The sequence below is a fragment of the Cavia porcellus genome, unplaced genomic scaffold (assembly GCF_034190915.1).
Source record: "Cavia porcellus strain 051 isolate PalLab524CR breed Dunkin Hartley unplaced genomic scaffold, mCavPor4.1 scaffold_2, whole genome shotgun sequence".
Classification (NCBI taxonomy): domain Eukaryota; kingdom Metazoa; phylum Chordata; class Mammalia; order Rodentia; family Caviidae; genus Cavia; species Cavia porcellus.
The window spans coordinates 86,818,777-86,941,611 of NW_026947485.1; the positions used below are offsets into that span (position 1 = coordinate 86,818,777).

The window sequence follows — 122,835 nt, forward strand, 5'->3', positions numbered from 1 at the left end:
GAGAAATAAGAAGTGAATTAAGTAATATAAGAGGGTAGGGTAAAGTAAAAGGAATTAAGTACCTACCATGAGTTAGGCACGTATCTATGTGCTATCTCATTTAACCCACATAAAACTTATTTAAGACAGACTCAGAGAGGTTTAGCAATTTGCATGAGACCACACAGCAAGTAAATGGCCCTTCTCTTAGCAATGTCTGATGCTAACCCAGAATTTTGCTAGAACACAGCTAAATGGAAATGTACTTAGAGAAGGTGCCAGTGCCAGGCATTTTCTGAAAGTACATTTTAGATATGTGCTCAGAGGTCTTCCTTCCCCAAAAGTGTAAAGGCTTTTGAAAACATCACAGCATATTGTATGCAGAAGGCCAATAAGTCTAGATAGACACCCAAATCTCAAGATCCCGCCTCTCTTTCAGGTTTTTTATTACATCTAAAGAAGGAGGTGGGGACTTTCTAACATGTAAAATGTATGCAGAATTTTACTCAAAACTGTTTAATAAATCAAAGATGCACTTAGAACAAGAGGCATCACGCAGCCCAGGTGATAGCTCTTTGTGAAACTGGAGATCCAAGGAGGCAGAACGTGCTCCGCAGAGCTGATTGATGGGCCAGGGGAGATCAGGAGACTCTCTCTGCCATAGACAACGCCGAACAGAGGAAATTTAGAATGCGAGCGAAGACTGAAGCCACGCTGAAAGATTAAAGCCAAGAAACAAGTACAAATGGGCAGATCAGTTACCGCATGACAGTCCTGAGGTGTTTGATTCCTACCAGGCAGGGCTGCCCCGCGAGTCACACAGTTGTGCACCTTCCGTGGTTCTTATAACTTTCCAGGGCTCATAGATCACAGCAGCCGTGACAACCCATGACCCAGGCCAGGGTCTGTGTGGCAAGAGAAGTGCCTCTGAATTTGGAGTCCAAAGCCTGGCTGATATCCCTGGCCAAAAGAGGGGATTCTGTCTTCTGATCAAACAGTAGCTATTTCCTCTATCATCCATCCCTCCATCCATCCATCCATCTTGCTATCCATCCTTCTATACACCCATTTGTCCATGTGTCTATGCATCCATGCATCCATCCATCCACTCGTTCACTCATTCAGCAAATACTTATTGCTGTTAGTTCATAACAGGACCAGAATGAGGGGCTGAAAGAACAATGAACATGACAGGTATGCTCCGGGCTTTGTGGAGAACAGTATGTGACAGGGACACAAAATGCAGTTGGAGAAATAAACATGGGTCACATTAAGCAAGGTCATGATAGGAATCTGGAACTTTATTCAAAGTGCAAAAGGAAAATACTGAAGAATTTTCAGTGGGGGTATGTCATAACCTGACTGTGTACAAGATGTTTGCTACTAGGTCTTGCAGAATGAGTTGAGCAGGAGGCAGGAGTTGAAACCAGAGAAGAGGACTCCTGCTGGGGAATATCTGGCGCTTAAGCTTAGATGAGAGAGCAGGGATGGAAGGTGCTAGAAGGATGTAAGATGCATCTGGAGGTATACAGATGCCTGAGATTTGGGTTTGAAGAGAGGGAAGAAAGGAACAGTCAGTGATGATTTCCAAGTTTCCAACTTCAAAACCACGTGTGTATTCTGTGCCACTTCCAGGAAGGAAAGCTCTGGGAGAGGCTACCACTTTCCCCAAGCCCCAGCTGGCACTGCTGAAGCATCTACTGTGTGCTGGAGACTCACCACTTGCTGCAGAGGATGGAGTAGGTAGCACAAGTCCATCCAGACCTCTGGCTGCCCGCAGAGGGGTGTGCATCCCCTGCTGTTCCAAAGGGGCATGTGGAATTGAGGAGTCCCTTGGTATCAGTGGGATCCCCACTCTGCCTACTCAAGTCCCATCTCTGCTCATTTGGGTTGTAAGGTTTTTAGAAAAGTCAAAGTTGACCTGGAATTGACCATGAGACAAAGGAAAAACAACTATATTTTTCCTATAAAGTTGACATAAGTATGATGTGAATCATGCCAAATGATCACATTTCTCTTTTCTTTGACCTGTGAGGAATTCAAGCTATAAATCTGTAGCTCTATTTGATAACTGTGTAGAGTTACGGTTTCCATCCTGGTTTTCTCCGTGCTATAGATTAATCTACCTGAACATCTGTTGCTGCCTGAGGACCAACCTGCCTGCCTGTGTGGCTTCGACCATCTCTGATTAGACCATGCACACACTTGAGATATTTACGCAAACTCTGGCTGAGTCTGTCAGCTTTCCTAAATCAGGGACTTGAGCTGAGGGTTACAGACACATTTGCAGCTGGTAGCGGGAGTGGCTGCTGTGGTGTGCTACCAGGTCACTACCCAGGGATCTTTGCTGCAGCACCCAGGCTACTGAGGGCTAGCAGCTGAGTACCTCTCCGAGCATACCTACTGGGGAAGAGAGGTGCCCAAAGCCATGCCTCTTCATGGGATGGCCTTTAGCCAGTGATGGGACATCCCAGGAAAAGGTCCAGCCCCCTTCCTGAGGGTTGGGATGGTAACTCTCTCTGCAGGATGGACCCTGTCACAACTGCAACCCCATCCCTCCTCTGCCCAGTCCTGCCTCCCTCCCCCATGCCATGGATCCTAAGGGCACACTGCTCCCAACAAGCTTCCTGTGCATAAACACCAGGGCTGTCTCTCCCAGGACTCCCAGCCTGGGACAGTGTGGCTGCTGTTCGCAGGGCATGATTTCTTCAAACAACACTGCATACATGCCAGCTCCAAAAGTGATAGTGAGGAAGGGGAGAACATGGGGTAAGTTTTATTTTGTACGTGGTCAGAAGGCCCTGCCCCAAGCCGCAGGAGCCCACCATGCAGGACAGTAAGAAGAGTACCTGGTTTGAAGTTAGAAGGCTTCAGATCCTGGCTCTCAAGTTACGTGGACTTGGGCAAGTTGAAAAGTTATCTGAGCCTCATTTTCTATAACTGCAAAATGGGCCAGATCACTTTTATGGTAGTTATAAAGAGTGATACAAAACCAGCTATAGTGGCACATGCTTATAATCCCAGTGCTGCGGGAAGCTGCAACAGGAGGATCGAAAATTCAAGTCTCACCTGGGCAACTTAGCAAGACCCTGTTTCAAAATCAAAAATTAAAAAGGAATAAGAAGGGAAATCAGTGCAAAGGCCTTGGATTCCCTAGTACTATCTATCTATTTATATTTTCTCATTTTGAGACAGGATTTCACCATGTAATTCAGTTTGTCCTTGAACTCAGTGTATAGGCCAAATTGACCTCGAACTAGCAATGGTCCTCCTGTCTCAGCTTCCTGAGTTCTGGGATTACAGGTATGTTCCACCACGTACAGCCTCCCAGTACTAGTTTTTTTTGTTTATTTGTTTTTAGGTTGTAGGGATCAAACTCACAACCTTGCACTTGCCAGGCAGGCACTTAGGCCACTCAGCTAAATCCCTGGCCTTCCCAGTAGTATTTTTTAAAACAAGCATTTACGTGAACTCAGAACCATAAAAGTGCTTGAAATATGGAACATGCCCAATAAATACTGGGGGCACCGTGGAGCTTTATCAATCAGCAGGTGTGGTGTGCATCCCAACAGGATTCCTATGAATATGATGGTGTGAACCGGCTGGGGTCTTGGGGCTGAGTGGGCTGGGATACTCACCCCATGGCAGGTCACCAGGCACTTCCTCTGTTCCTTCCCCTACAGGAGGGCTCCCTAGAAGTTAATAGATCCAGCAGGAGGCCATGGGAACAATGGGAAAGACCAGTGGCCCTCCCTGCAGCATGTCATCTTTGATCAGGGGTGACTTTAGAAATTTATCTTCAGGCCAGCCTCCTGAGTCAGAGAGAAGGCTCCACTGGAACTCAGGCTTCTGCACTCCCCAGAGCACAGTTCAGCTTCCAGTAGGTGCTCAGTCCACATTGTGGAATGAATGACAGAATGGTTTGAATGTGGCATCACTCTCCCCCATCACCATCACAAAGATGTCTGAAGGTATCCAGAGAGAAGGGTGTGAGTGGGTAGGTTCTGAGAATGGCAGTGTGACATCAGTCCAGAGACCCCAACCCTGTTTTCTAGCACACACACACACACACACACACACACACACACACACACTGCGGGTTGTGCACAGCTTTGTCTGTCTCCACCTCGCTGGCTGCAGTGCTGTGCAAACTATAGCCCCCTTTCTGTAGATGCAGCTTCAGTGGAAGAGAACAGTGCTCATTTGCATAAGGATTGCCTGTGACTGCTTTTGTGATGCCAGAAGGGAATTTAGAGGGCTTGCAAAAAAAACTGAATGGTCAGAAAAAACCTGAAATATTTACTCTCTGGAAATTTCAGAAAATGTTGAGGGGACTCGGCATAGCTCCAGGTCTGTGTTAAGTCCAGACTGTCTTGCTTGACATGCCTCTCTGAGGGCTCCCATGACAAATTCAAGCAGGGAAACAAATGTAAAACACCTACATTTAGGGCCAACTGTGTGTTAGAAAGTGTCCCTAAGCTGATGCCTCAAAGGTGAGCCCATCAAGGGCACTGGGGGGGGGGGAATTCCTTATCTAAATGTGGAGAAATCTACCCATTAGAAAACCACATTCCAAGGCCAGCTATATGGGACAGTCTCCCCAACCACCACCACCACCCGCTCATGGTGTATAACCCAATGCATGAGAAACTGTCACCCAAAGCATCCAGAGGACTGTGTGATCTGAACCATCTGACACGGCACCAGGATGAGCACAGAAGGCTCTGTGTTTGGATTTAAAAACTAGAGATCCTAGGTAGGTTTGTTCCAACTCCCCAGATAAAAACATATGACATGGTAAACTCGCCCCTTTGTCCTTCTGAATTCAAAGATTTAAGTGTTTTAGAAACTGCTGTTCTTCAGGACTAAGTATAGAAAATTATTGAATTTCACTTTGTCATGATAACAAAACTTCACGGTAATGAAAGACAATGTGTGGGAGGTCTGTAGTCAGGAAGAGAAAGAGCAAAACTGTCCCCGTTTTACTTGAAATAAAAGGAAGATTACATGGCAGGGAAATTAACCCAGATGACAAAGGTGACAGCACACTTCCCTGGGTCACTTCCTGTGCATACAGGAAGCCAAGCTTCTGGTTTGTTTTCTGGGAATCTCTTCAAGTCTGAAGGTCACTGGTGCACAAAGCAGTGGAGGTAAGAGGAGATGCCTCTGTCACAGGAGTGATTTAGGGGTTTGGCTTGCCTGAACATTTCCATTTTGGGTTTTTAATGTCTGTGCAGATGTGAGGGGGACTCTACCTTTGAATCTGGAAAAGAGCAAATGGCTTCGAAGATCTTGCTCCATGACCTGAGCTTACTGTCACCACCCAGTCTGTGGAGATGCTTCCTCATGAGGGTTTCTGTCCCATCACCTTCCTTCTTTCCTTTTCACACCCACCATTAAGTAAAATTAACCATTTGTTCTCACCCTCAGCCACAGCATGTGTCCTTAGGCATGAAGTTCCCAGCTGCCTCCTCATCCGTGTGTCAGCAGGACCAGCTCACGGTAGCCCTCTGCAAACAGCTGAAGAGTATTAATGTAGTATTAATGAATAACTAGAAGGGGATTCAAATGTTGCAAATACTTTTTTTAACATCATTTTCCTTCTCACATTGAGATGGCTACACCATCAAAAGTATCCTAGTTATTAAATGGCCAACTGTCACTTTCATAACATGATGCTCCTTTGTTCATTTCATGCAACATAAGTTTACTGAGCAGCTGTCAAGTGCCGGGCATCTCTGCCAGAAGTTCTGTGGGGATAGAAGCAGGAACCTGTCTTGAGGGGTTTCCATCAGTGGAACAAATAGGACTGAAATAGCAGCACTGTACCGTCATTATGACCCTTGTAAATGCTATAAAGGAAAAATACATGGAAAGCTTTTGAGGAAGCAGTGTTTAAGGTAAAACCTAAAAGATGCATAAATTAGGTGTGGTGACTAAATGGACTTTGCCAGTAGTGGTTAGGGTTAGTGTAAAGAACAGAGTCAAGGTTGGAGTAAGGATTAAGAGGATAGGATAAGGTTAGAGAAGAATGTCAGGGTAAAGGACTACCATATACAGGTCTTACAGAGGAGTCAGCTGGATTTGGACTGAAGGAAGTTCTTGTTTCCTAAAGTAAGGTGGATGTGGTGGACCACCAAGAAGGATAGATGTCCTTGAAAGAACAGTTTTCTCCATTTTGGCTAAACCTGGTCTAATTCCATGTATTAATATGCACGGAGCTGGCCAGGATATTTATTTATCCCCTCAATTGGCTTTAAACAACGCAAATGGGGCTAGTGGAGGTGCTGATATGTAGTGATGTAGAGTTGTGATGCCCCACCTGAGCTTTCAACTAGCGTGTGTGAGCTGCGCCCAGTAACATCACACTGTCAGCTGAGACTGCGGCTCAGGAGACAACCCATGACATCTCAGGGCATGAAGACTAGACATCAAAGCTGAAGCACAGACCCCAAAACACGAGACACTTCCTCAAGTTGTGCTGTGCAGAGTCCTCTTTCTACACCCCTCTCTCTGCATGTTGCAGAGGTGCTATCATGTGTCTTACCTAGCCCTGCTCACAGCACTCACATAGTTCCCACCACTCTCCCAGTCACTCATCCCCAAGCCTCTCTCCTCTTCATGAATTAGTAAAATCCAGATTCAGCGCTAGGTGTGGGCTGTTAGTTGCGGTTAGCCATTGTTCTGACTCAATTGGCTCCCCACCACTGTAGATACATTTTTCTGTCATTATTCTTGTCAAAGCTTGTACCAGAAGTGGAGATTGGAATTACTTATTGGAATTCCAATAACTTGTTCCCAGGATTATAAATGTGGGCTCCTCTGGACAACAACGAGGCCAGCAGAGTGGGATCTCTATACTGGAGACAAACTAAGTGGAGAAAAGAAGGCAAATTGAAATTTCTTTAGGTAGTAAAGTGGTAGGACGTGCCTGGTCCTTCCAGACCCAGATCGTAGCTGGAGTATTGACTGAAGCCTTCTCTGGGGCTGGAATCAGTGAGGTCCTCCATGTAGCAACTTGGCTTCCCATTGAGCGGACATGAGGATAAAAAAGTAAATATAGCTAGGGAAGAGACAAGGACAATTACGATATTTAAAATGTACTTTAAAGGGGCTGGGGATTTAGCTCAGCAGCATAAGAACCTGCCTTGCAAGCAGGCGGTCATGAGTTTAATCCCCGGTACTGATTAAAAAAAAAATGTACTTAAAAAAAAACCCTGCAGCTTCAGGACACAAAAGTTATTCATGACTTTTTTCCTTTCTAGGAAACCACTAAACTAGGCTCTGGGGATACATGACTTTCACTTGTAAATTGGGCTCCCTTCTATTACTAGCCATTCTCACTTTAAAGAGGACAGCAGTTCTCAGCCTCCAACACATGTAAGTGGTTTGCATTTTAATAGAGCCCAACAATAAGCAAAACTGGACACTCAGATAAGCTATCTTGGGGATACCCCCAAGTTCCCAGAAATAAACCCAGTGTGTTGATTATTTTTCTCTCATCATGAGACAAAATGCCCAACACCCAAAATTAAGGAGGGAAAGATTTATTTAACTCACCATTTGTGGAAGTTTCAGTCTATAATCAGCTGGTTCCAAGGCAAAGTGGCATGGCACAGGGCAACAGTTCATCGCAGCAAAAGCAACAAGAACCGAAAGAAAGGAGAATGCAAGAAGACTTTTTCTGTTCCTTACATTGTGTGTAAGCCACACCCACTTGGGTGTAGCACTCGCATCCATAATCCCAGCAATGGGCCATGAATCAGTCACAAACTAGAAGCCTGCCCTCATGACTGCATGAGGTTTTAGGGGGACATTTGTACACAAACCATAACACCCAGCTCCAAACAACAAGGGCATCTCTCTTCCTCTGGAGGGCCCACATTATTTTTTTGAGAGTATACTTTTAAACTTCTACCTAACAAAGCTCTTTATATTCTTGGCGACGTGTTCTAAAAATCCTTTCTCCGTGAAGGAAATCAGTGAACCTGCAACCTGTCCCATGGGTGGGGTGAGTCATGGTTCCTTGCCTCCACTTGGGAAATCTTGGACTCTGTATAGTGCCAGATGAGGATGGCGGAGGAAGATAGAGATGGACAATGGCACAGTTAATTGGATCAAGTGTTGGCAGCACTGAGGACCTGTGTCTAGGACTCAAGTCTGGAAGATTCCTGGCACCCACATTACTGTGGTGGTCAGGTGTTTATAGGAGCTCAAGACCATGTTATTAAAGAGATCAGTTGTATCCACCAGAACCCATGTTTAATAGGTAATTGCTGCTTTACATAGCCCTACCTGTGACCTGTGTAACTAAATGAGGAACAATTGTCCTGAAATTTAAGCATCATGTTTTTTCCCTCCCATTGATCAAAGAAAGACTCCAATGAAAGGAGGAAAATAATTAAAAAGTAAAAACCTTACGTAATGAGATTTAAAAGAGAACTTTTGAAGCCAACAAGGAACTGTAGGCAACACTTCAAAGGGCCTAGAATCAATGTTTGTCAATAGCAGTTTTGCATCCTTTAATTTATCTTTCATGAATATAAAGTGTGATGTTATTAGAAGCCCATCTATACTGTAATTCTGTTTGAGATTTGATGAATCAGAAATCTATGGACATTCTCCCCAAATGAGGAATGGCAGGAGCCCATGGCAGGTGCCTCTCCTTTCATCTTGTGGCTGAGTGCACCCTCAGGCCCTCTGCACTGAACCCACAGCACACACACACACACACACACACACACACACCATGCACCTTTATTTGGCCACACTTTGGAGACTGTCTTCGAGAGAAGCTACCCCCGTGACTCAGCCCAGCCCCAAAGTTACCATTTGTTTAATCAAGATAGTTGGTTTGCAAAACATTAAACATTAAACAGTATTTGATGCCTAGTTAATAATTTGCATCCTCTTCATTTGTTCCTGAATCCTCAGAGACTGACCCCCACCCCTCAAAGGCAGAGATAACAAAAGAAATTACATTGAAAGCGAACAGGGAGGCCTCAAACCCTCAAACTGCCATGATGTTTGCCAGGATGTCTGAGCTCCAGGTTCTGCTGTTAGTTGTCCTGATGGAAAAGTTTGCAGCTGGGGTAAGTGTGCTTTTCAAAGACCTGTGAATGGAGACCCTGAGGTTGTTAGGAAGACCACTCAGCTAGATTGGGGGCAGGTGACACTTGAGTTGTGAAAGGCAGATTGCCATACTGAGACTTCCTGTCTATGAGATCACACGTGGGCCTGTGGCTTGAGCTGTTGTCTATCAGCCAGTTTCTTGGTGACATTCATCAGGCTCGAACCCTCTGGGGGCAGAGCCTGCACAACACTCCTGAACAAGAAGCCTAGTTAAAGAAAACCCCCTCCTCTATGGGTTCTAATCTGGCATACATCTCAGAGACCCCTTTAGAAGGCTTTGAAAGCCATAAACTCTTTCCCCAGAAGAATAGACCTATGTGCTGGTGCTAACATACACACAGATAATTTTCCAGCCATCTGGGCCTCACTCAAGGGTAAGATCTCTCATGCTTGACCTTACAGGGGAATCTTTCTGGCTGTCAGTGACCTGACAAAGGATTTGCTTAGATGGATTAGATTTAAGGAGAATGTTTCTTCTCAATTTTTCACTACCATAGTGGACTAAATGGGGGAGAGAGAGTGAGCAGGAGCCCAAGGAGGGGTTGTGGCTAGCAGGGAAGGGAAATGGCATTACTGGGTCTTGAGTAGAGGACTGAAGATCTTTGAGGTGAGATGAGTGGGCCTCTTCTGTGTGCTCCTGAGGTCCAAGTGTCAGCTTGATCTGTGTGGATGGGGAAAAGAGGGCCTTAAGCAAACACTGCGCCTCCTGGTAGTCCCATTACGGGCTGTGGCTGAGGCCTGAGCAAGGGCCTTGGATGCAGGACTCCAATCTCAGCTTGGCCGCACTGTAGCTATGGAATATTGGGCCAGTAACATGATCCCCCTGAGCCTCAGTGTCCTCGCAAACCAAGCGCTAATCTCTCACAGATTTGGGAAGGTCACAATTAGATGAGATCATGCATGCGACTTCCGATAAATGTTAACTCTTTTCCTATAAATTTCCAGAATGAATACAACTTCTCTGTTAAAACAGAAATCAGAGAACACTCCCTTTTGTGGAGGAGATGGAGGAAGAAAGCGGGCAGGGTGAGAACTGCAGCAGCAGCCATAGCCTCTGTGGCTTATTAAGAGCCTGTGTGTCGTTTCCTTCATAGAGTGCTTCCTGAAGGGAGTGGATTGAATTACAGGTTTTCTCATTAGCATGTCTTTAAGACAACAGCTCCTCCTCCTCTTTCAGTAAACTTCTCAGACACTTTCTTAGCCACACAGTGAGCTGCCAAGTAATTCACTTCACGAAGGGTTTTCTTTTCAAATCATGACTTGTGTATGGCTGGTAGCTGAGATTATGGATTGTACTTAGGCTCCCTGCATCACCTGATTGTTTGTTGGCTGGCTGGGACTGAGACGTAGCAGAAATCCCACAGGTCTGGAGAAAGGATGTAGGAATTACGGGAGGCCCATGAGAGGTCCACAGAAAGTACCAGTCGGAAGGAATTAAGCCTAAAGTTTGCAGCCAAGGAGAAGGGTTGATGCAGTCTGTTTGAAGTTCACAAAAGGATAATGGTCCCGAAAAATCCCTTTATTGCAAGCCCCGGTGAATTTTTAGGGTTAGCAATGAAATTATAAGTCAATAATGGATAAAAGAGAAAATATGAGAGATAGCCTTCAGGCAATGAGCTTAGTCAATTCCAAAGAGAGGATTCGGGGCTTTGGAATGTTTTCTTCTCCAGATGTGTGCCAGACAGGTGGTCGGGAGGCAGCTCACATGCCACAGGCCTGCACAGAGGCATCCAGGGGAAAGTGGCCAAGTCACTCAGATGCTTTGGAGAATTTGGGACATCATCAAGAGACAGAAACCACATAGCCAGATGTAGTTAAAAATAATAACCACCTGCTACCACATAACGAAAAGTCCTGAGTGCTAGCCAGGAGCTTTCTCTAGATTGGTTCATCTCCTGCAGGACCTGTAGCAGTGGGTACTATTCCTGTTCCCATGTTATAGAGATGGAGCTGGATAACTTGACCCCAAGTCATATAGCTTGGAAGTTGCAAAGCTGAGCTATAGGCAATAAGCCTGGGGCCCTGGTTCAGCATGAGATGTCCTTGGTCTATATTGGGGCCATGCTCCTGCTGGTGAGCACAGGAGGCTCAGACCAGGGCCGTATTTGCTGGTAGGATGTTGTTAGCTCCCCATGCCTCTGAAATTCTGAAGATAGGCAGTTCTAGGATCTGTGATGGTTCTCCATGGGTGAGACACCAGGTGGTCTCCCATGAATTCAGATCATGCAGCAAATATTACACTGACTGCATTCTGGGATCACTGTTTAACTTAGATTTTTATATACCTACCAGTGCACTGATCAAAGAGATATGGGTCTAATATCATTGCTGTCAACTCCGGGGCTTCCCTCATATATCTTTCTCTTTTGGTCTACATAGGTTTTTCCTATTGATCGGTTTTAACACCTGCCTCCAACACAGCTGTGTGTTGTTAGCCCTACTTTCTGAATTAAAAACCAGCCCAGAGATGCTAAATTAACTCTCTGGCCAGAACCAGAGCACTGGTCTGTCCAACTCCTTGTCCATCATAGGAAGCTACTATGACAAAGATGGAGACTGCCTTAGAAATCACCCCTGCTGTGGTTCTTACAGTGACTTGGGGCATGCTGGGTAGCTGCAATGGAATTTGACTGCTCCTAGGGTTCGAATCCAAAAGACAGTGCTCATTAGGCCTGTCCTGCTTATCTTGGCCCATCCCCAGGAAGGGGCAGGGACTGCTTCCCCAAACAGAGACACCTCGCAGTTAAAATGCTTGTATGCTTGCAACTCTGGGCCTTTTAGATCCTAGAATCTTGCCAGGTAGACAGCTGCAAGAAATGGTTGTAGAGGCCAGAGGTTGCCGTTTGGCAGGGTAGATTTTACCCTGCGTACAGACTGGGCTTTATCAGCAGGCAGGTCAGCCTGCAGAGTGGTTTAGCTTTCTTTCAGTTGCTGGGCAGCATTTAGAAATCAGACTATTTCACTCAAAGATATAGATGTCCAAGCATTTTTAGTTTAGTTTTGTTTTGTTTTTTGTACCGGGGATCGAACTCACAACCTCGAGCTTGCCAGGCAGGCACTTATGCTGCTGAGCTAAACCCCTGGCTAATTTTTTTTTTTTTTAAATCAGACATTCTGGTCACACCAGGCTCACATAATCTTGCACAGTACTGTGAGGTGAGTAGCTAGAGCTCTGTTATCAGAAGAAATTTGAGTCTCTCAGATGCTGTGATCCCACCACCCTTTGCACCCTTCCCACTGTACTGCTGTACATGGGCTTTCTGGTTCCCTCAAGGAGGAAGACAAACACAGAGACAGAGAGATACTGCACACTTATGTGCTATCTCCAGAAGTGCTGTGGAAGTACCTACTGGAGTTGGTTAAGGATGGGCAAATGAGCAGTCTCAGCATCTAATCAATTCAAGCACCTAAATCCACATGGGCCCCAGGGCCAAGGCCTTGTATGGGAAGATGTGAGCCATCTTCCGTAGGGCTTCCAGGCCCCAGAACATCAGTCTCCTTCCAGCTGAGGAGAGGAGAGAAGGTGTTTCTCTCCCTTTTGCTCTAATCTACAGAATCTTCTGTAAAACATAGGGATCAAATTTAACTGCAACTTCTCATAATTTTTTTTTTTTTAAAAACTGAGCCTAAGCATGAGTCCAACTCATTAGCTTTGGCAGTGTACCCTGGTATTTAGGGAAATCAGGTCGCGGGAAATCGCCTGTGTGTATAAGCACAGATATATTTATATTCTAAATTCATTAGGGTTTCCTAAACGCAAAAGCAATTCTGCTGTCACAGAGAAACAGCATGGCAGAATATTCGGCAGCCAGCATTTTAAATAAAACATGCTTTTTCTTCATAATTAATATAACAAGGTTTCCTGGCTTAGGGCTTGGCCAAGATCCCAGGGAAAATGGTGGGGGTTAGGGGGGCTGTGACGTGCCTGTGACCAGACACGTTCCAGGAGACTTTGTGCTGGGCTGGTTCTCTTGCCTCTGCCCCTCCCCCAGGTTGCACTCAAGCATTTAGGGGGAAAAAAAAGAAAGAAAGGAAAGAGAAAGAAAATTCCAAACTCATTGACAATAATGGCTAATAACAGTAATAGCAGCGGCCATTTGTCAAGTCTTTACCACATGCTTCATGTTTAATTTTCTCATTTGAGCTTTGCAGCAGCCTGAGATGAGCACCAGTGTCACTGTCTTTTCACAGATAGAAAACAAAACAAAACAAAAAAACTAAGCTACAGAGAAGTTAAATAATCTTCCTAAAACATCACCCAGGCAAACCCAATTGGCCCATACCAGCTTCGCTGCATGTAACTACCCCAGTTAGACCATCATGCAAGGCCCAGCTCAAAGACAGCCCAACTATCCAGTGTGGACCAGGGGTGTCAAGCTGAGTGGTGGCCTGAGGATCCAGCTTCTCACAGCAGATGACGTTGGTCCCACTGAAGATCCTGCCCTTCCCCTAAAGCTCTACTCCCAGACAGTAAAAGGTTAAGTCTTGCCAGTAACTAAACAATTTGTTAAGAAGAATGAATCCATCTTTAGGAAATTTGCCACAGCCCAAACTAGTTTCTTTATACTTTGATTAAATAGAAGCACCTTGTCTCTGCCTACACTGATTTATTTTTAAAGGAAGTGTCTCTCCTATCCATGAAGAATCAAAGAAAGCGAAGTGGTGTCACTGAATTCTTGCTAGCTGCTGGCCTGGGGCTGGCACTCAGAGCCTGAAGATGACTTCTTGCTAGAGGGGAAAGCAATGAGCAGTGGAGGATGGAGAGGGACTGGCGCCACCCTGTGGCAGGACTGAGGGGGTGACAATGAACTTGAGAAGGGAAAATCACTCTCACACCATTGACGGTGTTTCAGGCTCTGGCCAGGTACTACCTGTAGGAACTCAGGTACCACAGTGGCCCACCGCCACTCACTGTGTGAGAAGTAGGGAAGTGTGTGTAGCTTCCACGGTAGAGCTGGTTCCCAGCAGTGAGCACTCACCTTGCTGAAGCCCTGGGCTATTTGCTGAGGCCACCTGGCCAAGATTAATATGGCCTCAGCCCTGGCCCAGTCTTTTGTTTTGTCTTGTTATTGGCCTTTTCAAAGGGTTTCCCCATGCACTATCACATCCAAAAATGAGGGTCTGTGTCTCTCCCTTGTTGGCCCTAGATGACCTCACTTCCTGACCTTCAAACTCCAGCACCTCCTACTCAAATATATAGCACCCAAGTACCTAGGGTGACCATTTGTGCAACTTTCTCCAAATGCACAAACAAAGAGGGATCCACAGCAAATGCAATGCACTCCCGAGGAGGCAAACATCCTCCAGGCAAATGTCAGACTGGGTAAGGAACTTCTGATTTGTGTGATTGAGGAAGTGGAGGCATAGGGCAATTTAACACAGCACAGGAGCAAAGCTGAGCCGAGGATCCTTGGCTAGGATCTTTGTGCCTAAGAGATCTTGGTGTAATCCAGGTGTAGCCAAGGCCAAGGTCACCTAGCACTGGCTGAAAATGCATATTATGGGCCAGCCAGCCCTATAGAAGCTCCACTATACAATTGATCCAGGCCTCCTCTCCTAGCCTATGTTTCCATGTCCCTGTCATAGGAAGCTGCTGCCAGCCCTTGGATGACTGGGCAGGGGTCTGAGTGGACCAGCCCTGGGCTTTTGAGTAGGACAGCTACACAGAGTCCCTCTGAGCCAGGCACAAGTGATTGGTGTCAGAGCCAGGAGTCCTGGGCTCCAGTCTCTCACTACCCTGTGTGCTCAGGTCCCTATGCAAGCCTCGTCACCAGCCCTCCCCTTCCTCCTTTGTAGATGAAAGGTCTCAGGCCAGCTCCTGTCTATGGACAACTCTACTCAGGAACTCAGTAAAAGAATCACCGCCAGGGACCACCACCCGTGCCTTCTCCTGTGCATCCAGGAGAAGGCTTTTCCTCCTCCCCTGAACCCAGGGTAAGGCACAGCCACAGAGCCTGCCAATCCTGAGGCAGTCCACACCCTGAGTGCTAGAATGAGGAGGGAAAGATTCCTCAGGAGTGAAAATGGCTGGGAGCAAAGTGTCGGGTGCATACCTGTAATCTCAGCACTTTAGGAAGCTGAGGCAGGAAGCTGGCAAGTTTGAGCCCAGTCTGGGCAACTTACCGACTTAGCAAGACACTGTCCCAAAATTTTCCAAAGCATATATAAGAAAGAGGCTGGGGGTATAATTTAGCATGAAAGCCCTGGATTCAATCTCTAGTGCCATATAAAATACCTCAGTGTGAGCTGGCACCACTTCACACCTACTACAAAAATGTAGAGCGCTGATTGTCCCAACAGGAGCAAGACAGTAGGAATTCATGGGATGGCCTGCACACTGGCCACCACTGTCCTCGACCACCTCTGCCATTTGCTCTAGCCTGGAGCTGGGCCCACAGTGGGACTGGCACTGCTGAACTTTGTGCACTCACCCTGTCCATGCCTTCCAGCCCTGCAGTCCAGCCCAGCTTGGCCAAGGCACACAGCTCTCTCTAGCCCTCTGCCCTTGGACACGATATAATCTTTCCCTGCAGCAGGCGGTGTCCACCAACGGCCTGGTAGAACAGCCATGGAGGAAGGACGGCTGGGATCAGAGTCCGAACTTTGTATCTGCCAGGAGAAAGACTTCCCTGTCTTGGTTCATCTGAGCTGACCCTCCAGCCTGGTGGACAGCTCTCGCCCATCATACCCTCCGCTGTATCCCAATTGTCTGAGAACGTTGTCTGTCAACTATTTGTAACTCTGGAGCCATCAACTCAGAGTTCCAGCCTCAGCCTTTTTGTTTTATTTGCCAGAAAGTTTAGAAATAAGGCAGAGAAGAACCTGGGTTGAAGTCTCACCGGATTGGGGCTGGGGATTTAGCTCTGGACACTCCTTTTCAGCAAAGCCCCCTCTATTCACTGACACACCCTCCCCCCAAACCAAACACCTGTCTCCTGTCTGTTCCCTGTAGAAACTGGGCTGCGGAACTGTGAGGTAGAGAGAGACCTAGTTCCAGAAAACATTTCTTTCTCAGTGGCGTAAGCGCCAGCATAAACGCAAGCAGGCAGTTGTGAGTTCGATCCCTGGTACTGATTAAAAAAAAAAGAAAAGGAATCATCACAGATTAGAGATAGAACAAAATAGATCAGATCCAATAACCCCTAGCCCCCAGAAAAATTACGCAGTAAATCATTAAGGCTCAGATCTGTCCCTCTGTTTGTTACTAACCATTTCGCAGAGCACACCAGACCTGAGATAAACTTGGTGGTGGATGAAAGGAATCTAACATTGTCAAGGGCCTGCCCCTGGCCTTGGGAAGGTCAGGGCCCCGAGCCATGGATCCACCGATAAAGGCCAAGCACAGGTGGAGGGAATAGCAAGTGTGTCCAGAGTGGTCCTGCTAAACTCACTGCAGAGCCCACCTCTCCGTGTGTGAGAATCTCCCATGCCCAGGTCTCTGAAAGGATCTGGGATCACTGAAATTGGAATGGGAGCAGTTGGAGAAACACACAGCACTGTGTGTGCCTTTTGATCTGGGTGGAGATGTCCACTGAGATGCAGGCTGGCCAGGGCTCAGATGGCCCTCTCTATGGCCTGCCAAGCCTGAGCCAGTGTGGACAGGTTTTACCTAGCACTGCCTACGAACAGGGGCCCTGACTTCTCAGCCTGGCTTAACACCGGCTTCTTTCAGAGTTAAGGATTCTTCTGTTTCTTTTTCCGCCATCCCTTTATTGCAGCGTACACAGGCCACGGCTCCCTCAGTCCTGAGAGTAAACCTGACTAAGGCAGGACGCTAACAGAAGATTGATACAGTCTGGTATAGTCCAGCTCCAGCATTGATGAACTATGTTAATGTGGACAACTTTGTCTTGGCAAACCTCAGTTTTCTCACCTCTAAAATGGACATAATTATAGTGCAATAAGTAAGACAAAATGCACATAAAACATCTCCGCACAGTCTGGCTCACTGTTAGCTCTTAATGATCGTCAACCGAGCTCATGGCTCTCATCCTTTCTCCTTCTTAGTCTCCTCCTTCTCCTCATCCTACATTAATCTTCTGGATTGCAAGTTTCAGGAGTGAGAGTTTTTCTGTGATTTTACTGCCTCTCTGGAAAACAGTGGAATGAGAAGATGAAAGGAAGTCCGATTGTGTCCCTTCTCTCACCTGTGCATCGCCCAGGCCTTTCCCACACGGCCCCCAGCCTCCACCATGCACAGCGGCCTCTCTGTGGGTGCCACATAACCAGGCAGGGCTGGCTACCCAGGTCGGCTTCCCCTGGAAGTTCTGGCTTCTTGGGTTGGGTTCGCTTCCAGCATCCTTTCCTAGGAAGGGCACATGTGCCACCTGCTGGCCTTGGGGAGCATGACACCTGGCCACTCAGGCCCAAGGAGAGCCAAGATTTGGCTCTGTCCTGGTGTGCAGGCCCTGAACGGCCCTTCTCCTCCAGGTCCTGAGAAAGGTGTACCCAGGGTCCTCTCACCTGCCCTGGCCATCTACCCAACTAAAATACCAGAATTCAGAGAAAGAAGCCTAGCTCTGCACCTGGACACTGTGCACCCAGAGTCCGCAGCAGGTGCTCCTTGTTCAAGAACCCTATGCCCTGGATTCCTGGCCCCCGAGACCCAAACGCCCCTTTTCAGTAAAGCCCCCTCTATTCACTGACACACCTTCCCCCGCAAACCAAACACCTATCTCCTGTCTGTTCCCTGTAGAAACTGGGCTGCGGACCTGTGAGGTAGAGAGAGACCTAGTTCCAGAAAACAAATGTACTCCTCCTTTTTGGCACCTGTTTCTCCTCTCTCAACTTTTGGAGTAATTTTCCAAACTTACAGAAAAATAGAAAAAATAAGGCAATGAACATTTTTATCCAGGTAGATAGAAGAATGATTGTTAGTATTTTGCTACCTGTGTGATCGCTCTTGTTGCCTGTGTGAGCATCTGTGGTTTTATTTGCTGAGTTGCTTGGAGAAAGAGACCAGATATCATCTTACATTTCAGTGAGCATCTCCTAATAATAAGCTCACTTATGCTGGTGTACTGATACAGACCTGTACTTTCAGCTACTCAGGGGAAGCTGAGGCAGGAGCACAGAAAATTTGAGGCCATTCTGTCTCAGTATACAAAACAAGGACCTGGGCTATACCTCAGTGGTAGAGTAATCCATATGAAATTCCCAAATAACCAGTACTGGGGAAAAAGAAGAGTAAGCACATTTTCCTGTACAGCTACAATCCCATTATCCACTGTCAAAAAAATCAACATTACCTAACAAAAATTTATATTTACATCTCCAAATTGTCTCAATAGTCCCCTTGTATCAATTTGTTATGTCTCTCTCTTCTCTCTCTCTCTCTCTCTCTCTCTCTCTCTCTCTTTTATTTTTTTGGTACCAGGGATCAAACTTATGACCTTGCATTTAAATTCCTGGCCCATATGTCTTTTAATAAAGTTCATCTGGGGGTTTAGCTCAGCGGCATAAGCATCTGCTTTGCAAGTGCATAGTCGTGAGTTTGATCCCCGGTACAAAAAAAAAAACAAAAACAAAATTCAGTCTTTTATGACACTGGCATTTTTGTAGAGTCAGGCTAATTGTTTTGTGAAATGACCATGATTTGGGTCTCCCAGATTGGATCTGACTCATGAGAAGCTTTTTTTTGGGTGGGGGGGAATGGGGGTGGAGTAGGGGACAAGGTCTCACTACACAGGTCAGGCTGACCTTGAACTATTATGTAGCCCAGGTTGGCCTCAAACTCATGACAACTTTCTTGACTCAGTCTCCCAGTTCCTGGGGTTACAGATGTGTACCACTATACCCAGAACGAGTAGATTAAAATATATATTTTTTGTCAAGTGTTATTTATTGATGTCATGTGCTCAGTATATCATATCAGGTGCACTTTTTCTATCTTTTTTCTAACTTACCACCTGCCTACTTTCTCAAACTGCTCAACGAATCCCACAGTAAAACAGAAAATTAAAACTTCCACCGAAGATAAAGAAACAACCATATCAAACTCCACGATTTATGTGGATACCATGAAGATGCATTGCATAAAGCTCAGTTCTCCACAGCCAATCCCCAAAGGAAAAGCTGTCAAGTGATAAAACTGTCACTTTCTACAACAGAGGTCAGCAGGCTTTGTCTGGAAAGTGCCAGATAGTACATTTTTTAGATACATTTCCTCTGTCACAACTCTTCTATTGTAGCACCAAAGCAGCTATAGAAAAATATGTAAACAAATGAGCCTGACTGTTTTCCAATAAAACTTTATTAAAACACATCTGGTAGGGTTTTCCCAAGGGCCTTAGCGTGCTGATCTATGATGTAAGTGAAAGAATATATCCAAGTTATTAGATAAGCAACACTTTCTTTTCCTGCTAAGTGCTGTATGCTAAAAGGAAGTTTTCATGCCATTATTTATTTATTGAGCAAAAACTTTTTGAGGAATGACAGGTCCCAAGTACTGTGCTAAGTAAGTATTGAGTTATTCATCACTGATAAACCAGACAAGCTACTTGCCTTTCTGGATGGCAAGGTCCGATGTGACAGACAGAGAACATGTCAATAAATATAAAAGAGTGTACTGTAATAAAGACCATGGAGGCAATGAGCAGGTGCATAAACCACATGTGGGGGTTGGGGTGTTATACTGCTAGGGCATTTACAGAAAGGCCTTTCAGGAAGGTGACATTTAAACTGAGACCTAGAGAAAGTCATGGAAGAGGCCCAGGCAGAGGGAAGGGTCGGTACAAAGGACCGGGGAAAGGGGGCTTAGCTGGCACCATTTTGAAACCAGACATGCTGGAGCTAAGTACAGAGCAGTGGGATGGTGGAGATGTGGGAGGAGGTCTGTAGGTCACGGCAGGTGTTTGCATTTTATTCCAAGACCTTCCAGTGGGAAGTCCTGAAGAGATATAAGCATTCATTTCTTTCCAATGTAGAGGAGGGCTGTCACTCCCAAGAAATCACTGTGACTTGAGCATAAATCCTAATCTGATCATAATTCTGTGACATCTGAGTCTGCATTTTCTCCTCCTGAGTAAGGCTAAGAGGGTTGTTGTAAGAACATCGGGCACCAATGCCATCATGCAGAGAGAGGTCTGACCACCTAACTGACAAGGACAGAGGTCCTGGGCAGCTTGTTTCCCGGTGTGGCAAGCGATTCAATCCTGAAAACACTCAGCACTCGATGCCCGGGATGCGGTCCTCTCTGGCTCACAGCTGCTCAGGTCCTGCCAGACTCACGGTGCTCTGCTCTGTGTCACTTTGTTTTTCAGTTCTTCTTGAAGCCGTTGCCCGATGACCTGGACCCAGGTGAGTGTGCTGATCACCCCAGAGCTTCGTACCCACCATGGACTGGTTCTGGGCTGCAGGAAGGTCCCAAGCAGGGAAGTACTGGTGGAACCTCAGGGTTGAACTGGCTTAGAAATGTCACAGCCCCTTTGGGAGCACGCACTTGGAAAGGTGGCACGACACCTGACATGATTCCCTCATGGCTTCTCAGTCCCCCCAGAGGAGGAGTGCTGATGTAGGTAAGTTCTTCAGTTTTACAGAGACAGGGACGGAGCCTCAAAGAGGAGCAGCAACTTGCTCCTGGCTGCACAGGGTGTGAGTGCTGAGATGAGTTGACAAGGGAAAGCAAGGATGTCGGCCTGGCATCTACACACATGCTCCACTCCCGGGGGGAGCCCGGACATGTGGCAGGCAGCTCAGGGGGGACTTGGGCCAGGTGATGGCACCCACCAACACTCCCACCATTGTCTCTGTCTGAGGCTCAAGGTTTCCCCTACCCAATGGGGAACCCGGGCTCTCCTGGAGGCTTGGAGTCCCAGGGAAGAAACTCCATCTACTGTTCCATTTGGCCAGAGGCTGAATCCCCCAGGGGAGGCCCTGGCTGCTCACCACAGAGGACGAGAGGTTGGCAAGGGAGGCTCTGGCCATGTCTCGGCTCTGATGGAGGATTTATTTGGTGGTGGCTGGGCCAAGTGCAGTTGGCAGTCAGTGCTCCCAGCAGCAAATTGATGGATGGCAGAGACTGATAGAGGCTCAGAGGACACGAGGCCAAGTCTTTGTCGTACTCTATGTGCTCAGGCTATGGAACAAAACACTGGAAGTGCGGCCTGTGGGCTTCTGAGAGAATCTGCATCTTTCTCCAGCGGGAATGAGAGTATTCAATAATATTCAGTCAGTTTCCAGAAGGGCCAGATTGAGAGGGTCACCCTTGCTGGTGGCCACAGCCCTGCTGCACGTGGCTACAGGAAGAGACCCTCTCCAGGGGCTACTAGGGCTACCTCTCCCTCAGATGGCTGAGACTGCACTCAAGGGCCCCTCAGGGCTGTGTAGGAGACAGGGATGCAGAAGCTGTGGGGCCACACAGGGGACAGGGACTCAAGGGACCTTAAAAGCAGACTCACCCCTCATCTGTGAGGTAGCTTTGTGGGAATCCTCTACCTCAAAACACTCCCAGCTGTCTTCTGGAAAGTTGGGAAACAAGTCTCAGATGAGTTTATGACACCCTGGATCTGCTCAGTGAACAGTCTGAACAACTGGAAGGCAGAGATCACAGAAAAGGGAGTGGATTCCTTCCACATGTCCATAAGGTTTATAGCTTTACTTCAATCTATTAAAAACAAAAGTGTCAAATCTGACTGTGTTGTTGGTCCCTCAGGAGGTAGTAAGTTCCCCATCACGAGAGATATTTAAGTGCAGGTTCAAAAATACCCTAGGAAGGACGGAGTGGAGAATCTTGGAGTTGGCACCCTGGGAATCTAGGCTCTAAAAGAACTCTGCCGATAGCTTCTGACAATTTGGTGAACAAGTGAAGGGACTCTGGAATAGCCTCCCCTGGGCCCCAGAGACCATCTGGAGGTGTTCTGTTAGCCCCTAGCTGTGGAGCAGGGAGGACGGTGGCCAAGCCTACCTGCAAAAGGCAGGTTAGGTCGTATAAGCGTCCGTGGCAGGCTCCTGATTTAATCACATGTGAGGTTTGTGCTTTGATGGAATTTGCCAGATCCCTGCTGGCTTTAGACAGCAGCACAGTGAGGAGGCCGGTGCTCATGCACTCATGCCCACAGGCAAGCCGTCTCTTTGGTTGGTCTTGCTGGAGACAGTGCATGGCAAGAACCTGGCTAGAGCAGAAGGTACCCAGTTCATGGTCCCTAGTGGATGGTAGCAGGGGATGTGGCCATCAAATAGCACAGACTCTGCCTGGCTCCCCAAAGCAGGCAACACACAGCCAGCAGGCCTGCGGAAACGCCTCTTCAAAGCTGGCTCGGCTCTGCCCAGTGCCATGGGCTGAGCCCATCCATCAGCTGTCCTGCTCCCTGCCAGCGAGGCTCTCTGTTGGCCTTGCTCTGGCTGCCAGATTGGAAGCCTCAAATGCAGTGCGACAGGGCTGGGGCCTGGGGGAGCCCCTTGGAGGAGCCGTCTGTGCCATGGTGATGGATGACGCCAACAGGGATGACATTCCGGAGATTTTTATTCCGTTCCACACATCTGGCAAGCTCTTTAACTGGAGCAGCTGCGAAGTTCCCATTGCAGGAATTCTGGGCTTTTGTGGAGAGACCCTGAACGGGGATCCTAGTAGTGATCCTGGTCACGGACCTGGCAGTGTGTACTAAAGAAGATTTCTCAATCTGTGTAACTCCCTGAAAGCAAAATCCCATGATGGCTCTGAAACACAAAACCACCAAAGGTTTCTGGCTCATAAAAAGGCTAACAAGATTTGGAGTTAAGTGGACCTAGTTTAGGAGACCACATTCTTCTGCCCTGGGTTTTCTTGATCTGTAGAGTAGACATAATGATACAGATGCCAGGAAATGATTTGAAAGTTAAATATGATTGCATTCAACCATATTTACTTTACCTAATGTCTGATACATAAAAAGTATTCAATATGTAACAACCCATTATTATGATTATTTGGGTTAATTCAGGATATTCTCACCATTCTTCCTGGTAATTTCTAGAAACAGACTAATAGACAAATCCACATGCATTTTTTTCTTAAAATAAAATGCTTCTGACAGTCACCCATTTCTTCCTCATAGTGCTTCCTTTGCTACAGCCAGAGAAAGTCTCGAATAATCTGAATTTAAACCCTAAGTGGTTTTCTACAGTGTGCCAATGGGACCAGATAGCAAGCCAGGGAACAAGCCCTTTCTAATCAGGAGGGCACTTGGACAAGTTTGTAGCTGTTTATGGAGCTCATAAGGAATTTTCTTCACTAGATGCCTATGCACCAAATGTCATGCAGCTTCTTTCCCAGATTTCCCACTGGGTCTTCTTCCAGCAGAATCCATGATGGTAGACAGGGTTGTGTGCCAGCCAATCAGAAAGCAGGGAGGCTTAGCCACAGGGCGAAAATCCATGTGCCAAGCACAACAGCTGACCCATGCTAAGCATTGTGGGGCAAAGGGAAGAATCCAATAGTCTTTGCTATTAAAAAGCTAACTATCCAGTAGCAGGAGAGAGGCACCACCTCAGATACAGCCACCAACCTAAACTCTGAAGCCAGCTGGGCAGGAAATTCTCCTATATCTAAGATGCTTAGCCTATCTGCAACATGGTGTTAATCAAGCCCTCGGAACCTGCTGTGACTATTGCATCATACGCTACCCCAGGCTCTGCAGTTTTAATCGCTAACCATGCATTTAGATATTAATTCTTTAGATTAGCAACTTGGTTGGGTTCAGCTGGGCAGTTCTTTTGGTTTGGAGCAGGTTCTGCTGATCAGAGCTGGACCTCCACGTGCATCAGCAGCCAGCTGGTAATTTGGCTGGCCTCTCAATTTACTGACCTTCACTAAGCTTTTTCATAGTGTGAGCTCTGCTGGGACCACTGAGCCTGTGGCTGCCTCACACGTCCTCTTATGGTCTTGCAAAATAGGCCAAACTGTTCATGTGACAGTCACAGCGGGGAGAGGGAACTGGAGAGGGAAAGGAGGAGGTGAATGGAGAAGAGGAGCAGAAGGAGAAGGAGCAGGAAAGAAGGGAAGAAAGAGGAAGGGGAGGAGAGAGGGGGAGAGAATTCCCAAAGCCAGGCTTAGAACTGGCGCATCATCACAGATGTGTTGGTTGAAGGCTGACCTAGACACAGTGAGTGGGAGGTTGGACTGAGAGGCAGAGAATTGAGGCGTATTTCTCATCAGACTGGCTGCAACCAAGCCAGTTTCCACACAGAATGCAAGGCTCCCAAGCCTGGGCTTGACCCCAGCTGGATTCCCTACCTCTTCACTACCCCTAAATCTTTCCCTTTGGCTAGCTTTCTTCCCTCATCCAACTTGGACTGGACATTCTTTGGAGGACATCACATCCCACTCTAAATTGTATAACTGTAGAATTCTCCACTGTATCCAATATCTCTGGCACCTGGCATGATACTTGGCCCATATTTGGTGTGTAAAATTACAGGACAAGTTTCTTACATGGCTAGTAGGATAGAGTGCTGGCACAATGGAAAAAACAAAATGAAACAAAAAACAAAGTAAGCTTTAAATATGGAGGTGAAGCAACCACCCCAAGTGACACTCCAGTATGGCATCTCCAGGGCACTCCAAAGCCACTCAAAGGAAAAGACCTTTATGTCATTGATTTTTTTTTATTTGTGTCATTCTTTCACAGCCTTTTGCAGTTGCTTGGCTTCTGCTCTAGGGGGGGTCTAAGGCCATTGAGCCTTCCTGAGCCTGGGTTCCACTAAGGTTTTGGGATCCTGGTGCTAGAAAGGACTTACTGTCTTTCATAGCAAGAGTATGATTTAGAGTCTATATGTTTTATTCCCACTTGGCTTGTGTTAGTCAACTTTCTCTTTGCTGGGACACAATACCTGATATCTGCAACTTAAAAGAGGAGAGGTCTAATTTGGTTTATGGTTTCTGAGGTTTCAGTTCATGGTAGCTGGCTCCAACACAGAAACTTCACAGCAGAAGAGTGTGGCTCAGCAAAGATGCTTAGTTCATGGAGGCTGGGGAAGCAGAGCAGAAGATCAGTGCCAAAGAGGAACAGGATAAGGGACCATATGTAGTATCCAAGGCCACAGCTCCATGACCCACTCCGACATAACCAGGGGCAGGCTGTATTATTTTGCTAGATATTTCTTAATCCAGGGGAGCTGATCGATCATGATTAATGGTCACACTGTTGACTGAAAGGTGAACAGACCTTGTAAGTAAAGATTCCAGTTTAAATCCTCTAACAGACATTTCACCCATCTCCCATCACTGGAAAAGTCACACAGACCCAGATATGTAAGAATTTATGCCCCTCTTTCTGGGGGAGATGTTCTTAATGATGTAGCCAAGATTAAACAATCTGACCTCCACCTCTGGGAGTGATGGGGGAAATTATAGGAGCACCCAGAAATGTGCTTATCTGTAAAGACCTGCTGGAAAAACACAAATAACTTTTCCAGAGGAAAAACAAGAAAGAAGGGATGCAATCATCTCATTGTCTCTTCCAAATGTCAGTTTGAAATCTTTCATGTCAAACTCAGAATGACATTTTTTCCTCATTTTCACACTCTCTTCCCCTGTTTTTTTTTCTTTTGTGTGTGTGCTAGATAGAAGAAACTTTATTTGCTCCAGGAAGACAATGGTCTTATCTTCAACCTAGATCCTCATCCTTGGAAAGGTGGCCTCCTCTGGGAGCATTTTCATAGTGAGGAAAAGCAGCTCGGGAGAAATAATGAGCGAGCAAAGGGAGTCTTGACTTGACACTGTGATAAATGAGGCGAAGGCTTGCCAAGGAACCAGAGTTGGCGTATTCAAAAAAGAAATAAAAAGATAGTTCCATTTTTAATGGGAAATATAAAGCAGCCATTGTGCAAAGTTGATTTTTCAAAAGCCAAAGAGATAAAGACTGTAACAGAGTGGCTGAGGGGTGAGTGGGATAATGTGGTGGATAATCAGGCACAGGTAGAGTGTGTCCTCCACCCCTTCAGCTGGCCTGTCGGAGCCCTTTTCAAGCCTGCTCTCTGCGTTCCAGCCCTGCCTCATTATCATATGCATCCCTGGACAGCCTCCTTCCAGCTTCAACTTACCAACATGCTGCACTCTCATTGCCGGAAAGTGCAAAATTCATCTAACTTTCTTCAGTTCTCAAACTTCTCTCCACAAGCCTTGGAGTTACCAGCATCTTCCAAACTCCCAGACAGTGAAGAGCTTGAGTCCAGTCTTACATTGACCTAATCTTCTCAAAGTCAAGATTAGCTTAAGGTTTGCAGTTGTGGCCCATGCCACACACTGGTTTCTTTTTCAGTAGACAAGACCCTGGATCTCATGGTCATACTTGGATGAGTTCTAATTAGTAGGCTGCTTATTCCGTAAGCATGGTTGGATGCTCTATTCCAAGGAAAGTGTAAATGTAGCCAAGACAATGTAAGACGACAATGGAAGCACTTGAGTATTGACATTGACCTATTGAAATTTAGTGATTCTATGGAGATCAACTGCCTTAGTCTAAACCTTAAGGGGCATTGTCCATTTGACCTTGGGCAAAGTACCTCACCCTTCCACTTCAGGCATCTAGCTTCAAGTAGAGCAGATCATACACTTCCTAGATTCCTATGAAGAAGAAATGAAATGGTGCATGGAAATGTTTAACAGAGGGCCTGGTACATGGAAAAATTCCAGTAAATACAATTTGGGGGTAGTTTGATGCCATAATCAAAAGGAACGTGACAGGTTCCTTTCACTTCATTAAACTATGATGATTAATAAGGTTTCATCAAGAAATATCATACACAAAACCTCTCAAAGAAGTGCTCAGGTGCTATATGGTCTGACCCTGGAAGACCCATGTAGAACTGTGGAGAGCTTCTGAACCTGTCTTCTTCCTCTTGTACAAAGATACAAAAACCAAGAATGTAATTGGTTTTCTAAGGTCACAGTCAGCAGAATGTTGGGGTTGGACTTCTCCCCATTCAATCAGGTGCTCTTGACTCTGCCGAGTGTCAGCACTGCCTTGCTGGATCATAGTATACTCTGAATGAAGTCACATGGCCTGACCCTTCCTATCCATCTCCATCATTGTGAAGAGCTTGAAAAACATGTGATCCCTCCTTAGAGACTTTGAATTCTTGGAGAAAAGGCAATCAGCTAAATCAAGTGCTATCTTATTTAAGTATAGTGGTAAGTTTCTTCTGTACTGTTCCCACCCACACAGACTGGACTCCTGACTTCTATGACTACAGCTATGACGACGATATCCAGGAAGAGAACACCAATACTTCGCTGGTCAACCATGAGAATCCTGACTGGTATTATGCATCAGATGGTGAGTACCACATTTGCTCACAGGAGGGCAGCATGCTCAGGGGAGTCTATGTGGCCATATACGAGGGCTTCTCCCTCTCTGGCCATCACCAAAAATAGACATTGAAAAAAATTATTCAGACTGGTTTTGATTCAGTTAGAAACACACACCATGAGAACTGGGAGGTTTTAGAGACCACATACCCCACCCTCAAATGATAGATCAACGGAGTGAGGCCAGATAAGGAGTGGACTTAGCCAAGGTCATGGAAGAAATCAAGGCCTCGTCATGCAGGTGCCCCTGACACCATGACAGAGTCATTTCCACGACTTTGATCTCATATTAGGATCCAATTACACAGAATAATCTAAGCTATCACTGAGCACTGAACTGTAGCATTTACAAGTTTGAATTTAAGACTTTCCTTCCCTTTCATCTTTGCTGTGTGTTTTTCCCCTCACTTTGCTCTTCTGAAAGTTTTCACAATTGTTACCATACGTGTGTGTGTGTGTGTGTGTGTGTGTGTGTGTGTGTGTGCGTGCTGTGTGCACTCACACACATATGCTTCTACCAGATATGTTTTTGTGTTGTGGCTGCTTAATTGGAGTAGTGGAACAGAAAGGAAAATAAGAAACTAGGTCCAAGCAAAACCATGTGCCTAATTCAGAAGAAAGCATGGAAAGTGCTCGGCAGCTGAAATAAAAGCTGTATAACTGTGAGAAGTGGCCTAGAAGGCAGGGCCAAGATACAGGGCACCAGGGGAACATCAGAAGGGACCATCAAAACAAGAGCCAGGCCCAGGGATCCTAGTTCCTGAACCAAAGAACAATGCGTGTGAACAGAAGGATAAAGAATTCCCCAAGGGAAGATCCATTCAGACAGCCATGAAAAGCCAAAGGCACAGATGAAATATGACAAAATCTAACTGAACAAGTAGTTGAAGAAAGATGAAGGCCACTGGGTCATTTCCTCCTCACCGTCAATTCTTCTGTCACCCTCTTGCCTTTGGTCTTCTCTCCTGATGTTCAGAAAGCTTGTGTTTCATTAGGGGTGGGTTTTCCCCCCACTTTTGACCTCCACCCCTGGGCACTGGAAGTAGGGGAGGTCTCAGGCTTGTGAAATGCCTTCAGCATCAGAGACAGACCCCATGCACTCCCAGCGAGATGGGAGGAGAAACACACTCGTGAGGGAAATGAGGAGTCTCTCAACGAGGAAAGCGCCGTCCAAGCCAGGAGTGGTTCTTCCTTGCCTCTCCTCTTAGCCTCTCCCTGAGTCCCTCTCTCTGGCCCTGCAGCCTCAGCTCTACTTGCTCTTAAAGAATGATGTGCATCTCCCCTTTGCCCAGCCCTGGTTCTATGGGAGCAGGAGAGTAAAAGTAGGTGAGAAGTAGGGATTTCTCACAAGCTGCCTCTTTTGGGCTTTGTGCCTGTGTGTCTTAGATCCATGCCAGTCCAATCCCTGTGAACATGGTGGGAACTGCATTATCACCGGGGACACCTTCAGTTGCAGATGTCAGCCCCCCTTCTCTGGGAACAGGTGTCAGAATGGTGAGTATATCAACCCCAGATTAACTCCTCCTTTGGATTAAATAAGAAGCCATTCCTGCCCCAACCCCAGGTGGTGAGGAAGGGCCAAGTGAACCTGTGGTATGGATGATAAGTGCACATGCATGGTATACATGATATAGTCACAGGCAGTACTTTAAAAGTTGCATCTTTTTCCAATTCTATAAGATGGGACTAGTGTGCCCATTGTACAGATAAGAAGATTGAGGCTAATAGGGAATAGACCTGGAACATAATCAAGGTGTACTGTATTCCAAACTCAGGGATTTGCATTTTGAGGGATCAGACTAACTACAACAGAGAAATAGTGTTCTCAGATGGGACAGCGGAAAGGTTGTCAAGGCATAAAACCCAAGACAGAGGCAGACGACTCAGAATTGCTCATACAGCTCATTAGGAGTTGAGTAGATATTACAGTCCTGGTACCTGACTGCTGATCAGTGTTCTTTGAAGACACCAGCCTCAGGGGGTCTGCCTTTGGTAAGCTCTTTGGCACTATGTGAGTCCATGACACACAGTAGTGGGAATATAACTGGGGGGCTGAGTCCCTAGGGAGAAGTCAGATCCCATCCAATCTAGCAAATAGGTATGGTCTCTAACACCATTTCTCCAGAAATCCATGGTGATGGGCTGAGGGCCGTGAGTAGGATCTTATGAGTATCATAATTGACTTCTTTCCCTCTGTGTCATTTTCAAAATTTATATCTTTTTAATAATCGTCTCAGAGTAACACTGTGTGTGAACACAGCATTGAGTTCATCCCTCAGCTTACCAAAGGAATGACAAAGTTGTAAAAATAAGTCGTGATACGATGGCGAGATCAAAATTTCCTCTTTTTGTTGAAATCACACACATTTAACTGAGTTTTTGTTAAGATGGAGACATACAGTCAGTCTATGAGCAACAAAGGACACACAGGAAGCCATCGCTCAGGATCCCGGGATAAGAGAAACCTTGTTTTTGGATGACAGGTGTTTCAGAACCATGGACAGGGCCCCGGGTTAGGTCGGCCCCACCTACTCCAAACACTGTGATGTGCAGGTATCACTGGAAGTAAAATGTGAGTCAAATACTTTCTTGTACTTCCTTGTTCACTTCTCTGTGGATCTCTTCCAGTGGAAACCAGGTGCAAGAACAACCGCTGCGGCCCAGGCGAATGTCTCATTACCCAGAATCCTCCCTATTACCGCTGTGCCTGCCGACACCCTTACACGGGTCCAGACTGTTCCAGAGGTAAGTGGTGCAGACCCCTTTTCTGCTACGTTCTCTGCCCTAGCTTGTGCCTGGATTCTGTGCATCTTACCATGTGGCAGTGCGGATGTATCTGACGATTTCATAGCATCCAAAAGGATCCTTTTAACTAGGATATTCATGCATCTATCATCCCCAGAAAGCCCAAAATGAAATGATGCATCTTTGTCCATTGTCATCCATAAAAGACTTAATCTTGAAACTCACCTCCTCTTGGAAGTAGGTACCAATCTATTCCTGAGATGGGTCAAGTTTGGGAATCAGCATATCTTGAGTCACTGCAGTGAGTCAGGCACTGTCCTTGAAGATTTATATTCTCTCTCACATCTTCCAAAAAATTCTACAAGAAAGAGTTTTCTGGTTACAGAAACTGAAAGTCATAGAGGATAACTTAAATTTCTTAAAGCCATACAGCTATAAAGGGCCTGAGTCAAGTTACAACCTAACATAGACCCACCCCAAATTCCTTCTATGCCTCCTGTGATTTCTTATTGAGTGGCCCACTGATATATAGCTTGTTTTTTAGGCATGGCTTCCATTCTTATCACTTCATTTATGTTTTTTCATACTTTCAAGCTTCATGTGTACATTTGCTAGAGTCTCAGAGGCATCTGTCTTTCCATTCAGTGACACATCTTTCATGAAAGCATAATGCCAGAAAAATGTCATCAATGTCTCCTCATCACCACAGGTGATGAGGAGATTTTATCTCCTGAAGAGCCAACCTGGCCCAACTTCCTGTGTTCACAGTGCTTCCGGTGTGCAGACCAAATCCCTGCCAGAATGGCGGCATCTGCTCACACCACAGGCGGAGATCCAGATTCAAATGCACCTGTTCTGACCAGTTCACGGGAAGGTTCTGTGAAATAGGTATGGTCTCTGACACCATTTCTCCAAAAACCATGGCCAAGTGAGGCATCTGAAATCCTTTCCATTTGGGTTTTGTGGCCAGATTGTGGCTTAAGTCAAGTTGCCCTGACTCATGCATTGCCTCATCCTTCTAACTAAGGGAAAGGAAGTAATAATCCGGGATGCTGTGTAGGCTAATGAAATATGGCTGAGCATATCTGGGCCTCGAGCCAGCCTCTAATAGTTCTTTTGTAAGCTAAAATTTGATATTTCACATTTTTAAGCTGGGTTGAATCTGGAGTATCCTTGAAATGCATGATGAAATCTCAAGGTGATCAATACCCAGGCCCAAATTTACTGACCAGTGATAGACCCACCTGCCTTCCTGGACACAGTGTATCCATTGCTCCCAGTTCTCACGTCCCTGCCTGCTCTCTCTGAGGTTCTGATGACTGCTATGTTGGTGATGGCTACTCTTACCGAGGCAGAGTGAGCAGGACAGTCAACCAGCACACGTGTCTTTACTGGAACTCCCACCTCCTCTTGCAGGAGAATTACAACATGTTTATGGAGGATGCTGAGGGCCATGGGATTGGGGAGCACAACTTCTGCAGGTAAAGATTACCTTCCGCACACAGTCTTGGTGGCTTTATTTGGAAACAGATCATTGAAACTCATTAGCAGTCTGTCAAGGAAACTGTCTCACTCAGGACGGGTGAAGCTATGCTGCTGAAACAAACAGTCCCCAGATCTCAGTGCTTTAAATGAATCAAAGTGTCTTACTCATGCTGCTGTGTCATGAGGATTGGGAGAAGGATGGTAGGAGAATCATATTCCCATAGTTTCTCAAATACCCAAGAAGACAAGAAGAGAATGAAAAAGTAGAAAAATGGAGCGTTAAAGAAAATTATCCTTCTATGTACATTTCATTGGTCAGAAGTCACCATGTGGCCCCACTTAACCTTATGGGAGAAATGAGCAGGATAATGCCAAGACCTCCCGTTAATAACTAGAGTTACTCCCCTCCCCTTCTGTCGCATCTAGGCCCTTCTACTCAGTAGCCTCCCTCCCATTGCCTAACAGAGGCCAAAGATTTTGGTGATTTGCATACAAATGACAGGGATCCTTTGTCTGGCTTTAAACTGCCTCTACAAATAAGAGGCATTGCCTTGCTGAGTACTAGTTACCTTCAGTCTGTGCTCTCCTTAAACTACTTCCTCCACGGAGCTGTCTTTATGGAGGCCTCACTGACAACTCTTCTTGGAGGATTACCAAGCCTGGAATTCAGGTAGAAGAGCTGATTGTGTTTTTGTGGTCATTTTGCTTCTCTGACAAGGAAAGTCTCCCATAGAGATCTTATTTGCTTTCCTGTGAATAATTGGAAGTGCCCTGTAGCTCTAGACCAAGGCCTGTTAACTCCATTCTGTGCTTGGGATTCTCCTCGAAAAGTTAATATTTGGTCGCATAAACTCGGACCAGCCTTCTAGGTGATGGTTTGCTAAGCTGTTGGAGGCCTGGACTGAAGAGTGGCCCCAGGGAAGCACAAGGTTGTGGTAGTCTCTCATCCAAGGGTCCTTCAATGAGGCAGCATTCACCATCTCTCTAACCCCCCTTCTGTTTTATTTTCATTTTAGAAACCCAGATGGAGACCAGAAGCCCTGGTGTTTTATTAAAGCTAATAGTGAAAAGGTGAAGTGGGAATACTGTGATGTCCCAGCTTGCCCAGCTGTAGGTAAGCTGATACAGATTCCCAGGCCCCTGGGGAGAAGGTGATAGTCCACAGGCAGACACTGCACCCTGTCCTCCCTCCAGACCTGTTTTAGCAGCTCTCATCCCAGTGCCAGCCTACCTACCTGCTCAGAGGGCTGAACAGGATGCCTCTGTCAGCTCAGGCTAGGTAGACCAACTATAAGCTCGTTTCCTGACTCCAAGTCAATGTACTCAGCAGCTGTGCATCGAACATTCACTGTGTGCGTGGCAGCAGGCCAGCCCTCTGTGTACAGTGGTGATCAAACATTTGCCAGGCTCCTGTGGCCTCTCAAGGTGCAACTGGCCTGAATTGCAGCCTCACAGCCAGTCTCACTGGCCCATGCCTGTGCCCACATTCAGAGCAATGTACCCTCCTACTCTGGCCAGTGGGGTTCCCTCCCTGATAAGTGTCACATCTGTGCTTTGGTCTTAGGGTTGCCTCTGTTTGTAATTCTGCATTCCACATCTGCTCTTGTCTGATTCCAACCATTATTAGGGAACAAACCCGAGCACCCCCTCCTTTGAGCAGTCCACTTTGGTTTCCAGAGTGAAGTGTTATCTCTCCCTCCTTACTAGCCCAAGGAAAGGAACAGGGCAGCACTCAGACACCACTTGCTGTCTCCTCTGTATCCCAGATGTCTCTGCAAACACTTCCCTCCCCTGTTCCACTTCTTCTGGGATCCCCCGCTGCACTGATGTAGCCTCCAGAATCGTGTGTGTGTGTGTGTGTGTGTGTGTGTGTGCATGCATTAATGGATAGCTAGGGATAGATCTGTGTATAACACACACACACACACACATTCAAAATAGGAAGGAAAAAGTAGCACCCTCATCCTTAGTGCTAAAGACTTGCTTTGTATTCATTAAGATATTCAACAAATATCAATGTATACCAACAATTTGCCCACCCTGTGTGCACCAGTGTAGGCTCTTAGCTCTGGTCATTTGCTCAGCTGCTGGACTCAGAGTCATGTCTAGGGCTAGATCCTTCCCAAGGATGAGAAGGAGGCTTGGCTGTATGATCTACCTTCTTGCGTCCTGCAGACACTGACAACCCAGAGCAGAGCCCAGTGGGCTCCCCGATCCAGCATTTGGGATTTGACTCCTGCGGGAGAACTGAGGTCACGGCAAGGAAGATCAAGAGGATCTACGGTGGCTTCAAGAGCACAGCGGGCAAGCACCCGTGGCAGGCGTCCCTGCAGACCTCACTGCCTTTGACCTCCTCCATGCCCCAAGGCCACTTCTGCGGGGGTGCATTGATCCACCCTTGCTGGGTGCTCACTGCTGCCCACTGTACCAAGTGAGTGAGCACTGGGTGACTTGGATGCAGGCTGGTGGCCTCTCCTTCCCAAATGCTCAAAGGTCCAGAGGGAAAGTAGCTATCATTTCTACACTGCCTACCGTGGATTTGTATATATTGCATACCATTTAATCCTTAAAACTAGCTCCAGGAAACAAGCCAAGGGAGGGCAAGGATTTTTATGTTTTATTCATTGTAGTTTGCCCAGTGCCTGCAGCAGGTATGTAGCAAGTGTTCAATAAACAACTATAAAGGGCAAGAGAATATTTTTCCCTTTTTATTAACAAGGACCTGGATCTTGGAAAGGCTTAGCACCTTCTCTAAAGCCACATGGAAAGAAAGTAGGTGAACAGAACCAAATTCACACTGATCTGCTATGAGCAGATAAAAATAATCTGCTGTACTGTTGATGCTGTTATCGGTGAGCCTCTGGGGTTCAGTGTCCTCACCCAGGCTTCCTGTGTGCCTTCGAGAAGCAAGTGACTTCCAGCAGCGGAGGAATCACTGTCTCCTCTAAATTCCCTTAATTCATGATCAGAGCTGGTTGCATGAAGCCCAGATTTTGGAAGTGGCCTTGACAGTCTTTCAGCCCATTCCGTCATTAAATAATTTCCTCTGGGATTCCAGGAGATCCTCCTGTAGACAGCTGTGCATGGATACTTGGCACCTGTCAATGAATTTCAGCAGATTTGCTCAGGACCTTGATGGCTGTCCTTTATCAAGGCCCAGGGAGAATGGGAGATCTCACTGGAAAACTGGGATTAAAAACAATAGCTCATGCCAGAGTCTACTTCTTTTAATAAAGCAGTTTTGCATACTATTTTATTTGGAATCCACAGCAGGGTTCTGTGAGGGAGAAAAGGACAAGGAATGAGGGTAGTGAGGCTGCAGAAAGCCAGGGGCAAAGATCACACAGCTCACCAGGAGCAGAGCTGGGTGTGGGTCTTGCCTCTTACTGTCCCGTGCAATTTCTTAACTATTTTATTTTCCTCTGCAGCATAAAGGCCAAACATCTAAAAGTGGTACTAGGGGACCAGGACCTGAAGAAGACAGAATTCCATGAGCAGACCTTCAGGGTGGAGAAGATAATCAAGTACAGCTGCTATAATGAAAGAGACGAGATTCCATACAATGATATCGGCAAGTCCCCCCTCTGATGGCTCTCCTGTGTGTCACGTGGGTGGATTTCTCCACGGATGGGAAGCTGAGGCTTGGTTTTAGAAAGTTCTGTGATAATGTTGGTTTCTACCTGAAAGGTAGACAATTTATTCCAGAGCTTTTCAGGTCTAAAGAATGTATGTTTGTGTTATGGAAAAATGAGCCCAGACTCTTAAACTGAGGGAGAGGGATGCCAGGATGCTAGGAGCATTGCATTGAGAATCCCAACTCCCACTTTTTACCTGGGAATGGAATCACCTCCCTGAGCTTCTGCTAGGGAAAATGGGAACACTGTTGCTGAACTCCAAGCTTCCTGCTCGTGAACATGGACACACCCAGCATTGGCACCTGGGATGCTATGGTGCAGAAGCAATGACATTCTTAAGCTACTGGTGTCACAGGATTGATCTTTGTCTCTGTGCCTCTCTTTCTCTGTCTCTATCACTTTCTCTCTGTCTCTGTCTCTCTCTGTCTCTCTCTGTCTCTCTCTCTCTCTCTCTCTCTCTCTGTCTCTCTCTGTCTGTCTCTGTCTGTGTTTCTGTCTCTGTCTCTCTAGCTTTTACCACTCTTACAATCTGTTTTATAAAATGGATTAGAAATCATTTCAAACTCATTTATTATTCCTGGTATTACTCCCAGCCTGTGTTACTCCTCTGGAGTGAACGTTTGAAAAATCAAATGACCAAGGAAGAGGTTTTTCAGGCATGCAGGGTGAAGTTGCACTGTTAGCACCTTCCAAAGCACACTGAAAGCTGATGCTTCTCTGCAAAAGAGATGAGGTCACACCCATTTCCTCCCCTGTCTCCACCTAGCTTTGCTCAAGTTAAAGCCAGTGGATGGGCACTGTGCTCTGGAGTCTAAATATGTGAAGACCGTTTGTTTGCCCGATGATTCTTTTCCCTCTGGGACCGAGTGTCACATCTCTGGCTGGGGTGTGACAGAAACAGGTGAGTCCATGCATGCATTCTCTCCCAACTCAGGGGAGCTACATCAACCAGAGAAAAGAGGGCCAACTCCAGCTGTCCTTCTAACTTGAAATAAGTTTAAAAAAACATTATCAAGAGAAAGCACCTGCTTCATCATTCCAACTCTAGGTAAATCCTACCGTTTGCAGGACATGTTCCCTGGTCTTCCCTGATTTCCATATCAGTCCCTGGCCTCTGCCTCTAGACCCTCACTCTGCTCAAGCATGGATCCTGCGCCCACAGAGACCTCTCCCCGTCCCTCCGTAGACTTTAGGGAGGGTGGAGCGGAAAGAGCGTGGGCTTTAGTGCCAGACGTACTTGACTGCAAGCTCTGCTGTGCATCCTCAGCTTTGTTGCTTGTACAGCTCACTTCTTTTTTTTTTTTTTTTTTTTTTTTTTTTTAATTTAAGAGGAAAAAGAGAAAAACACAAAACAAACCAAAGCGGCGTAAGGGTACACGCAATACAGAACTACAAAACAAAATAAAACAAAACAAAACAAAAAACCATAACAGTAAGAAATTACCTGCTAGTAGATTACACACTATTTTCTTGAAAATAGTTCCTCAAATCACAGTATCAAAGAACACAAGGTGGACATTCAAACAGGGAGACTGCAAACAGCTGTGTTCAATGTTCGAAAAACATTGATAAAGTCAGCTATTTAACACCCCCAAACACACTTGCTGTTATATCCGTTAGAGCTCTTTTTCTTTTTTTTTTTTCCCTCTCTTTTTTACAACAAAATTTACACATCTTGGATTTTATTACTCCTTAGTGCTTATTACTTTCTTTGGGGGGGGGGAAGAATACAGTCAAATATGGCAAAACAAAGCTGTCAGTCAATACCAAGGATAGACATAGCACATGGTGTAGAACAGAGTACAAGTTTATCAACAATGGTTATCAACGTTGTCCCTTGTTTCCTTAAAAAGAATTGTCTATCTTATTAGATATTATAAAGTTGGACAAAACAGTAGAGAACAAGACCAATAAAACTTAGGCATTGTAAACATTACAGGACTTCCAAAGAAGACAATAGTCAAACCAGAATGGGTATCTTAGTGAATCTTATTGTCTTCAAAGTAGTTGCCTATGTCTTCAAACTTGATACTATCATATAGAATGGAACAGAGTCTAATCAGTCAAAACAAGATCGTGGGAGTACTACAGGACTTCAAAACAAGTTAATAGGAAATCGAAAAGAGTTACTATTTATATATCCTAATTTTTTTGAATTTTTTCTTTAATTAAGACAAACATAAGAAATGACTAAATAATTTTTTTTTGAAACAATAAGGGGGAGATTGAGATAAAACAGGACATAACAATATAACAATAGAGGTCACAGCATGACTGTTTCAATAACCTAGTACTTCACCACCTTATAACCTGACTTAATAGTAGTTACCATAGTGTCTTTTTCCTTGAAATATTTGGGTAAAACTTCATATACTCTAGCTTCAAATATTTTCATATCAAGAAGCCCAGAATAAAGCCTTTCTAATTAATGAGTGAAAACTTTATAAGGCTTTAAGGCCACCTAATGGGGAATCATGATTACCACATATTTTTATATATTTGAATCATTACTTACATTAGGGAAACTATTCGGTATTCACACATGCGAGATTGATTTATTTCACTTATGAGTATGGTCTCAAGCTGCGCCCATTTATTGATAAATATCTCAATGTGATCCTTCTTTATAGCTGAATAATACTCCATTGTATAGAAATACCACAACTTTTTTATCCATTCCTCAGTTGATGGGCACTTGGGTTGTTTCCAAGATCTGGCGATTACAAATTGTGTACAGCTCACTTCTAATTTCCGAATAATTACATCCACCTCCGAGATGTGGAATCATGACCAAATACAAACACATTCAGAAGGTATTTCAAATCTTTCCCGTATACTCAAAATGCGTTTGTTGTCTCTCCCAATCTTGTCCTCAGTAATGGGAAGCAAGAGCCACCTGAGGTCTCTATTTTTAAAGAAAGTGATACATGGGGCTGGGGATTTAGCTCAGTGGCATAAGCGCCTGCCTTGCAAGAAGGCAGTCGTGAGTTCGATCCCCTGTACAGATAAAAAGGAAAAAGACAAAAAAAAAAAGAAGAAAGAAATAAAGTGATACGTACCATACAAAACTGTCAGAGGCTTTTGGGGAAAGATATTTCAGCATGACTGGAATGTAGGCCAGCCAGAAGATTCTTGTTTGCTTCAATCTTTGACCATCTAAACCTTTGACCTCTGTTCCACTCCTTGTGGTCTAGGGAACGTGATAATGTCTTCATTGAGGATCTTATAGGGCCTCAAGTTAAAACAATTTTGTATTTCACAAATAGTCCTCTAAGACACTTTGTTCAAAGGCAGTCACATATTTTAATTGATTTCATTATCTTCAGTGGGGGGATGTCTTCTCTTAGAAGCAGATAATTTAATGCAATCATTCATTCCGAACCTACTTATGCAAGCCTTTCTGCTGATGCTAGACAGTTTTAAAGATGGCTAAGACATCATCCATGCCCTTTTGGATTTTGTGGTTTAGTTAAAAGTCAGAGGAGGAAATAAATGATTCTGTTCCACTGTGCTCAGTGCAGCTTCGCAGGGCTGCACGGGCATGATGAAGGCTGAAGGAAAGGAGAAACTTCCCCAGTGTTGGGAAACGAAATTCCTCTGCCCGTCTTCCAGGAAACTCATTTCTTCCCGAGCTGAGGGCTGGTGGCCTTCTCCTTGTACCACTAGCTTCTGGTTGGGTGGATGCTACTCTGTCCCCACCCTAGTGACTCTTTTTTCTGTCCACAGGGGAGGGTTCCCGCCATCTTCTGGATGCAAAAGTCAAGCTGATTGCCAACACTTTATGCAACTCCCGAAGACTCTATGACCAAACGATTGATGACAGCATGATTTGTGCAGGAAACCTTCAGAAACCTGGGCAAGATACTTGCCAGGTCAGACTCCAAAGGCACTTGGTGAAGGAGAGGTTGGCAGAATGTTACACAAGCATAGAGGCCTTGTAGTATCCTGGAATGGGAGCCAGGGTCACCTGTCACAAAGCTAAGGCACAGGCAGGGCACAACTGACCGCAGCAATCAGAATCCACATCAAACCAGATGGCTCTGCGTAATAATCCCCATAGGTCATGTTGGCTGCACTGTATTTTTTTTTTTTTTTTTTTTTTGTCTTTTTCCTTTTTATCGGTACCGGGGATCGAACTCACGACTGCCTGCTTGCAGGGCAGGCGCTTATGTCGCTGAGCTAAATCTCCAGCCCCGGCTGCATTGTATTTTAACTTATTGAATTCTCACAACTCTGGTAAAACGAATGTCATTGTCATCATTGTATGGATATAGAAGTCCTGCTTAGCTTTCACAATAGGATAGTATTTCAAGTAGGCCTTGAATTTGAAAACTCTAGGTCTGCAGGACACCAGAGCTTCTGCTACTTTGTTCCACTATGTTTACATGAGAACAGGGCACTTCTGGCATCAGTTTTGGGCAGTGTGTCTGAAAATCCTACTAAACAAGGAACTGTCCGTAAGATCAATGACTAAAAGGAAAGTGATGTAAGGCTTAGAGATATTGCAATGATATTCTTAATCATTAGGGTTTAAATGTGTATGAGACAGATGTACAGAAATAGAAATAGAGACAGCGATAAGGAGGTGGATTTAGTCCTAGCAAACTACATCTCCCCCCCCCCCCCGTGACCACAGCCAACTCTAGAACCTGCCTGACACCCCACCAGACCTTTGGGACTCTGCCCCCACCCAGCTGCTAAGATCTGTTGTGACTTAGAGACGATTTGGGAGGGAAGAGGTGTTGGTTCCATCAGCTGTTGCTAAAGGGACCTCAGACCCTCCTCCATGTCACAGCCTGCACCCCAGGGCTCCTCTGCACGGCTCACATCACATAGGATACATCCTTCCCAGACTCCCAGGAATAGCTCATTTTAGGATTTTCTGCCTAATATCCTCATAAACTGCTCAGCTTTCTTGGAAACCCCAGAATGATCACATTTGAATACTAGCCCCTCCCTGCTAGTATTCAAGGGGGGGCCAACAGACTTGCCAGCCCTTAGCCCACACGAGATGAGAAACTGAAGTTTCTTTCTCTAGAAACTGTATTGCGACCCTTAGTCCCTTCCCCAGGGGTCACAGATATCCATGTACTCAGGGAGCAGCAAGGGCAGATGGAGGTGATTTGTCCTAAATCACTAGAAAATGAGGAAGAAAAAAAACACAGCTCAATTCCCTAGATAATTCAGAGGCTTCATTGTAGGTTTTGGAAACAGATACCCATGAGTTTAAAACCTGTTTGCATCTGTTATTATGTGATCTTGATCAGTCACTCAAGTAATTCTCCAGTCTCTGGTGCCTGATGGAATGAACATGTCTGTAAGATCATCCCAGGGTAGCTGGGATTAAGAGAGAGCTCATTTTTAAAGGCCTGTTAGTGATAGCAGCATTGTTTGTGAGTCTCCTCCTCACTGCCCTTTCCTCCAAACTTATCCTCGCCTCTGCAATGAGGGCTTAACACGAACCAGACTCTGTTCTGTGTATTTTACAACCAAAGTATCCTTGAACCCTGGGAAAGGGCAGCAGTTGCTATGCATAGTTTATAGCTGAGAAACAGGCTCCCAAGGCCCATGGCTGGCAGCTGGCAGAGCCTCGGTTGGAATGCAGAAGCTTGAAGCCCACAGCCCAGGTTGAATGCTCAGGCCATGGCTGCCACTGAGTCGCTGTCCTCCTCCCCCGTGGGTGGCTCTGTTCACCCCCTGGTCCACTGCCAAAAGAACTAGCAGTGATAACACTGCAGGAGTAAGGATCAGGATGTAGGATCTGCCAGTCACACTGTGACTGCAGCTCTGAGTTGCTTTCCCAAGACTCTTGCGACCCTGGACTCTCAGTGTAGCTTTTTTTGTTCAGAGACTTGCATCATGGGAGGGACCAAAAGAGCAATGTTACGGCTTTCCAGAGAAGCCCGGATGGTTAGCAGGCAATGCCACCCCATCACCTCTGGCACCCTTGAGAGATGGGGTGGCGGGGGCATCTCTGAATGCATTCAGGTCCACAAGGATGAACTTCTGCTGCTTTTTCCCTCAGGGTGACTCTGGAGGTCCTCTGACCTGTGAGAAGGATGGCATCTACTACGTCTATGGGATCGTGAGCTGGGGCCAGGAATGTGGGAAAAAGCCAGGGGTCTACACCCAAGTTACTAAGTTCCTAAGCTGGATCAAAACCACAATGCAAAATGAGGCTGTTTTCTAAGGTGCTGTCCTGGACTCAGAGCTCATCCTCCTCTGCACCAGACTAAGAAGACCATACAGGCAGCATGGAGTGCCCAGGAGGCCACACCATGGAGTGCCCTGCTCTGGGCACAGACACCTGCTATCCACCCTGGGCCTGGCCAGCCAGCATCCACAACTTCCTAGGCTTCCTCTATCTTCCTGGGCAGCCCAGGAACAATGGACTCAACACTGGACACATTAGGTTTGCCTCCTTTCTGCCTACTATACCTTCTAGAAAATCAGTGTTCACAAAGATAGCCTCCATCAGGGACACCTACAAACTCGAGATAGTAGAATGCTCAGCACCGCTGACAGTCACCTTGACTCCTTACTCCTCACCCTGAACAACTGAATACTCAACAGCACCCACCATTCTCATCTACGTGTTACACAAAAGAGCAAAACTACGACATCTTCTGTTTGCTTCCAGAGCCATTATTTTAATGAAGGTAGATCTGGAGATGGGATGTGGTGCCATTTTTACAGTTGCCCAAGTGGAAGTCGTTTCCAGCATGGCTCTGAGGAGCAGACTTCCACTCTGGCGTCTCAAGAACTGGAGCAGGGTCCATGTGTTCACATCAGCAGAGCCTTCTTCCTTCTGACGTGCAGGATCTCGGTGGCATCTGGGTTCACCTCCCCCCTCAGATGATCTTCAGCCTCCACTGCCTCCGGTGCCCCCTGCAGAAATCAAACGCATCTGCCTGGATTAAGATGAAGCCCCCTCCACTCCACCCCTCCCACAGGATGCACCAAGATGCTCCTTGAGCATTTAACATATTTATCCTCCCCTTCCGGTCCCCTCCTCCACTCTGCCCAAGGAAAAAGATCCTCAAGGCAAGAATGAGAAAGAAGCAAGCCAATCTCTCATTTAGGCATCGTGTCTTTCTTCTGAACAAAGTAGGGTTCAAAATGCAGGCTATTACAGCTAGCAAGTCCCTGACCCTCTCTGCACATGTAACAAGCAAGCAGTCAGCGCAGCCTGGGTGCCCTGGCCCGGGATTGATGTCTCCCCAGTAGGTTCGCCTCTGCAGAACTAATAGCTGTGACTTCAGAGAAAAGCCTGCAGGAAGTTTAACCTGTGTGTCATCCACCCGGTCATCCCAGACCCATGAAATTAGGTGCCTTGCTCAGCTGCATTTCACACTTCTTTAGAGCCAACTGACCTCTGGTCAAAAATAAACTTTGAAAAGAAACAAAGGCTTTGTCTTTCCTGCGGTCTTGCCAGGCAGGAGGGGTTTGTAGCTTGCTACTCACATAAGCCCCCCGGACCCCCAGGGCCCTCGCGTTGGCCAGTTCTGCAGCGCGCCGAGCCATCTCTACTTTGTAGGAACCAGGAGGGGTCCAGCCAACACCTCTGGTCAGATTCAAGTCTGATCTGTACTTGACCTGAGAGGAGGGAAGAAGCGAGAGATTCTGAATGTGTCGGCAGGGTTGGGGTGCTTTGACCACAGAGTGACTGGGATTAAACTGCAGCAGTGAGACAAGCAATATGTTGTTGTCAGTAAAACGGGGACAAGGGGAGTGGATTCGTCTTAAGCTGGAGCTCCCTGGCATGGAGGACCCGCTGTGAGCCTGGCCAGGACAGGGCTGTCATTGACATCTTCTGTTTGAGTGATGGGAGGGGCAGTGGAGTAAGGAGGGACCGGGGTGATACCTGGTTCTCTGGGGTCTCAGAGAAGTCACTGCCCTTCCCTGAGCTTCGTTTTCTTCCAGGGAAAAGTGCAAGGGCTGGATCAGGTAACTTAGTGAGACCCCTCAAAGTACAGTAAGGGGATCAAGGGTCTGGGCCCTCATATCAAAACAATAGGGTCTGTATCCCCGATCTGCTTAACTTCTCTGGTCCCCAGGTTCCTCACTTGTAAAGTAAGGCAGTAGTAGAATCATGGGGGCCACAGAGCATGATGCTCAGAAAGCATTTGGCACACAGCGTGGCACAGAGCACAGAAATGGTATGGTAAGTACTGTCACTATGCCTTTGGATTCTAAAATCCCAGTGTCTGGGGTGTTGTCTCAGCCCAGCTCCCCACCAGAAGGTAGAATGAGATGTGCAAAGGTGCTCACATCGCTCTGCAGCTGGTGGGCCTTCCTTGCATGCCTCAAGCTCAGCTGCTCAGGGTCACAGGTGGGCTGGGGCAGGGGCTGCCTGTAATGCACGTGACTGGCCAGTTCCTGGCTCCTCTTGGCCTGGAGGAAGCCAGGCTGATCTGTGCGGCTGTGGAACTGGAACCGATTCTTGGCAAAGTCCTTTTTGTACTCGTTGTCACTCTGGAGCCTGCCAACGTTGAGGAAATGCTTCATCCTTGGGTCATCACTGATGCTTCGGTACCCAATCTGCAGGCCCCGGTCCCGCAGGAAGGCCTCTTTGTACCGGAACTGATAAGCAGAGGAACAGAGGTGAATCACAGGGACCCAGCACCCCGCCATGGCCACCCTCGCTGATGGGGCAGCCCACAGGATTCTCAGCAGTAAGCTCAGCATGAAGCCAGGCTTTAAATTCCATGGGCCAAGCTGTGTGATCTTGGCTAGTTATTAAGCCTCAATTTCCCCATCTGATAAATGGGAGAAATCTCCATCCCCATAGCATATTGAGAAAATTCAACAAGATGGGTGTTGAGCTTCAAGCCTGGCACCAATCCATGTCCACTGATGGTGACTCTGGTATTGTCATGGCTGTAATCTGTACTCCACCAGGAAAGGAAATATGTCCATTCTTCTAAGCCTTTCCAACTTTCAGGAACCTAGTCTGGTGCTTCTCAAATCATTTGTGAAGGACCTGTTTCATTTAGTATTGCTAAATTTCTAATCCGTCAAATACCTATCTCCAGCACTTGATAACCCCAAAATTGTCCTTTGCCCTCTTCAGTGAGTTGAGTCCACCAATCACATGCTTAGATGTTTCTATATCTAATGAATAAGTCAATTTTGGAATGCTTGTCCCTGAGGTCTGTCCTTATCTCATGGTGGACTAGCAAACAACCATTCATGGGTGGCCAGGCATATAGTGTCTAATCAACAATGCTCTCCTCTTCAGTAATAGTAGATGCCATGTTTTGAATACCTGCTGTGTGCTGGGCACTGCAAACCATTTTATTTTTGTCCCTACACTAGTCCTAGAAGACAGGTATTAGATCACTCTTTCATAGATATAGAAATTTGAGTTCAGAGAGTGTAAGCAACCTGCCCAAGTCACACAGCCAAGACTCAAACTCAAGTCAATGTGGCAAAGTCCCAATTGCTTTCCACTCCGTACTTGTGCCTCTACTTGAAGAAGTCCCTTTAATGAAAATCACTCACCCAACCATGTGCTTCCTGATTTCTAGGTGCTCACTCACCAACTTTTAAGAGTGCCTCCCCTGGGGCTGGGGATTTAGCTCAGCGGCATAAGCGCCTGCCTTGCAAGCAGGCAGTCGTCAGTTCGATCCCTGGTACCGATAAAAATGAAAAGACCAAAAAAAAAAAAAAAAAAAAAAAAAAGAGTGCCTCTCCTGAGAGACAGGGGAGAGGAATACAAACCCCTAATCTCAAATTTCTGGCAGAGAGCCTAAAAAATTGACCTCCTGTGTCTTTCTTCAGAAGCACACATTACATTTTGGTGTGGAAGTGACACTCTGACTCCTGGTGCCTACCCTGTGCCTGTCAATGTTCTGGGAAGAACAGAATGAAACCGGTAAGCCACAGAGGGAGCATAGGGTCTTACATCACTGGCAATCTCCCTGGACGTGCGGGCCGTCTGGAACGGGATGGCATCCAGCCTGAAGTCATAGCCACCAGCCCGGGTCTGCTCCCAAGAGTTTCTGTAGACTTTCTGGATTGGGAAAACAAAAGCACAATTAAGTAAGGAGCGGTAATCTGGTGTGGGTACGACTGGTTCCCAGCCAGAGTGGCTCCCACATCTAGTGTGTTGTGAAGACAGCGGAGCCCGAGACCTCCTGTTCAATCTGGGCACTTCCCGCCTGGGACTGGAGAGGGTTGGCCATGAAGGCCTTCGGCGCGAAGGCCCCCAGCTGACAGTGAGGCCTGGCTCTCATGCGGCTTGTGGTCTGCAGCTCTGGCTTCATCTTCTTGTCCCTGCACTCTCTCTTCATGCCTTGTTTCTGGATGCCAGAACTCAGAGCTCCAGAACCCCGTTTCTCCCCACATGCTGACAATCGTGCTGCTCTTTGAGTCTTGGCACCCACGTATGTGTCAGTTCCACTAACTCTGGGGGAGCCCTCAGCCTGGCTCGGGTGCCACATTCCACCTCATCCCTATAAGGCAAGCCACATGTCACACTGGCCCAGGCGCCTGCTCCAAAGGAAGAGCCTCCACCTGCACTAAACACATTGCGGAGAAGCTGACAGGGTACCTGACCCATGTCCTTCATCTCGCTTTCATTCCTTTCCCTTTTAAACTGTGCTCGTGCCCCCCTGAGAGCCTGTAATCATATCCTCCTAGCCCTCACATAGGCCGGGATCACCGATAGGGGCATCAAAATCTTCTGTGCCTTCATGTAGCTAATTTTTTTTCAAGATAAGGGAATGGCTCCATGAAAGGAATCTTCGGGAGATCCCAGTGGAAGGCTGTCCTTTATTCCGCCACAGAGAAGGGAGATGGCAGGAGAGCCAATCACCAACAAATGACAAAGAGATAGCCCCAGACCGTGTCGGCCACTTGCTCATTCTGTGAGCTACAACAGATCAGTAGGCCCTTAAGAACCTTACTTTTATCACCTGGAAACAGAGGTCAAGGCCAGTGCTCTGTCCTGCAGGGGAGGGAGGATCAAGCAAAGAAGAACAGGCAGGTGAAAAGCTAAGTTTTCTGCCCGCTTCCACACTGGACTTCACACTCACTAGTGGGGGTCACGGAGCACTGGGGCTGAGCAGCGTGGGTGTCATCATCTCTGCGCTCCACTGGAATCATCACCTCCACCATCACCTCCAACTCCAGCGTCCAACACCGAAAGGCACCAGCCAAACATCTACTGTGTTCAGGGCCCTGGACTACATCTACTCATTACTGAGGTAAGCGCCTAATCAATGGGTGACAGATCCAATGATTAGATTTCCTGAGTTATTGAGCTCATTTTAGGACTAAAAGGTATATAGAAGGGGGGAAGCGTTCAGATAACAACACAGCAACAACTCCTTGGCACCATGCTTCTTATTTTGGTGACTCCATCAGTGTTGTAGCAGCAAATAGTGGGCAGAGCTCTCCCACTCTCTGTGAGCCGGGCACCGGGCCTTCACCTCTGCCCCAGACCCAGACTACTTCATGCCAACAAACTTTGCACAGCCTCAGAGTTCAATACCACTCCATGTTGGTGTCCAAGGCAGCCAGCTTCCAAGTTTGGGTAACTGACGATCAAGCAGAGAGAGGATGACTCAAGACCCCCAGTGCACTGGTTCCCTTTCTCCAGGGCTCCCTCCCCGTGTGCTATTTTGCCTGATTGTGATCACTTCCTCCCTGGGTTTTTATTCTGCAGAGGTTTTTGCCTTGCCACTGGGTTCTTTAGATTCCGCAGGCGCTTTGATTTGGAATCCTGGGCGCTCCTCCTCTTGATCACAGTAGGCACAGTTTTGCCCTCATCCTCACACATTAGAGTCATTTGATTTTGAGTTATTTCGGCTGCCTTACACATCTCAATGGCTTTCTTTGCCCAGGAAGGTCACTCTGCCTCCACACCCTCCTAGCAGAGCACTTGATCCAATTGTGCTGGTTCCACACGCCCCAAAGAAGTGCTCTTTCAAATAAGGTTTGTGAGTCTTCCACACCCACGCACCCTGGCAGCTAATTTCAACCGCGGCCTCTGTGGGCTGGCTCCCCTGTGAGAGGGAAGCCGCTCTGTCCTCCTTCAGCTGGGCCCTAGATGAACCGGCGGTTTCATGCCAGTTTCCTTGGCAGTGTGTCTCTGACAGTCCCTCCAGCAGAGGCCTCACCGCCCCGTCCTCCACACATTAATGAGCTGGGTATTCTGCGGAGGAGGCGGACCTGCTTCCCCAGATGGAGGTCAGCCTCGCAGAGCTACTGTTCTAAAATTATCCTTTGCACATCCCTCAAAAGCATCAAATGGTCATAATAACTCATATTTACAAAGCACAGGCGCATTCACTGCGCGGGATCCCACAGGGCTTTACAAACGCAACAAACTAATACACACGCTAACTAGAAGGTGCCTCTTACAACCCCTGCAAGGCGCCACCTCTGGGGTGAGCCGCAGCAGCTGTGTCCGCTCGGAGCCCCAGGACACAATGGCCAGGCCAGGGAGGAAAGAATGGCCGGACTCTAGGAGGCCGCGCACCATCCCAGGCTGACACACGCAGCCTGTGTTACTCTGTTCTGACGGCGTCTTTTGATTCTGCTGCCTCTCTATCTGTTATCCTGGGATCACAGCTTTGCTGGCCGCATGGCTGCCTATTCTGTTACAACCAGGGGCCTCCAGCCCCTGCCAACAACAAGCCTGGGCTTAAGAAGCAGCGTCTTAGTTAGTCCTGCAAAGGGCACACGTCCAAGGGATACTGCAGTGTTGGAGGGCACGGTTCTGAGCACAAAGGAGCCAGCCACATTCGCACAGGATGGGCTACCATGGAGTCTAGCTTTCCAGATATGGGCACAATCCTTGGAGTGAGTGATGAGAAGGGTTCAGGAAATAAACTGAGCGACTGTCTACGCTGGTGGGACCCTGGGATCATTCAGCCATCCAGGAATCAGTTTTTTAGAGCTGGAAGGAACTTGAGCTTAGCCCAGCTCCATTCTCATTTTACAGGTGAACACACTGAGCCCCAGTAAGGAAAGTGATACGAAGTCATACCTGCAGTTTGTCCTACTCTAAGCCAGGTGTTCTTTTTTTCCCCATCCTCTTTCCTAAGATTTTTATTGTTTTGCTTTGTTTAACAAATAAAATCCATTCTGGGCAGAGAATTTTACAAAAGCCAGCACGAATCGCATAACAGAGGCTCACTCACCTCACTCAGATGCAAGGCATTGAGGCGGGCTCGGGCAAACTCAGGGTGGTCAGGGATCACAGTATACCTGTGCAGGGATTCTGCATCTCCCAACTTGTACAGGCGCTGTGGGTGAGACAGTTCAAGGTCAAGGTAAATCTACAACTGCTGAATCCTCTAGGATAAAGCAACTGGTTCTCTCTCCTGCCCTTCCCACCTGATGGCCCACCCATGGAGAGTATCCTTCTAGAACCCTCTGCTGGAGGAAGGTTCCCATGTGTCCAGGGTCACATGTGGGTAGCTGGTTTTAAATAGAGCCTGTTAAAAATACCAAGATCTGCTCATTATGGGCCACAAACCTATATCCTGGTCGGCCTTGGTGATGTGCATTTTAAAATGTGGTTTACTGCAGAGAATCTTCATAGCTGACCACTGCATATTTTTATTGGTAAAAAAAAATGTAGTCTCAGGTCTTTGTTGTTTAACAGCAACAGTCAAAATACTATTGCATACATGTAATAATCCCTTTTCATTTAAAATACCTTAAAGAAAATTCAAAGAATTAAAGCTTTCATAGTTCACCCAGGAAAATGGAATTTAAACCTCAAGCTTCATGTAGGTTGTTATTTTCAGGGCACCATGTTAAGACCTGTAAATAATGTGAGGAAGTGTTTTAGCCTCCTCGGCTTTTAAGAGAGGAAAATGTGATAGTTGAGTTTGCAAACATGAACTGGTCGGTGCAGCTCTTGAGCTCTCTGGGAGGCTGAGGCAGTTCTGCTGCTGTGTGTAAGGGGGTGTTGAGTCCCTTGATAGTTCAGGGTGGGGTGGGGATAAGTTAGCTTTTTCTTCCTTTAAATAAATACAGGCAAGAGGAAATTGGGCTAACTCACACAGAGCAAGAACAGAAAAGAAAGACCTCAAATATGACTTCTTCAGAGAAAAAAAAAAGACTTCTTTTCTGGAATGTATTAAGCTTTTAATTCCACTGTCATTCCATCAGCAATTAAGATGCATCTGATCTCATGTTTGGTATGGGATCATCAATAATGATTGGCATTATTATCATTATGAAAAAACCGTAACAGGAGACAGTTCTAAAAGACGTACTACGATCCCAGGACTTGCTAAAACTTTATTTGCTTTCATGTATTTAATCTTCATTTAAGTCACTCGATCTTATGAAATAGCTGTTATTACCCCCTCAGCCCCATCTCCTTCAAATAAGGGAAACAAGGCTAGAAGAGATAAAGCAACTGGTTCACGATCATCCAGATAGCGCTGCACTCACAGCTACCCAGAGCCCATGTTGCTCAGCACTGACTACTGAACAGCACTACCCTACTTCTCGGCCAGGATGAGTGAGGAGAAAGAACCCACCTCGTTGCAGTGCAGGTAGCTGTTTTTGGCATGAACCAGGTCTGGGGAGTCAACCACCGTAGTGAACTTGATACTGTCTGGCTTTTTACGGTATTTGGTCTGAAAAGGAAAACGATTCCCACAAAACACAATCAAACCTCATACATTTTCCCGGTGTTGCTTTACCCCACCTTCTTGGGTCCAAATGTACCACTGATATTGGATGAGTCTCTTTTTTTGGTGGCCATCTAACCATCAAAACTGAAAAATAGGCCAGGGATCTAACTCAGTGGCACAGCAGCTACCTGGCAAGCATGAGATCGTGAATTAAATTCCCAGTACCCCCCTCAAAAAAAGTTGAAAAACCCCCAGGCTTTTCTCTGTGATGAGGGGAACATTTGACAGGTATTTACTCTCTGGAAGAAAGCGGCTCCTGATACAAAGGAATTTAGTAAAGGGCAGCTTCCAGCATCAAAGGGACCTGGCTCAGACTGTCTGAGTAAGTTACGATGTTAAGAAACTGAAGGAGGCAGTGCTACCCTCAAGGGGATCCCAGGGCAGGAGCCCCATCAGTCTGGTGGAGAGCCCAGCTCCTGTCCCTATCACTGTGCTGCTTTTAATGCCTCTGGAAGTCAGAAAGCCACAGGGCCCCGACCGCCTCCCCATCCCAATGAAAACAGGGGACCACTGCAGACTATAACTGTGCGATGCATTAGTTCCCCAGCAGTGAAATTATTCAGAGAAAAATTGCTCTTTGTTTTACAATTTGGTTACAAAAAATCCCAGAAAAATACCACAAAGTCAGCAGGGGCCCTGCTCCCTCTAGGCATCTATACTCAATAAATAGGTTCTGTCTCCAAAAGGCAATGCTAGCCAGCGGCATAGCTCCTGCCTGGCAAGCCTGAGGTTCTGAGTTCGATTCTGATACAACAAATAAAAGTTAAAAAACAGGAAATGTTAGGTGGGCCCTGTGGTCATGGTGGTTCCAGGTACCTCACTGATGAGCTCTCCAGCCTTCTTTGCTCTCTCTATCTGTGGAGAATTCAGTGCCAGCCATCCCGCCCCCTTCATGCCCAGCAGGTCTGATTTGTAGTGAAACTGCAAGAAGAAAAGCATGGGAGATAAAGCATCCTGGGAGATAACCTACGGTGGTTTAAAGCATTTCAAGAGGGTCCTTAGCTTGTAATAAAGCTTCAGCAAAACAGTTCAGTATCTTCCCTGAGAGCATCTTCTGCATGTTATCAAATCCAACTGTGTGAATTTGTGCATTTTACCAGGAATTAAATAATGGATCATGCATAGATACAAAAAGTCCTCCAACCCCAGTGAATGAATTAGCAAGATTTGAAGCAAATGATGATTTCTGCAGTCAATCTCTTAATGACAAAGCTGAAAAGGTGCTCACATCCGAGCTGGCATCACTTTATTTCATTCTGACTGCCTGCATCAACAAAAACAGTCTACCCCCATTCAGTTAATAAAAGGGTGCTGAGTCCTGGATGAAACTTTCTGTAACTTGGAGCAAATCGCTTTACCAAAATGCGACTCAGTTTCTCTCAGTGACACTTGAGGGTCACAATAACCCTGCTGTTCTCCTCAAAACACCTGAGAGTACTGGGGACAGGAGCCAGCTGGGGTTTTGTTCTTGCAGTAATATCAGTGGAAGAGGTAGGAATCAGATACAGCAGGACCTTAAAAACTGCAGAAAATTTGAACACAACAGGCTTATTAATCTTTTCAAGACTCAGTTTATCTCCTTCTCTCATTGTGGCTCATTATGATTTGCTTACATAGCAAATATAGACTAAGCCTTCCTCTCTTTATTTTAAAGGCTCAGAAGATGAGTACTGGGAGGAAATACTAAGAGGTGCTCCGAGACAATAGGTCTGATCGAGAGACCCCTAAATATATCAAATCTTGCTATGATTCCTTGATCTGTCCACATTATCTGCAATGAGACAGTCACCCAAATGCCTTTCTTCTTCTCTTTATGGAAATTAGGCATTTTAAAGGTTGAGGGGGGAAAAAAACTCTCTCAGGAAATCTAAGGTTTGGATCTAAAGGAAGTTGATGGCGTTTCTCTAATTTAGATATAACCTCTGCTGTAACGCAAACTATCACTCCAGAAATCAGCCTCTCGGCCTTTTTAGTTTTCTTTCATTTCAGGATTCACAGCATTCCTCACAGCGCGCCTCAAAGAGGGTCCGTTTCTGATCTACTGTCTGCTGGTTAATGTTCCTGTGCAAATTCGACTCTGCTTGCTGACTGGCGAAGGGAGACATCACTCAAGCTCGGGACCAGGTTTCAAAACCCCATGTCAGTAAGATTGCTTTTTACACCGCGATCTTTCAGTCTACACTGGCAAAGCTTTTGCCTTCTACTCTGATAAAGAACAAAGAAAATTGGATAAATTTCTAAGTTGGAGAGAATAATCCTACAGGGCCTCTTCACAGCCAGGGTTTGCTCCTTTCATAAGCGAGATGAAGTGGGGAGCGCTCTTTCAACTCGCCTTTTGTTGAGCTGAACAGTACGATTGCAGGTAAGTCAGAAAGCAAGATGCAGGTTCCCCAAAGATCTAACTGTGCCTCAAACTCTCTTATAAATGGATTGTCTATTGATATCTCAGCTCCCGGCCCAGCTTTGACTATTCACGCAGACCCTAAAAACAACACACCTGCCCCAGACTTTAGGATAAAAGAGGGGAGAAGGGAAAAGAGGGGAGCAGACAGGAGTCAGCTACCTGAAGATGGTTTTGAAGGATGACTTTAAAATAATAATAGACCTTCCCAAACTGCCCAGCTGAATCTGGCTTCCTCAAATGCTACCTCACCCCTTTTCCTTACACAGATTGAGGTGTGGAAGTCATCTGCAGATTTACATGTAGGGTTTCCTAGTGCCCCTATTTCACAGTCCTGGGTTGCAAATATACCAGCTACAGCATTGAGTCCCTGCGTTCTCATGAACACAGGAATGATGGAAGTAGGTACACCCAGGAGATGTCTACAAGAAGGCATATATTTGTCACAAGCAGAAATGTTATAGCTGGATGTGGTGGTGCATTCTGTAACCCCAACACTCAGGACCCCGAGGCAAGAGTCTCTGCAAGTTCAAAGCCAGCTACATAGTGAGTTCAGGGCCACCCTGTACTACACAGTGTGACCCTGTGTCAAAAAAACAAAACTAATACCAAAAATGTTATTATCACTACATGATGCGCAGGAGCTTGGTTTAGATCATTATCTCATTTTGCAAAGGAAAGTTTCCATTTTCATCTAAGAACAACGTTGGTGTTCAAATGATGTTTGGATAGGAAAGCTATGGGCTACACACTTTGAGCAAATCACATTGGTAATGATTAAGGCCCCAGACTCAGAAGCCAGAGCACCTCAGTTCATAACCCAGCCGCCTGGGGAAGCCAATGAGACAGATTCAGGGGACAAGAGTCCAAGGCCGAAGACCTACTTTGCCTCTTGCTAGCTGCGTGCCCTGCCCACTTATAGCCTAGGTTAAGTTATGAGGTTATTGGTGCCTCATTGCTGCATCTACAAAAATATAGATACTACAGAACCTATGGAGATGTTAAATGAAACTGCTAAATATTTATACTAATACCTGGCCCAGGGTAAAGGGTCCATACATTTTTGCTATTGCTATTAATGTTGTTCTTTCTGATGGAGAAACAAAGCCAGGGGAGCCCCAAGCATCTACCTGAGGTCACTCCCCATACAGGGTGGGCACAACTGTCTGCAGCCCTAGTGAGAGTGCATGAAAGGAACATGGAATATCAAGGTCAGAAAGAACCAAGATGAGGAAACTTTCAGTGAGCAAATAAAATTCATTGAGCATTTTTTCTTTTTGTGTGCGATATACCCCCGTGAAGTTAAACTTCTGATCATGACCATCATAAAGATAAAACCTCAGAAGAAGCTGGGAATTTTGAAGTCTGCTCTTTATAATCTCTTGGAATGCAGACCTCTAAAATAACCAATTTGTAGTCTGAAAATACAAATAAGATGGACATGGTATCACATGGCTGTAATCCCAGCTATTCAGAGGCTGAGGCAGGAGGATCGAGGCAACTTAGTGAGGCCCTATATGAAAATTTAAAAATAAATAAATGAAAAGATCTGGTGATTTAGCTCAGTGGGAGAGCACTGCCTACCATGCAGGAGGCCCTGAGTTCTATCCCCAGTACTGAAAAAATTAATAGGTATCCTGCCATTTCTCCTTTTGGGATTATGGCCTGTTTCTTAAAATGGTATTTAAATATCTTTTCTTTTCAGAAATAGCAATTATATAAATCACACCTTCAGGATTTCTTTTTCCTTAGTAAAATAAAATCTGATATTGTATAGATCCTACTATTTAAACATTTTTCCTAGGTGTGGTGGCACCCTGAATACTTGGGAGTGTAGAGCAGAAGGATCCCTAGTTCAAGTACAGCCTAAGCAACTTAGGAAGGCCTTACTAAGAATAAATAAAAACAATAACAACAGTAATAATAGCAAACTAGGATGAAGCTTACAGCTCCCTGGGTTCAATTCCCAGAACTAAAAACACAGATTTTTTTTCTTAGATCTCAAAAGCTAAGATCATGGATCAGCTCAAACTTTTGTCTTTCTGATGAAGAGAGAGATTCTAGAAAGTGAAACGGTCACTTGAGGACACTCAGCCAGCAGGTGACAAGGCTGTCTCTTATCGCCACCTTCTGGCTCCACCTCCTTGTCTTTCCCAGGAAGCCTCAGTCTTCCTCGTGGGTCCTGTCCTGTCTCAGAAGACTTCTTTTCTTCCAAATAATGGGTTGTGACCAGAGGGTCCCTGGTTGGGCCCTGGAGGGTCACCCTTTTAGGGTCTTAGGAAGGCCTTCTGCTAGGACAAGGACTCTACAGGGAGCCTGAGCGGGCACTGTGGTAGTTAAGTTCCCAATGTAGCTCTGAGGAACTCAGACTACTCCACTCGCTCTCTGATGTGAATCATGCGACATCACAGCACACCAAATTATAGTTAATCATGACATCAATAAATAATATAACCAGTCATGTGATCATAACATCCCACCTCCTACAATATATAATCAAGAGCAGGCATTGCCTGGAAAGCAACTGACACTGGGAACACTGGTGGAGGGGCACCTATTAGGACTCAGCTAGTACTTAGGCATCTGTTCGTGGCCCAGGCATCATGGGAAGCACTTCATTCACACTGACCAGTACTCAACCGAGAGCCATATTCTCCACCAGGGTGAATTTTGTCATCTGGGACACTGGACAGTATTTGGAAATGTTTTTGGTTGGTTCCATAGACACCCAGAGGATGCTGCACAGAATCCTGCAATGCAAGGGCAACACCCCCCCCCCAACAAAGGAGTATGCCTACGACATTACAGAGTCGTAGTACCATAAACACTGCTAGTAATCACATTGTCACCGTTACTGTGCTCCATGACGTTGTCCCCATGGCTTGGCAAGGCTTCATAAGGCCAAGACTTGCCCGAGCTCACACAGCAAGTGTGGAGCAGCTGGGATTTGCAGCTCGGAGTTGTAATCTGGAGCCCACCGCATCATCCGAGGGGCTGGGACCACCCCCCCCAACCTGCTCAGGAAAGCCCTCCCTTTTCTGAGCCTCAGAAGCTACATGGGTACCCTGAGGAGCACAGTGCCCTGCCTCTAAGCTCCTTCAAAGAAAGCAGGAGAGCTCAGAGCGTAGGTTCTGCAGCCAGTCCTGCCTCAGTATCTCCCTCCCTCACAACCAAAACAGGAAATAGCAACTGGCCCTACCTCAGAACGGCAGCAAAGGCAGAGCAACAGGAAGCGGTCAGTCAACACCGGCCGCCGTGGCCGCCTCCACCTTGCCTGTCCTCAGCATTGCCCTGTTCTCTCTTGGACTCTACCCCCTTGAAATTCCTCCACTCAGCCACCCCTTGCTTTTCTCCAGCCCCAATTATGCTGAGGCTCTGTCTCTGAGCATGCTGCCCTGCTTGCCTATAATTTTCTGTACCTTCCCTCATCTCCTTTTATCCTTTGTTGAAACGTTGCCTTTCCAATGAGAACTACTTTGATGCCCTACTTTTTTATTATTTATCTTGTGATTTTTTAAGAAACAGAGTGGCTATATAGTTCCAACTGGCCTTGAACTCACTGTGGAACCCCAAGATGGCCTCAAACTCAGAGATCTTCTTGCCTCACCCTCCTGAGTGCTGGCATTAGAGGTATGCACCACTGCATTCCGCTAATACCCTATTTTAAATGCTCATGTGCACACACACACACACATACTCCCACCGTACCTTCCTGCTCCATTTGTCTCCAAAGCAAGCCCTGCCATATGACATACTACATTTTCCCTAGTCATCCTGGCTTGTCATCTTTTAGGATAATTGAAGTTTCAGAATAATGGAAAGTTTTTACTCTTTTGTTTACTGCTATATTCATAGGGCCTGGCTTAGTGCCTGGAACATAGTAGCTGCTCCATAAATATTGTGTAAATAAGTGAATAAATGATTCCAACCTAGATGACAGAGGCCAGGAAAGTCATTATTCGGTCCAGGGAGGCTCAAGAAGGCCAAGGAAGATATGAAGATTAAACACTGGCATGAAGGCCGGAGAAAGGTGAACTGGGCTGCCTTCCACAGGCCCCTCACCTCACTCTGTAGGGCGTGGGCTTTCCTGGCCCAGGCCATTCGCAGGTCCTCGGGCAGCGCCGTGAATTCATGGCACTGGGTCCGGTAGTCACGGTCGCTGGCCAGGGCCTGGGCCTTCCTGGCATGGACCAGGTGCACCATGTCCAAGGGCAGGTGGCACTGAGCTTGGCTGCTGGCTGCCTCCCTCTTGTACTGATGCTCGCTTTGCAGCTGGCCCATGCGCCGGCAGTGCTGCAGCCGGGGGTCCTCACTCACGCTCCGCACCCCGATGAGCCTCCCTCTCTCCTTCACAAAGTCGTGCCTGTAGAGAAACTGGGAAGGAGGAGCAGCTGGTCAGGGGCCAGCAGACCCCAGAAAAATCCCCTCTTCTCACATTAGGGGGTAATGGTTGCAAGACCACAGTGTGGGGGCTGTCAGAGAACATGTCCACCTCCCTGGCAGATGAATAATTAAAACATCGCTCCATTCTTCCTATCTAATTAAAGCCAGATCCTCAGAACCAAAGTCAGGGTGCCACCCTCCCCCCTTACACATCCTGTGGCCAAAAGGAATTTATTAAAAAAGAGTAAAAGAGAAATTTGTGCTTTAGCCATTTACACTTGGCAAAACATTAAACCCAAAAGACAGGATCCATGTATTTGAAGTCCACATTTTCAGTAATTTGTTTGTGGGAAAGAGAAAGTCACCTTCATGTCCCAAAGCTATGAATGTTATCAACAGAGTGGCTGAAACGCAGTGGGCAAATCCCAACACAGACGAGGGGAAGTACAGAGAGCTGCACAGAAGTGTGTTCCAGCCTGGTGAGTTCCAGCCCAGTCTTCTTTTCACTTAGGGTGGAGCTGCGCATCAGGCTGCTCTCATGCTCTGGGGAACTGCTGCCTAGATTTTGCAATTTGAAATCAGTCCGTAGCTCCTTCTGGCTAGAGACCTTTGCCGAATTTAGCTTGCGATTAACAGAGCCTCTTTTTTCCTCCCTCTGTCAAAGGATCTCGTTTATAACTAATATATTCTGCAGGTGACATCCTGTCTCACACAGTTATAGATTTGCTTTAATTCAAGAAAATCAGCCGTAGACCCTGTTTTACATGAAGTTAACAGATATGAGGCAAGACAGAAGGTCACAGCATTCCACTCACATCACTGGCCATGTCTCCCGAGGCCCGTGCAGCCTGGAAGGGGAGCGCGTCTATTGTCAGCTTGTAGCCTTGAGCTCGAAGATTACGCCAAGACTCCTGGTATCTTGCCTAAAGTGGGAACATATGTACATCTTTGAAAAAAAGCAAGTTCTGCAAATCAGTGAACAAAAGCTATTCCTTTCATTTGCAGTACAGTGTTCCAGGATCAATTTCTGTCCCACAAAAGCTTTCTATTTTGCAGAGAAAATCTCATTAGCACACACCCTGTGGTGGTCTCTGAGCACACATAAGCATGTAACACGTTTGTGAAAAGGTATGTGGATTTAACATGGGCATCTAGAACACACATTTTAAAAGCTTCTATGGATGCCGGAAAGCTTGCCGCTAGATGACCGACACAAGCATGGCTGTGGAGTATGCTTGAACTTCAGTAGGAAGATGGGCTTACATCGCTCAGATTGGCTGCGTTTGTTTTTGCTCGGGTGAACTCGGGCAGGCCCAGGGTCGTGGTGTACTGGTGTCGCGCATCCTCTCCAGCTGCTCTGTAGAGGCGCTGTGCCCAAAAGAAAAAGGCAAAGAGGTCATCACTGTGCTTTGTGCAGTGCTGGGAGGCTCTCCTTCGCAACTGGGGAAACAAGGCAATAAAAGGCCGTTCCAGTGGCATAGGTACATTGTCACCTCGGGAAGACATTTCTTTCAATAGACCTGCTCTATGACTCAAAAGGAGTGGGGGAAAAAACCACTGAAATGTGCTTTGCAAAATAGGCCAAGGAATGACAAATATATTTAAGAATACTAATCACTGAGGTCCTCACACCACTGACCTTGTCCTTGAGGACCACCACAACACAATGCTAGACCTGGAAAATGTAGAGAATCTCTACCTAGCAGACAGGAGGTGCTCAGCCCTGATCTGCATCCTCTCCTAATGCCCCAGATTCCTTTGCATGAGTGGACTTTTGCCAGGGTTGACCTGGCTATCCTGGTCCACCACCCATGATTAGAATTGGGACTGGGTTTGCTAAATTCTCCAAGGCCAGACCTCCACCCTGAAGGTCATCACTGCCTCATAGTACACAGTGCACAAAAGAATCCAGAAAAGTAAAATAAGGATGGAAAGCTGCTAACATCAATGCTTCACATCCTGAATTTCCACCTCTTTGGATTTCCTTTTCTACAGCTTCTACTTCTTACTTTCTTACCTGGGATGAATGTGGAAGTTAACAGTATAAATAGCCAAGTATCATTTGACTTCTAAAAGTTAGAGTCAGGAGAGTCTTAAAAACTAAAGATGATTCACCATTTATATCTATGCTCAGCTCACCTATTTCAAGCCTGTAGCTCAGCAACTGCAAGAAGTAAAAGCAATAGGGCAGGAAAGATGACTTTCTGGCATGAGATTCTTTCTCCTACATCTCCCCTCTGCAGGTAAAGTCTGAATCAACTAGTATCAAGAAGATGTGGAGGGTCACCTAGCAACCTGACAAGCACTGCACTGTAAATTGTCCTTCATTATAAGGAGGACAAATTAGTCCTCCTTATAATGACCATCAGGATGACAAGGTAAAATTGGTCAGCTAATATTTGCTTAGAGAGAACAACTGAGCTATGGACTATAACTTCTCAGACTTCAGAGGCAAAGGAATCATGTGAGGCTCTTGTTAACTGATTTTGCAGTCTGCAGCTCCAGGTTAGGGCCTGAGATTGGGCACAGCCCGTAGCTCCCAGGGATGCCAGTGCTGTTGGTCTAGCCTGCACAAGGGCAGTGAGACTGGCCTTCTTGCCCTCTGGAAAATACATGGGCTCTGTGCAATGCTGTCTTTCTCTCCACGCACATCTGATCCCCTCCTTCCGGCCCATCAACATTCACACATATTTTTTGACAACCTCACGGCTGCTAAAAAGCCACCTGAAGATTTTTACCTCATTGGTGATCTGGTTGCTGAACTTCGCGTGAAGGAGGTTGGGGGTGTCCGTCACAGTCGTGTACTTGAATGAGCCAGGATGCTGACGGTATTTACTCTGAATTCACACACCAAGAAAAAGAAGATGGCTCTGTGAACTGTAAGCTCGGACAGAAACAGCTCAGAGGACTAGGTAGCATCTCATTTTGCACAAGCTGCCAGACTAGAGCTCCAGAGTGCATTTGATCACCTGCCATGTGACTTCTGCACTCACCGAGCTGGAGAAGCAGGGAGGAGGGTAGGACGATGCCCATGAAACACTCACTGGTGCGAGAAGGAGCGTTAGGCCTTCACCAGGGAGGTAAAGCATCTCACAACCATTTCATACACAGTTGCCATAGAAATGCAGTGCTTAGGTCAGTGTTCATCCTTACAAAAACTAACCGAAGAGGACTGAGTTTCTCCACTTGACTAATTAAGAATCCAGGGCTCAGAGAAGGCAGGTCACAGGTCTGAGGTCACACAGCAAATGAGTACTAGTCTGGGATTTCAATCTCTTTCTCCAAAGCTTATATGCTTTGCATTGTACCACAGGGCCACTCTTCAAAGGCACACAGGGAAAGCACATTTTATAAGTCATGCTAACAGAGGAGCAGACTTGATATCCACAAAGCTGAGTTAAGAGGCACCCACTAGGAATGGAGAATCCAGTATGAATAGAAGGCAGGCAAGAGTGGAGGCAGTGAGTTCCTACTGCTAACAGCTCACCCTGCAATAGGCCTTAGCAGAAGAAAACAGACTGACTGTGACATCCCCACCACCCTGTGCCCCTCCCGCATGCCCGGTTACCTCACTGATGAGCTCGGATGCTTTCTTTCGCCCTTCAATCTCTAACGTGCCTGGGATCACACAGGCAACGCCTCGCATAAAGTTCAGGTCCGAGCGGTACAAATTCTGTAAGTAACAACGTGGAGAATCAGAAAGGCGCAACTCTCAGAACAAGGAAGCAAAGAGAAGCCAGAGGGCTCTTGTGGTAGCATCCAACAACATCATAATTAGAACTCAAAGTCAGGGGCTGGGGATTTAGCTCAGCGGCATAAGTGCCTGCTTGCAAGCAGACAGTCGTGAGTTCGATCCCTGGTACCGATAAAAAAAACGAAAAAGACAAAAATAAAATAAAATAAAAATAAAAAAGAACTCAAGGCCAAGCCCCTCTCTCAGATTTACTCTACCCAACAGTCATGCAGAGGCTCCTTAGTAAATGCTCATGGAAGGAGGCAGAAGAAAATAATTCAGCCGTTGCTTGCCTCCAAGTGGCTGTTATAGGGATGCAAGGTGGATTTTATTTTAATGTGCACCATCAAAAAATAAACCCCAGAGTGGATTGTGTTAGGAAGTTGGTCTTGCTGGGGTGAACATGCAAACGTTTTAACAGGTCTTCTAAAACAAAACCCAGCAGCAGCCGGGAGGCATCAATTAATCATAGGTTAAGACGCAACTGATAAACGAATCCAGAATAATCTGGCAAAGGTCTATCTGAATCTGCGTGGGTAGGGCAAGTGTGTGCACCTGCATGATTGGGGATGACAGTTTAAAGAGTCCCCAGATTCACTCCCTTCAGCCAGCAAGGCACCCCCTGGGCGTGCAGCCTTCCAATTGCCATCACAATGCCAGGCAGAGCCAGCAAGGCTATGCTAAAGTGACAAACAGCCCTGAGATGCGCCTGGCAGCTCCCTCCATTCTACAGCTGCTCTCGGGTTCCTGACAGTTGGTGTCACTTGTAAACGCTGTACACAGACATACAACTCCAAAAGACAACAGACACCAGATATGAGCGTCGCCCAGCTCACATCAGGAAAGCGGTTCAGTGCAGTAGTGTTCTGCTTCCCTACACAGGCTCATTGCCTGCAAATCTCATTGAGTGCAAACCTAGCAAGTTTGGGCCAGGTGTGTATGTACCAAGCAGGACACTGCTGTCTGTTGGAAGTGCATGCTGCCCCTTGGTGGAAGTGCAAACTATGCTTCCCAGCCCTCCTAGGACTGCATGCTGCAAACAGTGGAGTGCGCTTGGCAGAGCAACCTAAAGATGCCGTGAAAGGACCCAAGGAGGTCCTCTGAGACCCTAAGTTCCCAGCCTTCCTTGAGCCCTCCTCTCCCTGCTGTGGGTCATCAGGAGGCACAGGTTCTGAACAATCCCTCTCAACACAGCCCAGGCTTCCCCAGAAGAATGGACAGGCATGTAGGTGGCACCCAGAGGAACCCTCCATCCATCCCAGGGTCCAGGAAAAACCACTGGCAAATGCTGAACCTGAAAAATCACGAACGTGAAAGGAATCTTCAATTCAAACCCAGCACCCCCATTTCTCAGACGCAGTTATGTGATCTTGGGCAAGCAGTTTACCTCCTTGGCACCTCTGTAATTTTTCTGTACAATGTGGGGTGACGACTTTTGACACAGAGTTACCATGAGGATTAAATGAGATGATGTGAGACAACATAATGCTTTTGATTCAACTGAAATATTCAGTATGTGGTGGCTGCTTTTAGAGATGAGTGTGATTATGCTTCAGAGCAGTCAGGTTGTGTCGCAAAAGAAACTGTGTGCTTGGGACTCCTGACCTCAGAGCTTCACCAGCCCACAGAGGCTTGCAGATCACTGCTTCCCACATGGTCAGACCTGCAAGGAGAAGGGTCCCCAGGGAGAGGTCAGCCCCCTTTACCTCACTCTGCAACTTGTGAGCCTTCTTGGCACAGCACAGCCGCAGGTCTTCCTCCAATGGTGTATACTGGGGGAGCGGGTGTCTGTAGTCCTGGTCACTGGCCAGGGTCTGAGCCTTCTTGGCCTGCACCAGGGTTACCATGTCCAGAGGCAGATGGAACAGTGCCTTTGAGTGTTCAAAGCCTTTCTTGTAATTTACCTAGAGGGCCAGGCAGATCAACAGCAACAAGTTGAAAGTCACTGTTTACAATGGGACCATCAGGGAGAACATCAGCAGTAAACTGTCCCAGGTCAGCTCAGGGTGGGGAGGGGCTGGGGGTCCTGGCAGAAGCCATGTTCCTTTCTTTCAGGCACTGGCCTTAAGCAGGGCTTGACACCAGGCCCTGATATTCATCACTCCAGGTTTGGAGTGATCTGGGAGAAGAAGATCCACAGGTCCTCCAACAGGAGAAAACACAGACATTCAAGGCATAGATATAATGCCGGGGACTCTCACTCAGTGCTTTAGATCTTCCCAGTTTTCAGAAGATGCACAACAACCCTGAACACCCACTATTACATATTTCTTGCTGTCCACTTAAATTCAGGATTAGAATCAGATCGTCTTGCTAGCATGAGGATGAACTCCCTCAAAATACTAGACAACTTCCTAGTCAGTCTGGGAGCTACAAGCAGAGAGGTGGATGCTTGAAGAATCAGCCCTGGATGAATGATGTGCCCTAAACTCAACATGCATACAGGGAAAGGAGGGGAGACGTCATTCATTCCATATCACCACTTCACACACTTCTGGGAACAAAAAGTCTGTGAAACTCGCTCAGAGTTTCCTTGGGATTCAGATGCAGTAGCGTTCCTCTTCTTCGCTTTCTCCATCCCCTTTCAATCCCTTGGCCCTAACCTCTCACTCCCAGGTCCACCTGTCCTACTCTCACTCGTACTTAGCACAAGGCTAAGAATAGTTCACACCCAACTTCATATTCATAGGTCAGCCACCCAGGACAGGAAGGAAAAACACAGAAAAGGCAATATCATGAAGCTATGGAAAGGGAATGAGAGGAGGAGTTGTCTCCGCATCTTGGCCTTAGACAAGGAACTGAATTTCAGTCTCCTTCTTCATAAGGCAAGATGAATGACAAAGCAGAGTTCCTAGAGAAAGTTTGATGGTTATATAAGACATCGCACATGAGAGTATCAAGTCTTCTGTGACAGATTTGGATGTAAATTTCATCACTGACAGTAGCCACCTCACATATGTACAAGGAGACAGTGTATATACACATGGGCCGGCAGACAGGGTCACAGTGGACTGTCCGAGGGTGGTGGCAAATTGGATGCCTATACTTGCACAGGAAACACAAATAAACAAAGCAAGAAGTTGGGAAGGCGGAGTGGCTACATGATCAGGAGAACTTGAGCCTCTTCTGCAAGGACTATGAGTGAACAGTTTTGATCCACTGAGCCTTTAAGTGTTCAGTCCAGCTTCTAGGTAGTAGTTGAGAACTTTGATGCAAAATTTCACATTATTAAATGTTTGCTATTAACTCACTGCACAGACCAAATAAAATGCCTTTGCAGGCCAAATTCAGCCCCTAGGACCCACTGTATAACCACAGGTCTTAACCAAAGAATGCAGCCAGGTGTAGTGGTGCATGCCAGTAATCCCAGCATTCTAGGAGGCTGAGGCAGGAGACTAGCCTGGGCAACATAGCAACTGAGAGAGACCCCTATCAAAATAAGAAATGAAAACTGGGCTGGAGGTATAGCTTAGTGTGAAAGCACTAGGCTCAATTCCCAGTACCCAAAACAAAAAAATGAAGAACTCCCAGCTCAGAAGGGAACTAAGGAGTCAACTCATCCAATCCCATTTGTGGAGGGAAACGCAAAGCTGAACACCAGGGGTCCATGCCTGGAGCAGGGCTAGGTGCGGCCCCACGGCCCCTGCTGCATTTCCTCCCACTTACATCACTCTGCAGCGAGGTCGCATGCACTGAATGTGCAAGGCTGAGATCATCTTCCAAGCTCCGGGAGCCAAGCATCTGTCCTTTCATTTTCTCGAACGCCTCTTTGTATTTGTACTAAAGGGAAAGAGAGCGGGAGAGAGTAACAGCTCGGGGACAAGGGACATGGAATGGCAGAGGTGGGTATTGGGCGAAAATGTTTTGTTCTTTTGACAGTAACTGGGTGAGTTAAAAGAAAATGCGAGGGAGTCGTCAAAAGGTCTATTCTTTCATATGCAAGACTCCCAATGACTAAAGGGCTCAGCTATGAAATGGCAGGATGTGTTAGCACTCGGCGGCCCAGGCTGGAGGAAGGTGCAGGCATTGTTAGCGGTCTCTTCACACAGACTGGCTTTGTGAAAACTCTTGGTGGAGGGTGTGTTTCATCTGTCCAGGGTCCATGTTTACAGTCCAGCATTTGGCTTTGTACGCCAGGCCAGGGAATTTTTTGTTGTAAGATATGTTCTTTCTCGTGGCCATTATCTGATTGCCCTAACACAGTCAGTTCGGAGAAGAGAGGCTATTATCCACAGGCAAAAGAAGGCTGGGGTGAGAGGCAAAAGGACTGAAAACTGGATAGGATTGAACATTGCACCAGATGCTCACATCGCTTATGATATCACCAGAAGCCTTCGCTGCCTGGAAGGGAATGGCGTCCAACCTCAGTTTATATCCACCGTCTCGAAGCTTGCTCCAGGATTCTTTATAACGGGTCTGGTGGGAGAAAGTGCACAAGTGAAGACCTTCCTGTGACCTGGTGGCTTCCTGAACTCCAGTACACCAAAATGGGAATCTGCTTGGTTGTGAGATTCTTTCCCTGACCCCAACCCTGCAATTAGGTTTAGAGATCACTGTGACTTACAACAAACTAGCAGAAGTGGCTCTGGCCTGACACTCACCCTTGGTAGGTAAAGCCATAGAGGGGAGGGCTTTGGCGTCAGACAGGCCCATAGCTTTCTGAGCAGCAAATTGATTCAAAGGAGGAGGCATAAGACTATATTTACATAGCTCTTTACTGAAGATAAAGAAAAGCCAAATGTCTGTATCAAGAATAAAAATAGTGGCAAGGCCTACAGACAGATTATTGAAGGGAGGAGTCAAACCCCCAGGTCTTTCCTTGGCACAGTCGCTGGATATACTCAGCTCTACAGAGATCCCAAATTTCAGCTCCTCCAAAAGCCCTTGGCACTAAGGCAGATGCTTTTGTTCTGCTCATTCTTTCCAACAAACTTGACTCTTTTGTGAGTCCAGCTTTATCGTCGGCAGCTTTATCATTGCAAACAAAAGCATAGGTCCCCGGTTCAAAGTGATTGTGTGTTACAAGATGGTGAGACTCGAGCCCCGAACCAATGCGGGCTTCTCCGAGCATGGGGCACAGTGCACAAAAGCATCCTGACTTCCAGCCATGGACCTGTATCCTTCTGGTCAGCCTCACCTCGCTGATGTTCATGGCATTCAGCTTGGCCAGCAGGACCTCAGGCAGATCAGCCGTCTGCGTATAACGATGCTTTATGTTTTCTCCTTGTTCCTTGTACAATCTCTGTGGATAGAAAGAGATTCTGATGAAACCCAGAGCATCCCTCATGCAGCCAGCAGCCAAGTTACACTCCAGGAGACCAAGGAGCTGCAGCTGCCGTGTCCTCCGAGAGATATGACCGCCAGCATCCTGTCTCTACCCAGATCTCACAGCCAGCACGGTGACACGCATGTCATTCTCTCTCCAGTTCTGCTTCCTGGCTCAGAACATGACAGGTTGAAACTTTTCCCTCCACGAACACTCCACTCTTAGTACACTGCTGAGATGAGTGTCAAGTGAAAAAATAAAGTCTCATATGGAGGTGTAATTAGATTATTAACTCGAAGCTGTGAGGGGGCTCTAGAGGAGGCGAAATGGCTCTTCTGCAGGCAGGCTTTACCATACTTGCCCTAAATATCCCCTGCCCTAAATCTTCACCCGTTGAGTCTGATTTGGGCTTGTAATAGCCAAGCAGTTCGAAGTGACACAAGGAGTTGGCATTGGCCACCAGAAAAAGTTTCTAAACAAGGCTTTTCTATCTCAAATCTCATCAGCCTTATCGAAGTTTCTGCATATCACAGCAGTGCCCCCTAGAGTTGGCTAGGCTAAGGACAAAGCAGGGATTGTTTTTCTTCCAAGAAATTCTCCTTTGACCATCACGTTTCTCAGAATTCAATTCGATTTTAATTTATAAGACACTATAAATTCCTAAACTCAGAAGCTTGTGAATCATTCCATCTTTTATTGTGACAGGCACTTAGGTGTTTCAAGTATCTGTAGAATAAGGCACAGCCATATTGCTGGGAAGCAAAGGGGGGAATTTTGAAGCTCCTGACCCTAAGTTTTATAAATGCTGCTTATGGTAAATTGAATGTTTTTAAGATATATAAAAGGCAGACCTGCCTTACACAAAGATCCCTGGACTTCTCTCAGTAGAATCAGCCAAATCCATGTTTTAAATGAATTTTTATAGGACTTCATCATTCATTTAGTCTCTAGCAAACCTCACATGAGGGGAGCAAAGGGCCAAATCTTGGTTTCCTTTTACAAAAGAAATTTGGAAAATGGCTCAGGAGTCACACTAATGTTGATAAAGCTGACCCAAATTATTCTGAAAGTCTGGAAAATCAGAGAACAATTCCTGTCCTTGGGTCCCAAAGAGCCTGAAGCATAGTTTCAGTATCCTAATTAGTAAGAATTTCAGCTAACATTTCAGTTCTAATGACACCACTTTCACACAAAAGGAGAGGGGAAAAGCCTCATCACAGACAAATCGGCAGACATGCAAATGGAAAGGAAGAAGAGCGTCATGGGGCAACGGGGTGTGGAGCCCCACTTGGCATGCTGAAGTGCAGAAACGCCCCATTTGCATCCTAATGAGCAAGCACCCCTGCTAAGGGGGGCCCACAAAGGACAAGGCGCCCCTTCATCCTCAGGACAACAGAAGGAGCACGCCAGAGATCCCCTCTGCTTCAATCGCACAGCTGAAAGAAGAGCCCACTCTTGGAGTCATAATGTATATACATTATCACTTACGTCCACTGCTTGGGTATAACTAATTCTGGCCTGGACCATCTCCGGAGTGTCTTTAATACTGGTAAACTTCAAAGCATCTGGGTGCTGACGGTACTTCTTCTGTTGAGCAGGAAAAGATCAAAGCTGTGAATTTTGTGCTGCTCTTTCATGCCATTTGAAAGAGAAAATCATAGGTTGCTTGAGATTAGAGTGAATTTGTGAACATAATTATTATTCTGCTTCCTCTATCTTTATATCCTAGGTGCCTTCAGGTTAATATTTGTTTCAATTTAAGAATAACCTCATGTCAATTAACATTAAAGTATTTCTACCTGGTGGAAAGACAACATCTCAAAATTAGGTTATACCGGTAAAATACTGTAGGATACACACTTAGGAAAGGATTCTTTTTATAGGCTTCAAATACCATGTTACAGTTGTTTACATATCTTAGTTTGGCTTTTCTAAGCAAGAAAGAGCATTCATAGTTACAGTTACCCATTGAAGTTTTCTATTTTCCTTCCACAAAAGGACTTGGCAGACATTGTCACAGTCAAAAGCCCTGCATTTAACAATCAGAGAATGCAGACTAGCCAATCACTTCAGAGCCGGTTCAGTTGACATGTGTATTAATTCTTTAAAATACAACAATAATTTTTTTAAAGGGTCCTATTATTTGAGAGTAGTCATTATACCATTTGAAAAAACACTGAAACAAAAAACATTACAAAAAACTTAAGTGCTAGCAGAGACATGGGTATTCAATTTTGTAATGTTCTGAAAATCATGTTTAAAGTAATATTTTTTTAATCAAAGTACAATTCCAGGGATCTTAAATGGTTGTTTTTTATAGGACTGTGACATTTATGTTTTCCCAAATTAAATAGCTCTTTGATGAGCATCCATTCATTTATCTATTTAGATTTTTGTATACTGTGCTAGGAGGCCTTAGATTTAGCTCAGTCTGGCCTGCTACATCTTTTTGTAAATAGAATTTATTGGAACATAGCCTTACTTGTTTATTTACATATTGTCTGTGGCCATTTTGTGACTGATTGCAATAAAGATTATATAATTTGCAAGGCTGAAAGTATTTACTATTATTTACCTTTAGAAAAGCTTTGCTGATTCCTGCTTGTACACACTTGTGCATTTATGGCTCTCTCTGAAGGTTAAAATTAAGCCCAATTTGACACTAACTTGGATGTATACCACCCTACAATGAGATCACTGGGGAAGTTTGCAGAAAGATGTCTTGTCTAACTTACTGAAGTTAAAGGACTGGGTCGGATGCAAGGACATCAAATAAGATAAGAATTTTTTTTGAGAAAGTTTGAAAAATGAGGTGACAAATTAGAACCACTATGGGGTAAATGGTTTCCAAAAGATCTCTTGGCGGCCAGACTCAGACACCTACAGAAATTATGCACAAGTCTCAACCATGTACACAGCTATTTTTATTCTTCATTTCCTTTTATGAATAGTCCCCAATATCAAGTCTGGAAGTGTGAATCCTCAAACCCAAACAATTATCCCTCTAAGCATTTCTTGGTCATCCAAAGAGGGCCTTTCTTCGATTTGGTGAAAAATTTAGGGAAATGCTGTCTCCACTGAGGTCCAAGGATCTTCTGGGCCTTGAGTGCTGACTAAGATGCCTAAAACTGTCCTACCAGAGCGAAGCACCTTTCTAATCAAGTCTGGGATGTGTCGGGTAAATGGTACATTTGCTCAATAGGCACACTTGAAGAGCCAACAGAACAGTCTTTCTGTTTTGCCTATGAAGGGGAGAAAATCTTTTCACAACAAGGTCCTGGAAGCCTCAATGCCAAAGCTAAGGTTTTCACAGGCCCGCAGCCATTAATGGCCTCCTCCGCATCTAGTGAAGTCCAGGAAGACCAGACTACTTTGCAGCAGGTAAATGCCCACTTGCCCTCTGAGCCAGGGCCGCCCAGGACAGACACGAAGAGAGGCAGAACTGAGTACTTGGCCGGTGTTCACCCTCTGTGTGAGGACAGCTCCCTGGGACGCCTGCTTCAGTGCAGTTCTGCCCCCCAAAGGACATTTGCCAATGTCTGGGAACTTTTTAGATGAGGCAATTGGGCAGAGAGCTACTGGCATCTAGAGGCCAGGGATGCTGCTAAACATTCTCCAAGACCCAAGACAGCCCCAGACAACAAAGAATTAGCAAACAGTGCTAAGGCTGAAAACCCCCCAGTACGGTTCTTAAAATTTCTGCTCAATGGAACTGTCCTGAAATGGGAAGGAATGGCTCTTTTTGTAAGCAGCAACGCTTTGGGGTCCAGCCACAGAGACCAGAATGAGTTTTAAACCCAGTAGAAGTGAGACACCCACCCACAAAAAGGAACCAACCATGTCACCATGCTGGACATCACGTGAATATTCAAACACTGTTTACACTGTGGCAGAAAGAGTGTGCAAAGCCACAGAAGGGCTATCAGGGTGCAATAAATATACCTTTTCATCATCTCTCTTATGTTCCTTCATTAAAAAGGTAAGATGGTGGGTAGCAATTGAGTCCCATTTGATTGTCATTATTATTCATAATATCATTTGTCACCCACTTTGTTTTTGCCAGGGCTCTATGGGCCCCCACTGGTGTGTGTTTGGTATGTGGTTTCCCTCTAATTACCAGCCCTAGTCCGAGTTTTGAGGCCTTTCATGTGGCTTTGCCTTTTTCTCTGCCTTTTGAGTGGAAATTATTTTAATTTTATACAGAAACGCTGCACGCCTAATGCAGCCAGGCCTGTTACACGCTGTCAGGAAACCTCACCTCACTAATGAGTTCTCCTGCCTTCTTCGCCTGCTCCACATTTAATGACCCGGTGGCGACCCAGCCTGTGCCTTTCATCCACTTCACATCTGCCCTGTATTGGTTCTGACAAAAGAGAAAGAAAGAAAGAAAAAAAAACCGCCGGCCATTGTTGGTGCACAGACATTTAAAGGGCTATTAACAGCTCCCAATGTACCCGTGATGCCAGCTGAGTCAAATTAGATGCCACTTTTGTCTTATGTGTTTCTGCACAGTCACAGGTAGGGCTCCAAAATGTGAATTAATTTCCCCTTTAATTGGAGCCCTCCCCATGGCAGGTGGTTCTAGACGCCACCCAGCTCTACTGTGGAGACGGCAGGAGGGGCCAGGTCAACCCTGGTCCTCATTATGAAACCCCTGTCTGCCTTGGAAAGACACCCATCCTCATTGTCTGAGTTACCAGTTTTCTTGTTTAAAGTTACATGCAGGGGAGAAAAAAATTAGGATTCATAACAGTGCCCAGGTGGAAGTCAACAGAGGGAATTTCACGAGACAACAGAGGCTTCCCTCAGTGGGAGGAGGAGATTTCTTATCTCTTTACTTAACACTGAATGAGTAGTTTTAATGGAAAGCTATTTAAATGGGCACCTCTCTCAAATGAGCACATTATCATCAGTCTATCATGACAGAGCTATGCCAGAAGAGATGCCTATATGTACACACATGCACACACACATACAGGTACGTACACACTTGTGGTTAGCTGTCTGGCTGCAGGTGCCCCACCTTTCCCCTTCACCCACAGTCTTGTACAAGAGCCCACTGAGAACAGCAAGGAAACAGAAACCAGGGATGGAGGAATGAAAGAAAGTTTTTGAGGATGAGCAAGTCCATGTTCCAAAACCTGGGCAGTTATCAGTGGTGCTCTCTCACGGCTGATTACAGCCAGGGGGATGTCACAGACGTAGCCCCCTAGCAATAAAATTAACCAAGAAAACATACTACAGATAAGAATGCCAAGAAGGAAAAAATGGCTCTATGAGATTTTGTTTGTTAGTACAGAATTTAAAATGGGCATAGTTTGAACAAAAGTGAGACCACTCAGAAGCTAGAGCTGCCATCAGGGATCAAGACACAGGTACCTATTAACATAAACCATCGAGTCAAAGTATTTGGCAAAAGACTTGCATCAGCTCTACCACACACACACTCGCACACATGTGCTCACGTGTGAGCATGCACACACTTAGCTTACATCACTCTGTAAACCGTATGCCTTCTTGGCCCACTCCAGCTTCATGTCAGTGGGCAAAGCTGTGAACTGATGGGGCACTGTCCTGTAGCCTATGTCCGTGGCTAAGTGCTGAGCCTTTTGGGCATGTGCAAGGTGGATCATGTCCAGGGAGATGTGGCACTGGGACTTGGTGTCCTCAAAGCTCCTCTTGTATTCTAGTTCGCTCTGCAGCTTGGACATTTGCAGTGAGTGGCTCATTTGCGAATCCCCCTGCACATTCTTGGCCCCAATGAGTTTTCCTCTGGACCTCTCATAATCTTCCTTGTATTTCACCTAAATAACAGGAACAGAGCATCAGTGCATGAGAATCCCCTGAAGGAGCTGCTACGCTTCAAACTATAGTCTGCAGAGTTATGAAGTCATCTGACAGAATCCTATCAGAATTAATTTGGGCCACTAATATATTTCCTTTCATCAACCAGCAAAACAAAATGATTGCTCGTTAATTCTCTTTTCACCTTGGCTGCACCATCTGAGTGGTCAGCTTTAGTAACAACCTTCTACCAATTTTCTAGTGAGATTCTATCTCTTTTCTATTTGAGGTCACTCTTTCCCAGGTTCCTTTTAAGTAGCCTGTTATTTGCATGAAAGCCATCTTAATATCTTTTTAGGTACTAATGAGAACATTACAAATAAAAACTAGTCATGACATGAAAGAGACACAGGATATCCACGATACAATTGTTGTCTAAGGAGCTCATAGGATGGAGTATGGGGAATAAGAGGAGCAGGGTGCCTGTGGGGAGGACAAAACAAACAAACAAACAAACAAAGTGAAACACTAGGCCATGCAAGAGTGAATGTGAAAACCATGACACGCTGCCACTATAGGCATTATTTCCAACATTATCCTTATCTTGGTCCTTAGGAGACTTGGGCTCTACTGTCATCTCTGTCAGCAGCAATATCAGTATCTGCCACTGCACTATCTGTGAGCTAGACAGGAACAAACCTGGGCCACTGCATCCACAGAGTAGTTTGTAAAGTGGCACCAGCTAATGACACCAAAAGGGGCCCATGTTGGAATAAAACTCTGCCACACCATTAAGCTAATATTAGTCTTATTATTTTTTTGTTTTTGTGTTGCTTTTTGTTTTTTGTTTTTTTTTTTAAGCAAGATTTTGTCAATGTAGGAATCAAAGTAGGTAATTTACATGATGACCCAAATTCCTCATCTCCCATCTGACTCCTGACAGACTGCCCTGGATGCTAAAACACTTCCTGTGTGTCAATTTAACTCTTTTCCTCCTAACCATTTTGCAATGATCAGCTTACTAGCAGGCTAAGACACTGAAATGTTAAATAAATAGCGCCAGTAGCTGACACAGGCAGGATTTTATCCCGTGTCCGACACCAGAGCCATGCTCTTAACTGTGAACAGGCCCTCACATCTTTAGAAAGTCAACACGTACCTCTGGACATTAGTTTATCAGAAAAACAAGAACTTGGATTATTGTTCTTGCTACTAAAAACAGTTCCTGCTTACTGAGAATCAGTGTGTGGCAAGTAACTTGCTAGGCACTGGCATGACCATCTCGTTGCAAGGTGAATGTTGTTGTCCTTATTTTGCAGATAAAAACCTCAAGGTTCAGGAAGATAAAGCTCCTGCCCAGATGCTTAGAGCCTCTCCTGGTCATAAAGCAGCAGGGTCCTGTGGTCTCTCTAACAAGTCGGCGACTGACTCACCTCACTGGCCAGGTCCCTCTTGGCTTTGGCTGCCAAGAAAGTCAAGGAGTCAAGACGCAGCTCAAACCCTTTCACTTTCTGGTTTTCCCAGCTGCTCTTGTACAGTTTCTAGGAGGATTTAGAAGGGAAGAGATTACCTCATGTGAGAGAGATTCTCTAGACCCCATCGTGGCCTTTCTAAGAGGGAAACCATGATTTTATTCCTCCCTAGAAACTGAGAACCCCAGATTCATGTAGCCTAAATATCACTGGTTTTAAGGTCCCTTGATATATAAGGCTTCCCTCAGAAATTAAATTCAGGAGTTCAGGAAGCCTTAAAAAATACTAGGCATCTTCAAGGAAGCCTCAAAGACTTGCTACAGGGAGAGCAGCTTTGCTCCTCCCGGCTTCTGGGCATCTGGGTGGTCTGTTTGTGTCTGTTTGGGGTCCCCAGAGGCACAGCTGCACTCCTCATTCCTGCACCGACCCCACAGCCTCCAGTCCACCCAACCTTTCCCTTGAGCCTCTTATTTCCATCCCTGCTCCTACCTCCAGGCTTCAAGGGCTATCTGTGGGAAGGTACACTTCCCTGTCTCTGTCTGGTTCTCCCTCCATTTCTCTTCCCTATCCTCCCAGGTCAGGATTCCAGAGACCTGGTGGCTGAGCAGGAAGAGTCAAATGCAGCCCCTCCTTGCACATGGAGGGGAAGATGGAACAACGGGTGCTTTCCACTGAACAACTATCGTGGACATTCTCCTTTGGTGCTTCTGCGTGTCCATCTGACTCAGGCCTCCGACAGCCCAGCCAGGAAGGGATGGGGTTAGCCTCATTTTGCTAACAGGAAAATGGAGAGTCAAGCATTTGCCCAAGGGCACAAACCTGGTAAGAGGTAGCACCAAGGATAAAACCCACGCAACTTGGAGCCAACTTGGAGTTCTTACTCTCGTCTGCCATCACTCATACCTGAACCCTGGAATAACTACCCTATCTGATTCCATCATCTATTCAGCATCTCAGTCCTCCACCAGCTCATTGCTAGGCACATTGTTCCCTCCTCCTTAAAGCACCGATAAGGAGCCAGCGGGATGAGCTGGTTTTGGAATGATCACACGTAGTAGCCTCTGCTGACACTCAGTGTGCCTTGTGGGTTTGTTAACAAGTGGCTACAGACACAAGGGAACAGAGCCCACAGCTGCCCGTTCCCCTTTATGGTACCTCACTGAGCTGAGCAGCATTGGCTCGGGCCTGCAGGAAGAGAGGCTCGTCTTTGCTGATGCTGTACTGGTGGAGAGAATGCTTGTGTCCTGCCTTGTAGGCCACCTGTTGGGAGAGGTCACCAGGTGAGGAGCAGAGGAAGGGCTGGGAATGGGAGGGCCATTGTAAGTAGCAACAGGGGTGAAACTGGGGGACATTAAGCCAAATAAGCCAGACACAGGAAGATAAATTCTATGTGATCTTAGTCCTTTGTAGAATCCAGAAAAGTTGATCACATAGAAGTAGAAAGCAGAATAGAGGTCACTAGAGGCTGAATGGTGGGGAGGAGGAAAAACAGAAAGGGGGTGGGAAGTAGGGTACAAAATAGAGCTGCGGACAAGGTATTCCAGTGCTGTGTAGCACAATAGGGCCTCTATAGTTTGAAACAATCTATTGAACATTTCAAAATAACTAGAGAAAAAGAGCTTGAGATTCTCAACACATAGAAACAATAATATTTGAAAAGGTGGAAAGGCCAGGCACCCTGATTTGATCTTTACATGATGTATACATGGGTCAAAGTGTAACATTATACCACCCAAATAACTATAATTAAAAACAGTTGTATACACACGCGCGCACACACAGACACTAGGTGACAGAATACAGCAAAACTTAGTTAAGGTCAGGAGCCAGCCTGAAAACCCCTCCAAGGTATCTGTTTCACATCTTCTCCTTGAGATGCTCTTGCCTTCCCCAAGCTTTTGCCGTCTACACTGTCCATGGTCATGGGGTAAAAACTACTACACCAAAGGGTTTCCAAGTGGGATAGATAAGAAGCACACTCGGCCTCCTGCATCTCTACAGTCAACCTAGTACTCTGGGAGGTGCGGACACCAGGGAGAAAGCAGTGACCAAAATGATAGCAAAAAACTCCTGACCTATAACAAACTTAGCATGCTTTCTTTCTCTTTTCTGGTCTCTGAATCAGGCTTCCAAACTGCAGCTTTCTGTTGTCTCTGAGTTATACTAAAAGCATCTGGAAGGTATAGCTAGACATTTAGGAGAGGAAGCTAGGGAGGGTCAGGTGAGCTTATAGGAACAAGGGCACCTGCGTGTGTGTGTGTGTGTGTGTGTGTGTGTGTGTGTGTGTGTGTTGAGCACTAACTAATCTGTAAATAATGCACATGGCACCTCATTGCTCTGCCTCCCATATTTTGAGCTCAGATAAGCAGGACCTGTGTACAGCCCCCAAGGAAATGTCATCTTTCTCCAAGATAATTACGCACTGGCTCCAAAATTACAGAGTCTTGGATGAGAAGAAAGCAAAAGAAGAAAATAGGAATTAAGAAATACTGAAAACAAAAGGAATAAGGTCACCTCTGAATCTACCTCTAGTAAGACAGTGAGAGGTGGATGGCTAAGGAAGGAACACCTGGTGTCCAGTTTCCAGAAACAACCAGGAAGCTGACAGAAAGCTAGGTTCAGCCTGTTTAAAGGAAAGGCTCTTTGGTTACTGGATCACCCAGGCAGCACCTGCTGTTGTCCTCGGAGGTGCCCAGGCTCATGACACAGCAGCTTGGTGGAGAGAGGGCAGCCCAGGACTCACCTCGCTCTGCAGCTCCTGACTCTTTTTGGCGTGTTCCATCTGGGAGCTGTCAGCTACGCTGGTGAATTTCTGCTCGTCTGCTCTCTGCCGATAGCCTTTCTGTCCCCAAAGGAAAAAAAAAGCCCGCATATCGTTAGGACTGAGCTACCTCCTACCACCATGCAAATGTCAACATACACATGCACATTTTCTGTGGCCCAAGTATTTCCTTGGAGGGGGATAAAGGTTCTAGATGTTCCTGCAACTTGACGAAGAGCCACTCAGCCCCAAATCAACCTGCCTTGTGAGCTTGTTGTTGTTGCTGTGACTGAGCATGGACATCACTTTTTCTTTTTAGTGTATCCCACGTTTCACTGTGTACAATATGGTATTTTCATTTTATAAATCTAGATCCATCATAGGAAACTTAGGTGGAGAAACCTTGGGCTTTACAACAGACACTGAGGCTCAAATCTCTATTCCAGTTTCGTGGTACTGAATGCATCCCTTAAGCTCAAGGTCCTGAACTTCCTCTTTTCAACTGTACAATAGAGACAACAGAAGCTGTTTTGCTCTGGGATGAACAGAGACCTCAATGCCATGCTTTCTATGCAAGCCAGGTCCTTGCCATACATGCTTAGTTCTTTTTTTACACTTTTTTTTTTTTTCTTTTTTCTTTTTATCGGTACCGGGGATCGAACTCACGACCGCCTGCTTGCAAGGCAGGTGCTTATGCCACTGAGCTAAATCCCCAGCCCCCATGCTTAGTTCTTTGCCATCACTGTGGTCTATGATAGTACCAAGACTTCATCCAGGAAGCATCTGCTCTAAGGAAGGAGGACCAAGAGCTGCAAATTGAAGGCCAGAGGTCAGGTAAGATTCACCTTCACAGCTTCTCACTTTCCAGGTCACTGAAGCCTTGATCTCACATTATGTCCCTGACTCAGAAACACAAATTAGTTGGCAAGTATTCAAATGCGCTAATTCTGTCCCTCCATGGAGACTTCTCTTTCCTGAAGATTAGTTTCTCTAGTTTTCCTGTTGTGGTTCCCAGAGTGGCAGCAGGTGGCTGCTGAGGACAGCCTACTGAAGCAGTAGCATCATGTACTAGAGGATCAGAGATGACCTCACAGCCTGGTGCCACCAAAACTCCCAGCCCCATCAACAAGAGTGTTAAAAACACCACAAAGCCTAGTTAGTGACTGGAACATTGGAAACTTCAAATTTCCTCACTTTGGAGGAAAAAAGTTCTAAATAGAATACTCTATAAAATGACTTCTAACTTCCTTCCTGGTCCCATTGTGTTGAGTAGGAAAACTCTGGCCCCATTACTGAGGAAGGAAATCACACCGCTCTTCCACTCTTGGAAATTCCCAGTCATCCAAGACTTTGCATTGGTCAAATTATAAGTACATATGGAGGAACCAAGAATCCATTTTGTCACATTTAAAAAAAAGTGAAAGAGATCAACTCCTCCAGGCCCTCAACGGCCTTAAAAATTAGTAAGCAACACAAAAAATGAGGCAGAAATTGACATTCCTGAGGCTGGAAGACAGCTACTCTGCTGCTTCCAGTCCAGGGCCCTCCCATCTCTCAAGGCACCACCTGGATTTCAGCAAATCTTGAAGAAGACAGGTAATAAGAATCCCAAAGAATTTTTCTCTTTTATCAACTCTCTGTATTTATATACTGTATTCTAATTCTAAATGCATGCCTGTCTGAGAAAAAGTTGTGTATAGGTAAAGAGAAGAACAAATTACTAAACACATTTTGAGGACACAATATTTCCTAGTGGACAAAAGTTAGGACACTTGACCCCATATGCTGAGTACAGACCCCTGCTCTACAACTTACTTGAAGTGTGACTTGAGGAACATGAATATTACTTTCCTCATATGTAAATGGGAATATGACTAGGATAATCATATACCTACCAACATAGGACCATTATGACCTATAAATAGAAATGTGTAATGACACACTCCAAATAATCCACCAACTACACAAGTGGTTACATAATCACTACCAGTCCATAAGTGGTGGCTACTTTATCACTACCATTATAATTTATAAGAGATAACACCAACTCAGTCTTCCTGGCCCTGAAACAAGAATCCTTTTTGAAGATCCCAAATAAAGTTCATAAAATAGTCACATTTTCAAATAAAATGTCCTTCAAAAGTCCTCCTCTTTCTGCTGCCAAAGGCAGCCTTCCATAGTGCAAAGAGCTGAGAAGATGGGGCCACAGGAGACCTTGGGAGCATCTTGTTCAACTTTCTCATCTTGTGTGTGGGGGAAAAGGGACAGGAAGGTTAGGTGATTTATCCGAAGTCTGCTGTGAGTTTAATGCACAGCAGAACACTCACTTCAAATATTGCCCTCTCTGTTTTAGAAGGAAGAGCACCTTAACACAAGGAAAACACTATGGGCTGAGCATCCTTTATCCAGAATGCTTGAGACCAAAGTGCTTTGGATTTCAGATTTTTTTTTTCAGATTTTTTAATATTTCCATATACAAAATGAGATATAATGGGATGAGACTCAAGTCCAAATACATAATTCATTTCTTTAAGATCTGCCCTATCCATATAACCTTTAGGTAGCTTTTATATAACGTTTTTAACTTGTGCATGAAACAAAATTTCATGGTATGGAATTGTCTATTTGTGGCACCAGATTGGTGCTCAAAAAGTTTGAATTTGGGGGCATTTGGGATTTTAGATTTTTAGACAAAGGATAACCAACCTATATATCTTTATATCAGGGTATTCTTTGGATGCACATGCTCCCTAAATTGCTAGACTTCTTAAAAATGCCTCTGCAGTTATATTCAGACTGTGACAGGTACAAACCAATAAAGAGAGTACTACCCTTTGAATTACTTCCAAAATACAAAACAGGGGCCAGGGTGCAGAGGAAAAGGTCACTCTCTGTGACTGGAGGCCTGAGAACTCCTGGAAGCCAGGAGCTTAAGCTCAAGTTACCTCGCTGACCAGCTGTCCAGCCTTCTTGGCCTGTTCCAAATTGAGACTCCCCTCTGTTAGCCACCCAACTCCCTTCATCCATGCCAGGTCAGCCTTGTACTGCAGCTGCAAGAGAAAGCCACCAAGAGCTCTTCAGATACACAGGTGTATACAGGACAAAGTGAGCAGAGTTAGGAAAACCTCAGTCATGCATTTGTCTTCCCAGAACTTCTCTCTCCTCCTTTACAGCCAGGCAGATCTCTACGTGTGAGGTAAGGCTAGTGGGCCCACCTGATAATAAGAACAGCATGATCTACCTTAGTGCTGACATACCAAAGCCTTACCAAGAAAAGCACTTCTATTTTTTAACAAAGGACCTTCTTTGCCAATCTACCAAAATTACATGATTTACTTATCCTTTACATTTGCTTCTCCTTTGCTCATCACTATTACCATCTTGGCTTCCACCACGACTCTGAGCTCTAATTCTCCATCCTCGAGTCTCCACTGCCTGGACTCTACCTCCTCCCCACCTCTCTTCCTTGGGCCTTGTATATTTCCAGCAGCAATTCTTAGTCCTCTGATTTATGTAATAGACTCATGCTCAGGTTCAAAATCACTCTGAGACTGTACCTTCTAATTGCAAGACACATGGGAAGAGCCAGTACTGAGTGAGGCTCACCTCGCTCTGGAGTCCGTAGACTTTTTTGGCCCATTGAGTCCTCAAATCTTCAGGCAGTGTGGTATATTCATGCAATTTCTTCCTATAGTCCAGGTCACTGGCGAGAGCTTGGGCCTTTTTAGCATGCCTAATATTTACCATGTCCATAGGCAGGTGGAAGTGGGTCTTACTCTCTTCAAAACCTTTCTTGTATTCAACCTTGCATGGATCAAAAAAACGAGGCTGATTAGTTAGAGCCTGCTCTAGCTAGAGTGATGTAAAAATACAGGAAAGATATCTAGGCTTTTGGGAGAGAGAGACATTCCGGGCAAAGTCATCATCTGTGATCAACAAGATTTAACCCAGCCCCTCCTATAAGGCAGGATGGCTGGGGAGCTATGGGTTCGTGTACTTCATCTCTGGAGGTCTGTCACTCACCCTTCTGAACTCTTTTTACCTGGATGCTCCAGAAGGAGACTCCTTTCCTATGTTTTCTGTAGATGCTTTAAAAGGCTCAATAATAAAGTTAGGGCTGCAGAGCAGGCAAGCCTGTGTTCAAACATGACCTTCTTTTTACCAGCTGGGCAACCTCCAGAAGTTATATCATTTCTCTTAGGGCTCATTTTCTCCAAAGGGACTGGACTGGTTATTATGAGAATGGGTTATCATAAAGTAAGTCACCTCTTATGTTCTATCTCTTGCCCTTCTGTTTTATCCTACCATATTACAATGCAACACAGTGGCCTCACCAGGTGCAGTTGCCCAAACTTGGACTCTCCAGTTCCCAGAAATACATACCAAAATAAACTTTTTTCTTTATAAATCGCCAGCCTCAGGCTTCTTGTTGTGGTAACAGAAAGTGGATTGGGGCAATCTCTCAGGAAAGCTAAGCTCGTTAACTTATTAAGAGTTATTCAGTCTTATAGCCCAAGTATCTTGTGCAGAATTTTGTCCATAATAATGGCTTGTGAACATCTACAGCATAAATAAATACAACCAAACACATTTGAACCTTGATCAAAAGATGCTGCCATCTTATAGCCAGGCTCCCCATCTGCTTTAAAGAAACCAATAACATCTTACACCAGCCAAGAAAGAGAAAAGAATTGAAGGTAGAAAATAAAAGGTTAGTAGTTCCAGGTGAAGTAGGCCCAGAGAAAACTGAATATCATATAACTGTAAGTAAGAGGCTGCAGCTGGAAGGTAGAAAAAGTGTTTACCTCACTGCTCATTTTGGCCACCTGCAGGGAATGCAAAAGCCTGGAGTCAGTCGTTCCTATGGCTTTGCCTTTTGTTTTTTCGTATTCTTCTTTGTATTTAATCTTGAGAGAAAGAAGAAAGTCTACTGTGAGTGAAGGAGCAACTTTGCCATCTGTGGGGTTTTGGCTTAACAAGTCCAAATAAAACAATTCTGAAAAAACACCTCCCAGTCTTCTGTGAACCCAGAAAATGATCAAAGTATTGTGATGTTTACAATGTTAACAGTTTTTTTTTTTCAGCAGGACCACTGACATTTTATTGGAGCCATTCTTGATGCATTTCTGAGTTAATGAGGGGAAACCTACATTGCTGGCAAGCTCCCCAGAGGCCTTGGCGGCCAGCAGAGACATGGCGTCCAGCTTCATCTCAAATCCTCTCCCTTTTGTCTTCTCCCAACCTTCTTTGTACTTAACCTTCAAAACAAAAGCACACGTGAGCAATATTCCTGCCAAGAGCTGAAGTGAAACTTTTCCTTAAAGCAAAGTTGATTTCATTGACTCTGTGCCCCCAGTGTCTTGGTTGTTACTCTCAACCTGGTAGTAATAATTATGAACACTGTCCATTGGTCCTGAGCCACTGGACCATATGGGGCCACGGTACTGGGTCAGGACACAGAGAGGACTCATGCGCTCCTGCTGGCTCTGTTACTTCCCAATCATGTGATGTTGGATAATTAAGTACCTCTTTGAGCTTTAGTTTACAATTTACAAAAATAATATATTATGGTGCTCAGAGTTGCTGCAAGAGTAAACTGCATTTGGTCTATGAAAGCAAATTCTAAATCAGTAAGTAAGGTATTGATATGGTCAACACCTTACTGTTCGCTAGCCCTTCCCTAATGCTTTCAACTCAGTCACTGCAAATCTTCACATCAGGCCTGTAAAACTTGGAGAAATTAAAGAGCTCACCTAAGATCAGGCTGGTTTAAAAAAAGAAAAGTGTTTGAGTCAACACGTGAACCCAGGCTTACCTGATACCAAAATCCTGGTCACCAACTGTGGCTCTGCAATATCTCCTGGGGCTTATAGTAGCTCCATAACAACTCATCTCACCTATCCTAGTGTAGAGCTGGCTTTCAAAAAATATTAGATCTTTTTTATTCTTCTGCTGTCCCACAAATCCTATCCAGTATGAGAAGCCTAATCACAGATCACCAGTGACACCAAGAGACTCAGATGATTAAGATTGCTCTTCTTAAAACTTAGACTTCTGGTGGGCTGCCACCAGACTGGAACAGACAGATCCCAACCCCTACTGGCATACAGGCTGGCAAATGAGAAATACCAGCTCCTCTCCGCCGTAAGTGACTGGCTTATCAGGGGAAACACAGGCTGTCATGATAGCTATGGAAATGCAATTGGATGCCTGTGGTGCTTTGGTGTTCCACTAACTTTTCAGGTCTAGGGCCAGTGGTCTGATCATAGGTTCAGAGGACAGCAGTATACAGTATGGCATCTGGGGGGATCTCCTTCTGAGGGTGATGATCATTGTTGATGCCCTATGGTCTTGGTTTGAAGTCCTATATTATTTCCATTGTTTTGTTGGGATGGGTTTTATTCTCTTTTGTTTTGTTTGATTATGTTAAATTTCATGGCCAGAACAGCTGTTTCAAAGACAGCAAGATATTTTATGGTAGCCATGTTGTATTTACTATTGGCTTGTTTTGAAGTCCTTTATTACATTCATTGCTTTGTTTTTATTGTTTCTATTCTATTCTGTTCTGTTTGATTTTTACTATATCTGAAATTATCTGCAGCTATTTTGAAGACATCAAAAGGCATGTTGATTTGTTAATGTTTTGAAGTCCTGTATCTTTTACACTGGTTTGTTTTGGTTGGTTTTATTGTTTTATCCTCTCTAAAATAAATAAAATTTAAAAAGACTTAAATTGCCTCCACACAGTCTCCAGTTAGAAGTCACCAGGACAATGACAATACTGATGGTGGTGATGGGTGTGTGTGTGTTCACATACATGGTACATATGTTCACATAATGAGAAACAAATTACTATGACTGATTCATCCTTAGCAAATTACAGTGTGCCACAAGATGGTAAAACTCAAAATGATTACACAAGTGTATCTTTGATGAAACTTTCTCAGGAAAAGCACATTCCCTACCTATTGGAACATCCTGGTATCTCACTTCTGCAGCTACACACAAGCCCCACTACAACCTTCTCCCATGATGTGCTCACCTCACTAAAGAGCTCAGCGTTGGTCTTGGCCTTCACCATCTGAGGTACATCCTGTGGCAGTGTGTAATTCAGCTTATTTTTCTCATAATCAGCACGGTAATTCACCTGTTGGATTAAAAATACATCTGCTACGTTTTTATAAGGATTGGACAACTTGGGGGAAGACATCCTCTTTCCCCCTGAGACCTATCATTGGGAAGGAATTTCAAGAAAAGGCATTTTACAAGGAAGCCTGTAATTTGGGGTATGTTTTTAGATTACTATACTAAAGATGCCAAACAAAAAATAAAACAACTCAAAGCTGCCTTCAAATTCACAACTTTGCAAAAGTTCCCTGTGACTATTTCACCCATGCCTGTCACAAGTTTATTCTTGAACCTAGAGAAGTGCAGAATATCTCACTATATGCAAGACAGTCAATGAAAAGTGATTAAACACACTGGGAAAAAGCTATCTTAAATCACATACACAAAAGAGCTAACCAGTCATGTGGTTCCTGCTGGAAGACACAGCAGCATTTGAGGAATAATCTTGCCCAGAAATTAGCCCTGAATCCTGGGCACAGATAATATCAGTCTAGTTTATTTTTTTTATTTTTTGGTGTGATATATTAAATTATGTAAACATGCTTAACTTTCTATGATCTTTTAGAGATTAATACCAAATTATTTACAGATTAGGTTATATAATGCCTGGACTTTTCTTCATAAGAATAGGGAATGGGGAAGAGGAAGGCATACAACTGAAGCAAGGCGGGCCAGGAGCTGGAAATCGTTGAAGCTGGCTGATAGGAATATGGATATTCATTAGGTTATTCTCTCTACTTTTGAGCATATTTGAATTTTTACATGATGAAACATTTTAAATAAAGGGGATCATCTTGCACTGTAATAAACATGCCACCATTAATAAAGTACACTCTTTGGGGTAGATGTCCAGAGGCCTCCCAAGCACCACAAGACCCCCACATTGGGTTGGGCAGACACAAGTCAGCTTACGTGGCTCAGCTGCTGGGCATTGATTTTAGCCTGAACCATCTGTGGAGTGCTGGCCACGCTGCTGTACTTCAGCTTGTCAATGCTTTGCCGGTAGTTGACCTGAATAAAAACAGGCACAGCGAGATGTACCCTGCTCTTACCTCTATGGTTGGCTTGGTGCCCTTCCCCCACCCAACTAAGTCTCAAATGACTAGAAAAAGAACCAAAGGTTCCAGCTGAATAACAATAGGCACTCCAAGCCAACAGGCCGAAAAACTGGGAGGAACCCGAACAGACAACTCACAAAAAGATCAACTATCTGGCTGGAGAGCGTAGGAAAAGGTGCTTATCCTCAGTAATATTCAGAGAAATACATATTCAAATCACAACAAGATATCTTTCCACCTCCACCTCAAGAGAAAAAATTTAAACAGCAGACAATATCAAGTGTTGACAAAGATGCAGAGCTGTGGAAACTCCTCTAATGCTGCTGGCAGAAGGCAGAATGGTACAACCCAGCAATGGCCTCTTGGCACCTACCCTATGTCCCAATAATTCTTTTCCCAGGCTAAGTCCCAATAAAAATGTGCATAAGGCCACTTTATCAAAATTCAAGGTGTATATCCTTACTTAGTATACTTTTCTGTGTATGTCTCATACTTCACACACACACACACACAAGATATGTTTTTAAAGAGAAACTCCTTCCAGGCCATGTAGGTGTCTTGTTATAGGGGCAAAGGACCTCAAATGGACCTTTGCAGGCACAGTCCCAACATGTGTGCAGCCTGTACACCAGCCCCTGTGTGACACTAGCTTCTACCTTGCATGAGTTCCCAAGCATCACCTAGACACTTGCATAGGTGACGTGAATTCTGAATAGAAGGTGAATCAGGACAGTCCTGGCTACCACAGGGCCAGTGAAGCATTTTCCTTTAGAAAACACAAATTGCTTTTCAGAGTGAAGAATTATTAGTCATTCACATGCAAGATTATATTCATCCAATGGACTTATTTTCCTCCAAGTGTACATAACCAAGATCTAAAGCAGAGGGAAAGAGAACTGGAGCACAGAAGTAAAGGCCTAGATTTGCAGATCTAGGCAGAGTGGGTAAGGAGGTGTGAGTGAACTGCTGAGGAGGAGCCCTGTTACCTGTTCAGGAAGAAGGGAGCCAGGATGAAGGAAAAGAAGGTGAGGTTATGGGCTGTAGATGGCCAATGACCCCTTTTACAACTTCCAGCCAGTAACCCAAAATCCAGGCAAAGGGGAAAGAAGTAAATTCATCCTTCATCTTACCCTTCTTTCTTTTCACCTGCCTAGTTTCCTTTCATTCATCTATTCATCTATTCATTCATTCATTCTTCTGACAAACTGTCACAGGTATCTGTGCAGAGAGACTGAACTCCAACACAGCCCTGCCCCAGATTATTGATCCCAGGACCCCAAACTGATGCAGTTCCTGAGAACACCTGAGACCAACATAGGTCCTGGAGACTAAATCACCATCAAAGGCCTCACACACAGATATCAGTCTCTGTTTCATTGCCCAAGGCCCATAACCCCACTCAGCGTTCCACAGCAGTGGCAGCTTCTGTAGGCCTGAGCTCTGCCTAACACTCCCCATCCCCAGCTGCGTCTCATCGCCATCTGTCCTTGGATTCCACCCAGGCCTCTGGCCCATGCCTCTAGCAGCCAGCTCAGCCCTTCACAGGGCCCCATTTGGCCACTCACGCACTTTCCCACCATTTCCTATATGTTTAAATTACGTGGCTCCATCATCCTCTCTGTCTTCTCATCCCTCCTACCACTGCCTCCTCAGGATGGCAGCACACAGTACAGAGTCCACAACCCAAAGATGACAAATGTGCATGAGAACCGGCTCTCTACTGCGTGTAAGACTCAATGCCAGGCCTTATTGTCAGGGAAGTAGTGAGGAGTGGTGGGGAATGTAGCCAAAGATGTTGGTTTAACCCAGCTATGGTGGATGGGCATCTTGCGTCAGTGCAGAGAAGAGAGTGGCCATATTTTTCAGTTATTCCCAAGAAACAAGATAGTCATATTACTATAAAATCTTCCAGTTGTTAAATGCAGGCAAATTAATTCATAATTTTAAAATTCAATGATACAAGCCAACTAGACTTACAGGTCACTCTGGGTCCACTGGCTGCCAGCTTGTCTTTCCTGGGGCTTGTACTCACTTCTTTCTTGCCTCTCCCAACACCAGCTAATAATGACTATGGCCAGTACATGGCCCTTACTGTGTGCTGGCCCCATTCCTAGTGCTTCACACGTCACCTCATTTAATTCTCTCAACCCCCCCATGGGTGGGTACTAATACTATGCTTACCTTAAAACGTGGAAACTAAGGCATAAAGACCTCAAGTGAGTTGCTGAAGGTCTCCCAGCTAGTAGGTGTCAAGGTCTGGATTCAAATCCCAGCAGTCTGACTCCAAACATGGTTCTTAATGTAAGCAGTAAAACCATAGATGCCATAGCTAGTGTGCTCGGGACTACTGGTGTTTCCTAGATTACCCACAACCAGGGCTGGCATTGTTTAGACAGGGAAATATGCTCCCAGCACAAATAAATAGCTCACAGATTAATCCTCAAAAAAGGCTTAGGAAAAGTAGTGCTCCTGACATGGGTCACAAAGTATTTGGCTGGATTTAGAGGAAAGGACAGCATTGAGTACTTGTGAATTTTAGTTAATAATTCAAGGAGAAAAATTCTGTGTACCTTGAGTATTCAGAGAAAACTAGGAACTATAAAGTCAGTTCAATGTCAACTATTAATGAGATTAGAGTACCATGACTCCTTAATGCATTAATTCAGAGGGAAAAATTATCAACTCATAATAAGTCAATTAGAATTCAGAGTTAGGCCCATGAAAATGTCACAAAAACTATATTTTTAAAATAGCATTTTATTCTTGACAATTCTGCATTGAGTGTGTCACAGAGCACAATTATTTTGCTCTGTAGGACATAATGAACAGTCTCCATAATTAATCACATCTTTTTAACATCACAAATGGTTGGCCATGGCTTCAATCCACATTCCGAAGGAATTCTTTGCTAAAGATAGAGTCTCATTTTAATTCTATTAATGTTCATAAAACCCATCTAGAGGGGAAATGCTCTCTAATTAAAGGCTGTGCTTTATTTAGGTTCATAGCAATTCCACCACCTTTAAGGCTACCAGATGGAGAGAATGCAAATTCTCTTGGAATCAATTCCTCAAACTTCCTGAATACTAGAGGCCCTTCATTAGGTGGGATAAATTCACACCAGAGCCACGAAGGGAAAGTAAAGGAATCTAAGACACAGAGAGCAGCCACCACTAGGCCCAGCCCACCGCTGCCACACAAGGACTAGGACCATTTTTCCCAAGTTTGTAGATTTTTCAAGAAAAGGTAAACATTTTTTTATGCAAACTCACCACTTCTTTATGGTCATACAGCTATTTTTAACATGAATGACTAAATAAAGTACTCCTGAGGCTGGAAGTGGCTTATGTGCTGCTGATTGAGAATCTAGCTCTACACTCAACTTAGTGTTTCTAGTTCAGTCCAGTTTAAGCATAGTGTCAGGTATCCCCAGATGGGCTCATTATAGTCCAGGTCTACAGTTTGATCCAGAGTCTTTTAGATAAATGTAATAACAATCATGTTAATGAAAGTGCACAGCTGTAGGAATCTATTTCAGGTGTGTGTCTGCACATGTGTGCTATTCATTAGGTATCGTTTCTAGAATTCTACTGCAAAAGGACACAGTCAAGTTTCAAAATGTTCTCAGCTGGCAAGCGTCCCGGGTGAAACATGCAGCCAAAGGAGACAGAAAATAGCTTTAGCAGTGGCTAAGTTTGACTATGGATTTCATTAAGGTGAAATGAGTAAGTCAACCAACAAAATTTCTTGGGAAAAGCAAAGCCAATTTAAGTTCTTATATTTCTCTATTTCCTATCTCCTGCTATATTACATATTTGAGAAGTTCCTTTCCATCCAGTAGACTATGATTCACCAATTATTAGTTTTCAATGTCCTAGGCACTTTGTAAGACCTAGATGAATCCTATAGTTCCTACACCAAGCAAAAGAGAAGGGAAAATAGGAAACAGGAAAACCCAAATCAATTGCCATTTATGGGGTGAGTTGTGCTCACCCCCAAAGGATTTGAAAGACAGTCAGTGAATGTGTGTAGAATTACTTGCTACACTACTGATTGCAAATCACCTCTGCTAAGACCTATGACACCCGCTCATTTCTAAGCCACTTTAACTACTTCCTACAATAACTGATGGCTTTTATCTTTTCCTTTATATTTTTCTGTATTTAAAAAAAATTATAAGTGTAGTAAAACTCATGCTTAGAAGCCAATAAATTTAACTAACTGTACAATTTTGTTTAGGACAAGCCTAACTGTAGACTTATATGCTACAATAATGAAGGGGCAAATATAATTTTCCAATGTGTTCCTAAAGAACAAAAATTAGCATTGTCCCTTACCCTTCATCCATCTGTCCATCTTATTTTATTTTCTTCAGTCCTTAATATACTATACTCCAAAGATTTAAAAAAAAAAAAAAAAAAGGTCACCATTGCTAAAGAATAACTATTATGAATGTGATCAGTAGATATAGCCTTCCAAATTCTAAGAGGAGAAACCGAATTTCAGGCTATTTGTAACACAAAAACCAGAATCATTCCCACTTTACCTTGAAAATCTGAGTTTCCAGCCATGCACAAATGGACCCCCTTGGAAAAAAGAATTCCCCTTTTCTAAGTCCCTTCCCTTTCCTATAAATTGTATCCTGTTTCTTTCCATTCAGCTGCTGAAGACTCACAACCTCCCCACACCCCACTGCAGGAAGGAAGTGACAAGAAATAAAGCCAAAGGGCTACTGGAAGAGGACTCACCTCTTTCAAAGGAACCAGTTTCATTGTTGTTTGGTAGGAAGGAGTGAGAGTGGCTGGGTAGTTATAATCCACGATGTCGTGTTTATAGTCAGCCTTGTAGGCTACCTAAAACACAAAGGCAAGAACAAGCGAAGAGAAATCAGTCCTCATTTTCTTTTGAACTGGTTGAGATGTCTTTAAGGATTGTTTTCAAATAGCCAGAAACAATTAATTCATTTTCACTACCGCCAAGGAAAATTATGTTCACACTTTGGTCTTAAATTAATCTGAATTATTAATGTAAAATCAGTCAACTTCTCTCTGTAGCATATTTATTTTATCTTTCACTTTTTACTTAAGGGACTGCTTGTCATTTTTGTTGAGAAAGGAACACTCACAAGTGAATGTATAAGGAAAGCCCTTCTTGGTTAACCCCAAGAAAATAAATAAAGTCAAATCTTCAGAGTATTTAAAATTTCTTCCTCAGGGTCAAATTTGACCTTCCCAAGCAGAGGAAATCTGACATTTGTATGTTTTGGTAATAAAACCAGTTTCCCTTAAGTGTCCTTTAATTCTCCTCCATGATTTATAAGCTGGCATTTGCAAATCTGTGAAGCAGATGGACAAAGCCAAAGGGAGATCAATAGATGACCCACTAAGAGGCACTGGTCTGTTTTGTTACCCCATCACCTTGACCAGTGCCTGGACACCAGAAGTCTTCAATAAATACAGCGACTGAATAAAACAAGTGGACACACTAGCAACCCAGATAATTAGCTGCAGGTAAATCCCAAAAGCTTTTGAACCTGGGGAATTTCACATACGAAGCATGCTTATCCATATCTCTTTACCTCTCAGAAATTGAGAATGTTTATCACAATGGGTCAATTCTAATAAAGCTAAGTACTCTTTGAACCAGAGAAAGCTAAGATAAATTAAGATTTTGAAAATCTTAAGGAATTTTACAAATCGTTGGCTGCATTGATTAACATTTAGAAATTCTTATGGATCTGTCTTCACACGCTAAAATAGAGGCTTGTTTTAAAGGGAGGCTGAAGAATTCATTGAAGTCCTCATGTCCCCCTGCACACGCCACCCTCTCAGACCTGTGCACAAAGCACTCACGTTGCTGGCCAGACTGCCAACTTTCAGAGCGTGGAGGGTCCGCCTGTCCATGCCAACTCCTTCATAGCGGCCTCTCATATGGTTCTGGTAGTTTTCTTTATATTTATTCTATGTGGAAATATAAAATTTTCAACAAAAACCTCCCAACTCATTGAACATAACCGTCTTAATGCACTAAACCCAAAATATAAATTAAGCTGCTTCAGTAACCAGAGTCCTACTGAATAAACAAAAAGCGAACTATTTTTAACAACTTAAATTTCAAGCAAGCATAAATCAGGCAGACAAACACATAAGAACATGGTGTCCAATGGGCGTTGACAGCACAGAGCAGATTTGATGTTTTGTTTGTTTTTCCATTTTCAGATTTTTTTTTTTTTCTTGTCTTTTTCCTTTTCATAGGTACCAGGGATCGAACTCACGACTGCCTGTTTGGAAGGCAGGCGCTTATGCCGCTGAGCTAAATCCCCAGCCCCTCCATTTTCAGTTTTAAATTTACCAGATTTTTTCAGTGTGACATTTTACCATGTAAATGTGGAGCTCTCCAACAGACTAGCGCTACTGATAGCAGAACTGTCTGCAAAGCTCCAGGCTGGACCTGGCACGAATCATTGTGTACTCTCCCCTCCACTTGTAACCAGCCTGTAGCTGAAGTTCAACTAACCATGAATGAAAACTATTCAGGAAAAAAATTGCATTTGTACTGATTTTTTTCTTGCCAGTATGTTTTAAACACAGTAATAGTTATTAGGTATTCTAAGTAATCCAGAGATATTAAAGTATATGCAAGCATATGTAAAGATTATAAGCAAATACTCTGCCACTCCTGTAAGAAGGACTTCAATATCTGAGGATTTTGATATTCACAAGGGGGTGGTAGAATCATTCTCCCAAAGATACCAAACAACGAAAGTATATAAAGAATAAAATAAGCATTGTCCAATTCTGTATGTAAAAATTGGTCACTACTGCAACCATTTGAAATAATGATGTTCCTCCCAAATACTGCTTAAAATAAAGCAAAAGTCAAAATGTAATGATGTGAGATCACAAACACTAAAATCTAGTGGCTTCTAATGAAGTTACATTAAAATCCCCTACCCCTGGGGCTGGGGATTTAGCTCAGTGGCATAAGAACCTGCCTTGCAAGCAGGCGGTCATGAGTTTGATCCCCGGTACCAATTAAAAAAAAAAATCCCCTACCCTTGTGTTTCAATGCTATAGGAATATTTAAATATATTGCTACTATATATCAGAGCCTACCAGTGCCACCTGTAATTGTAAATTCTACTATTATATGTAGCCAAACAGAAGGAAAAATCATGCAATCTACAATAGGTCCTTGATGTTCTCAAGTTACATCTTTAGAGCTTCTCTGAGAGTGTCCAAATTCACAAATACCACTCTAGTATCTACTGACTCATCTGGGAAGATGGAGAAATAATGTCTAGCTGCTGGGATGAACATGAGGGTTAGGGGAGATTATGTATTAATCCAAAAGCATGAAGTCACACTGAGAGGGGATGTCACATGCTCAGCCAGGTTCCACTGCTAGCATCCATCACTAGGGCACTGTGCAGCACAAAAGGGGTGCAAAAGAGAGAGAGGACAGGTCCTGCTCTGAGGATGTAAAGTCAGTATGAGAATGAAGACAGCACAGCAAGGTATGACACTATAAGGACCAATCCCAGCAGGCAATCTTAGCCAAAACCCACAAGTACTTATACCTAAGAAGCCATGCTTTCCAAGACATATGAATACATTCCTTAGATTGTCTCTTAGGATACCTACAAATTAAGCTCTAAAATCATGCCCAAATGCTAAGGCATGGAGGACTCACATCACTGGTGAATTTTGAGATCTTGCTCACATTCCTGAATTGAGGCGTTTCACAGTAGTTGATACTGTGACCTTTGCTACTTTCCAGATCCTTCTTATACTCTACCTTGAAAACCAAAACACCAGGTACACAATGGAATTAAACTGAAAGTTATTCCTAAAAACATCCCCAGGATTTATCTGGGATATTTTTTAAAACTTCCAAGATTGTAAAATCCCAAGCACAGAATACTGTAGGTATGTGTTTTCCTTCATAAAAGCAAAAAATGAAAAGTTGATTTCACTCTGAAAATTAAAAATATGTGCTCCTTTTCAAGAACAAATATTGTAAGACCTCATACAGCTCAAAAAAAAAAGAAAAGAAACCCAGCTAAACTGTGGTTGGAGGTATAGCTCATCACAGAGGCTTGGCTTGTCTAGTATACACAAGGTCTTGAGTCCAGTCTCTAGCACCACAAAAATAATTTTAATGGTAAAACTGTTTTTCAGATATTAAGTGGTTATTCTCAGATGAAAATGTTTCATAAGAATCATGAGGCGACATTCAAGACTTCAGTTTCCTGATCTGAGAGTTAGTTACATAGATAAGTCCACTGGAGAGAGCCAATATATTTAACAATGTATACAGGTATCTCTGTGTGCACTTCAATAAAATTTAACCAAAAATAAGTAGTAAGCAAGAGTATAATAAAGGAGACTACTCTGATGGAGGGGGTCTTTAACTTAAGAGGTGGGCTAAGTTCCCTTGGGTGCCTGGATGGAAAATGTGAGGCCATCATTATTATTAAATAGACTCCTCATCCTAGGTAATTACAGAAGGCAGGTAAGGACAATTACCATTAATGTCTCAGTGAATAAATACAGGGCAAAAAGAAATTGAAGTTTCCCTTGTGACTTATTACTACCACAGACATACAGCTTAATTTGTTATCAGGTCTGATAAAACTATACAGTGGGGGACATGCCTTTTAAAGTAGGCAAGATGCATTATCGTACAAAATTTTAAAATAATCTGCATAGACAGTTGGATTCTAACACTATAGAAATGTCATTATTTTCATGTATTCAGTTACATATATTCACATATAGAGAGGCCAAAGAATGGACAGTAACATTTCTGCCTGGGTAGAGCTGGACTGGTTCTGGTTCTGTCCCTGAAACTCTGTGAAACAGAAGCAGACACTTTCTTTTTCCAAGTCTATGACAAAGGGACAATCTAATAAATGCAAAGGTCCCATCTAGACAATATAGAAAATATTTTGGGCTTTGCCAGCCATATGTCTGTATAACAAGTGCTCACCTCCATCCTTGTAGCTGGAAAGTAGCCACAGATAATATAAATATGACGGAGCTGTGCCTCAATAAAACTTTATTTACAAAACAGGCTAAGCCTGTGGTATACAGCACTGGGGAAAACCTATGGCATGTATGTTCTTTGTTTTTCTTTTAAGACAAAAGTTGTGAATATGTGAGTTCTTTTTTCTAAACTAAAACCTTGGTGTTTAGGTTTAATTGCAATGTTGGCACTTTGTGATAAGTAAGTGCACTGTGGATTCCATTTGTCTCTAAAAGATTCGCCATCACTGCTCTAGAGCACTGGAATCATCTGGAACACTAGTTAAAATGCAAAGTTCAAGGCCATTTACTACTTCAAAATGTCAAGAAAGTGTCCTTTGGTGATTCACAGCTGTCTAAAGTTAGAGGATCAGGAGTCAATGAACAGTTTGGGGTAAAGGACCTGCCTTTTGAAGTTAGAGAAGAGGGGCTGGGGATTTAACTCAGCAGCATAAACACCTGCCTTGCAAGCAGGCAGTCATGAGTTCGATCCCCGGTACCGATAAAAAAGAAAAAGACCAAAAAAAAAAAAAAAAAAAAAAAAAAGAAGTTAGAGAAGAAAAACGGTATAGGACATTTGCAATGTGTTCTGAGATGCAGATAATGCTTTGTGTTTGATAGCCATGATTCTGCCTGTGGCCAGAGGAAGGAAGAAATGCCTGCCAAATCCAGAGAAGCAATATAAAGAGAAGAGCTGCTGTGGAGAGATACTGGAGTACAGATAGCATAGAGGGAGCTCGTGGAGGATGTGAAGGGGTCCTCATCATTCCCCCAGCTCAAAGACAGGCTTGGCCTAAAAGGAGCATCCTCCCACAGTTTGTCAGGTGACAAAGCTTCCCCAGACTGGGACTACAGATGTCTGACCCTCGTAGTACTTCTTCTAATCTTTGTTTTCCACCCTGTCATTATGACGTATTATTTAAAAGCTGGGTCATTCAAGACTCCTTCTGGCAACTAGAAATCTATTGCCTTATGCTTTTGAATATTTATAGTCTGGTAAGATCTGGGAAGAAAGATTTTAGCAACCTGAAAAAGGTTCAATATTTTTGGTTCTAGGCTTGCTCATTAATTTTATTTTAACACATAACCACTCTTTGGAAATTGGTAATCATACATAGTGTATGCCACACTCTGAACTGGCATCTTTTATGACAGGAGCACCCCATTTGCTCTCTAAGAGACAAAGGGGTGACAGCTCATAAGGGTGAATACTCCCCCATACATACCTCACTCACAAGCTTGTTCACACTCTGAGCCCTTTTAAGGACCAGGTTGTCTTGGGCTGGAAGGGCGTGGTAATGTGCCGCACCTTTCATCTTATGGAAGTCTTGTCTGTATTTTATCTGAAAGAAATGCATAAAGGGGGCTAGAGTTGTTGTTACTGTGTTCTGTGAGATAAAGCTCCTCAAAACTGTCTACAATTTAATGTTAACATTGACTTAATACAATTTTCACAAGGAAAAAAAGTATGTGAAATTTTCTGTCCATTAAATCAATAAACTACTCGGTCTTTCTATTAAAAATGCAGTGGCCCTTTTCACACTTCTTCCACTCTAATTTAGCATAAAGAAAGGTGTTAAAGCAATCACAGCAAAGAACAATTCCAGTCCCCTTCTGCCCATGGTTTCAACATCCTTCCTCCCATGGCTGGCTGAGGGAAATTAGTAACGTCTTGTACATTCCTTCTCAGAGCAAAGGTGGCGCTGCTCTGTTTAAATGGGTAATAACTGAGCAACAGCTGAGTCGTGATGGGCAAAGAGCCTGAAATAAGTGCAGTCTTCTGATTAGAGATCAAGTTTGTGATGCCATGCTGAGATCTGCAGAGAAAATTATACCTTATCAAGTTTAATTAGTCTATCTTATGAAGACTGCCAGTTGGCTTATGTTCTGTCAGCAAAATCACTTATCATTGGGTTTCATCCAGTTTGATAATATTGTGGTTTACTTTAATCAGCTCTTTGCCTAAAATGCTCAATTTCCGAATGGATCTTTGGTACAGATTCTCTTAATCCCAGATTATCTGGTTGAACCAGCATTTGTATTTGCTTCAATGGTTTCGAGTGAGTTATGCTGTTTGTCCATGCCAATCTCCTTGGAAGCAGATGAATGTAACCAAATACTCTCAACATAGTAAGCAGAGATCAGGAATTTGCATGAGAACTGAAGGCAAGGCTCACATTCTACTTTGGTTCAGCTCTAACAAATGTATCTGCGTGCAAATCTCAGTAAAAGCAGCCTGTAAGTCTCCTTTCATTTCTCTTCTGCCTTCTCTGTGGCTCTGGGAGTCCTCCCACCATGTGGTACTTACATCACTAGCAAGTTCATTGGCCTTCTTGGCATTCTGATAAGCTGGGGTTATCATGGCTGGGAAGCTGCCCTTTCCCCTGGGCTCCTCGCATTCCTCTAAGTAACCCTGCTGAGGCAACCAAAAACTTTGATCAGTAATACTTATCTCTCCAAATGGGTGGGGATCATCAATGACCATCCACACAGCCCGTACCCATAGAAGCCCATCCACACGGGGAATTCCAGTGATTGCCATAGGAATTGTACAGTATGGTGACTAAGATGCTAGACCTTGAGTCAGGCCCCAAATACACACAGACAGCGCTAAATAAATGATAACCATTCTCATGATCATAATTATTTTCACCAAATAAATCAAGATACTCTACCAGTCACCCAGTCCTATGCTGCTATGGGATATTCCTGTGTGAATTCGTATCAGGGAAGTCTTCTGCCTTCTCAGTCTCAAACACTACCTTACTTAGTTTCAAGAACATATCTACACATGGGGATATTTTGACATCTCCAGTATTATTTCTTCTACTTATGTGTGCAACATAACCAGAAAACAAGTATTATAATATTTGTGTCATTTAGTGGGGGTGGGAAACATTGAACTGCCCTCAGATAACCTAAAGTGGGAGTTAATGTGTATTAAAGTATACGACATGTAATGTCACTCTTAATTTTTCCTTTCACTTCTCCATACTACCCAACCACTCCCACGAAGGGCACCTTTTCCTGTGAAACCATTATCACCTGACCCAGGTAACCCTTTCCTGGCTGACAGTGTACTTCAAGACCTGCTCAGATGCAGCCTTCTCTTAGAAATTTCTGAGTCCACTACCATCCCAGACCAGCCTGGGTCAGAATCTGTTGCTTCCGGGTTGAGTTCTTGCTGCACTTTGCCCCCAAAGCTGAAACAGCCCCAGCCCTTATCATGCCCCACTGAGCACATGACTCCATCACTCAGGAGCCTCCTCCAAGCTGTGGGCCTCCCCACCCCAGCACCAGCTTGCACGTTAGCACACACGTGCACTTACACATAACAGTTGAGTGAACTTAAAATGCCTAGCTTCCTTTCACTCAATAATGAAAACTGTTCAGCCTAAATGCTCCTTTTCACTTGGATGCCAGAATATTCAGAGCCAAATGCAATAAGTTTTAAGTTTCTCAAATTCTTTAGCAATCTATTCTATGATTTTTCCCATTCTGCTCTATTGTTTTATTTTTGTAGCTTTGTGTATGAGTGTGTGTGCATGTGTGAATCACGACACCTAATCCGTTGTTAAAGAGTTGATTGATTACAAATAATAAATTGATTACATGATTTAGTCTTTTTATAAGTCTAATGAGTCATTTTAAAGAAGAATGAATTGCTTGGTACTGAGGGCCCTAGAGATATTTATAGTTTATCTGCTGCCTGCCTCTCTCTCACTCCCTCCTACTTATGCCCTGGCAAAGTCCCACAGTGAAATACCACCCTGGGCAGTGTCCTTCCAACAGCTGTTACCAGTGCCATCAAATGGCACCTACTTTGATCTTGCACTTGTTATTATCAAGCCTGGAAACTTCAAAGTATATTAATAACCAAGAAAAACGATGATACTATGAAGTTGCCATTCATCTATGTATGTGGACATCTAAATACACATCTGAAATTATGTGGGTATTATAGCTAATGGCAGACAAAACAGTGCAATAATGGACAAAATATTTTTTTCAATATAAAAGCCAGATTTTTAAAAAAATGGATTTCTAGGAGTTGTCTTGGACCTTCTAAATAATATATTTAAGACATAGAACCAGTAAAATCATATTTTCATTGAGTGTAGAGCAGCAAGAGATCATTTCATTAACTTGTATAATTTGAGGGAATGGCCTTTTAAACTTAAAACCAAGTATTTTTGCTCAGGCAGACATTTGCAAAGGGGTCACAGCTGATCTTCATTCACTTCCAGCCTAAGACTCATGTGAGTATATGCCCATGAATGACAACTAGTTTTTCTAAAGACAGGAATTAATTTTTTGTGGCTTCCTTTTAAAGGCCATACAAGTCATGTGGTACAGATAATTCATACTATGCCAATTTTTTTTTAAATCGCTTAAAATCTTTGCAAGTATCATTCCAGCACACACACATACTCTTCCAATATTCTTTACTCTCAGCCTCAACAAAAATATATCCTTTCTCTCCTGCAACACCTGGCCAGAAAATACAAGTAAAAACTAGCTTGTAACTAGCATCTCACCCTTTCTACTCCATGACAAGGTCCAGTTCACTTGGAAAATAAAATTAGGATAAAAGTTTGCTTTCTTTGTTACACCGCTTTATCTAGCAACTTAGATGAGAAGTTTGCCTTCTAAGAAAATGAGCCCGGTTACTCAGTGAGACGCTCGATATTTTTCAAAACATGTATTTTGATCCATTTCATACAGCAGTGATGGGCTAAACAGGGCCAGGTTTTGTCCTTGAGAGTGTTCTCCAATGAGAACCCAAGAAGGCCTTATTCTTGAAATTTGTTTCCCTAAGTAGACCAAATTGAATCCTGTAGAATTTTATTCACTATTTTGTGCCCTAGAAAATCTGCCCTTCATAAATAGAACAATGACAAAGCCCTGATTAAATGTCACAACTAGTAAAAGCCAAATGGAGAACTGGCCATAGAAAAGACCAGCCTCCCAGGAATTACTTTCTCACACACCTGGCCATACTGGTCTGTGTATTCCTTTGTCCACACGCCCTCAGCTCCAGCGGCTGAACCAGCCATTCCCCTCATTTCTCTCTGATATTGTTGATGGTACTTCACCTATATGGGAGGGAAAGGAAAATATCAGTGAATGTAGCACAGAGGAGTTACAAACGAAAGTCTTGTGGAATGTCCTTGTTATGTTTGGGTCCCAGGAATATCTCTTAGAAATACAAGTATTAGATTATTATCAGAGCAAGTGATTGGACACAGAAAGAAAGCTACTGCTTGGCTCCAGAACGCAGCCAAAAGTAGACGAGAGGCTGAACAGCTAGGCTCAGACTGACTTCAAGCTTTCTGTGTAATATGGCAGCATTGCTGTGTACACTTACGTCGCTGGCCAGCTCATTAGCTCTTTTGGCTATCTGATAAGCTGGTGTGATCATAGCAGGAAAACTGCCTTTCCCTCTCTGTTGTTCACAGTCCTCTGTGTATCTCACCTGAAAAATAGATTTTTAAAGGAAAAGAAAAAGTGCAAATTACATGCCAGATCCTGCAACCATCGGAGGATACCAGTGAGTTGCTCTGCTAAGGGCTTCATGACACCTTACCCACCCCTGTCACAGCTGCAATGGCACATAATTGGCTTATGGCTTGATGAACTATGTACATCTTGTTTACCTCTTAATTCTCAATACCCAGCACGGTGCCTAGAACATGGAGACACTCGATGAATCAAGTGCATGTTTAGCATAAGCTTGTATTGCACCTGATGTGGACCAAAAGGCTGGGCTCCAGCCCTTGGGGACCTGCAGTCAAGGGTGGGAGACAAAAGAGGCTTCTCAGTCCCAGACCTAGGCCAACACAAGTGGAAACCACTTACTAGGATGAAGCTGGATTTGTACTCCAACTCCTCACTGGGAGCAGTACTAAAGCTTGGCCTATGTTTGCTATGAAGTACATGGACTATGAAAAAGCAAGTGGCAAAAATTATTTAGAAATTCTTTTCTCTTGCTTACAGTGGCAACTCACCGGATTAATCAGCTACATTGGGCTTGCAATTCATCTGATCTAGTGTTTTCAGTTTAAAGAGTTTTTGCAGGGTCTGTGCCTGCTGACTTCATGGACCCAACTGACCATCTTTCACATTAGAAAGTTCCTCCTGATGCCCACATGGGACTCTGCTGTCTTCTGCTTTATCCCTCCCTCTTCTGCCAGGTAAGAAAAGAATGAGGGGTCTTCAGTGAACACCACTGCATTTAAGCATCCATTGTTTCTTACCTCACTTTGAAGCTGTCCCCCGGCCTTAGCCCTCAGCAGCTCAGGGGTATCGGCCACTGTGGTGAACCTGGAGATGCGCTCATCATGCCCTCTCTTGTATTCCACCTGATTAGGAGACAGCACAGAGTTAGGGCTGCACAAGGTCACAGCTCCAGGTAGCTCTCCTGGAGCTATGCCATCAGACTACATTCAACTCAGACCTGTGGCAAAACTAGTACAGTCCCCAAAGCACCGATATTAATGTGCTAAATTCAGTAGGGTGCCAAATACTTCTAGGCAATAATACATGTGAATCTCCATAACAGTCCCATCTGGTGAGGTTATTGACCTTCCTATCCCACCCTTACAAATGAAAATCCAAAGAATAGAGAAATTAAATAATTTGTCCATGACTCTATAGCTAATATACAGTAGAGCCAGGATTCACATCTGAGCATTCTGGTTCCAAAATCTAACCTTTTAACCAACAAACTATTCCACTCTTCAGGAAGTTCTGCCATCCAGTTAATAAAATGCAGCAGTCTGGAGAAATTGTTTGGACCAGGTTTTGGATAAGTTACACAGTCTTTTCTCCATGTTGTGGATGTATGGTCCAATCCAGGGATGGAAGATAGATGATAGAAAAAGAGCTTTTTGCATAATATAGCACTAACCCTACGGTTAAAAATACTGTCTTGTATTTTTACCCTGTGAATCTCAGGGCTTCATTAGTGACAAAAATGAGCATAATCAACGGTGAATGAGCACTGAGACACTCACTTGGCTGGCCAGCTGGTTGGCTTTCTTGGCCCTTTCATAAGCAGGTGTGATCATGGCTGGGAAGCTCCCCTTGCCACCCTGTTGTCCATAGTCTTCTGTATACCCCTATTGGCCATAGCATAAAAATAATATGATTTACAGGATGAATCTAATAAAACTGCAGTGAAACTGGATTCATTGATTGCTTGGGAAATGTTTCTATCACCTGGAATAAGTTTAATAATGGCTTTCAACTAGCAATTTGAATAACACCATCAACACTGAAAAACTGTTATTCTCCAGGTCAGCAAAAATCCTCTTCAATATTTTTAACAGATTTTGTGGATCCTGGCACAACCCCACCAGCATCTTCTGACTCCAGGCTTGCATAATAATGGATCAATTAATGCAAGAGACTGCTGTGATTCATCCACTACAGTCAGTTCTATAACTTTGGGAGTAAAATATATTGCTTGTTCCTCCTCACCTGCAGTTTTCCTAAGAAGAAATATCACCTTGGCATTTGTGCTTCTATTACTTTCTTTCCATTTTTCTAAAGGAAAAGTTGCCTAGATGAACAGTATTTTCCAAAGGAGATTATTCAGAGGATAGGTGTGTGGAGAGACAGAGGGCATGTGTGCAAATAGCTAAGGATTTCTGCAATCAGGCTGGAATTGCTTCCTGCTCGCTCACTTCCTAAGGACTCTGACAGTTCTGGAGGTCAGTAGTCTTTCTCACCTCACAGGGTTTTGTTTGACCTCTGTTTCTGTCATCACTTGGCCTTTCTCTGATTCTGACCCTTCTCCCTCCCTCCCTTGGGCCCACCCTAAAAATCCTCAGTCTTCCTGTCTCAAGATCCTTAACTGAGAATTCACTTGAACATGTAAGGCATACACAGATTCCAGAGAGTAGGACACGGAAATCTTTACGGGAAGCAGCAATTGTTTAGCAACTACAGATTTTAAAATATAGGAACATTTAAACTAATTGCTGAATCAACTGTTTGAAGTAGGTTCTTTTTTAAAATTTTATTTAAGGAGAAAAAGAAAAAAAAAACAGAAAAAGGGCACAAGTTATACAGAATTTCAAAAAAAATAAACAATAGGAAATCACTAGTTGATAGATTACATATTGTCATCTTAGAAATAGTTGTTCAAGTTATAAAATTAAAGCATATAAAGTGGACATTCAAACAGTGAGACTACAAATAATTCTGTTCAGTGACCAACAAAAACTCAGTAATATGGTTATCTATTTTATATGCTTAAATATACATGCAGTTATGTCCTTTAGAGCACTTTCTTTTCCTCTCTTTTTTACAATGAAAATCACACATTTTGGGTTTTATTACTCCCACAGTTCTTAATGCCCTTACCTCACCAAGAGCTTGTCGAGTCTCAACCATCCTTACGATTTCAGGATCTGGCAGGGCCCCTGGACTCCAGCCATTCCCTTCCCCATATCCAGGCCAGTAGCCTCTCTATAAAGAAAGTAAAAAAGATGTGTAGAAATACACACTCCACACATTGGGCTGGCAAAACCCCACACGTCACCCCACACTCCCAGCAATACACATATGTGATCAAGATATTCACTACACTATTATACATTTTAGCTAACTAAAATGTTCATTTCTTCAGATGAGAAAATGGCCTAAAATCTTAAATAATTGAACTTCCTGAGATTCACTGATATGACAGGACAATTCCAAATAGAATTGAACATTTCTTTGCACATCACTGCACTGAAATTGGGCAGGGGGAAGTCCCTGTAGACGGCTGAGATGAATCAGCATTATTCAGACAAACTTCAAACATCTCCCACCTAATATGTGCTCAGTAACTGACAATGAAAAAAGAAAAGAAAAAAAAAGAAGACAAAATTCCTCTTTCAAGATACTTACGATTTAACTTTGAAGATAAAACTAACATAGGAAACAAACAGTACTTAGAAAACATCTGTATGTTGAACATAAGAGTTTCTAAAAAAAAAAATACTCTGTATGAGATGAGTCCTATTTTTGGCAAGAAAATTTGAGCTGGGCCTCCAGGATAAAGGTCAGTTATCAGAACAAACAAAAAGAATGGTCTCCCCACCCCCCAGGTCAGCTCCATGAAGGAAGGACTTTTCATGTTTTGTTCACAGATTGCACCCCAAAAAACCTGGGACAGTGCCTGTCATACAACAAGTTCAATAAATATTTGTTAAATAAATTCCAGGAAAGTGGCCTTCCCTGAAGGAAAGCATGAAGGTAGAGATGGGAAGAACATGAGAAGCTGGGTTTGACTGCACTTGTGGGAAAGAGCCTGAGAGCTCGGTGGGTTACAGGGGCATGAGGCAGACAGTTGGATAGAGTCAGGCCTTGGAGATCTGGAAAGGCAAATGAAATTTGCTTAACCACACTTAGCAAGCTGAACAGTCTGAAAATGCAGGTTTGAAACAAATTTTAACCCACAAACACCATGCGTAGGTGAGTGTGGGAAACATATAATCTCTGAAAGAGAATATATTCTCTGAAAGAGTAGAAAATGTATGGCCACTTTGGAAAGTAATTGAACAGTTTCTATGAAAATTATGGGCTGGGGATTTAGCTCAGCGCCATAAGTGCCTGTCTTGCAAGCGTGCGGTCATGAGTTTGATCCCAGGTATGGATTTTTAAAAAAAGACGAAAATCAAAATAGTGCACACTTTTGGGCCCAAAAATTTCATTTTTAATTATCTATTCTAGAGAAATACCCACGTGTGTCTGAAAGAGGTCGTAAACAAGGGACAACTTTGCAGGAAAAAAAAAACAAACAAACAAAAAAACCTCAAAAACTTTGCAAGAGAAAATATAATGGCAATATCCCTGCCCGATAGCAGAATAATATGTGACATCACTTTGCAATGGCTTGTGTCTAGATGGGCTCCCAAAGCTTCATGTGCTCGGAGGTGGGGCTTCAGGAAGGTGACTGGATCATGAGTGTGTGATGCCGGATGATGGGTACCTGATACTGAAGTAGTTCACTGATGGGCTTATAGTTGGGTGTGATGTTGGGAGGTGAAGCCTGGTGAGATGAGATGGGTCACTGTGGGTGTGGCCCAAGAGCATACACCCTTCCTCCTGCCTCGATGGCTCCTCTGCTTCCTCCCTGTCACACTACACACTCTTTCCCTTCTGCCCTCTGCCAAGCTGCTCTGCCTTGGAGCCAGCCCACAATGGACCAAAATCTATACAAACTGTGAGCTAAAATAAACCTTTCCCTCATTAACTTGTAAGTGTGGAGTATTTTGTCTCAGCTACAAGAAAGTAACTGTGACACACTCGTAACAGTGCATCCATGGCACACCCAGGGGTGCACTTAAAAGGATGCTGATGTTGAACTGTCTCCAAGATATCTGTTGAGTGCGAACCACAAACTGTAAAACAATACACATTGTTTCATGAAAAAACAAAAAAAATACAATTCAATAGAAAAAATTCATATATAATTACTAGTAAAAGTATTAAGAGCCAATATTTCTTATGCCTATCACTGTTCACATACTTTAATATATTCTTTTAATCTTCACAAAAACTGAAAGAAAGGAGAGTTAAATAACTCCATCTAGATGCCTCACTAATGGTAATAGGTGAGCCCAAACATAAACATTAGAAAGTTAGACATAGAGAGAGAATAGATAGATGATTGATAGATATATAAACAAAAAATAGCTAAATGACTGCTAGACATGATAGATAGATAAGATAGATAGATAGATAGATAGATAGATAGATAGATGTCTAGACATAATAGTGAGGGAACTGAGACCAGAGATGGTGGATCAAGGGTTTGTCATGTACTGTTAGGATGTTTTTAATGTAAGAAAAATGCAAGTCTTATGGATATAATTAAAAAATGATGACTGAGGAATTTTAAAAACAAAGGGCAGAGAGTGGTGGCGAGAAAGGTCAGGAACATCCCGGGAGCTCTGTGTGACCAGCATGGGCAAGTTAGGCTGGAAGAGGGAAAGCCAGCTGAGTCCTGGCAGGAAGGTGGGGATCAGGACAAAAGGGCTGGGGCTAAGTGAAGTGTCCAGGGATGCAAGGGCAGTATCCGTCTCAAGTGGAGGACTATTCCCAGGGAGAGCAACATAGTGGCTGGACAGGACAAGATAGCGAACTTGGAATGGAGCTGGACACATTGATAGAGGCCTCCTTTAGATAGCTGGAATTATAAACTGCATTTTAAAAAACCAAATTAGATTTTACCAGAAGTACACTTAATTTGCATAGCACACTGCATAGCATGAGCAACATATTCCATTTGTATAGCGTGTTGTCCTTTCTTATCCAAACCCATTAATTACTTTTTTCTCACCTCATTCATCAGTGGCTGCCTGTCAGGTACACCCGGCCCATCCTTGGATTTCATGTCCCAGTGAAAAGCTGATTTAAAGTGCTTATCATCTTCTTGATCACTGATCTGCACAGGATGGTGTCAGTGATGTTCCCATCAGAGAAGAGAAGGAAAACTAGTCAGTAACGCATAGCTCAATCCAGAGGATCTTTTCCAAGTCTCAAAGCAAAGCATCTTCACTGCTGTACAAGGCACAGTCTGTTGTCACTGCTGCTGGGTTTCATCTGGGCCACCAGCCAGGTAGCACATACTGAGCTCTTGCTGTGTGCAAAGCTCTATCGAGTAGTTCAATTAAAAATACTGACATAAAGTCAACATAGCACATCAAAGGCCCAAGCTAAAACCACCTCAGAAAACAATTCATATTATTGTTCTGCACTTTGTTTGTGTATCAGCTGGGGAGTTCACTAAAATGCTGGCTTCCAGTTTCATGACGATATTTTTCATATGCTGATATAACTTTATGTTTCATATCCTGAGTACAATATACTTTGAGTTGACTTTTGTGCATCTATGTGAGGTAGGAGTCAAGGTTCATTTTCTCCATATGAATAGCAATCTCCCTAGTACTTTACTGAAAGATCATTCTTGCTACATTAAACAACAATGGTGAATTTGTCACAACTGAAGTGACTGCATATGAGCAGCTCAATTTCTGGACCATGTATTCTAGGCCACTGAGCTCTTTGTCTACTTTTGTGTCAATTCTGCACCAAGTACTGCTTTTAGAGCAAATCATGAAGTATGATATGCTAAATTCTTAAATTCTGAATGGAATGGTAGACACCGTGGGCCTTTCCGCAGAGAATGGAATGCATGCAAAGAACATCGTGATATGTAAGTACATTTCCTTTTGCACAAGTGCAGTAACATCTAGATGTATAAAAACCTAAAGAGGTGCTTGTTTGTTTCTGGAGAGTTTGCCAACCCTGCAGGTGTATATAAAGTGTTCAGTTATACGAACTGTGCGGTCAAACAGATCTGGATTTGCACCTAACAAACCGAGTAAAACGGGGCAGGTCACTTAACATTGCTTCGCTTCAGCACCCTCGGCTGTAACGTGCTGATGTTACACAGAGAACTCTCATGAAGAATAAATGCGAAAACACAAAGAACTCAGCAGGATTTAGCATTATGTTTAAGAGCTAAATGCAGTATTAATTGTAATTTCATGCAACTGTCCTCAAACATCAAAAGGTAAGATTGAATTCCTAAAAGCATTAGTCTTTTTAGTACTCTAAGACTGCTTATGAATTTGTGAATTCATTGCTCTATGAGGGACTAGAAAATGGATCTGGAGTCTTCTCACTGAGCTACACCCCCAGCCCTTTTTAATTTTTATTTTTTGAGATAGTATCACTAAATCACTAAAGTACCCAAACTCGGCTTAATCCTGAGAACTCGTCTATCTGAGTTTCTCAGAATGCTAGAGTTACAGGGGTGCACCATCTTTCTCAGCTTGCCTGTGAACTCTCAGAGCTTGTGAATCCTTAGAAATAGATGTGTAAACTAATCTCTGACCTCAGTTTCCTCCCTGTACACTGGAATAATAACAATACCTTCTTCACTGGGTTGTGACGTATATGATAGGTGTGAATTAAGCATTTCTCTAATAAATGCTATACACATTTGTTAAATAAAAATAATAATACAAACTGCCCATTTAACTTAGTGAAATAAGGAACTTGAAAGCACTTGACATATGAGCAGGAGCTCTATCTGATGCCCATTTTCCCAAGGAGGAGGACAGTCCATCAGGCAAGAGTGAGGGTGAGGCCGGGTAACTTCAGTGACAGAATCCCAGGGGATGAGAGATTACTAGACAGCCCTCCATCTCCTCCGCAATTTTCTAATTTTAGAATAGTACTAAGTTCCATCACATAAAGCAACTTCGCCCCGGGTCTATGCAAAAAAAAAGTTCAATGATTCATCACTTTAATAGATGCCTGAGTTCAATCAACAGCTAAAAACTGCTGATTTTTCCTAAGAGATTTGATTTATTAGTATGGCTTCCCTGTCTACTTAGTATTCCACCTCCCAAGCCAAACTGCATTTCTTTTTTTTTTTTGTCTTTTTCATTTTTATTGGTACTAGGGATCAAATTCACAACTGCCTGCTTGCAAGGTAGGCACTTATGCCGCTGAGCTAAATCCCCAGCCCCCCAAACTTCATTTCTAAATAAAAAAATACAAGCTTATGTTTGACCTAGCCCTATCCTAAAGAGAAACAGAGACTGCAAAACTACTGAGTTCGGAGGGATTGGTAAGCATGGAACCGGACGTTTCTAATTTTCTCTACCAAAACATCCCAAAGGAAGGAAAAGAAGGGTCTTTGTAATATTTTTCACCCACATAAGCTTTGTTTTATGTAGTAAGCACCTACTGCATGCCAGGCCTATTTATAAACTAACGTCAGGGTATTCAGAGCCGGCCAGACACAAAGATTATATTAGAATCCAAGACGTCAACTATGGGAACTAGTTTATTCTGTGTATCCTTAATGTAGAAGGAGAACAAGAATCAACATTTGCTATTTAAAAACATTCTGTGATTCACATCAAGACACTTAAAAATCTAACAGGTGCCTCAGCACAGGGATTTTCTTTGAAGGCTATTTTGAAATGCAAAAATGACTTACCCCACCCATGGCTCCCGGAAATGTCTTCACATTTAGATTTAATGGAGTGTGATAGACACTAGTGAAAGTGTTGTTCTTGGGGTTATGGCTACAAAAAAATAATTATAAATCAAAAATTTATCCAAGATGATTGAGTAGCTCTAGTTGTAATTCTTTAAATCAATAAATGTGAATTTTAATAATTATATTCTAGATTTTCTAAACAATGAATCTTACAGGAAAAAATCAAATAAGCTCAATGTATACTAAGCTTAAAGATAAAATTTAATCGGATATGGTTACTGGAAAACTGTGAAAAATAGGAAAGAATTTGAAGATTATCTAAAGGTAAAACACTTTGAAAGTTCCATATGCATAGCTATGACAGTTATATTGTTCTGGAAAACATTTAATAATTTGAAATTCTTTACAGTGGATAGATTTAATCATTTATAAAAAAAATCTGAAGATTTCGTTCTATTGCATAAAATTCGACATTAGCTGTATTCGATAAGTGAACACATTGAGAGGGCATTTCTTGGATTTAACCCTAGAGTATCTGATCTGAAACTTTAGTAGGCCATTTGTTGAAAAACAAGCAAAACTCAAAAGAGGTCAGGAAGGGGTCATTGCACACTTACGCGTGACAGTATGGCTTTTTCTGGTGACTCACGAAGTTATTAACAGATAACATCATCTTACAGACTTCGCAGTGAAAACACGCTTTATGCCATATCTAGAAATCACATAGAAAGGATTTAACGACTCCTTTTTTTTTTTGCCCCAGACCCTAGATTGTTATGTGTTTTAGGGAAAAAAAAAAAAAAAAAAACCTCGAAATTTAGTGATTGTGAATTAAAAACCACATGCATAATATAATATGCTAAATAAGTGAGGAACTGCTCTGAGGTAACATAGGCCTAAAAATGGTTAGAACCTAACAAAAGAATGGAAATACTACTTCTTCTTGTGGTTCAGAAAAGAATTCCCATATCCTTATGTAAGAAAATAAATTCCCATGTTTGTTTTTCTTTCCAAAGACTAAGAACTGTCTACTGACCTGATCTATACAGCTGATCTTCTCAGCAGGATAAACCCCGTAGCCGCACCTAGAGCAAGCCTGCACGTTCATCTTGGAATCTGAAGACAGAAAACAGAAAGGCCACAGGCAAGAAATCCAGGAAAAACCCCACACTGGCTGTTCAAGTCTCCAAAATCCCAACCACGACTAAACTCCTGAGGGTGCCTGATCCTTCAGAATTCAACTTCCACTTTCCTTTGCTGACCTTCTGCTTGGAAGGCAGCAGCTGGCTGGTTTTTAAAGCTGCCACTTACTCCACTTACTATTTCGGCCACTCACACAGTACGCATGCGTTTGGGAAGTACGATGGAGGTATTTCTAGCTGACTCGCTTCTCTAAATAGAAAAGTGAACTTACAGCAGCATCATGTTTATGTGGATAACCAAATCCTGCTGTATGACCAGCCAGCGCGTAGTAGTTGAGCACCAGCTGTGATCATAACCCAAGAAAAGAACCTAAAGAATACACCGTGCATCATCCAACAGTGCAAATAATAGACCAGGCTGTAGACATCCCATGACTGAAGCAGATAGATGAGCTCCCCCAGACAGGAAGTAAAGTAGCATTGATTCACTCTTCCAGAAGGGAAAATATGATATTCAAATTTTAACTTCATCTACTAAAAATGTTTACAATAGTGAAAGTATAAACTTAGATAGATATTAGTTTACATTTAGTTTCTACTGGAATGCAAATTTAATAACAAATAAGAACTGTTGGTGTGTTGATGTTTGTGTATTATCCTGGAATGCTCCCAAAGGGCTTTATGCTTATTCCTTTGCATCACAGGTTTTATCAAGGGTGGATTAAAGACATTAATCTCTTTTCCTGGCTTCATGACTCTATCATTGCCTCAGTCTCTGCTTATATGTCACTTTATCAATTTATAGGAATACTTTATATAAAATAAAAGCTCATCCACCTCCCACCCCAAGCTCATTACCTTCTCTTCCTTCCATCTGCTTTTCACCTTTAGTTATTACTGCCTGAATATTAAATATTAATGTAGCTATTGTTAAAACTCACATTGCCCACTGAAATAGGTTACTTAGTCCTTGTTGCTACTTTTTTATCCCTGGGGCTTAGAACAGAGCCTGGCACTTGAAAGGTACTCAGTAAGTCTTTATTGAATTTATGAAGTAAATTTAATACCCCAGAATTCTTGGAGAGGGGTGAAGTCATGGGTACCTATACTCTCCCCATAGAAGAGCACATGCCCATATCCAGCCCATTGCCAGATACTCTGTTTCCAGAGAAACTAGAAATCTGAATTTATGAGATGAATTTGTTTTATAAAACACTGAGAATAAAACAATAAAACAAGGCTGTGGGCAGTATTTTTCTGTCAGGCAACCAGTTTATGACCTTTGTCTTCAGTGTGTTCTTCTGGGTAAGGTGGGGTCGAGAGAAATCTGTAGCATGTCTGTGTTATGCTAGCATAGCCAGGGAAAGAAAGATCCTAGAGAGAAAATGAAGAATCACATTCACAAGAGACTAAGGGCAGGGGCAGGCTTGAAGTTCTCCCATTCAGGGCACAAGGCAGGGAGGGAACATGGAGCAGAGACTCCAGACTCAGCCACTTCCATGAGGAATGTGAGGGGGCAGCAGGGCTGCTACCAGCCTGAGCAAATGGAGACAACTCTAGATGGCTCACTCAGCACCAGACTTCTCAAGCCTTCCTGGGAGTGGGATAGAAGTCCCCAAAACCACTGAGACTAAGCTTACCCCAGTCTATTGGACTGAGCAATCATGGCCGCTTTAACTGAAGGAAAGGGGTACTTTGCATTTCTTCCCTGTTGGAGGCCGTACTTATAGGTTACAGCTGCATCAACTTCTCAGCCACAGTTGTGACACCGAGGGTTACTGAAGGGAAAGACATTTAATTTGACCCATGCCATCACTTCTGTTTCATTGGATATCAGAAGTTGAAGGGAGAAATAACCCAATAGAACTAGAAATGGGATCATTTAAGAGACTAGAAGCTAATACTTATGGCCAGGGCAAGACAGACCCAGGTGTCATCTGTTGGACAGATGCCATGGTTTGAATGTGTCCCCTAAAGTTCATGTGTTGGAAACTTTGTCCCCAGTGCAATTGCTGGGACAGGAGCCTAGTAAGGGGTGAGGACTGGATGACTGTGCCCACTGAGAGGGTGAGTTGTTACAAAGTGAGGCTGTCTCCCTCCTGCTCTTTCTGCCTTCTACCATGGGATGACATAGCAAGAAGGCCCTTGTCAGATGCTGATGTCATGCTTTTGGACTCTCCAGTCTCCAGTCTCCAGTCTCCAGGACTGGGAGCCAAATATATTTCCAATCATCATAAATCACTGCCTTAGGTATTCTATTACAGCAATAGAAAATGGACTCAGACACAGTGGATGGTCCGTACCATCATTCTCCTGTTCTGTATAGCTACTCCTGTGTGTCCTTGACACAGGATTATGTCAGGCCACTTAAATACAAATCAATGAGCACTAGAGTTTCTTCTGGCCTTATGGAGTGGTTCAGACAGCACAGGCATTAGCTTGAAAACAGAACCTGAGGCAAAGACTTATATGCAAAGACCCTTGAAGCAAAAGCCTGGGTCAAGCAGGCCCATCTCTTATCTACTGTAAATTTGTACTATAGTATCTGACTGTGTACCTCAGTACCTTTCACTAAGGCAAACTAGAAGCACTCTATATGTTTACTCACTTGGTATGATGAATATCAAGGAGAGTGTACATGTGCAAAAGTGTCAGAAGTGGATTTGGGATCCACTTTCATGCTCTAGCTAACTGATTCTGTGTGTGTTTACCTGACTATCACAGAGGGTCCAAGATTCACTTTCAAAAAAAGCTCTTTTTTGATGCATCTGGTAGAAGCAGCCCAGTTCAGTACAATGGCACATGAAAAATCAGATTTGCAAGTTTTGAAGGAGGTAAAAAGTTAATCATCAGATTACTCATGCATGGATGACGAAGATGAGCTATTATAGTAAAATACATGCTTTCCTAACAGAAGAGTGATGTGGGTGTATGATAATGATGATGACAATGACCATGATGATGACTGTGACATTGGTCATGTGAGCCATGTGAGTTCCTGTGACAGTGAAATATTTCAGAGCAAGAATCAGCTAGTACAGACACAGGCAATGCAGACCTTTTTGATTTAGAAGCAATAGGAGAATAGGAGCACATATTTGACTAGTTGAAATGTTGCAAAATGGCCATGCAACCAAATGGAAGAATCCAGTGTTAGAACTAGGTCCAAAAATATAGGATCAGGAATGAAACATATTGGATAGAATGCCAGCACTGTCAGTGTTGGAACAATGCTGTAACAGACAAAATGCTACAGGATGCTGTGAAGTACACAAAGGCTGAAACACAAGTAAAACACTCTGTATACACCAATATCCATACTAAAAATATATTGATTATGACAACTCACTAGCTGAACTGGAAGCGTTTATAGGCCTCCTGCACATAGCAAAGATTTCTCATGATGATCTCAGGAATGTAAAAGACTTATGGAAAAGTGATGGGTCAAAATACAGCATAAAAATTTATGTCCTTGTAGATGCAAAGACTTAATATCCTTTCACTTTAGACATTTTTTCTGGAACTCAGCCATCTGTTCCTTATTTATATAGTAATAAACCAAATGATGTTGTGAACAGATTTGCTGCTCTCATCTCCCAAACCAATCAGAATGTAACATTCAACTATTGGTTTACTGGCTTCCAATTGATGTTACATTTGCTAAAAGAGCATAAATTGACCAGTATACGAACTGTACACAGGAACATAACAGAAATGCCAAGTGAAATGTTGCAATTTTAAAACAGAGAATTGGATAGTACAATCTTTGAATTTCAGCAAGATACAACATTGGCTTCATATATGGCAAAGAAAAGCAAAGTGGTACTGCTGATTGCAATGTTTTACCATGATGGAAATATTGATAGGAAACCTTGACAAAACAAAAGCTCGAGATGGAAGCTTCCAACTGAATGTGGAGTAGATGTTGTCACTGAGTGATGCAGCAACCATTGTGTCACTTAAAACACACAACATTGGCCACTTACTGTGTTTTACTCGATCCTGAACATGTGTGACATAAATAGCTTGATAGTGTACATAGAAAATAACAAATACAAAATATCACAGAGAAGTTTTCTTAGAGGATTGGGACTGGAACTCATCAGATACCATTTGCAGTAAAACATTTCTGACAGGGGAACTGCACAAAAAAATTGTGGAGCATACTGGAGAGCTGACTGGTGAACAGGCAGGCACAGCATCACAAAACGCTAGTACAACAACGTAAAAACAGAGACAACTGTCAACTGTACCCTACAAGAAAGTACAGGGAAACAAAACATGCATACTAACAGTGCGAGTAATTCTTGTGTATGGAACATACAGTTATCATGTGGGAAGATTGCCTTGGATGTGACTTTTGTTTTTTGAAGGTAGAAAAATACAACAGAACAAGACAGAACAAAGCCAATCGAGACACCACAGTGGAACTGGTACAGAACTTAAGAGCAGGATACTGGGATAACAGTAATAGGTACCATAGTATATCTCATTATCTTCACAACAGTTGTTCATTCAATCAGGTAGTAGAATCAAACCTAAAACAGAATGTTATAAAACTTATCAAAACAGAATATTGAATAGAGCAAGGCAATTAATCAGAACAAAGCAAAACAGTGAAAACAATATTGGCCTTCAAAGAGAAGATAGAGGAAATCTCCATATTTGCTATATTGCATGCTGTCATCCTCCCAAGAGATGCTCAGACCTCTGGCCCCAGGGCAGCATAATCAACCAAATAATACAAACATTCACTTGCTTTATGTGCCTTAGTTGCTATCAACTCAGGCTGTGCTCAACACCATCCAGTTGCTAAGGAGGGAAGGCGGGGAGTGTGGAGGGAGGGAGAGGACATTTGATTCTCACCCCTTGTGCTGGCAGGTTCACAGGAGACACTGACTTGTTCTCACCCTTGCGCGCCCACTGCTCGCCGGCAAAGTGGCTTACCAGGAAGCAGGGCTCCTTGCTTTCTTGCTCGGCTCCCCAAGTTCCAACATGGCTGGGTCTTGGGAGACACTGATTTCAGGTGTGACATTTGAAGCATAGTTTATTTCTGGGGTAGACTTTTGTTTGTGTTTATACTATAGTTCACATAGGTTTTTATTTTTTGTATTATCTTTTAGTGATGTGAAAGTGTTGATGTTTATTTTAAGCACTCATTACAGATTTAATATTTTATTTTGTGGACATCTTATTCCTCTGCTAAATATATAATAAAGTAGGAAGTTGTCCAGTGTAGCATGTTGTACAATATAATAAGAAACTCCTGACAAAACAAAAAGAGAAGAGAGCTGTCACATAGAAAAGGAAAGCTAAGCATACGTGCTGTCAATATAAGCAAGACACATGCATGAAGCATGCGGCTGTCACATGTGAAGCCAGCCTTGAGTGTTACAGTTGAAGCAAAGCTTGTTTCTCTTTGTGGTTGAATTCTATTGGTATTTTCATTGCAGTACATACAGGAATTTATTTCTGATATTATCTTCTATGTTTTGCAAGGAAGTTTAATGACTTATTTTATTGAGATTTTATGTTCCTGTTAACTACACACTCTATAATATAATAAGAACCTCCTGACATAAAGGCAAGATGGCTGAGATGTCAAGCATGCTCTACAAAAAGGCCAGGAAAACAGAACATGTTCCATCAGTGTAAGCGGTGCCTGTGTGTGTAACACACTGCTGTTGAGTGGAGACTGCCTTACGTGTGATAATTGAAGTCCAGATTTTTTGTAGACTGCTATCGGTATTTTCAGTGTAGTTCATATGGGAATTTATTTCTGATGTTCTTTTTTTAGACTTTGTACACCAAAAACCAGTTGCTGTTGAAAATTTTGATGCTTGTTTTATAAACAGTAAATATTAAAAACACAGTATTTTATTTTTGTGACTTTTTTCTGTTAGGTGTTCAATGTTTGATATAATAAAACCCATAAGTTATAATTAATAACTCATCAATAGAAGTATTCTAAAGAATCAGCATTGGTCTGATGGGCCCACATTTGTGAGCCTTGATGACAAAATTAGTCCTGTCCTCCGAGGGTTATGAAATGTGAATCCAGGGAACAGGAATAAGAAGATAGGAAATGAGGAGCTGATCTGGGTAAGGATTGGTTCCCCAGATGGCATAGTATGAGGATCTTTCATCCAAAATGCTTAGAGTCAGAAGTGTTTTAGATTCCAGAAATTTTTGAATATTGGAATATTTGCATATACATATTGATATACCTTCCTGTCTAAACAGGAAATTCATTTATGTTTCCTACACATTTTATACGCAATTCTGTTCTATCTGTCCGCTCCACCACACAGACAATGCTGTGCCCTACTTGAGCTGGAGAATTCACAAAGCAGGGCCTTTCTCTACTTCATACACTTTCCCAGGTGAGACCTCCCATTCTGTCCACACTCCCACCCCTAGGGCTTCCAGGTGTCTCAAGGGACGATGCTGAGGTGTTTGCATGGTGTTAGATTGGGGAAGGAGAGGACATATGACTTCAGGGCAAAATTCCTTCATGAATCCTAAGCATAAGCACTGGGTGGTGGTAATTTTGGTTATGCAAATGTCTCTTACTGCACTGGGAAAAGCTGAACATTGGTAAGGTTGGCCAAGGCACAGGATTGCCCTTAAGATACTAAGCATGTGATTTATTGGTTTGTATATGTGGGATCCACAAGAAGTACTGTGTCAGGAAAACTAAAGAAATATTTTGCCTTTCTTCATACCTACATCTGGTTTAGGATCATCCTTAGCTGAAAGTTACTATCTGTTTTGGAGATGTGGTGTATTTTTAAAGACAGAGGTCTGTAAAAAGTCAGACTGCAAATATTTTAAGCTTTGTAGACCACATACAATCTCTATTGCATCTTGTTTTTCTTTTTAACAACTCTAAAAACTTTAGCATCTTTCATAATTGTGTGCTGGACAAAAACAGCCACAGAGAGGACTGCAGGGCTTAGTTTTCCAATCTCTGATCTGAAGAATCTCCTGGATTAGGGATACACAGTTGTATCTATCTGAATCCAATCAGAAGAGGAAAAACCACATAAAAATCTCAACAGAGAAAGATTAATACAATGAATTGTAAACTATAACAGAACTGTAATCTCAAGAGACTGGCTAGTAAGAAGTAAACAGAACTCTAAAATATACTTGTCAATAACTTATGTATTAGTTTGCTAGGGATGCCACACAAAGTGCTACAGGTCAAGCGGCCTAAACAACTGAAATTTATTTTCTCATTATTCTGGCTGTTACTTATTTAAGAACAAGATGTCAGCAGGGTTGATTTCTTCTGAGGCATCTCAGCTTATAGATGGCCATCTTCCCCATAGATCTTTACACTGTCTTCTTTGTGTGGGTATCTGCATATGAACTTCTTATATATTTTTTTTTATTTTAAAGAGAATAAAACAAAACAAAGCAAAACAGAACAGAACAAAGCAGATCAGAACAAAACAATGTAAATAACACAGAATTTCAGAACAAGACAACAGGGAATCAAAAGTGGCTACCATAATGTCTCTTGTTGTCTTCAAAATAGCTGTCCATACTTTCATACATATTGAAATCAAACACTTGGAAACAGACCAAAACCAAGAATAAAAGCATTATTGAACTTCAAAACAAAATGACAGGAAACCATCAATGACTATCATGATGTCTCATTTTCTTCAGTGTAGCTGTTCATACCATCACACATAATAAAATCAATTCTTGTAAACACTCTAGATAAAGTTCTAGGCTTGTATAAGACTATGCCTGTCGTATCTTTTCTTATAAAGATGAGTCACACTATACTGCAGCCCACACCAATTGGTCCTTTTATCATTTTTTTTTAAATTTTATTTAAGGAGAAAAGAAAAAAAAAAGTACGGAAAGGGTACAAGTTATACAGATTTACAGAAAAAAAAATGAACAGTAGGAAATCACTAGTTAATGGATTACATATTGTCATCTTAGAAATAATTGTTCAAGTCACAAAATTAAAGCTTGTAAAGTGGACATTCCATCAATGATACTGCAAACAGTTCTGTTCATTGATCCAATAAAACTCTGTGATATCATTTTCTATCTTATACACTTAAATATACATGCAGTTATATAGTTTGGAGCACTTTCTTTTCCTCTCTTTTGTACCATGACTATTACACATTTTGGATTTCATTGCTCCCACGGTTCTTATTACTTTTTTGGAAGAGAGTAAAACCAAATGTGACATAACAGAACAGAATCGGTCAAGTCAAAAGGGTGGACATAATAGATAATGTAAAAACATAATACAAGGTGATCAACAATGGTTACCATAATGCCTCCCGCTATCTCTAATAGAATTGCCTATATCGTTAGTTATAATACAATTGAACAAAACAGTAAAGAATAAAACCGACAAAACCAAAACACTGGAGACATTGTAGGTCTTCAAAAGTAGATAAAAGTCAACAAGAATGGGCGTCATAATGAATCTCATCTTCACAGCTGATGCCTAAACTTTCGAACCTGATACTATCCAGCAAAACAGAATAGGGGAACATCAGTTAAAAACCAGATGGTGAGAGTAATACAGGGCTTTAAATCAAGGTAATGAAAAGTCAAAGTGGGTTACTATAATATATCCTGCTATTTTTTTCCTTTAATTAAAAGGATAAAGATAAAAAAGTAAATAATGGAGTGGAGATTGACATAAAAGAGGGCATAACAACGAAACAGCGCAGATCAAAACATAACCATTTAAGCAGAATAGTGTTTCACCACCAGATAATCCTAACCTAAAAGTAGTTACCATATTGTCTCTTTCTTTGAAATCCTTGAGTACAACTTCGTATACTGTAGCATTAAGTATATCAAAACAATGTAAACCCATTCAAGAGAATGACAGCATTACAGAGTATTTAGAATCGACTAACAGAAAATGAACAATGGTTTCTGTATAATCTCCTTGTCTATAAAAGGTTTTTGCTTATACTATTGTACATAATAAAATCCAATAAGATACAGCCTATTTAGACCATTGGAGACAGAAGGACAAAAGCTAGATGAGACTTCAAAACAAGATGATACTAAATCAGTATTACCTATTAAGATGTCATTTTCTCCAAAATAGCTGTTCCTATCATCCAATCTTCTCTGCCTCATTTCTGTTGAGCTCTTTTTCTGTCAGTAGCTGTCAGTTTGTCTTCTTCATTTTGTTCTCTGCTCCATTCGTTGTGGCCTCTCTGCCATTATTTCTGGATTCTTTGTATTTTTCTTTTTTTAGAATATCCTGCAATACTCTCTGTAGAGTTGAATTGGTGGTTGCAAATTCCTCCAGTTCCTCTTTATCCTGGAAGCACCTTGTTTTTCCATCAATTTCCAGGGACAGTTGTGCAGGATATCTCAATCTTGGCTGGAGATTATTATCTTTCAAAGCTTGAATTATTTCCCCCCACGCTCTTCGTGATTTGATGGTTTGTGCAGAGAAATCTGCTGTAATTCTGATGGGTGTTCCCTTGTAAGTGGTCTGTTTCTTGTCTCTGACAGCTTTTAATATTCTGTTCTTGTATTGAATTTCTGGAATCTTTATTATTATATGCCTGGGTGTTGCTCTGTTTGGGTTGTAGGTAGCTGGGGTCCTGTATGCCTCATACATCTGAGTATCTTTACCTTTTGCTAAATTAGGAAAATTCTCCTGGATTATTTCTGTGAGTAGCTTTTGTAGTTCACTTGTTTGTGTCCCTACTTCTTCTTTTATGTTCTTAATCCTTAAGTTATGGATCCTCTTATCATTTTCTTGTCTTTGTATTATTGCTGTTTGTTTCTTTGTTATTTTTAAGAAGTTTTTCATTTCATTCTCCCATATTACAAGTCTGCCCTCCAGTTCAGATAGTCTGTCCTTAGTTTCTTTCAAGCTGTTATGCCAGTCTTCTATAGACTTCTTAGTATCTTGGTAGTCCCTTTGAACCTGCTTCACGTATTCTATGCTTTCTCTGTTTTCTCCATCAAACAATTCTCCCCTTTTTTTCTGTTCTTCCATGCCACCACCTGTTTTTTCTTGGGTGGTACTTAGCATTTCTCTAACTATTCTGCATACTTCTAGCTTCAGGTCGTTGATAACTTCATTCCTGAATTGGTCTATGAGGCTCTCTATATGGCGCCTTATGTGTATTGGTGCGGTGTCTGCTATTGCCTGTTTCTCAGAATTGGGGGCCAAGGAGTCTTTCTTGTTGCTGCCTCTTCCCATATTCTCTGTTCCTTATATATGCAAGCTTATATAAGAGGCCCAGCTTCTCTCCCCGTCAGCCACAGCCTGATCGAATTGCGCCGGTTAGGTGTTCCCGCTCACCGCTGCGCACCAGGGAGTTACGGACCAGGCAGCCTACGTGTCTCCCCTCCCAGCCACCGTCAGGCTCTGGGATCTGGGTTGGGACAGCCTACCAGGTCCGCCGGCAGCGTCATGCAGGCCAGGCACTTTTCACCAATCCCGCCCGAGAGGGGGATGTGTGGCTGGAGTTGCCACCACGCCCTGCTCCCGCAGGACTGCTCGGGCCCAGAAAGTCCTCCGCTGGAGTCAAACTGTGGTAGAGTGTCAGTTTCTCTCACTCACCTCACCACAAGTCAGTGCACGCCTCCCTGCCATTCGCAGATTGCCCTTCTCAGAGCTTCTGTGTGTCTCTTTCCTTGCCGAGCCACTGTAGAGGCAGCCAGCTGCCGCGTGGCGGGAAACCCAAATCGCGGCTTACAATGGCGCGGGGTCCAGCCTCCACACTGAGGCTTTTCTGTTCCTGTTTTAGCACCAGGACTGCATTCCAAGTTGGTTTCTCTCAGCCCAGTTCGTTCCTGAGTCAGCAGAGCATATCTCCACCTGCTTATGTCTCCTTAGTCCGCACCATTCCTGGATTCTGAGCCGAGTCTTTCAGAGAGCCTCCGGTAGTTGCTGTTATCTGTCCGCCATGTTCTCCCGGAAGTCCCCGGTCCTTTTATCATTTAAAATCCCTATCCCCAAATACATTACTGGGGGCTATAAAAACACAACCAAAAGTAGACCTCCTTCTCCCTGTTGTAACCTAGTTCTAACCAATGTGCCTCCTTCCTGTTCTGTATGCGCCATTTCAATAGAGATTAAATTCCATTTCCAGTAAAGACTTAAGTCTCAGCTCCTTGTAAATCCCCCTTCTCTCCCCATTCTTTTTAGGTTAAGTCTCCATTTCCTGTAAAAGCTTTAAGTTTCAGTTTCTTGTAATCCCCCCACCCACTTCAGCCTACCTGTAATAAAATGTGCTGTCCTTAAACATTTAACTACAAGAAAGTTACAGGAGATACCAAGAAGCCAAGATGCTATCAAACTAGGTCAAATTTCACAACATTCCTGTGGTTTTCAGCTTTAAAACCCAACCCTTTTAGCTGTAAGGCGCGCAGTCTCCATATTGGCTCCCAGAGACTGCGTCGCCAGGCCTGGCCTAAAATAAAGCCTTTGCTCCCCAAGTTTTAATTTCTTGCTTCCTTGGATTTTATTCCGGGGTCCATGCTATCACATTTGGGGGCTCCTCCAAGATGCAAGCAAGACCCCCAACTCAATTCTGAACACCTAAAAGTAAGTACTCTGGAGGGATTAATTAGACCACGGTCAGTTCACACTTTGGTAGGGGACGCCCTCAATTTGGGGAGTGGGGAACCACTCCATTGAGAGGGGACACCCTCAATTTGGGGAGTGAGGATCTCCTGGGGACAGAGTCAGTTGGTTTTTTTTGGGATGAATCTCATCCATTTGTGACTCTGACCCAGGAAGGGATCCACTCCATTGGTTAATTTGTTAATTCCTCCAGATCCCAAAATTTGACCAATTCCAAAATTTGGCCAATTTTTGAGCAAAGGCCATTTTTGCTACAGCTTGTCTTGTCTTGTATGTCTCTCTGTGTGTCCATTTGTTCTAATTGTTCTCCTTTTGGTTACCCCAAATCTAACAGAACATTCTCTCCTAGGAACCCCTTCTACAAGCCCTAAACAGACAAAGGGATTTAGATATTTATGTTCAGTGTTTTTGTACTTTAGAATTGTCTGCCTGTTTGAATTTGTTACTAACGTAGGGGCTTGTTGCCCATTTCTGTTGCAGGATCCATATGGCTTATTAGACTCAAGGTTCATATAAAAAATTATTTCCTTTAGCTCACCAAACTGTGCACAAAACAACCTTTGTTTGTGTCTTTAATGTTGTAGCACCTTGTTTAATGTTTTAGTCCTCAATTGATTACTTGGAACCTTGGCATGCCTTTTAAAAAAGAGTGTTTTTCTTTCTGGTTAAAATGTAAACATGTGCACACATATATGTATATTTATGGTTTTTAAAATCATATCAACTTTACCAAGTAAAAATCAGGTCATATTGTAATTGAGCCAGTTAAAAAGGTTACAGTTTTTTAAAATACAGCATTTTAAGGTGGTGAAAATACATGAAATGATTCAATATATTTTAGACTACTGAAAGAAAATCACTTCAAGGGTTTTGTTGAAAGTTTTAATGTTGTCTGGGAAGTGAGAGGAAAGGTAATTGACTGGTAATAAGTTAAAAAGAGGGACAAAGAAAGTGGTTTTGTCTTCAAGTAAAAGTGTCTGGCTGTGCCAAAATGTGAAAGAAGATAGGAAAAGCTTAACTTGAGGGTATATAGTAAGTTGTAGAAAGCTTGAGAGGATGTGACTTTTATTTGTCTTGGTTTATAGTACTGCAAATAACAGGTTTGAAAAGAAGTAAATGTGTTCAGAATTTGACAGTATTAGATCAGTTTTTGTAGATTTATTCATAAGATTGGTGAACCTTTACTGCAAAATGTTTCCATTAAAATGAGATTATACTCCAAAAGGGGGAGGACAGACTGAAGCCCTTTTTTGTGAGGTATGTAATTTCAGTAAAACGATAGACTGCCACATGGCACCCTGGGACAAAAAGTGATGTGCCATCCAGATGAAGCCTGCTCTCTGATCCGAAACGCCAAAACCGTGTTTTCCTTTTGTCGCACCCCGATTGGACAACCAGAGGTAAGGAGGTCCCCCCCCAGTATCACCAGTTGTTCTCTTTGCAACTCAGTTAGCCCCACATGTTAGACAAAAATTGCAAAGGTTTGCGAGACTTGAAGGGATGCCCCTCAAACAGTTGATAGAGGTAGCACAAAAGGTCTTTGAAAACAGAGAGAGCTTGCAGGAAACCACGGTGGGGGGGGGGTGAAAATCGTACCCAAAAGCTAGGGCAGCTAGTTTGGCTCAACCTGTACATAAGCTGGTCCAACATGATTTTCTATGGGTACTGGAGTGCACAGACCCTCTCCTAAGATGAGACCTCCTCCATAAATTGCAAGTGCAAATTGATTTCTTTACAAACGAGCCAAGGCTAAGACTGGGGGCAGACTCAACTCCAGACCCTGAAGGCATCAGAGTACTAGCTCTTGTCCCAGAAGGGGAAAATTACTGCCTGCTGGGAAACTTGTCCAGTGTGCCTGAGTCATCAGCCACAGATTTGGAGCTAGAGATATTAGACAAATGGAAACAAGAAATTCCAGAGGTTTGGGCTGAAACCAACCCCCCAGGGTTGGCAGTCAACCAAATGCCCCTTGTGGTGGAGCTTCTATCCCAAGCATGTCCCATTTGTTTGTGCCAATACCTAATAAGCCTACAAGCCCGAAAGGGAATTAAAGTTCACATTCAGAGAACTAAGGGACAATGGTATCCTGATTCCATGTATCTTCCCATGAAACACGCCTCTACTTCCAGTCCAGAAACCAGGGACAACTGACTACCACCCTGTGCAAGATCTCTGAGAAGTTAATAGACAGGTATTGACTCTGCATCCCATGGTGCCTAACCCTTATACTTTACTCAGCCTCCTCAACCCGGAGAACACCTGGTACTCCATTTTGGACCTCAAGGACACCTTTTTCACTCTACCTCTCGCCCCGGTGAATCAACCCCTTTTTGCCTTTGAATGGACGGACCCAGATTCAGGGGTAATGGAACAGCTGACCTGGACTCGCTTACCTCAGGGTTTTAAGAACTTGCCTATGCTCTTTGATGAGGCATTAGCCATAGATCTCTTGGGGTTTAGGGAAGAACACCCTGAGATATTGCTCCTGCAGTATGTAGATGACTTATTGGTAGCCTCATCCTCCTGGGGTCCTGTCAGGAAGCAACCAAGGAGCTGTTAAAGATCTTGGCGTGATTAGGCTATACGTTTTGGCCAAAAAGGCCCAATTGTGCTGCCAGACCATGACCTATTTGGGCTATAAACTGCAAGAAGGAAAAAGGACTTTATCCAAAGAAAGAATCCAGGCCATATTACAGATTCCAACCCAGGAATCAAAAAGCAAGTACGCAAGTTTCTGGGGGCTGTTGGATGCTGTAGGCTGTGGATTCTAAATTTTACTGAAACAGCTCACCCCCTACATTACTCCCTTAAGGGAGAAACTCAAAAGTCATTAAATTGAACAGGTGAATGTGAACAGGCCTTCCAGCAGCTCAAGCAGGCCCTAACAGAGGCTCCAGCCCTGGGACTCCCTGAGGTTACCAAGCCATTCACTTTGTTCATAGATGAACTCAGGGGCATTGCCAAAGGAGTCCTAACCCAGGACATTGGCCCTTGGAAGAGGCCTATAGCCTACATCTCCAAAAGGCTTGATCCAGTGGCAGGTGGATGGTCTCCTTGTCCAAGAATCCTAGCTGCTGTGGCAATGTTACTTAAAGAGGCTAAAAAAACTCACTTATGGACAGAAGATTTCTGTG

At 43.9% G+C, this 122,835-nt stretch overlaps 2 protein-coding genes across 10 annotated transcripts; one reads left to right on the forward strand and one right to left on the reverse strand.

Annotated features, from left to right (window-relative positions):
• The first annotated feature begins 8,906 nt into the window (after window positions 1-8,906).
• Habp2 (hyaluronan binding protein 2) lies at window positions 8,907-41,759 on the forward strand. 2 transcript variants are annotated; one of them, XM_063244760.1, is made up of 14 exons: window positions 8,907-9,071; window positions 20,373-20,409; window positions 27,255-27,365; window positions 28,784-28,891; window positions 30,026-30,142; window positions 30,911-31,030; window positions 31,452-31,623; window positions 32,644-32,741; window positions 33,803-34,058; window positions 35,056-35,198; window positions 36,029-36,163; window positions 37,947-38,075; window positions 38,989-39,134; window positions 41,288-41,759. In XM_063244760.1, exons 1-14 carry the CDS (start codon window positions 9,000-9,002, stop codon window positions 41,450-41,452), a joined length of 1,809 nt encoding a protein of 602 aa, XP_063100830.1. In that variant the 5' UTR covers window positions 8,907-8,999; the 3' UTR covers window positions 41,453-41,759. The 2 variants fall into 2 exon arrangements, with proteins under 2 accessions (XP_063100830.1, XP_013013853.1); XM_013158399.2 differs by lacking the exon at window positions 37,947-38,075.
• Window positions 41,760-41,886: 127 nt separating this feature from the next.
• Window positions 41,887-108,241, reverse strand: Nrap (nebulin related anchoring protein). Of its 8 annotated transcripts, none has more exons than XM_003475086.3 (42): window positions 107,988-108,241; window positions 107,569-107,663; window positions 106,949-107,036; window positions 104,273-104,377; window positions 101,308-101,412; window positions 99,954-100,058; window positions 99,195-99,299; window positions 98,306-98,413; window positions 97,929-98,033; window positions 95,246-95,350; window positions 94,164-94,280; window positions 91,604-91,708; window positions 89,764-89,871; window positions 88,660-88,764; window positions 83,766-83,864; window positions 82,768-82,872; window positions 80,876-80,983; window positions 80,531-80,632; window positions 79,332-79,529; window positions 78,671-78,775; window positions 75,708-75,806; window positions 74,120-74,224; window positions 72,926-73,033; window positions 71,201-71,512; window positions 69,967-70,071; window positions 67,197-67,295; window positions 65,580-65,684; window positions 64,751-64,858; window positions 64,109-64,222; window positions 62,149-62,346; window positions 60,278-60,382; window positions 59,448-59,546; window positions 57,973-58,077; window positions 57,525-57,632; window positions 56,389-56,700; window positions 50,742-50,846; window positions 49,770-49,868; window positions 48,414-48,518; window positions 45,170-45,277; window positions 43,534-43,845; window positions 42,727-42,858; window positions 41,887-42,150 (listed from the first exon to the last, which is right to left on the reverse strand). In XM_003475086.3, the coding sequence occupies exons 1-42, from the start codon at window positions 108,057-108,059 to the stop codon at window positions 42,046-42,048; spliced, it is 5,193 nt and encodes a 1,730-aa protein (XP_003475134.2). In that variant the 5' UTR covers window positions 108,060-108,241; the 3' UTR covers window positions 41,887-42,045. The 8 variants fall into 8 exon arrangements, with proteins under 8 accessions (XP_003475134.2, XP_013013850.2, XP_063100827.1 ...); XM_013158396.2 differs by having other exon boundaries at window positions 95,246-95,353; XM_063244757.1 differs by lacking the exon at window positions 91,604-91,708.
• Window positions 108,242-122,835: the final 14,594 nt, after the last annotated feature.

Excerpts from the sequence above, each read along its gene's own strand:
- Habp2 (XM_063244760.1), top strand. The coding sequence starts at position 9,000 with ATGATGTTTGCCAGGATGTCTGAGCTCCAGGTTCTGCTGTTAGTTGTC. Across the intron at positions 20,410-27,254 it reads GCCCGATGACCTGGACCCAG|ACTGGACTCCTGACTTCTAT; the intron begins GTGAGTGTGCTG and ends CCACCCACACAG. Across the intron at positions 39,135-41,287 it reads CTGGGCAAGATACTTGCCAG|GGTGACTCTGGAGGTCCTCT; the intron begins GTCAGACTCCAA and ends TTTTTCCCTCAG.
- Nrap (XM_013158396.2), bottom strand. The coding sequence starts at position 108,059 with ATGAACGTGCAGGCTTGCTCTAGGTGCGGCTACGGGGTTTATCCTGCT. Across the intron at positions 100,059-101,307 it reads CTCGACAAGCTCTTGGTGAG|GGGTATACAGAAGACTATGG; the intron begins GTAAGGGCATTA and ends TATGGCCAATAG. Across the intron at positions 67,296-69,966 it reads CAGGAGAACTCATTAGTGAG|AAGAAGTACCGTCAGCACCC; the intron begins GTGAGGTTTCCT and ends CCTGCTCAACAG.